Source organism: Myotis yumanensis, unplaced genomic scaffold, assembly GCF_028538775.1.
Source record: "Myotis yumanensis isolate MYYU_CA2020_CCGP unplaced genomic scaffold, mMyoYum1.0.hap1 SCAF_17, whole genome shotgun sequence".
NCBI lineage: Eukaryota > Metazoa > Chordata > Mammalia > Chiroptera > Vespertilionidae > Myotis > Myotis yumanensis.
Genome location: NW_027223768.1, coordinates 5,718,802 through 5,858,454, shown reverse-complemented (window position 1 = coordinate 5,858,454; position 139,653 = coordinate 5,718,802). Strand labels below are relative to the sequence as shown.

General features: G+C 54.4%; 4 protein-coding genes across 7 annotated transcripts; 1 reads left to right on the top strand and 3 right to left on the bottom strand.

Moving 5' to 3' along the window:
• Window positions 1–9,681: 9,681 nt before the first annotated feature.
• ALX3 (ALX homeobox 3) lies at window positions 9,682–17,765 on the top strand. The gene is made up of 4 exons (XM_070396782.1): window positions 9,682–9,958; window positions 14,810–15,126; window positions 16,946–17,074; window positions 17,457–17,765. The coding sequence occupies exons 1-4, from the start codon at window positions 9,682–9,684 to the stop codon at window positions 17,763–17,765; spliced, it is 1,032 nt and encodes a 343-aa protein (XP_070252883.1).
• Window positions 17,766–23,466: 5,701 nt separating this feature from the next.
• STRIP1 (striatin interacting protein 1) lies at window positions 23,467–39,688 on the bottom strand. Its single transcript, XM_070396270.1, has 21 exons — window positions 39,500–39,688; window positions 36,783–36,852; window positions 35,966–36,040; window positions 35,410–35,544; window positions 35,202–35,322; window positions 34,529–34,597; window positions 33,569–33,675; window positions 33,336–33,463; window positions 32,798–32,980; window positions 32,326–32,543; window positions 31,301–31,366; window positions 31,113–31,176; window positions 29,780–29,851; window positions 29,252–29,326; window positions 29,022–29,119; window positions 27,649–27,775; window positions 27,358–27,458; window positions 26,549–26,615; window positions 26,014–26,118; window positions 25,425–25,629; window positions 23,467–24,386 (listed from the first exon to the last, which is right to left on the bottom strand). The coding sequence occupies exons 1-21, from the start codon at window positions 39,680–39,682 to the stop codon at window positions 24,139–24,141; spliced, it is 2,517 nt and encodes an 838-aa protein (XP_070252371.1). The 5' UTR covers window positions 39,683–39,688; the 3' UTR covers window positions 23,467–24,138.
• A 2,933-nt stretch (window positions 39,689–42,621) lies between these two features.
• Window positions 42,622–74,290, bottom strand: AHCYL1 (adenosylhomocysteinase like 1). Of its 2 annotated transcripts, XM_070397165.1 has the most exons (17): window positions 74,002–74,290; window positions 55,301–55,412; window positions 53,573–53,716; window positions 52,517–52,617; window positions 52,031–52,133; window positions 50,992–51,086; window positions 50,330–50,436; window positions 49,447–49,563; window positions 49,155–49,218; window positions 48,057–48,145; window positions 47,665–47,735; window positions 47,232–47,326; window positions 47,049–47,147; window positions 46,571–46,639; window positions 46,360–46,438; window positions 45,128–45,248; window positions 42,622–44,599 (listed from the first exon to the last, which is right to left on the bottom strand). In XM_070397165.1, exons 1-17 carry the CDS (start codon window positions 74,119–74,121, stop codon window positions 44,593–44,595), a joined length of 1,593 nt encoding a protein of 530 aa, XP_070253266.1. In that variant the 5' UTR covers window positions 74,122–74,290; the 3' UTR covers window positions 42,622–44,592. The 2 variants fall into 2 exon arrangements, with proteins under 2 accessions (XP_070253266.1, XP_070253265.1); XM_070397164.1 differs by lacking the exon at window positions 42,622–44,599 and having other exon boundaries at window positions 45,124–45,248; window positions 74,002–74,215.
• Window positions 74,291–105,650: 31,360 nt separating this feature from the next.
• CSF1 (colony stimulating factor 1) lies at window positions 105,651–123,026 on the bottom strand. 3 transcript variants are annotated; one of them, XM_070395919.1, is made up of 9 exons: window positions 122,721–123,025; window positions 119,555–119,677; window positions 118,327–118,389; window positions 116,956–117,126; window positions 113,816–113,963; window positions 111,697–112,709; window positions 111,183–111,235; window positions 110,850–110,908; window positions 105,651–107,588 (listed from the first exon to the last, which is right to left on the bottom strand). In XM_070395919.1, exons 1-8 carry the CDS (start codon window positions 122,973–122,975, stop codon window positions 110,863–110,865), a joined length of 1,872 nt encoding a protein of 623 aa, XP_070252020.1. In that variant the 5' UTR covers window positions 122,976–123,025; the 3' UTR covers window positions 105,651–107,588; window positions 110,850–110,862. The 3 variants fall into 3 exon arrangements, with proteins under 3 accessions (XP_070252020.1, XP_070252022.1, XP_070252021.1); XM_070395921.1 differs by having other exon boundaries at window positions 111,697–111,827; XM_070395920.1 differs by lacking the exon at window positions 105,651–107,588 and adding an exon at window positions 109,034–109,923 and having other exon boundaries at window positions 122,721–123,026.
• Window positions 123,027–139,653: the final 16,627 nt, after the last annotated feature.

Sequence of the window (139,653 nt, the reverse complement as noted above, 5' to 3'; positions counted from 1 at the left end):
AAGAGTGAAACATCAATGATGAGAGAGAATCATTGATCGGCTGCCTCCCACATGCCCCCCACTGGGGATGGGCTCTGACTGGGAATCGAACTGTGACCTCCTGGTTCATAGGTCAACGCTCAACCACTGAGCCACACCGGCCGGGCTCTAACAAGTTTCTTGACGCTCTGATGCTGGCGTGGGGGCCGTACTTTGAGAACCTTTGGACGAGATGAGGTTTAAGCCGCACCCTGAACTAACCCTCTGTCTCCATGTCCCTGTATTTCCCCCACACCAAGTCGGAGAGAGCTGATGTCTTACACTCCAGCCTGTCCCCCTGTCAACAGTACTGAGTCCACCTTTCAGGGGCTGGTCACCCTGCCACTGAGGGACTCCTGACCCCTCGGTGCGATCATCCCACTTGGGGTTAAGCCCAGCCATGACCGCAGGGCCCGAAGCTTCCCCAGCGCTGAGGGTGCTTTTCCTTTGTACCAAGCAGGGCTGGGCCTAATCCGCGCTAAGACCCAGGCAGGCCTGCTGAGCCGTGGGCTGCCTTCCGAGCGGCTGGCAGGGGCCCAGGGTACATCTCCAGGCCCCTCGATGAGGTCGAGTGTCTGCCAAACACTTGTCCCGCTGCACACACATGGGCACGCACACACTTCGCCACACACGGAACCCCTGGCCGTTGGAAAACGCGCTTGACTTTGATGTACCTCTCTCCGCACATTTGTTTCAGCCCCTCTCTGGGAGCGAGGGCCGTATTTATCTTCTTGGCATGGGTTCTTAGAACACTTCCATTCAGGCAGCAGCAGCATCACTCAGCTCCACCGTTTTACGAAGTTTATCAAACAGCAAAATATCCGGTCTCTTTGTCCAACGGATCTGGCGTGAATGTGCCTACAGCGCTGCCTTTCCCCAGGCGGAGCCACACCCCCCTCCCTGTGCGGACCCCGCAAAGCCCAGGGCTTGCCTACGTAGGCTGCCAGGGCCCCCCAAAGCAGATGCAGGCCTGTGAGGCTTCCGAGCAGGGAGACCGAGCCACACGTAGTCCACACATGCACACGCTATGTTCACACGCCACCAACGGGGCTCGGGCTCCCGCGGCAGAGTCACCAGCCTCCGCTCCCCACCCCCCCCCCACCCCCCGCCTTCCGGGACCCTGGCCGCCATGGTGCCCTGCCCTCCAAGCGGGGGCTGCCTCTCAAATCATCACCATCATCTCAACCCCAAAGTTGGGGACCTTTGTGGAGAGAGCCACCTCCTTTGCAGCCGAGGACTTGGGCCCTCCCCATCCACTTATTTTTTAAAATATATTTTTATTGATTTCAGAGAGAGGAAGGGAGAGGGAGAGATAGAAACATCAATAATGAGAATCGATTGGTTGCCTCCCACATGCTCCCCCTCCCCCACTGGGGATGGAGCCCACAACCCAGGCATGTGCTCTGACTGGGAATCGAACCATGACCTCCTGGTTCATAGGTTGAAGCTCAACCACTGAGCCACGCCGGCCGGGCCCTCCCCACCCATTTAACACTTGGAGTGGGGGAAACGAGTTAAGTCGGCTCGCGTGAATTGCGCGTACTCCGCGGGAGCCGTCTTAACTCGGTTCATATAGATTTGCGGTGGAGTGCGGGAAACGTGTAAACTCGGGCCGATTGTAACTGCGTATTACCAAATATTTGTTTGTTTGCCGTTCACAAAGATACCTACCTGCGTATGCGAACCGTTTCATACCCATTGGGGTAATAGGTATCATAAAAATCCCTGATTTTGCGCGGGAAACCTAAATAATTGCCAATAATTGCCCGCGCCATCTTATATTTTGGCGGGAAATTCACCCCACACCGGAGTGTTAAAGGGACCAAGTGTTTCATAATCTCCACAGGTGGACTCAAGACACATAGGGCTGGTCTTCTCCCCTGCTCACCTCCCCACAACCATCCTGCTTGCCTCCCAGGAATCATGCCAACTCCAGGCGGGGCTCTCTACCTCCATCCCCACCTGAGGCCTCTCAGCCAGGCCCCTGGGGGTGGCCCATCCTCTCTGAGGGACCAGAGGGCCAGCAGCCAGGCCACTGTCACTCAGCACCTGGTGTGCCCAGTGCTGTCGCCAGGATGGCATCTATCACCGGGTTCCAGAGCCTGGCAAGTCCCCTGGGAGCCCTCCTTCCTCTGGCTCCATAGCCAGAGAGTAGCCGGGGCTGGGCAGATGCCCTGACTTCGTAGCTGACAATGCCTACCGGGTGAAGCACCCCTTTCTGGATGGAAATCCGTCTCAGAGGCTCAAATGTCGCCTGAAGACATATCCCTGTGTCCTGTTCCTGCAGCCCCCCTTCTCTGGGTTGGTGACCACCCATCACCCCCATCCTGGCCCATATGGCAATAAGTCTGTCATTTCTTCCTACTAAATGCCTCTTCCCTCCAACATCCTTCTTCATTCCCTTGGCCACACCGCAGTTCCGGCCTTCGTCCCCTCATGCCCCCTGGACCGCCCTCTCTCACATACGACTGTCCCCTTCTCCCACGTCCCCTGGCTCCTCAGGTGAGTCACTGACTCTCTCTGTGCCCGGTTTTCTCATCTGTGACATGGAGATAATGGCACCTCCCTCCAAAGGAAGTTAGAATTAAATAAGCGAAGGTACTGAGGGCCTGGCCTATAACACGTGCTCAATGAATGCTGGGTATCATCACTACTGTTATTCTGCTCAAGCTGCCAAAACCATCTTCCCAAAGCACAGCCTTCATCGTGCTGCTGAGCAGCAGCAGGAATAACGCTGACGCCCGTGGAGCAGGCCTGGGGGGCCGGGCCCTCTCCGCTGCTTCCCAACACTCTCGGGGCGCCCACTGCCCGAGGAGAGGGGCTCTGCTGTCCGCGCCTGCGCATCCCGGGTCTGCCCAGCGCCCAGTGGCACATCTGCGGCTCCTTCACAAAACCCTCCGCTGGAGGCAGCCACGCTCCCTGCACGGATGTCCTGTCCACGTGGCCGGGGCTCGGCTACCTCCTCCTCTCCACCTGCCCGCATGTGGCTGGCCTGTCCCATGCTCTCGGCTCCAGCTTGGAGCTCCAAGATGTCTCTGTGACAGGGAGTGGCCCTTTTTCGTGGTCCCCGGGGCTGTGCACTTGGGAGTCCAGGGCCTGGTGCTCACGACCACCCAGGGGTGTTCTTCTCTGCCTGGAAGTGACCTTGGAGAGCACCAGCCCTTCCTGTGCGTGTCTGTCCCTCGGCAGAGGCAGGTGTCTGTCCCTTGGCAGGGGCAGGTGTCTGTCCCTTGGCAGGGGCAGCCTGTCTCACACTCACAAACAGCGTGTTACTGCGTAGCTGTCCATGTGTCCAAATCTTGTGTCCCCAGAAGAAAAGAGTCGAGTAGGAAGGGTCTACCCCAGCTTTGGAGTGAGGGACCCCCGTTCTGTCCAGCACAGTCTCTGCCCCGAGTGCTCAGATCCACTGGGACAGGCAGTGGGACACGCTGGGGACGGTGCCAGCTGGTGGCCCCTGGTGGGAGGCCCTCCTGGCTCCATCGTGTAGGAGTGTTGACAGTGGACGACTTCATTTCTCTGAGCTCTGCCTCCTCGTCTGTAAAGTAGAAATAACACAGCCACCTCCTGAGCAGATCAGATAATGGAGAGTGGCTAGTGTGGCCCTAACGTACAGCGGGCTCTCAGCACCACCTCCTTCCCCGTCGGTCAGCTCAAGGCCTAAGGTCAGGGGTCACTGTGCTAAGCCAACGTGAACAGGGGCTGTAATGCCTTCCTCAGAGAAAAGGCGCGTCGGCTTCCTTCCTTCACCCACAAGAACGATGAGCCCCGTGGAGCCCCAAGATCAGCTCACTGTGCCGAGGAAGCCCCGAGGAGGCCCCGAGGAGCGTGCCTGCTGTGACAGCCAAACACTCGGGTGCAGAAAAGCCAGGATACAGCCAGCTTGCCCCCGTCCGGGACCTTCTAGTCTTCCTCAGGACAGACAGTGTGGTTCTCACGGCCCAGGGGGCTTTGCCACTTGCCTGCCAGACACGCGGCCATGCCCCTCAGGTCCTCTTCTTCACCCATCAACACAGCCACTCCTTGGGACCCACCACCTGTCATCAGGGCCTCACCCCTGGAGTCCGGCCGCCTGGGTCAGACTCCCAATGAGCACAGCCCGGTGGGACCTGGCAGTTTTCTGAATCAGCCTATGGCGGGAGCCTCCTTGATGGCCCCCGAGGAGCCATGCTTGTGGGATCTTCTACGTGAAATCTATGCGTGACCAGTAGAACATGGCAGACGTAATGGCATGAGTTCTGAGGCCTACGTCGTAAAAGGCATTGTAGCCGCCACCTCGGTCTCCTGGACCCTTTGCTGTGGGGGAAGCCAGCAAGCAGCCATGGGGAGGAACTGCCATCAGCAGCCAACGCCAACCTGCCAACCGTGTGAGCGAGCCCCTGGGAAGCAAGCCCTGAGCCCAGGCCAAGCCTTCAGAAAACTAGCCCGGCCAAGACCTGGCGTGGGGTCATGAGACACCCCAAGACAGACCACTAAGCCATTCTGCTCCTGGATTCCTGGGACCACAGTCAGGGACTTAGTTTGAAGCCGCTAAGTTTTGGGGTGCTTTGTTACACAGCATTAGGCGACTAATACACAGACCAATCCCAGTTTCATCTTTTGTGAAATGGGACTTGAAAATGAAGTGAGATGGTGTTGGCCTAAACGCTGTAGGTGTCCTGTTGGGGGTGGGTATCATCATTATTACCCATCCCCCCACCGCTCCACTGGAGACCCCAGAGGAGCTGGGCAGAGCCCTCCCACCTCCTTCACTTGCTTTTCTCCTGGTCCCTTGTCAAGTTCAGGCCTGACTGTCTCTCTTCCTCCACCGTGGGAGGAACACTGGACTGGACAGATGTGTCTGTGCCATGGTGGGCAGCACCTTCCAGAACTCTGGGCTGGGTCCGGGCTGGGTCCCACCCCCGTTCTCAGGGTGTTCAGTGGTGTGTGCTTGCATTTCCTTAGAAGGGCCCCAAATGTGATAATTACATACTTGTTAGTCCTGGAAAATAACAAATCTGGAATCGGCACTGTGGAACCAATGGATTTCCTGCCGAAGTGAGGTCAGCCGGGCCCTGGCCGGCTTTCCCGCAAGAGCCAAAGCTCAGCTCCAGAAAGCCCTGCAGGCACCCACCCAGGTCCCAACCCAGCCCGCATCACAGGCTCCCCACAGGCCCGTCTACTTAACTCTCCACCTCTCAGCTCCAGCAACAGTTGTTATATTCATGGTTTCCTCACACCTGCCTGCTGGGCTTGGCCTGGGCTTCCTCCTCCCTGCCTCCCCCACTAGAGAATCCAGAGCCGGGTGGGCAGACATGGACGAATGCCGGTGTTAGAATTGCCAAGAAATTTCAACCTGGTCCCTTCTGTTTTACACAAAGCTCGAGTTCATCAAAGACTCCCCCACAAAACGGGGTGGGGAGTGTGGTCCATGTGGGCACTTGCCCCAGAACCAGTTATAGACGTCACACAAAGGCCGTGAGTGAGGCAGATACGGGTAAATCGGCCCTCAGGATGCTGCCAATCCCAGGCCGAGCGCCACCTCTCAGCCCCAGGGAGGTGGGCAGAGAGAGAGAGAGGCTTGGGGTGGAGCCAGGCTCAAGAAATGTCTGAATAAACAGGGTCTGGGTCGCTCCAGCGAAGCTGGACTACAGAATCGCTCCTCTCGGTTTCCCAGGGGAGAAGGGGCGGCACAGTCAGCGGAAGGACAGATGAAATCAGCGGAAGCAGAGAAATAGGTCCCTCACTTCCCAGAAATCTTACTCGGAGACACAGACGTCAGCCTGGACGGTGAGAACCACAGGCCAGGATTCTGGGTATCCACAGCCCAGGGCCTCCCCCCCCTCTGCCCCCCAGCCCCCTTCTGTCTTTCTTTTAAATGTCGTGGCTGAGAAGGAAGCACCGGATCTGCACGTTTATTTACCATTCCTGAGCCTGACCTTCCAGGAAGAATGTCACTAATGAGAAACAATCAACTTTGCTCCCAAACCCAGAACTTCCATAGGGATCCATGCGGGGTTTCAGAGTCGAAACAGGGCGAGGGGAATCCTGACTGTCTTCCCTTTGAGGGAAAAGAAGGCAACGGACTGTTCTGTCTGGAAGGAAGTTTTGTGTGTGTTGAACAAATGTCAGAGGTGAGGTTGCTTCTCTCCCGCTGTCCCGACCCCTGGATCTCCCCTGGGAAAAAAGAGGGCATACGCCTTCCTGGGGTGTGGGCGGAGGGAAGTGGAAACTAAAAGTGCTAGTAGGGACGGAAGTGTCCTGGATTCAAGAACTGACCCTACAGTGGAGGCGAGAAGTCCGAACTCTGCTCTCCTCCCTCACGTCCACATTATGACTGTCCATACGGAGGAGACCCCGCCATCCCAGCAGGGTGCACGCTCCGTGAAGACAGGGGTCTGTCCGGCTTGCTCTCTGCTGCCTCCCAGTGCCAGCAAATGCCCGTCACCTAGTAGGTCCTCTTATCAAACGGGTGGATTACCCAATTAGCCAGCATGAAACACTTGCATAGAAACAGCCAGTGGGTGTCATTTCCATTTTCTCAGCGGGCACAGAGATTTCTTTTTTAAGATTTTTTTGTTTGTTTTTTTTTTTCATGACAGGACCTAGAATTTTCTGGATCATCCGGTCAGTTCATCTCGCTGGGTCCATGGACAACCCATCAGTGCCAAGCGCTATTGCAACCCAACTGGTTATTAAACGGTGTGAACGGTGAACTTACAAATTCTCTTTAAACTCTGCCTCACATCTGGCTGTGCCCGTGGGTCGTAAAACCTCTCAGGTGTTAGACACGCTGTTTCATTTCGTCTCGGCTTAGCAGACACCACTCCCCACCTACTGCAGGGCCACCGCAGCTGGGTGCCGCTCGAGACTCCAGAAACTGCCGCTTGGTGAGCAGGAAGGCAGCGTGGGACTCCATCCAGGACCAGCCCTGTCCCCCATCAGGCTGGCCTCACTTCTCCCCTTTCAGAGAGAAGCCCTGACCGTCCTCCCTCTGGGAAGAGGAGGGTGTGCCTCGCATGATATCAGCTGCCTGGCGTTAGCTGAAGAAGGCCTGCGAGACCCTGGATCTGCATGCAGATTCCGGTCCTGCCCCTAAGTGGCTGTGTCCACCCTGGACAGCCGGCTCCCTTCTGTGGCTCCGTCTCTTTGTAAAACGGGGAGAACTGTACCTACTTCCTGAGGTTGTTGTGAGACTTCAATGAGTCAGTGCACACAGGCCCCGTGAGGTAGTGCCTGGCACACGGGAAGGGCTGTGTGTTAGCTAGTGTTCTCGTCTGTTATCTGCACAGTGAGGTCCTGTGGTCCTCCGGGCCTCTCAGCCCTCGTAAGAAGGAAAACTCAGTCACTGAGGTGCCTTTTTGGGGGGTATTTTTGATGCACCTGCCCCATCAAACGCATCCCAGAACATGTATGGCTCAAGAGATGAGTTTGCACCAGTGATTTAAAAGGGGGCTGCACAGGCTCCTCTAGGTGTCCTGACTTGCATGGTCTTGGGACAGAACCCTCCCAGGGGGCAACTCCAGCCACCCATCCAACCTGAGGGAGAATCTGGGGCCGCCTGCTGCCTCCGTTCGGCTGGCAACACCGTCTTGGCATGGAAGTTGGCCTGTTCGAGTGGGAGAATGCCAGGGGGAACTGTTGGGTCTGGGAAGGGGTGGCAGTCCCCAAGTCTGTCTGCTCAGCCCCAGCCTCTGGCCTGTTCAGTCCGGGGGCAGGAGCCTTCCCTCACTTCGGTGATATAACCCAGAAGTCCGCGGCTTCTGCATAGTGTCACGATATTAACTGTCTCTTAAATTAACACAGTTCATCACATCCATTGAAACATAAGTGCTTTACAAATACCCCTCGTCCATGGGCATGGCCCATTTTTATGACGAAAAAACGAAGGCCTACTTTATCCCCGGAGGCAAAATGCATGGCATCTAAGCCAGGCTGCCTCACTTACGCTGTTGGTGGGGACACTTTTCCCGTGACAGACTTGTGTCCTCCACAGTGAGCGGCTAGATGCCTTCGCTGAATAGACGAAGGTGTCCCTTGTCAACACTAACATCTTCCTGAAAGGAAAATGATACCCACACACATGCAACCCAATAACTATTGGAAAACATGACGAGTGGTCAACAGTGACCATACAGGTTGCTTGCCCAGTGCTGGGATCCACTGGGTCCCAAAGAACGGACTGGCGTGGCGAGGCCAGAGAGGAACTTCATTGGGAGCTGAGCCTCTCTCGGCTGGAAGTCCCAGCCCCAGGTGCTCTCCTCGCTGCCGTCTGCAGGCTGTGATTAGGGGCCCTAATGGCCATAATGCCTCCAATGTGGTGTTTAAACCAATAAGGCTTCAGAGAAGTTACGGGATGTTTAATAATGGCTTAATGACTACTTTCGAGATGCAAGGCTTCTGGTTCCTGTTTGGCCTTGATTTATAGCCCAACTCCGGCTGAGGACAGCCAAGAAACCCCCCCTCAGCCCCCAGCGGAAGAGGGAGGTGTTCACACCAGGCTTCTTGGATTCCTTTAAAAACTGAGAATTCAAATGAAATACAAATGATGTTTGACTCCCCACCTTTCTCACTGGTCTCATGAGGCACTGAAAATAAAAATAAAAAACCCGTGTGACCCAGACGTACGGACTCCTCAGTCCACAGAAGTGAGCAGGACCCTGTGGTATATTTACCAGATCTTAGCTCGGGGTCGGTTCTCTTTTCAGAAATTCTGAGCTACTGTGCTCGTCCTCCTTCCCTGAGGCTGGAGAGCCCCAACTCTCCGATGTGATCCTCCCGGCCCCTCCCTGCAAAAGGCAGGCCGGGGCAGCAGAGCCCTGGGTCTGAGCTGCAGGGGGCCTCTCCACGGTGGGTCCCCGGGCACCTCCAGGTCATTTGTCCGCTGAAGGCAGTCACTCCATGCGGAACCGGCCAAGTACCCACCACCTGCTCCAAAGGCAGTCTCTGGTTGCCCCTGCGAGTCTCCCTGTCTGCGCCAGCCCTGCCCCTGTTTCAGACCCACCAGCACTATACAAAGACTGAGGATTGACTCGGTTGACCAGTTAGATGGGGGCAGCAGCTGGCTGGTTCAAGGTCCCACAGCTAGCATAGCGCCTAGCCCCCAGCCTCGGGTCAGGGCTGTTTCAAACAACACTCCAGGTGACTCCTATTCCTGTGAGAAACGAGATCTCTAAGGGAGGTGGTTTTTACTGGAGGCAACATTTTCCCAGGTCCCAGCAAAGAGGTAGTGAAGTCCCAGCCCTTACCTGCCGTGGTCCTCATCCCGGGCTGCTGGACTACAAATTCGTTTTGGGGAAGATGGAGGGAGGACTCTATCCCAAACGGCTTCACCCCCTCTAGACCGGATATCAGGACCAAGGTTACTGCTCTGAACAAGGGCCTCACCCAGATGGGCAGACAAAAGGGCCTTCCTTGGTCCTCCAACCGCCTCGGATACTCGGGTTGGGGTGAATCTGGGGGCTCCCGGCCTCCGAGGGGTTAACCCGCGCGGGGCCGCACGTGACGTGGATGGTTCCAGCCCAGGCGCTGCCCCCTCCAGCCCTCCCCCCACCACCCCCGCGGTGCACGCCGCTCCCGGGGGCTCCGCGCCCCCGCGCCCAGGTCCCTCCCCCTTGGCGGGCGCTCACAAGCCGAGCCGGCTGCGCGAACCCGGGAGCCCCGGCGGCCTGTGCGCCCCGAGCCGGCATGGACCCCGAGCGCTGCGCGCCTTTCGGCTTGGGGCCCGGGCCCGACCCCTACGCGGCCGCTGGGGACGAGCCTCCGGGCGGCCAGGGGACCTCCGCCGCCGCATCTCACCTGCACCCCGCGCCGCCCCGAGGACCACGACTGACCCGCTTTCCGGCCTGCGGGCCTCTGGAGCCCTACCTCCCGGAGCCGGCCAAGCCTCCCGCCAAGTACCTGCAGGACCTCGGGCCCGGCCCGGCGCTCAACGGCGGCCGCTTCTACGAGGGCCCGGCGGAAGGTAACGCGGCTGGAGCGCGCAGCCGACCTGCTCCCCTTCCCTCCCGGCCGCCCGGCCTCCCCGCTTCCCCCTCCCGCTCGCTGATTTCTCAACTTCGTGACCCTCCCGCACGCACACGGCTCCCTCGGCAGCGAAGCGGCCCCGCGCTGGTCCAGGCCGGGCAAAAGCCAGCGGTGCGGGGGGCAGAGCCACGTGTGCCTTCGGCGGCGGGAATGGGAGGCGGAGGTCGAGAAAGGGTGGAGCGGAGAAGGCTCGGGACCCGAAGGCGGCCAGAGCCGGGAAGGAGAGTCATGCTTGGCGGAGCGGGGCTGGCGCTGTCACCCACCCAGAAGCCCCGACCCGCCAGGGCCCCGGTGCCACACTGAGCCCCGGGCCCTGATGCGGGGAGAGGATCGCGGCTTTTTTGCGTGTAGCTCCTGTTGCCGCCCCGAGGCTGGGCCCCGACCCAGGATGGCCAAGCCGGGCCTGCCGAGGGCTGTGGCCTGGCCGCCGCCGGCCTCTCCTCCCAGGCCCAGCTTCCGCGGGGAGGGCGCTCACGGTGACGGCAGCCGGTCCCCCGGGCCGGGGCCAAGCTCTCTACGGAATAACTGCTCTTACTTCTCAGACTAACCTGGCCTCCCGTCGTTATGCCCGGCGATGGCCACCCTCTCGCGGTCTGGGCTTCCCCGCACCGATCGCCGCCGCCGGGCCCTTTGGAGCAGCCCGGGCGGCCGAATCCCAGCGCCTGGGCGCGAAGGCCGGTTGGACCGCGCCGCCTCCCGAGATGGAGCCTGAATGTCCCGGCCGGGCAGGCGGGCCCGCAGTCCCGCCAGCGCCCACTGCACGGGGGGCGGATCTGTAGGAATCTGGGCGCCCGCGCCGCCCCATCTGCGCTGCCACATCCCGCAGCTCAGGCCCAGAGCTGGAGCCCCGAGATCGGCCCAACCCGCCGCCGCCCCGCTGGCGCCTCGCGGGCCTCCGCGGAGTGGACGGGCAGCCCCGGCCTTCGCCCCGCCGGCGGTGGGAATGAGTAGAGGAGGCGGGAGGTGTGTGGGGGTCAGCGGAGGAAATGAGCGAGGCCGCGGAGCTTCGTGTCTGTGCCCTTTGAAAGAGGCTCTCCTGATAAAAACCACAGTTGGGACTTAATGAGAAGCAGTTGGCCCGGCTCCTCTGATCCCAGCCAGAGGCGGCGGTCGCGCTGCGCCCGCAGCACCGCCGGGGACAGGTACCCAGCCGAGCGGGGCGCGCGGCGTCGGGCAGGACCCACCCGCGGGCCCGAGTCCCTGCTGGGCGCGCCGGATCCCGCACGGACCGCGGGGCGCCAGGGCCCGCCCGGCGGCGCTGGAGCAGAAGGAGCGGAGGGAGGAAGCGGCGAGGCGAGGGGGTCGGCAACGAAATGCGCGTAAAGAAAACCGAAGCGTGTAAACAACCAAAAAGAGGGAAAAGGAAATGGAACAAAGCACCGGAGGAGAGGGGTGATAACGAAAAGTAGAGGCGCTGGCGAGCTGGCAGGACGGCAAGGAACAGAGGAAGAGCGAACGAGGAAAGAAACCAGCGGAGATCGAACGAAGCGGGTAAATGGAGGAGGGAAAAAACGAAGAGAGTAGGAGCAGACAAAACGAAAGAAAAGGGGACATCCCGAGAGAGCAAAAAACAGCCAAAAGGACGAGTGGGAGAAGGAAAGGAACAACTCAAGCCGAGCGGAGGGCAGGCCGAACGAAAAGGAGGCGCCGCGGTGCGAGCGGAGCCTGGAAGGAGCCCCGGCGCCCCCGGCTCTGCGGCTGGAACTGGGCGGCGGGCGCGCGGCCTGCGGACTTGCGGCGGAGCCGGGCTGCCGGGAGGGAAGGCCCCGGAGTGCGGGGCGCGCAGTCTTCAGGTGGGACGTGGCGGGCAAACGGGGAAGCCGACTTATTTCCCGGCTTTTAAAGTAGCGGGCACGGATGTTTCCAGTTCAGACCAGTGAGCGCGCAGCTGCTCCCCATCTGCAGCGCGATATTGGCCGCAGCCGGGCCGTTGCGCGCCCCAGAGCCTGGCGCGCCGCGCTCCTCTACGGCTCTTGGGGGAGAGCGCCCAGCCCTGCCCCGGACCCCGCCGCGTCCAGGCGGCGCGGTCTACCTCGTGCCCTCTGTGTATGGCTGCTCAGAGCGCCGGAGAGCTGCCCGGCGGGTCCTTCCTGCTCTGCCCGGGGCCGCGCCGTCTGTCCCTTCGCTTGGCTCCCTGACCTCGGACCTCGCCTGCTGGGGCGGAGGCCCTGAGCTGGGTACCTATAGGAGCCGCACTCTCGAGCGGACCATGCCTCGAGGGGAGTTCCAGGTTATTGGCTGGGAAGCTAGGGAGAGCACCAGGCCCCACGGGGTCCCACATGCGACGTTTATGTCCACATGGGCCTCAGGTTTTCAGCTAGAGTTGCAGGAGCCCTCGCCTCCGCTAGCACTGAGGGTCGCTTGGGAAATGGCGTGAGCGCGGAGCAAGCTGCCGAGAAAGTTCAAAGCCGGGTAGCTGGTTCTGGGACCTCAGTGGACGCCATCGTGGGGGCAGTAGGGCTCCCGCGCTGCGCAGCTCCGAGGCTGTAGCTAGTAGGGCGCTGGCAGCCCCGTGCGGTGTGAGTGCTGGAAGCGTGAGAGTGAGTCAGGGACGGAGCTCCGTGGCCCCTCAGAGGTCCTTGTCCTGGCACCTGCCTTTCCCCTCGACCCCCAACCCCTGGCTGCTGTGGTGCTGCGGTTAGGCAGGCCCTAGACACCCAAGCGTTGAGCCCGGGGCTCCCAGTGTCCAACACGGGCGCTCCCCCTTTAACACCCAGTGTCCCCACCAGGTGCAAGTGACTCCCACACAGCCTATAGGCGCTGGGCCTTAGACGCTAAAATTCAAACTGCTGGCCTGCCCAGCGGCTCTCCGCCCCCCTCCACCTCTTCTCTGGGCTTCCATCCTCAGGAGGCTGCCCTATCCTCCAAAGAGGGGGAGGCGCCCTCCCCGAGTCCTCAGGCAGATGGAGAGGGCTCCCGGCAATGGCAGGAGGGAGAAGTTCTGGTCCCCTGACAGGGCTGGAGACTGGGCAGGCATGGGAGGCCACTCCAGGCGGGCAGGCTGTGCTTTTTGGGGGAGCCATCCTGAGAAGTCCTGCTGCACATTCCTCCCTGATCCTGGGTGGCTGACTCAGGGAGGCAAGTCCTGCAGCCCCAGATCGGGTGGCTTCCTCTGGGAAGATCCCCTTGGAACAGATGTGAGGGCCCAAGAGGCAGAAGAGCAAGGCCCAGGGCTTTGGGGTGAGGTCACTGCCCTCCGCAGTGATGTCCACACTCCCCGGCCCCCATCCCTGAGCCACACTCACCCTGTACGCCCAGTCCAGCAGGACCTCCCTCTGAAGCTGAGACTCCGGCCTGCTATGTGTCAGGCCTTGTCAGTCTCCGGGTCTTCCTGACCGTTTCCAATGATTCGGTTCAACTTCCATAAGCCCTTCTTCCTAAGCTTCTACCGCGTGGACTTGCCCCTAGAACAACGACGACAACACGTGGCCCTGAATGGAAGCCAGAGCAGGAGTACTTCCTCCTCTGCTGTCTGCGAGGCTCCACCTGAGCCGTGAGGGACACCTGTGCACAGGCCCTACCTGACTCCCCCAAGCCTCCAGGACACACAACTCGGAGCTTATTTTGGCTCCTAGGGGTCCTGGGAAGTCCCTGACCACCTTCCAGCTGAGGGACACCTTGCACAACGTGTCCTCTACACACACACAGGGATTCATCAGACCTGGAACCCCAGAAGCCATCTCCCCAGTCCCATCCTCCCCCTACCCCCCCTCAATGACAGCTGTGATCCTGACACAAACCCTGGGGAAGAAACTGCCTCTCGGTGCCAGCTTGCTGGGCCTCCAGGGCCAGGCCCTGCTGGGGACAGGGACCAGGGCCAGGGGAGGGGCCGTGTGAGTCAGTGGGGCATCTTTGTGGCGTTGCTCCTGCCATTCCAGCAGACTGTTGGGTGGAGGTCTCATGGTGGCGCTGCTGGGGGCCTCGCCAGAGGGAGAGAGCGGGCAGTAGGGTGACCTGTTTCTCACTGTGCCCTGGTCCTGGCAGGACTCGCCAAGCTTCCAGGGGGAGGGGGAGCGCCCTGGGGTAGGGCTGCTGGGGACCGTCCCAGTCGCCACTCAGGTCCCCCTGCTTGTCAGGCTCTTGAGGAGGGAGGGGACAGGCTATGATGGGAACATGGGGTTGGGGGCTGTGCCCTGTTTCAACACTGGCGGCCCCACTCCCTTTCTCTGCGTACAGCCTACCTCCTGCCTCTGTTGCTGGGGCTATGTCCTCACCCAAACAGCACAATGTGGGCAGGAATGAGATGACGCCTCTGGAGGCGTCTTTGCCCCCTCTTGCCCTCATACCCCAGGGCTAGGGGATTTGACTTAGCCCTGAGACTTGGGGTCCAGACCAGCAAAGGTTGTCAGCATCCGTTTCCTGGGCATGAGGACATGGGAACCAAGGACATGGGAACAAGGGACCAGGAGGCACTTTCTGGCAGGGGCAGGGAGAAAGATGTCCACCCTCCCATCCTCACCCCCTCCTCCCACCCCTGTGCCAGGCCCTGCCACGGCGCCAATCCTGGCACCTCCTCACCCTGTGGGATGCGCCACCCCAGAGCACTTCCCCGAAATGGACCCCCTCTGGCCCCGGCAGATCCGCCCAGACCACAGACAGCCCGGTTCCCCTGGGCCCCCTCCCCAGCTGGAGGCTCAGCAGGACGCCTCCTCATGCCAGGCTCCCATGGAGGGTGGCTGCCTGAGGAAGGGGGAGGCGGGGACTGAAGCGTCAACAGTCTTCCCCTCCCTTCATTCCACCCACAAAACCCCCTGGTTCGGTTTCCATCCTTTCTGTGTTTCCATTGCAGCCGAGGAGAAGGCCTCCAAGGCGGCCAACTTCCCCCAGCTGCCCTTGGACTGCCGAGGGGGCCCCAGAGACGGGCCCTCCACCCTGCGAGGCTCCCCGGGCCCTTGCCTGGCCAGCCTGCGCGTCCCCCTGTCCCCGGGACTCCCTGACGCCATGGAGTTGGCCAAGAACAAGAGCAAGAAGCGCCGCAACCGCACAACCTTCAGCACGTTCCAGCTGGAGGAGCTGGAGAAGGTCTTCCAGAAAACCCACTACCCCGACGTGTACGCCCGGGAGCAGCTGGCTCTGCGCACCGACCTCACCGAGGCCCGGGTTCAGGTGAGGGCACCCAGACAGCGGGCCAGACCCAGACAGCGGGCCAGGCCCTGGAAGGGCTGGGAGAGGTGGGCACCAGCACTCCCAGGTGCCTGCCCTCCTGGGCTCGCCCTCCATGCCCAACTCTGCTGGGGCCACAGGCTGGCAGCCCAGGTTGAGGCTTAGGCCTGGGTTATGGGGGTGGTGGCCTCTGCGTGGCAGTCCCCTCTGCGCGCACTAGCTGACCGGGTGATTGGGGACATGCCATTGAATGTCAGGGTTCCAGTTTCCCAGTTCAGGGAGCCCCAAAGGGCAGCCTGTGGAAGCAGTGAGATGCTGAGCACGTATGAGCACTGCTCCAGAGGTGGTTGTGGGAAGGGAGGGTCTAGGGGTGGGGGTGGGGTCGTCTCGGGCTCAGTGACACCCAAAGCCATCCTGAGCCAGTGACTTTCAGTCCTACCAACACTCAGACCCTGGCCAGGAGCCCCGCCCCACCCAGCAAACCTCCCAGTAGGGGTCAGGCCCCAGACTTCTGGAGGGGCCGTGGCCGGCTTCACAAGCGTGGAGCCCAGCCTGTGAGGATGCGGGTGGGGTTGGGGGCCTAGGAACAAGAGAGAGGGAGACAGGAAGTCAGTGCCTAAGGCATTTTGGACGTGGGAACGAACTTGAAGGTGGCAAGCCGGGGTGGTGATGGGATGTGAGGCTCCGTGAGAGTCAGGCCCAGGAGGAGGTGGCTGCTGTGGCCTTGCTGGGAACTGGCCTGACACAGCAGGTCACTGCCCTGCTGAGCAGGAGGCCCTGGGAGAGGGCTGGGGTGGGCTTCTGGGGAAAGGTGCAGAGGTGATTTCTAAACGGGAGACTTCGTAGGGGCAGAGCTCACGCTGTCACCCCTGCGGGGCCTCTCTAGAGCCTGTGAAATCACTGGCGCGGGGCAGCTCTGGCAGGATATGGGGGCCGTCAGGCCAGTGCCGCCCAATAGAGAAGGCCTTCCGCTGGATCCCACACAGGACCAGAGGGCTTGGGCTGTCCCCCCTTCTGTGCCGGGTCCTCCTGCCTCCATGTTCCTCCCACAGCAGATTTCTGGAACTGTCCACCGGGCTTCCCAGGGCCTGGGGCCATCAGGGGGAGGTGGCCAATAGCCACGACAGCCCCGATTACATAAGCATGAAGTCAGAGCAGCAGGTCTCCCTCCGAGGCCTCAGCCAGCCTCCGGGCTGGGCTCTGACCAGCTACTCCTACGGAGCTGCTCTGGGACGTGGAGCCTTCCTCTCCTTGGCTTCTCAACCTGGATGGGTGCGGGCGCAGCCACAAGGCCCCACACCTAGTCCAGCAGCTTCCCAATGACTGAGGCCCTGGAGTAGGGATACTTCCTCTGACGGGAGAGAGGAAGGCTGGGAGCTGGCAGGGAGCTGGCAGGCGGGCGGCCCTCCCTGAGCTTGCCCAGGCCTGCTGTGGGGGCTCTGCAACCCCAGGTTGGGGGTGGGATGTGCCCGGCTTCTTAACTCAGGGCCTGGCCTGCCTGCATGGGTAGGATGATGGGGGTGAGCATGAGGGGCTTGGGTGAGGTTACTTTTACACACTCATACACGCATGTGGGCAGGCGCACACACACACACACAGACACACACAGCTGCTTCTGTTTGCAGCCCCAGCTAGATCCCTAGAAAGCAGGGGAATGGCTTTGGTTTGGCTCAGTTTTGACATCGCCAACCTCTAGTCCAGAGGCTGACACATAAATGATAGCCAGCTGCCACGCTGTGGGACACAGCCATCCACTCCCCCAGCCCCTTCCACTCCTCGGGGCCGCTTCACCACCCCCTCGGCCTCTCCCCTCTGCCCCCAGGTCTGGTTCCAGAACCGCAGAGCCAAGTGGCGGAAGCGGGAGCGTTATGGGAAGATCCAGGAGGGGCGGAACCCCTTCTCGTCTGCCTATGACATCTCTGTGCTGCCCCGAACGGACAGTCACCCCCAGGTAAGACACCCCCCGCCCGCCCCACTCCTGCTGTGTCCCGTGGGGTAGCCAGTGAGTGTGAGCTCTAGCCCTGGGGAGACCTGGAGTGGCCTCGGAGCCTGTGTGACTTGGGCAAACCATGTCTTCTGCTGGCCAGCGGGGCCCTCGTCACCCTGACAGCACAGAGCAGCTGGCACAGAGGACTCTGAGGAAAACTCATTTGAGAAGCAGTGCCAGGGTCTGAGATGCCTCTGCAAGTGCAGGGGGAGGAGGGTGGCAGATTCTAGACCTGTGCCAAGTGGAGGCTTCTTGGGAGTGTCCGGAGCCCTAAGGGCAAAGAGAGAGCCCTGGTTAGGGGCCAGTCCCGGGGCTCCGGACTCACGGGCCTCCTTTCTCTTTGCAGCTGCAGAACTCCCTGTGGCCCAGCCCCGCGTCTGGGAGCCCCGCCGGGCCCTGCCTCGTGTCTCCAGAGGGCATCCCCTCCCCGTGCATGTCTCCGTACTCCCACTCGCACGGGAATGTGGCTGGCTTCATGGGGGTGCCGGCCTCCCCCGGAGCGCACCCTGGCCTGTACTCCCTCCACAGCTTCTCCCCGGCCCTGGGGGACCACAGCTTTGAGGCCGCCCCAGATGTCGACTATAAGTCTCCAAGCCTCGTCTCGCTCAGGGTGAAGCCGAAGGAGCCGCCCAGCCTGCTGAACTGGACCACGTGATCAGACGTTTGGACCTGCAGACCAAGCTGCCACCCCTTCCCTGTGCCCGGCTGCTCCCACCCCACCCTGGCCTGGATGCCAGAGAGACACACCTTTGCCTCTGAGCTCCAGATGGTCCCCAGGGAGGGCAGAGCAGCTGGAGTCCTCAGCCTCTCGCCAAGTCTTTTCTCTTAGAATAAGGCGGGCTGCCCAGGAGAGAGGGCATCGAAGCCGGTGGACTTTTCCTATCACGCACTGGGTCCCCTCACCCACACGCTGGGCTGGAGAGACTCCGTCCTGCCTCCTTCAGACTCCGTCCGAGGGTCACTGTTGCCCCTCTGACTGAACTGGCTTCATTGGCTCCTCATCTGGGGAAGGCAGGAAAATGGGAGCAGGACAGGGTTGAAGCAGGGGATCTGGTGACTTAGGCCAGTGGTCGGCAAACTCATTAGTCAACAGAGCCAAATAGCAACAGTACAACGATTGAAATTTCTTTTGGGAGCCAAATTTTTAAACTTAAACTATAGAGGTAGGTACATTGTTAGTAACTTAATTAGGGTACGCCTAAGGCTTAGGAAGAGTCACACGCAAGGGGCCAAAGAGCCGCATGTGGCTCGCATCTAAGACCACCTGGGGCCTCACTCCCCCTCCCGCCACCAGGGGGCGTGCACCCAGCATCTGGCATTGACGAGGGCCTGGAAGCCGAATGGAGCTGGTGCTCAGGTCTCCCCTGCTCCAGCAGCCCCTTCCTCCTCCCCTGCACCCCTCCCCAACATGCTGTGGAGTCCTTCCCTCCAAGGGGCAGACGTCCTACCAGAAACCACCAAATGCTTGGATTCTCCTCCATGGGGTCAGGCCAGAGCTATGCCATGGAGACCCTACCTATCTCCCTTGGTTAACTCGTTGGGCGTTGGTAAGAAAGATGCCCCCACTTTTATAAAGATGCGTTTGTAAAAACAAGTGCTGCCCAGCATAATAATAAAGGGGCAGTGTTTTGGACCTGGTGATTGCGTATTTCAGAGGTGGGCACTAGGTAGCCCTAGGACTGGTCTGCTCAGGGCCCAGGCTGGGCCAGGCCCTCAAGGCTGGTGCCTGCCATGCCAGCCCTGTCGCCTGCCCAGGCTCTGTGTACAAGGTGCCAGGCCTCATTAAAAGGGCACATTGGTGGTGGGAAGGGGAGTGAATGGAAGACCAGCAAGCCCACTGAGGGCTGTGAGCTCCCCTGGGCAGGACCTCAGAGCCGTGGGGGTGGGGCGGCTCCTTCCCCCAGACGCCCCGGGAGTGTGTCTGGGCTGTGGGGCAGAGACGAAAGCCAGGACCCTTTCTTGTGGTTTCAGAGTATTACCCATTCTATCCTTCATCCCCACTCTGCCTTATCTCCACAGCCCGGAAGGCAGGAAAAAGCAGGGCTGGCCCTCCCACCCTCGGTAAATCCTACCACATTGCTCCGAGCTCAGCTCAGCCAGCAGCCCCGCCACCCCGGTGCCTCCTCTTCCATCCAGGCACAGAGAGACCAAGCACAGACTCCCGTGCTGGGCTTATTCCCAAAGGGGAGCAAGTCCCTGGGACTAGACGCGTGTCCCCAAGGAAACCCGTGCCCTCCCCTTCCCTTCGCTCAGGGCCTGGCTTCCAGCGGCTTCTATCCTCATTGCGACGCTGGCTCGGGGCTCCAGGTGAGTCCTGGTCCCTGAGGAAGGGAAGAGTCCTAGTGGAAGGGAGAGGCACCCAGCTGCCTCCACCCGCTGGTCAGTGACGGCCGGCACAGACCCACGTTCCTCAGTCCAGGGCTAAGACCAGAAGTGTCTTCCCACGAGGAGAGGCCAGCACAGTTTTGGACTTCGCGTCCCACCAAGTCAGAGAGCGTCGTTTGTTTTACAAACCACTCTGTGCCAGGCATCGTGCTGGGTGCGAGTAGAGCAGTGGTCAAGCACAGCTTAGAAACAGATGGAGAGAGGGAAGAGACCCGGGGAAGCCGAGGAAGTACAGCTGAGCCCGGATCCTGCAGTGGGAGCGGGAGGCGGGCAAAGGCCAGGAGGGGCCGGCGGGGGAGGGCACAGGGAGGCCGGGACCAGCTCCTGGCTCCCAGCCAGGGGCATCTGCCCACAGCTCATATTTTTCTGTCCAGTGACAGCCAAATGAAGGGAAAGCGAACTTTACAACCGCCCGCTTCACACATAATGAATATGAATGGGCATCTCGAAGCCTGTTCCCTGGGATTATCTGTGCGCTGACGGGTTCTCCCACTGCCTGGGCCATCCCAGAGGCCTGTCCCTGGGCTGGGACACAGACACCCCTTCCACCTGCTTCCCATTAGCCATTCTCCTGTCCCCTCCTCCACACTCGGCGTCTCACCACTAAGGCGCAGCCCCCAGGGCTCCAGATGCCCAGAGCCCAGCCTTACTAACAAGGTGAACGGTCGCCCTCAGCCCAGACCCCATCCTCCCCAAGGCCGGGCTGAGCCGCTAGTCACCCTCTTGGTAAAGGAAAGGGGAAGTGGCCCCTCCTGGAATCCCAGCTTTGAGAGAGCTGCTAGCCTTTGCTAAGCTCCTCTCTGCCCAGTGAGGCCCCCAGAGAAGCCCTAAGTCTTGGTGCTGGCAGGGCACGGGAACCCGGCTGAGGCGGGGGTGGGGGGGGGTGGGGATGGGGGGCCCCAGCCAGCAGGTTGGGCACCAGCATCAGAAACGGTCCTGAGAGGCACTCCATCATCCTTCCCACATCAACCTGAATTACAACCTGAAGCACAGACCCTCTGAAGCCTGACAGGAACAGAGGATGGCACCACCAGGAACTGGGCATTTCCTGGATTGGGCAGAGGGAGTACACACCTCACCACCGCCCCAGCCTCTGCCACAGGCTCATCCTGGCCGTTTGCACCGGGGAGGGGGGAGGGTGTGGGGGGGGAGGTTTGCTCTAGGGCCCACCCTTCCCACTCACCAACTGCAGGCTCCTGCCCAGTCTCTTCTCCAGAAGGCATGGGCTGGGGACAGGGGGGCCTGCGTGGCCCTGCAGATTTGTCTCCACATTATGGCTCTCAATTGCTTTAATGGCTGTCTATCAACTGTGAGCCAGCCCAGAACAGGCCCTCAGGGCATGCTGGTAGGGTTGCTGGACCAGTGGCTGACTCTTGAGAGTCTGTATTCAGAGCAGCGAGGGAAGGGTCAGGGATATAAGAAGGCCTAAGACACGGTCCTTGGAGGGGGTTTCTGTTTTCCAGGGGACACAGGAAATGAATGCAAATTCACAGAAAGTTCGAGTTGGAAGGGCCATTAGCAATATTAAGAATAGCCGCCAGCCCTAGACGGTTTGGTTCAGTGGACAGAGCGTCGGCCTGTGAACCAAAGGGTCCCGGGTTTGATTCTGGTCAAGGGCATGTACCTTGGTTGCAGGTTCCTCCCAGCCTGGGCCCTGGTAGGGGCTCATGCAGGAGGCAACCAATCGATGTGTTTCTCTCACATCAGTATCTCTCTGTCTTTCCCTCTCTCTTCCACCCCACCTAAAAATCAATGGAAAAATAGCCTCGGGTGAGGATTAATAATAAAAAGAGAATAGCTGTCTTTTATCTGTTGCTTCTTGCCAGCTACCCACTACTCAGACCTCACTACCACCTGCCGCTATTAAACCAGCTCATACAGAGGAGACAAGCTGGGCTGAGCCTGATGAGTTCAGGTCCCTCAGCCACTACACGTCGAGGCTGGACTGAACGTCAGGCCTGCCGACTCCCAGAGGGTGCTTGTTCCATAGCTGGCAGCCTGAGGCCAACTGTGCCAAGGGCCAAAGGAACAGCACAGCTACTGCTTCTCTGAGAAGCCAGTTCATCAGAGGGCAGACAGGAAGCCAGCCTCCCGGGAGATAACTAACAGGCATGGCAGAGGCAGCCGCACAGCCCACTGGGATCCGGGAGAGAAGGACGTTCGGGCTTGGACAGAAAAAGAAGACGAGGTAGCAGCAATAACCCCCAAGTTACCTTGAGGGGGCACATTTGGGGCACTCCAGAGGCCAGGCCAAGGTCAAGCTTGGGTGGCCACTCAAAGCCTGAATCAACTGACATTTGCCAAGATTCTCTCCTGGGTTCACACTTGAGCAAATGCTAAGTACTAAGGTGAATAAATGAGCAAACCAATGCTCTGCTGGTAAGTGCCGGGTAACAGTGATGAACAGGGGAAGGGTGGGGGAAGGAGACCCACACATTGCAAAAGAGACCTGGGTTTGCATCCAGGCTCGGGCTCTCACTATTCTGTGACCTTGGGCAAGTTCTTTACCTGTTGTGTGTCAGTTTCTTCATCTGCAAAAGAGGCGCTGCAATAATGCTACCTTTCAGAGGTACTATAAACGGAAACTACAGACAGACTCTCAGAGCAGTGGCTAGCGCACAGTAAGCTCCAGTGCGGACCGCTGGCTGCTGTGTGGAAACCGGGCTTTCGGGAAGCATCAGTATCGGCCCTGCCTGCCTATCTGGCGCCCCTAAGTGGTTAACTTTTTAAAATATATGTATATTTTTATTGATTTCAGAGAGGAAGGGAGAGGGAGAGAGATAAAAACACGAATGACGAGAGAGAAGCATTGATCAGCTGCCTCCTGCACGCTCCCCACAGGGGATCGAGCCTGCAACCCGGGCATGTGCCCTGACTGGGAATCGAACAGTGACTTCCTGGTCTACGCTCAAACACTGAGCCACGCCAGCCGGGCTAACTCTTGATTGACAAGTTCCCATCCTCAAAGTGATATGGCCACGGGGTTATCCGTCCCTGAGTGGACTGAAGGAGCACTGGGCCCTGAGCCTGGTTAGCAATAATTAACCTTTTATGTATCTCAGCCATTTACAAAGGGGCCTTCACAGACCCTGTCCATCTCATGGCCCAGATGAGGTACACGCCACAGAGATCGGTGGTCACTGGCTCCAAAAGATATTTCTGTACCAAGACTTGGGTTCAAATGGCCACCCTGCCACGAGCACACTCCGGCTATGACAAGGCTCCTCTCCCAGGAGGCCCCTGGCTCTGGCCTCCTCACCCAGGCTCTGCGGCCGTCGCAGATCTGACAGTCTGTGTGCTTGTTTGCACAGATACATACAGGTATTTACAGGCCTTAGCAGACCAAGAAGGAAAACGGCACCTCTGGTTAAGGAAACTTCAGAGGAGGGATTGGGAAAATCAACGAGGGAGAACAAAGCCGCAGGCAGGCGGGCTGAGTGACCGGGATGGCTGGGGAGTAAGAAAGGGCAAATCCATCTTACGGAGACTGTAACCTCACAGTACATACTTCCTCTAGGTCCTGGAGGTTCCCCAGAACACGTTTCCTTTGTAAGTCAAGAGCCCGAGATGGAACCTCCCACACTTGGCCTGCGGGGGAGCCAGGCGAGCTTCCAGCAGTTCTGGAGAGGGTGCTCCTTTATCAGCAACAGGAGGGGGAGATCCCAGAAGCAGAGCCACAGATGGAGCGAGGAGGAGGCAGACACGCCCAGGCTCTGAAGCCAGCTCAGGACTGTGATCCTGAGAAGCCTGGAGCTCCTACCGCATGCCATCAAACCCAGGGGCGCAGGACAACGTGTCACCCCGCAACCCAGAGCCCTGGAGTGGGCAACGCCAGATGGAGGCGGGAGAACACTCTGGAGGAGTGCCCCACAGAGGGCAAGGGCAGGCAGCCTGGCAAGAATCCCATTTCTAGACCTGGAGGACATGTTCAGGGGCCACACTTTCTGCAGACGAGGCCATTGGGATTACTTTTACTTCCTTTTAATGTAAACAGAATACACAAACACATTAAAAACCCCAACGTGACACAAGAGAACACACACAGGTTTATATATAGATATTTACAGACCCTCGAAGATCCAGCGGGAGAGGGCACCTCTGGCTATGGGAAGCTTCTCTTCCCACCCCACCTTGTCCCAACCCAGTGCTGAGGGAGCTGCAGGAGCCTCTGCAACTGCTTCTGGAGGAAACTCAGCGGGAGGCTGGGATGACACCAGAAACCCCCAAAGCAAAACCAGGACTCTGACTGTTTGGCTCCGGCCCCAATGCTAAGCGTCCTCCTCGGCAAGCTGGCTGCCAAGGATCTGCCTGTCTCCAGAAGAGTCAGCGTGGGCCCCGACATTCAGACGTGATGGGTTCCCAGCCTATCCCAGCTTTTCCCAGCCTTGGGCTGAATGAGAAACGAGCTGCAACCAACCATGTCCAAAAGAGGAGGGAGGAGGAATGGAGAGAGGGTGGCAAGCAGAGATGACGCTCCCAGGCAAGATGCCGGGACCAACCAGAGGCCAAGCCCAGAGCTGTCTGGGGAGGGCACAGTGAGGTGGTGCTGCCACCTGGAGGGGGCTGGGCGCACTGCAGTGAACCAGGACAGGCCCTGGGCACCTCGACACATCACCTTTCCTGTTGGGTCCCCTCCAGGAGCCTCACTGCAGCAGCTCTTCCCAGGAAATGGGCTTGGAGAAAACCTCCCTTTCTAACCAGAGGTCGTAGTTCATCTGGAAGTCCTCAGGGAGGTCCACCCGCTGGCCCAGGACGCTCTGCAGGCAGTTGTCCACAGGCAGGAAGTCGGGGTTGCTGTGGGCCCGGTCATAGCGCCGGGCGTTAAAGCGTTCAATGTTGGCACGGAGGGCACACTCCTCCGCCTGGAAGTCCCAAGGCCGGGCATCCAGGTCTGGGACAAAGCAGGAAGACATGGTCAGGAGCTAGGCCTTCCCGGCAGCTCCCCTGGCACTCACAAATTAAGGGCCAGGCCCCTACCCCACTTGACTCGATGCCAACTTCCAAGTCCCACCCTCAGCAACACTGACAGAACTTCTTTCCTGGATACAAGGGAAAGTCAGGTGACAGGAGAAAAGCCAGATCTACAGAGGAGGCCGCACTGTGGCCAAGTGGACCCAGCGAGGAGCCACAGGTATGACCCACTGCTCTGAAAGCCACCTGGTCCCTGGCTCTCTGGATCAGAGGAGGAGCATGCAGGTGCCTCATTAGCTCATTCTCTCGATTTCCTGCCCAGGCACGAAGTCACGGGGTGCTGGGCCAGGAACTGAAATGATGCGGCAGCGTGGCCAGGGGACACCTAGAAGAACCCACTCTGCCCAGGAGGCTGAGGCGGCTGCCCAGAGGGGAAGAAACACGCGGACACGGGACAGTTGTGGGGGTGCGGGGTGTGGGGGAGGCACCCTGCCAGAAGGCACAGAAGAGGGTCATAGGCTATATGCACAGACTGAGTGCCCCGTGTGCCCAGAGACCCGGAGTGACGGGCTGGGCTGCAGAGAAGCTGGGTCCAGTTAGAGAGAAGGGGAGGAGAAAGGGAGGGAGGGAGGAGGCAAGAGTGTGGGCCTCATACGCCACATGTGAGAGTTTGGCTCTAATTCCAAGGGCAATCGGAGGCCAGTGAAGGCCTTTCCTCGGAGGTGCCCGCAGACCCGCACTCTAGAAAGATCACTGGAGCAGAGTCTGAGGCTGGTCAAGAGCTGAGAGAACTTGTGGGCAGGGGGGAGAGAAAAGATGGGAGAGAGACTTATGACAATTTCTGGAAAAGGCAGAACTTCGAGGGAGGGACAGAGGAATGGGGATGATCAGACACCGAGTCTGGGCAGCTTCTCAAGGTCCTTCCTCACGCTCCCACCCGATTCCTCAGGGCGGCCTGGAGCAGAGGGGAAGAGGTTGCCGCTGCCCGACCCCCACAGCACCCACTTGCAGGCCTCACCGTTGCCGTAGGCCCAGTCGTCGTTGAGCCGGTGCCGCACCTTCTGGTAGATGGCAGACATGGTCTTCATGTTGCTCTTGCGCCACTGCCGCCCCAGGTACTTGGTCTGCACCTTGAGCAGCTTCAGCACGTACAGCTGCATCATGGCCTGCTTCACCTTCAGGGCCCGCTTCAGGATGGGGGCGGACTTGAACACCACCAGCATCTGGAAGGGCACGGGCGGGCACAAATAATGCCTGCATCACCAGCCGCTGCTCAGCCGGTTTGCGGTCATGGGCAGGATGACCAACTGTCCCAGCTTTCCCCAGACTGAGGGGTTTGCTGGGACGCGGAACTTCACAGCTAAAACCACCAAGTCCCAGGCCAACCAGGACCGCTGGCCACCCTAATTGTGAGTCATTTTGGAATCTGAAGCTATGAATTCCCCGACTTGTCAAGGAACCAGGAATCAGTCCTTAAAATACACGATGTGGCTGCAGGAAAGTGAGGAGGAAGGATACAGCCGCAGCAGCGAGCCCACCCCGGACCCCTGCTCCTGCTCAGGGGAGGACGGGCATGACACTCTGTCACAGGGTCCATGCTGACTCACCATCGTTCTTGAGTGTTTCCACTTGGTCAGCTTGTTCAAGATCCGGAGGAGATTGATACAAGAAAAGAGGTTCCTCCAGCAAAACTGGTTATTGTCGCCTGCTTCCTGCAGGGAAAGCCCAGGAACCACGACCCTCAGGGCAGGGGCTCAGCAGCTTCCAGGGTGGCACATGCATGACCTCAGACCTGCAGGTCTCCCTGCCTGTGCCGGCACCCACTCCTCTCCTCAGCCCCCAGGAAACTCCATCCCTCAGAGCTGGGCCCACAGTCCCAGCGAGGGGGAGAGAAGCAATTCGGCTTGGTGAGCGCTGGGTCATCAGCCCCTGAAGACCATGCTCCCAACAAAGGAATCCCTACCCCCCAATCTTTCTGCCCTATAAGGTCCCTCCCCGCCCTTGTATGCAATTAGTGCTTTAAAAGCCAGGCACTCGACAGGACCTCATCTGTGAAGACACCTCCATCCCAGGTGGGGGAGCCGGGCTCTGCACCACCCACCCCCACACCAAAGGGACAGCCGGTAGAGCCTGGCCACTCACCAGACTCTCCGCAGTCAGCTCTGGCAGCTCGTGCACCACGCAGTGAGGGTAATCCAGGACAGAAATGCTGTAGGGCAAGGGCAGGCAGGCGCCCACCATGAGCAAAGGCTGGGTCTGGCTCTGCTCTCCTCCCTCACTCGTTGGGATGCAAGCAGGATCTACCTTGCCTGCACCGCCCTGGTTTCCAGCTCTAAGATGAGGAAGCACCTGCTCCCAGAGAAACGTAGGGTCCCCCTGGCCAGAGACCAGCCTGACACTGTGTAAGGGGTGGAGACCCTGCTTTCCCCGCAGCCATGCACCTGGGCTGGGGGAGACTTCTTAAGGCAATGAGTGTATGCCAAGCCCCTCGGGAGACAGTGTCGGCTGATGACTTGCCCTGTGATGTACCACACTGATGAGCAGGCACTGCCAAGTACAGATGGCACCAGGCGAGAGGGATGGGGTCTAGGAGTCAGCAGACAGGGCGTGACAGCGCACATGGTTGAGCTCCCTAGGGAGAGCAGGCAGCCTGGCCTCCTCAAAATTAATTAATTAATTAAATTTAAAAGGCACGGGACAGTGAGGGCTGTACCAGAGCCTAGGATGAGACCCCTCCCACCCAGGCACAGACCGAGTCACGGGTCACTAGATAGCTGGACTGGGATTTGACACACCGGTGTTTTCCACAGGCAGGGACCGTGCTTCATTCATCTCTGAGAAGCCTGGCAGAGTGCTGGCCTAGAGGTGCTGAGTGGGTTCAGTGGGAGCGGCTACCTGGGAGCCCTGCCGTCTGGCCCCGGGCCCCCCTCCTGAGCCCTGGTCCCTGTCACCTGTTCTTGGCAGTGATGTAGGACATGATGTTTTGATTGAAGAACTTTAGAATCAAAGGGATGCAGTTGGCAAACACCAGGTGCTGGGCCATGTATTCAAACTGAAACCAACAGAAGACAATCAGCACACCCGCGGGGGCCGCCCGTCTCTCCTGTCTCTCCTCCCGGGATAGAAGGCCTCGGCTGGAAGACTGAGTCAGAACGTTTGAAGGCCAAGGCCTCCGTCTTCAGGCCTGGAGGGCAGCACTGCCAGGCCGTGGCCAGTGGACAGGAAGGAGGCCTGGCAGGTACCTGGTAGACGTGGTTCAACTTAAAGTGCTTGAGCAGCAGCAGCAGGACAGCGGAAATGGCCTTGACAATGACTTCTTTGTGGCGGTTCACATCCACGCCCAGCTTCATGCTCTGCAACACTGTGGTGCTGAAACACAACAGCCGGGTGAGCCCGCAGCTTGTTCCGCGCCCTCCTAGGTGCTCACAGGAGACGGGATTCCTGAGCCTTCTCTGGGCAAAGGCTCCCACTTCACCCCCGACCCATGGACATCTCAGGTCAGGCCCAGGGCTCCTCCCACCCCGCTCCCAAGCTCAGCATAACTCTCTTCCTGTGATGTTTCAACACATCCTTAGCCTATTTCCCTGCCTTTCCTCCACAGTGAACTTCTCAAGAGGCCCCTAAATTTCTGCCACTACAGGGACCGTGTTCCCACGCGTGCTCTGTGGAATACCACCACACGGCACGCTTCATGTTATGGGGAAAACTTAGGAAGCACTGAGTTAAATTAGTTTCTTTCTTTTTACTTTGAATTTATTTTTGTTACACTTGACGCAATATTATACTCATTCCAGGTGTATAACATAGTGATCAGACACTTAAATCAGTTTCTTGACTCAAGACTTCTCACTGTCAGTTTTTTAAGAGGAGGTACAGTATTTGACTCAGGAACCCCCTTACCAAGGACCATCACAATGGCCCAGTGTTCTGACACCCGCTTTGGTATTAGCCAAGCCCTGCCTCCAGCCTCACCTGCCTTTCACCCCAGACTCAAGGAGCCCCGCCACCAGGGAGCTGGGCGGGAGGAGCGGGCAGGCAGGAGGCCAGGTCAAGGCCACGTCCCTCTCAAAGGAGAACACGATCTCGATCTCGGTTTGTCCTCACATCAAACAGAGACGGTCAGTGCCCCAGGGAGGAAGCGCCCTGAGGACTTCACTGTCACCTGAGGCACTCACAAACGGCCCGCAGGCCGGGTATTGTGAACGGGGGAGCCACACCCAGCGGAGGCTCAGCTGCTGGCTGGCACGGTGTCCAGAAGCTGCATCTCCCCGTCCTGATGTCCCAGCCACACAGCTTTGGGGGGGGTTTGGGGAAATGTTGCCCCAGCCCAATTCACTCTGCAGAGGGGTGAGGACTCTCCCGGTCACTCAGGCATCCACTCAGGGCAGAGTCTACACTAGAATCCAGGCCAGCTGGGCTGACCTTCTCCCCAAGCAGCAAATCGAGATATTTAACCCAGTACTTATTTTTCTTCTGAGCCAGGAATACCCTCAACTTAATCTGCAGAGAAGTTGAGTCAAAAAAGGAAGCAACCTCCCAAACCTGAGGACTGAAAGGGAGACACGGCCCGTTCTGTTGCCCCACCTGTTCCACGCACAGGGGCGACGGTACTCACGGCATCTCCTCAGGCAGGACGTCGGCCAGGATGTTGATCGAGTCGGTTTTGGCTTTGGAGGTGGGGGCTGCAGCCAGCAGGATCTTCAGCAGCGCGATCTGGGAGGACAGGAGCACCCAGGTGCAGGCCTCAGCCCGGAGAGGTGGTCCCTCCGCAGGGGCCCAGGGGCAGGGCACTCAGGAGGGACTGGAGGCACTGGCAGGCAGGCTGGAGCCTGAGGAGGGACTCACCATGTACTGGGGCAGGCTGGGGAGTAGGCCTTGGTAGAGTGTTTCTGCAGGGACTTGCTCCACTTCCTCTTCTCCCTTTGACCACAAGGGTAGAGATTCAAGCCCAGTCCTGACAGTATCCTGAGCCAGCTGACTCGCTGGCTGGAGGAGGGGCTGTAAGCACTGATGTAAACAACGATGCGGATAGTGACAGCACACCTGACTGACAACGTGCAGGCACTTTCCTTGTAGGAAGCCCATTAGTCCTCACTACACTCTGTGAAGAGGGCATGATTATTATCCCCATCTCACAGGTGAGGAAACTGAAGCACAGAGATCCAGTCTCCTGCGAAGTTGTCACCCCGAGTGGTGGCGCTGGATTCAGAGGTGGTGACTGGCTCAGAGCCTGTGCTCTTCACCCCGGCACCCGATAAGCCACCCCTGCAGGGGGAGCAAGAGGGCAGGACCAGGCAACTTCGCGGTCTAGGCCCAGCACTGTGCCTGGAAAGAGCGGAGGGATCCTCTTGGCTGAGGAAGGCCCCAACTCACCCCTGAAAGAGGAGAGCGAAGGAACTCCTCCTCCATCTGCGCCTGGACCTCCGCGATCGACGTGTACTTGTGCTGGGGAGAAGGGAAGAGGCGCTGGGAACAGTTCCTACTCTCTGGCTGCAAGCCCCACACCCTGGCAAAGACCCGGGCAACTGCTTCAAACAATCTTCTCCAAGAGGGAATCTCCACAAAGATCCCTACTAACCTCCTGAACCCAAATTCTTGCCTAAGTGAGCAATTGCTTTTTAAAAAAAAAAAAAATTTGTTTTTATTGATTTCAGAAGGAAAGAGAGAGGGGGAGAGAGAAACACCAATGATGTGACAGAATCATTGATCAGTTGCCTCCTCAGCACCCTCTACCAGGACTGAGCTTGAAACTTGGGCATGTGCCCTGACCGGGAATTGAACCATGACCTCCTGGTTCATAGGTCGATGCGTAACCACTGAGCCACATCAGCTAGGCAGCACTTGCCTCTTAAAACCAGTATAAAAAGCACATAAAAGACTAGAAAAAAGCAAATTAAGGGAGAGAAAGGGGCTTTCAGATAGCTATAGTGACAGAAAAATTAGTCCAAGTAGAATAAAGTACTCGAGTATTCAGGATCAAGTACTCAAAAAGCATGGGGCCCACTCAGTACTAAACATTTCAGAAACATGTTCCAAAAACATAGACATTCACACTCCAGATGGGTTGTTAGGGAGACACCTCTTTACCGCTCTTGGTGTTCCTCCCCGTGGACAACATGGATGTGCAATACACCCCTGCCCCTCCCACACACCCCGCCTGGCTGACTGGGCAGAGGAACAGGACATGCTAAGCCCACCCCTTTCGCTTTTCTCTTGAACAAAAGCCTGTGCGCTCCTCTGCTCCTCGAGCAGGCCTGGTGGGCTCCAGCACTGCCTGGCTCTGGGTGGGGGAGTCTGCCTCATTCGGGAAGGCAGGGCTGGGACACCTATGGCTGCAGTGCCCTTCGCCTCAGTCTCTAACGTCTCTGCCAGTCTCAAAGCTGGTGTTTCTATCTCCACCTGCCTACTCCTCTATCTCAATTGCCTTAGAACTTGAGCAAGGAAAGGGGGCTATTTAGTGGGCCCCTAAAACTCCAACAGCTTCAGGTAATATAATCTTGAATGAGCCACCAATTAAGTCCCCAACCAAAGCTCAGCTAGAATCAGTAGAATTTACGAAGAACTGCTGAGAGGAACTGCCACCGTCCACCCATGCCTCCAGCCCAGGCTCCTTCAGGCCGACAACAGTCTAAATGGCTTCTCCCAACGGGCCGATCTCACTTCACTCACTTGGGACCAAACTAGGCCAAAAGCTCACACCACCTACCTGTTTCAGAGTCTTGATGCTTTCGTGGATTGGCCTGGGCAGCCCCACCACTGTGTTCGTGTCGCTGGAGGATAAAGAAGGCCCTGTGTTAAGCCCAGACATCAATCCGCCTGGGTCCCCAAACACCAAAGGCCAAGAGAGTGGATTTCTCGCTACTTTTCTTCAAAAGGAACTCAGATCACACTCACCTGCCCAGAGTGTAACCTATGAATTTGCTGCGGCTGGACTCGAGGAACATCTCAATGTCTTTCTCTCTGCCCAAGAGAGAGAGAGAGCAAGGCTTTTACTAAATGTTATTTCAAGGTGTCATGGTTAATAAAATACAGAACATCCAGAAATTGTGGAGGCAGAAGAAAAAGTCTCCCTCAACTGTTTTTCTTTATGGAAAAAAACCCTGAAACCTTCAAGGCTATTTTAATGTCCTTCATAATGTTGAATCAATGACCTGCAATTATATTATGTGTAACTTGTTTACAGTACTTGTAAAATTAAAGTGATACATTGAATTAAAAGCATACTTTATTCAGATATTAAGACCTTTGTCAACAGAACTCCTCAAACACTTAAAATTTTTACAACGAGAGCTATAAGCTACTGATTTTTTTCATAAGTCCCATTTTCCTGTCAATCAGTGTATCCTGCATTTTCTGAAGACTTGTGTGTTTTCCCATCACGGATCACGGAAAACTGGGGCTTTACCTGGATGGAGAAAATGACTTCTATATCCTCTCACATGTCCATCTAGTTCTTAAGTTGGAGCCATTTCAAACAGACATCATTTCTATATATCAAGGTGCCTTCCCGCCCACTGATTCATGCACATATATCTCAATACCTGAATTATGGCTCTAAAGGAGCTATTCCTTAATCTATCACTTTTCTGTTAACCACATACAACCTCAGGGGGGTGGCAATGGGGTCACTTAAATGTCCTTGTTCTCATTTTTCCCACCCCCTTCACTTGTTATCATGTCTACCCAAGAGCGAGCTCCGATTACCACTCCAGAGCCACACAAGGGCCTCTTTGTGCAAGGCCAGCCAGGCCAGCCCCCAAGACCCGGGCCAGCACAGGGGACTTTAAGAGAGCCTCATCCCAGAGCCAAGCCCAGCCTGTCCCAGCAGAGGACCTCACGTGACCCAGGCCAGGTGCCAGGCCTGTGGGTGTGAGGGCCCTGGTTTTAGGCCAAGAGCTTTCCAAAGGTCTGAGACTCACCTGACCTTGGGCGCCCATGGGAGCCCCTTTGGGCAGGTAAATCTGTCAGTCTGGGGGTGCTGTAGTGGGGGAGGCATCACCTCGTCCCGCTCGAGGGGGAACGTCTCCCCCTCCAGGCTGTTGTCGTCATCGTTCTCTTCTTCCTCCTCTCGAGAGTCGTCGGCCTTGTAGGGGTCCCGCTCGTTGAAGGCGTCCAGGTTGTCCTGCTTTATCAGCGCCTGGAGACGGGGGAGAGCAGACGAGAGCCCACTGAGGAACCAGAAAAGGCCGAGGAAGCTACAGAGGCTGCGACACAGAAAGGGCAGTGAGAAACCAGACAGGAAGTCAAGGTTGGGACCAGATGACAAGTCATTCCTTGCCCTAGTCCCTCCTGAGACCCACTGTAAGCTGGGACCCTGCACTGGGGACAGTGACCCTGCCTGGAGGCCTTCACCTGACCAAGCCGTTCAGAGGCCGTTCCTGTCGCCCTCACCTTGTGCTCCCGCCGGCCCCGTTTCTGCTGCTGCTCAATCAGATCGGAGGCAGATGCGGGCGGCGAGGCGGCCCTCATGTTGCGGATCACTTTGATGCTGTCCTCAGGCAGCGGGGGCAGGCCCAGCATGGTGCGCTTCTCGGCCTTCATGCTCTGCAGCTCCTCAAAGCCACCCAGCGTGCACTGCATCAGACGGAAGCAGGCCGGGGTCAACATGCCCACAGGCTGTGCCAGGCGCGAGAGCACCCATGCCATCTTTACAGAGACCCTCTCGACCTCTGAACAAGGGACTATATCCACCCCAGGAGAGTTCAGTGAGGCTGGGAAGGGAGAGGAGAAACGGGCTGATCGAGCCTAGTGCACACGCACGCTCAGCTCTCTGTCTGCCATGCTCTTCATGTAAAAAGGAGACTGGAGAGCCTCGCCTGCAAGCTCCACAGGGCTGGCCCCTTCTGAGAGGGAGGGTGACCCCCAGGGGGAGTGGTCCAAGCCCCTCTCCGGCCCTGTCCCCTGGCTTCCCCTTCCAGGAGGCGCTCACCAGTACTGTCTTCCAAAGCAGCAAGAGAACCTTCTTCATGGGGAAGTGAGGGGCGTGGCCACTGCAAAATTTGGTCACCATCCCAAACAGCATGATGGCGAATGGCTCGTTGTTGTACAGCGGGGAACCTGGAGGTGACCACGGTGTCAGGAGCACACGCAGGAACAGGGCCCTCCCAAGCCCACCAGCCTCAGCACCAGGAGGGGCCTCCGGACAGGACCCAGGGGTCCTACCCAGCTCGGCCCTGAAGGTCTGGCGCATGGTCCTCCACTCGGCCTTATCGCCCTCACACTCCTGGTGGACGGTCTCCACAATCAGGTACATGATGTTGAGCAGGACCCTGGGGGGGCGATAACAGGGCGGAAGGGGGGGGTGTCAAGGGAGCCCCTTGGCTTCCTCACGCCCACTGACACGAGAAAAGCCTGGGCACCAAGGCTGGCAGATGGGAGGGCTGTTAACCGCCAGGAAACTGAGCGTCCCACAGAGCATGTGGGCTTCTTTCTGTCTCATGTTGCTAAGGTGGGACCCGATCTGTTCTGTATTTCGATGTCTAGCAAAGTGCTCGCTCAAAGCAGGTGCTTGGCAAATGGCTGCTGAATGGATTAATGTGAACAATGACCACAAAATTTACTGCCCTGAGCTTCCTGGAATGAAAAAGACCCAGCGGTGGGAGAGAACAGGGTGGAGGTGAGAACAGGATGTGTTTACCACGGTGGGTGCAAATCAGGAGCACGCAGGGTGATGCCCGGGACCCTAACTACAGCGAGGACACCACCAACACCCAGTCTGGAAACTTCCAAAGGCACAGAGACAGGTTCTACTCTTCACAGATGGGGAGGTGCTCTTGCTCTTGAGCAGCTGCGATTACTTCCTGTGCAGCCATGAGCATCTTGAACTGTCAGGACTAACTCTACGCAGGTGGGGCAGCTGGGTGTGAGAAGGTGGGAATGTGAGGAGTGGCATCCAGCGTTCCATCCAATAGAAAGGCCCAGGGCATTCTCAGCACTGCGGTCCTATCACATGATTTCCTCTGGGAGACTCAACCCAGAGCCCCGCCCGAGAGAGCCCCGAGCAGGGCTGACTGATCCCACCCCAGGTGAGTGTGTGAGAAGGACGCGTACAGGGCCCACACCAAGTAAACCCAAGGACGCCCCAAGCCCTGCTCTGACGCCACTCAGGCTAACCGGCCTCACCTGAGGTCCGTGCTGTCAGCCAGGGAGATGGCCGGCTTCCTCACTGCGCTGCTGCAGGCGGCGCTGTTGCTGCAGGAGAGACTGAATCAGTGCTGCCCCAGAGGGAAGAGAGGGTCCCCTTGACAAGGGCTGCCCCACCAGGGATAAAACACTGTGACACGCTTAGACTCAGGCCCTGCACCAGATCCTCAAGACTGGTTCCAGCCCTAACCGGTTTGGCTCAGTGGATAGAGCAGCCGTGGGCAAACTACGGCCCATTTGAAATGAATAAAACTAAAAAAAAAAAAAGACCGTACCCTTTTATGTAATGATGTTTACTTTGAATTTATATTAGTTCACACAAACACTCCATCCATGCTTTTGTTCCGGCCCTCCGGTCCAGTTTAAGAACCCATTGTGGCCCTCGAGTCAAAAAGTTTGCCCACCCCTGGGATAGAGCATCGGCTTGCGGACTGAAAGGTCCCAGGTTCCATTCCGGTCAAGGGCATGTACCTTGGTTGCGGGCACATCCCCAGTAGGGGGTGTGCAGGGGGCAGCTGATCGATGTTTCTAACTCTCTATTTCTCTCCCTTCTTCTCTGTAAAAAAATCAATGAAATATATTAAAAAAAAAAAAAAAAAGACTGGTTCCATAAGCTCCCCCGTGCCCCTTGCTCGGGCCCCTTGGGACTCACTCTATTTCCATGTTGAGCAGCTCCACCAGCGCATGGAACGTGCCTACCTCCAGGAGCAGGAAGATGTTGTAGCGCATCCAAAACTGCACCTCCGCCTCCGAGCTGCACTCCCCGAAGGTGCCTGCAGACAGGGCACAGCTCAGAGCCCTGCCCGCATCCGACTGGCCAGGTCACTGAAGGGACCCGCGCCCTGGGGTCCACTCAGTACCTTGGGCAACGTAGAGAATTGCCCGGGCCACCTTGAGTCTCTTCTCCCTGGCAGTGACTTCCAGGCCGTCCAGGAGCCTCATGGCGTGGGTCCGGTGCTGGTTGGTGTCCAGCTCGGTCCACTTCTTATCGGTCACTGCAGGGCAAGAGGCCAGTTCCACCTGAGGCCAGACAGCCTCACAACGGCCTGGCACCAGCTAAGCCACCAAATGCAGGCCTGCCTCGGGACAGAGCTCAGAGAGCCAGTCACTCTCCCCAGAGGGCTAAGGTCCCCCCACTGCCCTAGGAACCTGACTTTCCAGACTGAAACAATGCTATTTTTGCTGCAATTTTAAACACATCAAGTTTCTTCTTTTCCTGAGACTCACATTCTGAAAAGCCACCATCAGAGGACTTGCAAGCCCACCCTGAATGGCACATCTGGCCTGGCACAGTCATGGCTCAGCCGGCTTTGCAGGCCGTCGGGGATGACTGAGGTCACTGAGATGACTAGGAGGAACCCTGCAGCTCTCATGACACGGGTGAAAGGAACCTCGATGTGGAGGGAACCATCTCACCATGGAGGCGGAAGTCCTCCTCGAAGCATTTTCGGTTCATCAGGAATTCTGGCCCCTCCGTGTAGCTGTAAAGCTCTGGCAAGAACAAAGTCTCATCAGCTCTGTGTCCACATCCCACACCGGGGCTCACACGCAGCAGAGAAGGCAAAGCGTCTGCTTCCCGGGCCAACTCCGTCCCGAGTTGCAGTCACTCCTGGACTATGTTCTGTAACGACTAGGGTCTTAGTGTTCTGGTGAACAGGACAGAGAGAAAGCTGACTTTCCCTGCAGCTGACCCAGAATGCCAGTGCAGCCTAGATGCGGGGTGGCCCCACCTGGTGCACATGGACCCCAGCAGGCCAGGCCAGTGGCTGACTGCCATCACAAACGTGTCTCTCAGTGGGTGCTGCCTTCTGAAGAGTACTGTACCCCAAAGCCTGTGGAGCAGCTCAGGGTAACCTCACGTTACACAGGAGCAGCAGGGGCAGCGACAGATGTACGCAGCTGCAAACACCCAGTGCTTGCATTCCTCACCACTCACTGCCCTAGGAGAGACCCGTCAGGGGACCGTGTATGGCCAAGGAGCACCTCTGTCCACACGGGGACTGGGCCACAGCCAGCAGAGCCGACCACCCAGAGATGCTTCATTAAAGTAAAGGACAAGCCAAAGCTATGAGACACACAGGCTGGGCCCAGTAATTAACCTGTTTTATACACATCATTACTGACTGAGACTAACTAGGAGGGAAAGTGGACTCCAAAATGGCATTCACTCTTCATTTTATTAAAGACCAATAAGGTAAAAACACCCCCAAAGAACACAAAGGTCTATCTTTACCCGACAGCTCGGCCGCCCACTTGTCCGTGTCAGCATACTCAAACTCCAGGTCCGGAGACTCGGAATAGCCCTGTTGGGAACAGGAGAGATGATACACAAGGTCGCTGCTTCCCAAAGGAAGAAACACGCGTGCTTCCAGAGACACTGCTGTGCTAAGGACACCACCGCCGCCACTCTTCCGATGTTTTATCACATTCGTCTCCCGGGCTCCAGCACCTGCACGATCCTTCAGAGCACCTGTGACTCACAGTGCTACAGGGGCAGGGGTATTGTTAATGCTGCCTCCTTGGGACTGCAAGTTCCCTGAGAGGCGGAACATTGTCCATTTTGCTCATCATGGATTCCACAATGCCCAGCACTACTTGCCATGAATGAGTGCGTGAGTGAGTGAATAGTTTACTCAAATAACTACTTGCTGGATGAATGAACACAAAGCTTCTATGCATTCCATGCAGGGAATGACCATTCACGCCATCTGGTGCCCAGATTCCGGCAGCCTCACTTTTCTCTGGCTAGTGGGCTGTCACCAGCCAGGACAGCACGAATATCGACCCCCTCAGCCTTCTCTCACATTTCAGTGAGAACCAACAGGAAGGCAGCAGCTGAACAGAACGGCTTCCCTCCCCACCGGAGAGAGTGTGACAAAGAGAATCATTTCACTGCTGGGGACAGGTGATCGCTGAGCACACACCGTCTGGGAGGCCTTCTGGGAAGAGGACGTGGAGACACAGGTGAAGTCCTCAGGCCTAGCTACAAGCTCCGTGGGAAGACAAAGGCTGCCCACCCACGAAACCCGGTAACGTGCCCACAGACACTGAGGGTGACATGAACTCCCCTTCCTAGTCAGAGGCAACAGGGGACACGTTCACAAGGTACTGAACTTCAGCTCTTCATTTATCCTCCCATTGCATAAATCTACCTGGAAGGTTTTTGTTGTTAATCCTCTCAAGGTTTTTCCAGTCATTTTTAGAGAGAGTAGAAGGGAGGGGGGAGAGACGCAGAGAGAGAAATACTGATTTGAGAGACATCAATTGGTTGCCAGAATCAAACCTGGGACCCTTCTTTTCATTTAAAAAAATATATATTTTTTAAATTTATTTCAGAGAGGAAAAGAGAGGGAGAGATGGTAACATCAATGATAAGAGAGAATCACTGATAGGCCGCCTCCTGCACACCCCCCACTGGGGACTGAGCCCGCAACCCGGGCATGTGCCTTGACTGGGAATCAAACTCGGGACCCTTCAGTCCACAGGCCGACGGGCTATCCGCTGAGCCAAACCGGCCGGGGCTGCCCGGAGGCTTTAGGGCACTAATGAAAGTTGGGCAGCACAGGGCGGGCTCCCAGCAGTGCCGCCCGGTCCGCCAGGCCCTGCCCCGGCTCCCAGCTCGAGAACCAGAGAACCAGCCGAGGCAGCGTGCGCATCTCTATGAACACAGGTCTCTCGGCTCAAATGTGCTCACCCACTGCCCTGCCTTGAGCTGCGCCCAAATGGAAATGAAAGGGGGGGAAGGGAAATGTAAATGCGTCGCGGGGTACTGATTTGAGCATCACGGCTGCTTAAGGAAAACGTAAAGCTCTCTGCAAACTGCAAGTCCTCTCAGGATGAAGGCGGGTCACCCCACCGCTCCCACGCCCCCCACCAGCCTCTGCGCACGGGCTCCTCAGAGGAGGTTTCTTTGCTTTTCCAGTAACTCCCTGAGCGCAGGGGAGTGTCTGCTTGGACCTGCCAGGCTTGGACCTGCTTTACTAGCACCAGAGGCTGCACGAGCCAGTAGGACCAGGGCCGGCCTTCGCAGGTCCAGGGTGGTGCCCTCGGTCCCCACAGGCGGTGCCCACGCCGGACAGCGAGGCGCCCTCCCGTCCCTCCGCGCCCGCGGGGCGCCCGCGCAGAAGGGCTCTGGGAACGCGCCGGGAAGGAGCCCCGCGCGCGGCGGCGGGAGCGTCTCATTCATGAATCCTCCCGGGCGGCGGTGGGAGGAACTCCACTCGGGCGAGGCGACGAGGCGGCTCCGGGCTACGGTGCCTGCGGAAGGGGAGGCGCGGCCCCCCGGCCGGAGAGCAGGGAACGCCGAGCCCTCGCCCCGGTTTACTAATGGGCATTTCTCATCTTGAACCGTTCAGCTCGGGGCGCACCGGGCCCCCCGACCTCCAGGCGCCGTCGCAGCGGGGCCGACCCTGTCCCTGCCCGGCTCGGCTCGGCTCGGATGGAAGGTCCCCCTCCCGCTCTCGCCACCTCTGGGCGCCGTGATGCTACCGGTGGTCAGGGGCCCCGTCCGGCTCCGCGGCCCCGTCCCCGCCGCACTCGCCGGCCACAGCGCTGAGCGCCCGCGGGACCAGAGCAGAGAAGACCGGGGTCGGGGTCAGCCGCCCGGCCCCCCCGGGCGTACGCGGGCCACCGACTCTTGGCCCCCGAGCCGGGGCGGGGGGCGGCCCCCCAGAGGCTGGGGCTCCGAGGGCGCGGCCACGGCTCCGGCGCGGGAGGAGCGAACGAGCAGCCACAGGCTCCCGGCGGCTCTCCCGGGCGGGGAGCTCGGGGCGCGGACCCGGCTTCACGCCCCCGGCCCGGGGCGCCGCCTCCCGTGCTGCCCCCGTCGCTGTGAAATGACAACTCCGCTGCCAGGTCCCGCCCGGCCCTCCGCGAACCCAGCGTGGACCCGAGAGCGGCGCGGGCCCGCGCCCCCCGCCGCCGGCTAGCCTCGCCCCCCGAGCTCCTGACCTCCGAGTCTTTGCGCTGGTTGCGGTTGAACTCTCGGGCTTTGCCCCCCGGCAGGAGGCCCGCGCCGGCCCGCGGGGCCCCGGGCGGCGGCGGCTGCGCCGCGGCGGGCGGCGGCGGTGGCGGCGGCTGAGGCTGCTTGTTGTTCATGATCAGCGGGCCGGGGCTGCCGGCTGCGGGCTCCATCTTGCCTGTTCCACACCCCCAGCTCAATTCCCGCACAGGAGCCGCGGTGCCACTCTCGCGAGATTTTTCCCAGGAACGCTCCCCGGCCGCCATATTAGGTGTGGCGGCAGGCGCCGCCGCCATCTTGGCTGCCCAACACCTCGCGAGATTCCCTCTGCCTGACGGCTCACCTTTTTCGGTCCTTCTGGTTTCCACTTATTTCAGTCCCAGCTTCGGTGTCCTTTATCCCTCAGTTCCTTCAGTCATTTTAGTTGTCCCCCAACTTCTTTTAACATGGCTTTCGTTGCATTTGTCACTTTTACAGTCCTGTTCAGCGCTTAGGGGGACATAGTGAACAAAAGGAACACGTTCCCAGCCTCCAGGGAGTTTACTTCACAAGGGGTCGATATGTTGAATGAATCAATAAAACAGAGCTGTGACAAGCACTCATTCATCATTTATTTGACAAACACTTTTAATATCTCCTTTATACTCGGTTAATTGCACCACATAGTGCCTGTAGGAGACAACGAGCACAGATAGATGTTAGAAAAATGGGTGCAGGGAAGAAACCAAAGCAGCGGTGACGAGGGAGGGGGCCCGGGGAGGGGAAGCCCAGGGTGTGATCTCGAATGAGAGGGGGGAGAGAGAGAGAGAGAGAGAGAGAGAGAGAGAGAGAGAGAGAGGCCTGAGGTTAGGGACAGGAACGAATGAGCCGGGAAGTCTTGCAGGAGGGAAGGCTAGGGCATGGTGGGGCCTTGCAGGGCATGGAAAGGCGTTTGAAATTCATTCTAAGTGAAATGGGAAGCCGGTGGAGGTGTGTCCCCGGGAGGTGTTGTGGTCTGATGTCTTTTGGAGAAGAGATTGAAGAGCTGCAAGAGTGGACGAGGTTGTTGACAGGTCAGGCAATTACAGATGGAAATGATGGTGGTTTGCAAGGGGTGGAGCACTGGGTTGCTATATTTCTATATTGTGTAGGTAGATGCAACAGGACGCTCAGAGGCTGGAGAGAGGAAGAAAGAATGAGTGCTAGATTTTTGGCTTGAGAAACTGAGTGTGTGGTTGTGTTGCTTATAAAAATAGGGAAATCTGGGAGAAAGAAAAACTGGTTTATGGGGAACATCAAAATTTCTGTTTGGACATGTCCAGTTTGAGATGCTCATTGGACCTCTTAGCAGTGACGTGTAGTAACTGCGTTACTGTGCTGTGAAGTCCTTCAAGGCACTCTGTCCATCTGTCTCTCCTGAACCTCGTCTTGCTTGGCTCTCCACACCCCCAGCTCAATTCCTAGAAAGTCTCTGTGATGCAACTTTTGTATGATTTCTGCCTGGGTCCCTCCTAGTAGGTTCTTTCATGTAAATACATATTTCATCCCAGATGGGCTGGACCAAGTTCATTGGAAAAACTAAGGAATTTGCAGGGAAAGGACCAATGCTGAGGCTTCTCAGATAAAGTCAGCAAATCCCACACAACCCACACACAACTGACATCTAGTTATAATGACTGTTGTTTAGTCAAGTTCTAAGACTGACCTATCACAACCTCTGTTACCTGGCAGGGAGTTCAGACCTTGAAGACCCTATGCTGTTTTGGCTATATTTAGAATAGAGAAGATTTTGGTTCAGTAATTTCACTTCTAGTAATAGATCCTGAACTGTATCCTTAAAAATGCCAGCCAAATCCGGAGCACAAAGGCCCAATTGCTCATCAGTGAATCTTGGGGCCCACAAGTGGGTGAAGTGTAAGTGGGCTCTGGCTTTGGGAAGCAGAGTGTGGTGCACTAGGAGGTAGCAGGCACTCTGGGTTGTCAGGACTACGCAGGAAGCATGAAGAAAGTCATGGCATCGGCAGTTTGGGTCTTCCTGTCCACACCGTTTCTTCTGCTAAAAGAATTTTGCTGAGAAGTGACATCCTGAAAGTACCCTTGGGGAGCCTTAAGGTGACTTAGGAGAAGGGCCCTGAGAGCCAGAAAGACGTTGGGGTAAAATCCTAGCTCTATCAACTGTGGGGTTACTCTGCAGAGATATTTAACTTCCTCATGGCCCTGAGTTTCAGGTCTAGCACAGGATCTGGGAATATATTTTAAACCAACCTCATATGTAACTTCGATACTAGCACCTGGTTTGGGCTGTTTCCTAGAATCGATATTGGCCAGTGTGAAGCATGGATCTTGGAGTCTGACTACCTGGGTTAATTCCAGCTCTACCAAGTGAAGAGTTGCGTACCTTTGGGCAAATTACTTCACCCTACTGTCTCAATTTCCCCATCTATAAAATGGGGATAACAGTAGTACCTACCTCATGGGATTGTGAGGATCAAGCATGCTAATTGTGTAAGACATATAGGATGGAGCCACACACCACCACATGAATGTAACTAATTATTTGAGAGCTACAAGTCTTTATCCACAACTCCAAAATTAAAAAAAATTCTAAAAAATCAAAAAACTTTTCCTACTGTTTAGCAAAAATTAATTTGGCAGCAAAACCTCATCTGAACTGATGGGTGGCTATTAGTTATTTATCCCTTATTCTGTATACTTAATACACTTAATTGAAGAAATATTCACACACTTGATATGGAATGGTCCTCCACATTCCCCTAATAGGTATTATCTAATATATTGTATATTTGTATATTTCCTAACAATCAGAAGTACTCTCAATTTCAAAACACAGGGGTTCAGAAAGGGGGTTGTGGACTTATATTTCATTATCATTTTTTGGCCAGAGACCGTGTGTGACAAACCAGATGTGAGAAAATGTGCCACCTGGTGGTTGAAGTGGAGAGCCATGGTTAAAGCTCAGCGGGGTGAGGGGTAAGCAAGGTCAGAGGATCACAAAATCAGTGCCCTCTGGCCCACGATCCAGAACAATTAGAGGACTGGTCCCAGCTTAGAAAACAGGTTCTAATGAAGCTTTGCTGTTCGACCAAGAATGACACAGACTTCCAAGAAGGTCTTATCGTTTTAATTGACTTTAATGATTATTGCTCATCTGCAAGGATTAATATTGCATTCATTAAAAATCACTCAGTACAAAATAAACTTGTTCCTCCCAAGTTGCTCTCCACACGCTCCCTCTGGGCCAGACATTTCCCCACAGTGTCCTTGTTACATGGCTTGACAAAGACGGAGCCCTTACCTATTGTTCCTATGGACACAGTAATAGATCTGGGAGCAGGGGCGGCCCAGAGGGCAGTAGGACCTGGGCCCCTTCCCTCCAGCAGAGCTGGACACCCCTGTTGGCCAGGTTACTTCCCCTAAAGGATGTGGTGTTCTGATTGGCTGGTTACATGCCCTGGGAAAGGGCTGGAACCGTTAACATCTACAGAGAAGCAAGCATGGTCACACTGGCAAGGAGTGGGAAGAAACAGGAGAGGAAAAGGAAAAAAGTTTGGCAAGACCATTGTCCCCTGGTATGATATTCCTGTTTTAATGTCTGTCTCTCTGATCAATGGCGCGAGAGACGGCAATTCCTAGCACCTCGCACTGATCCTGGCCCAGTTTTGAAGGGTCACAGGCTAGAGCGAGTTGAGGATTCAGGGTCCTGGGGCATATATACTTAAAGCGCGAGACCTAAAGCTCACATGACCATGCAGAGACGCTGGAGCTGATGCACGGCACAGGGATGCAGCTCTGTGGCTTTGAGAGCCTCGTTGGGGAGTTCAGAGCGCGAGCCAGCGCGGCTGATCACTTTCTCTCCGCACAAGCTGCCCATTTAAGATCTTAGTTCAGAAAGTTTTTGTGACACTGGTCAATCAAAAGTGGTACCACTTCTGCAAACTAATGTTCTATGGGGCCTAAAGTCCCAGAAAGTTATCTGGGGCTGGCCTTCCCTCACCGTGGCCCAATGTGGATGTATCCTTCCTCCCCCCACTCTACCTCCCTTTAAATATGTTAGGTTGCAGAAGCATAGCTGACCAGAAATTTGCTCTTGAGGGATAAATCCTAAAGATAGAGCTCAGTGCTTTATACTGAGTAACGGTTCAAGAAATTCGCCTTCAGCACAAGCTGTATAGGGCAGAGCTTCGAGAATTGGCTGTTATGGCCCCAGACCACCGAAGCTATAAATTGTGGGCTAGAAACAGGGATTTAACAGAGTTTGAGACCCACATTGCTCTTGACTCAACTCTGCCCTCTTAGTGCCAAAGCTTTAAAAGAAACACTGATACCAACTAGCCACCCAAGCAGTTTCTCAGCGTTAACACTAAACATGTGTCTTACTTTTTTTTGGTACAACAGAAATAAATGCTGGGGGACAGAATTCAACTTAATAGAGTGCAGTCTGGGTTAAAAATGTGAAAAATGAGAAAGTCTGGTGGGCGTGGAGGAAGGGCTGTACTAATCCACATGGGCCTATTGGATCCCAACAAGCAACACTCACTGTGCACGTATCTGAACCAGACACACCACCTCACACAGGAGACAGGGCTGGGACATCTAGGGGGGAATTGACATGCACCACCTACGACTGGCCTACCTGGCTGGTAGGTCCCATCCCTGCTCCTCTGAAGAAGTCAAAGAGCACTGATTCAGCAGCTAAGAAGTGGGCTCTTAAGGCAATTTAGACATTGCAGATTGTTCCACCTAGAAGGCACCTTACATTTCCTGTGAGTAAGGTACCCAGTTAAGACTAAAGTCCCCAGAAATGGTAAAGAAAGACCCCCTTTCTGGGCTGGGAGAATAAAATCCTCCTTTTCTGACTAGGGTGAGGACCCCTGAACCTCAGTTTCACCTAAAGAGCCATGAAGCAAGTTCCTGTGTCATCTGCAGAACTTGGATGATGAGATGAAAAAACAAGAATGAAATTATAGAAAGAAAAAAAAAAACACCAAGAGGAAAGGAATAAGAAGAAAATAAAAGTTATTTAAAAAAGATTTCTTGTCGAGTTGTATGATTCACGTGGACTGGTCCTTGGTCACATGGTCCATTAGTATCTGTAAAGAGAGATGGGTGACTTAGCACTGTGTCTTCCACATGGGAGTCCCGGAGAATTAGAACCAGACACACTGCCCGGGTCCCTCCCAGCCAGGCTGGGTCCCTCCGGCCAGGCTGGGTCCCTGCAGTCGCTCCCCAGGAATCACGCTTCCCTGTGCTTCTACCCTTTGCTGACAATGCCATCTCTGGTCTCATCTCCTGCTCCCTGACAACAGGAGTCAGTGGTTTTCAACACTGACTGCACATTAGAATAATCTGGGAGCTTTTACAAAACAAGCCCGGCCCCATCCCAGACCAACTGTATCAGAGTCCCTAGGGGTGAAGCCCAAGCTCCAAAATTTTAGGAAACCTTTACTCTTTACATTTGCTAAGAGATATAGCATTTCTCTGCCTACCCTGTTAGTGCAGGCAGAGTTCCTGAACTCATCCAAATCAGGTATGACATTAGCTTTAGTTAAGGAAGCTGGCAGTCAGCTTGGTTTAATATCGGGGGAAAGAGCTTTTTCACTTGCTTTCCCCCAAGTTACCTGTAATAATTGGGTTTGAATGGCCCATTTTTGTTGAGTCCCAGATATTTTGCTTGGTCATCCGTCAGCTCTGTCAGGTGGGCATCAAATGATGGCAGGTGCAAGCTGGCAACGTATTCATCTAGGAAGAACAAGGTGGCGGGAGCAGACTCCGTTTCAGACATGCCTCTTGGGGTTTGCCCTCCCTACTCCCATCTGAAGCTTCTTGATAACGGACAAGGGACAGAATACCTTTGGGAGACTCTACAACTTGAAAATGTGCTTACAACCCTCGACTGCCTTCCTAGGCAGGGAGCGTCTCCCAGTCTAGCCAGAGTGCGTCTGGAAAGCCACCTCCGGGATGGCAACATGGGAAGACCTGGACCTCCCCGTCCTTCTCTGGCAAAGCTGTGGCCTCACCTCAGTGGCATGAACCACTCTCCCCTTCCTGCAGCAACTTCCCTAACCAGACTAGAGTCACGCGATGAATCACAGTGGGCACCGGGACGCTCAAAAGGGCCTTGTGTCACCAACATTTACTTAGGGTCAGGTCCACCAAGGCCTCTAATCTTAGGATCGGGCGTTTCTAAGGCCGCTGGCACAAACATTACTTTTCCATGATAAACTTCCTGGGCTATACCTTTATGAATATGATTTAAAAAACAACAACAATCTCAGGTAAGCTATTGGAGGTGATGAGAACCAGAAGTTTTTTAGGTTTTAGAAGACTGACCAACTGGGCTGATCAGGTATAGTTGGGGGGATGGGCACCACAATTCTGGAAGGTAAAGAATTGGAGAGATGTACTATGTCACACGAACACAGCACAGCTGTCCCCTGGACGACAAGAGGCTGTTTGCATAGCTACACAGAGCAGGACAGTAAAGCCCACCTTTGCTCTCTGCTTCTCACTGTGGTCCAAGCTGCCCTCAGCGGCAGACCGGGAAGTTTGCTGGACTTCCGAGGCTGCGCAGAGGAAGAGCCCCTCCTCACACCCTTTGTGCTGAGCACTCCTACTCAGTAGCTAGAATTCTCACTACATTCTGCAATGTACGCAGTATTATTGTCACTTTACTGATAAAAAAACAAACAAACTGAGGCTCATGGAGATTAGAACTTGTCCTGAGGCCCAAAGCCTCAGTGTGAGAACAGGGACTAGAACCTGCTCTGACTCCCATGCCTTCCACGGTGCTCATTTGACCAAACCACGCCACAGGCCATGACCAACAGGGGTTTCTACGGGTTTCACTCACCCATTTTCTTGGGCAGCAAGTACACGTCTTGCTTGTAGCGTCCCTCGGGTGCATTGTAGAGCTCTATCAGTGCCAAAGCCTAAGTGGGAGGAGAAGGTCAGAAAACACAAACCCTGTGCAGACGGCGACACCGCAGGGCCCTCTCCCGGGACCGCTGCTCTGGGCCCGTCCACTTGTCGCAGTGCAGGACAAGAAGCATGCTGTCACGTACCTGTGTGGTAGCCGTGATGGACAGCACAAAGGTGGGGACTGTGGAGCAGCTCAGGTTGAGCAGGCGGCCCTGGGGAGGGAAAAGGGAGCCCTGGGTGAGGGTGCTGTCCCATCGCACATGCCAGTCAGCCAGTCACACAAATGCAGGAGGGCCCTTTCTGCCCTGGACTCAGCTGGTGGAGGAAGAGTTCCCCTTCCAGGCCAGGTGTGTCTTGCTTTCTGCAAGTCCCGAGTCTGACAAGCCGAAGACTCAGTTGTGGCCAGGAAGCAGTGTGTTACTTAGTCAAAAGCAGATAGTTCTGTGAGTGATTCTACTTTGGGGACCAGACCATTTGAGAAACACATCGGTATGCAAAGACAGAGGCCCGGGAAACAGGCCCACTGTCCCCCCCCGCCCCCCCCCGCGCCCCCCCCCCCCCCCCCCCCTCAGGACCTAGCTCCATACGTGCACGGCTCTGCCGAAGCCCAGCCGGGCGTACCTCTGCCAGCAGGACGACACGCTTGCCGTCGGGCCAGATGACATGGTCCACCTGAGAACGGACCCGCTCCCACGTCAGCTCCGGGGTGCGCAGGCTGGTCTGAAAGGCAGACAGCACAGGTGACTGAATGGCTTGTGGGAAGGAAGAGGGCAAAGGCCCAGGGAAATGCGTGAGAAGCCTCACCACGTCAATTTCCGTATTGGAGTGGCCCATGTTGCACACGATACAACTGTTTTTCATGCGGTCCAGATGCTCCCGCGTCACTACGTTCTTATTTCCTGAAAGTAAAGACAGGCGGCTGAAGAGATGCAGAACAAGGCGCTGGGTGCTGTCAGTGAGAACGCGGAGAGGAGGCTCACTGGCATTAAAGGGCACGTACATAAGAAAAGACATGTACGTTGCATAACGAACAGCTCTTCAGGCGACGTTATTGGTGGTAAGACCGCGCAGTGCACGAGCCACGGGGAGAGCTCTTTGTTCTGAGGACGTGCCAAGGCTCTGAGAGCTCCTCCAGTTCAGAGCCCTGACCCCGAGCGCGGCCTCGGTAAGTGACGTCAGTCTGACCACCGTGGGGACAGCCCGAGTGAGCACTCCTGCAGGACAGCACGGCACTCACCTGTGCAGGTGATCACCACGTCCACCTGCCGGATGACTTCACTGAGCTTTACCACCCGGAACCCGTCCATGCTGGAAGAACAGGAAGGACACTGAGCAAAGCCAGGGGGCAGGGCCGGAAGCTGCCACTAACCGAGACTAGAAGTTCCTTTCTGAAGTCAGATCCAGTCCACCCCACAGGGACGGTGAGTGACAGCTATGCTCAACGACACCCACTGGCCCCCTCAGACTCCCCAAGATTCCACCCTGGAAGCGAAGAGGCCCTGGGATGGCACTGGAGGGACAGGGCGACCCCAGCCTCCTCCTCTGAGGACTCTGCAGGGAATGGGTCATGCGATCACTCACGGACTCTCAGAAACAAAGCACGCAGGGTGAACGGAGCACCGTGCTTACCAGGCCTGCAGAGCGCAGATGGGGTCGATCTCTGTGATGTAGACGATGGCTCCGAGGGCCTTGAGAGCAGCACAGCAGCCCTTCCCCACCTACCGAGCATGAGAGAGCGTCAGGCCTCAGGTCCACCAGGGCCTGGGCACCAGGCAGCAGGCTCTGTGGGAGGCGGGAACTAACTCCCTGAAGTCACCAATCATCTCGCGAGCCCTGGCACAAAGGCTCCCGCCCAGGCAGAGCGGAGATAGGTCCAGACTATGCATGCTGCGACCTTAGTCAGACATTCCCTATTGCATACAAGGGCAGGGCTTGGGGCAGTAAATGAGATCAAGGGAACAAAAGTGTTACCAGTAGGGACACAAGGCCAAGAAGAGCAACTGTAACTCTAGTTTCTTAGTCCAGAGAGACCTGGTCACTCTCATTTGAGATGCATTAAACTCAAGGACAGCCTAGCAGCACAGGAACTCCTGCGGGCCATCGCTGATGACAATGCAACCCCCTTCACCCACCCTAGCTTAGAAACAGGCAGCTCTGTGCCAGGTGGATTCACCCTCACTCCACTGCCAGGTGCTTGCGGGGCTAAAATGCGACTTAGTCCCTTGAATTAAGTCTCAAAACAGGCTGTTGTTATAAATGGGGGAAATGGCCCTAGCTGGTTTGTCTCAGTGGATAGAACATCAGCCTGCAGACTGAAGGGTCATGAGTTCGATTCTGGTCAAGGGCACATGCCCGGATTGTGGGCTCAATTCCCAGCAGGGGGTGTGCAGGAGGCAGCCAATCAATGGTTCTCTCTCATCACTGAGGTTTCTGTCTCTCTCCCTTTCTCTAAAATCAATAAAGTACATTAAAAAAAAAAAAAAAAAAAAAAGAATGGGGGAAATGATACCAACATTCCAACCCATAAGACAAAGTGGTAAAATCTGAACTTGATTCATTTCATGTCTTCATTCATAATCTGAATAAAGGACTTTTGCTATTGTTTTGAGATACGTTATCTAAGAGTATTTTAAACCTTCGTCAGTGACGCCACCCTGAGCACGCAGCCTTCACGCGGCATTTCTGGTAAGTCCGTGAAAAGACAGGCCCTGCGGCCCTGCTAGTTACCTCACCGTAGCCACACACCACCACCTGCTTCCCACCAAACATCACGTCTGTGGTCCTCTTCAGGCTGTAGAGACAGACAGGGCTCAACTCGAACGCTGTTAGCTCAAACACAGTCCCTCGCACAGAATTCAAAGTGGGGGGCAAGCCCACAAGAACTGGAGGCGGAGAGGCGGGGCTCCGTAAGGAATGGACCCAGAGGAAGAGCAGGGGCGACGACTGGAGGACTGACAGGGAGCACTGCGGCCCGCCCACGTGCACGCCCGTAGCCTGATATCCGTGCTCTTCAACCTACCCATCCAGAATGGACTCTCGGCAGCAGTACAAGTTATCGAACTTCTGTTTGGTAACAGAATCATTGACGTTCATGGCTGGAACACAGAGCTTCCCCGCTTTGGAGAGCTGATACAGCCTAAGGGAAGAAGAAGCCACAAAAACAAGACCAGTTAGCTGGTAAACAGGACGCGTGGCAAATCTGCCTAATCCTCTCCAAGCTCCATGCTGCCTCCCCAGCCTGACATGCCCTCGGATATTAGTAAACAAATGATTTCCTCGTCATCCCTCCTCACTTTCCTTGTCATTCCCCTCCCCCACACCCCCCCACCTCCGTCCCCTTTATTTGGAAAGGAAAAAAAATCCTTTCAACTGAAGAAATTTACTTCCCTTCCATAAAAGGGGATATATTTCCTTAGGCAGCATCCTCTCAATCTTTACCATGCCTACTGCTCATAAACAAAGATGATCAAAGATTCTGATTCGGTTCCCTTGTGCGTGAGAGCAACGTGCCACGTGCCCCCAACTGGGAACGCTTTTGCGAGCATCTTTAGGTACTCTGACAAGCCGAGAATATTTTGCCCAGTTTTATTTTTTGTAGCGTATCTGACACCCAGTTTCACAATAGAATTTTTTCCTATTTCAAATATGAAATTATAATACAATATTGAATACAGTTTTTCAAGACATACTCACTCCCTACCTCCCAACACAGATTGAGAATCACAGTGGAATAAGTGGGAGAGAAAAATGTGAACTAGAACCTGGAATAACTTCCTTTTAGGGTCTCCTGGATTTTTCAAAGTAAGAACTCAACACCGACAGGTCTGAAACACGCCCTGCAGCCTGACAGCCCAGAAGAACTCGCTCAGCAAGGACACGGGGCGGCTACTCCAGTCTGTTACCTGTGCACACCAGTCACGCTCTCTTCCACAATGCCTCGGATCTTCTTAAACACGTTTGGATACTTCTTATAAACCCAGTGGGTTAAGTCTCCCCCATCATCCAGGATCTACAGAACAGCCAGAAGACTTCTATGGGCATTCAGGCTGCTAGAGCTGGGGGGACCTGCGAACCACTTTCTGTGCTAGTGAGCGAGCCCTGCACGTGCTGGGAGAGCGCTGCTCCGAGCTCCAGGAGCAGGCCGGGACAGTAAGCAGTACAATTTGTTGGTGTAACATGGTTAAAAGGGTTCCTAAGTTTGTCTGGACTCTAGTGAAGAGTATTAGGCTATTCACACACTCATTTTGAGCTGAGTCTTGAAATATATAGCCCCTTTCAATGCAAAAGGAGTCGGGGCCGGAAGGAAGAAATGAGACTCCTACTCGGCAGGGCACCACATCACTTCCTGCTGTCTCATTCTGCCTGCCGAGTCTTCCCCTGCCCCCACCGGTGCAGTCAGTACTCAGACCAGTTCTCAGACCCATTCTGAATAGGTAGCAGGCTAAACACTTGGCAACAGAGTGAGTGTGTCAGACCAAATTTCCAAAACATACTCAGGGAACCATGCTTTGAGGGAAAAAAGGCAACTGTCTTGTCCAAGTGTAGGATGAACATGCATGATTACCATGTTGGCTTGCCACCCGTCCATGTTCACACAGCGGTCAATGCACCACCAGAAGTCATCTTCCGACTCGCCCTTCCACGCGAACACTGCAACGCCTGCACAGAGGACACAGGTCAGCTACTACTCCTTCGGGGCATGTCCCAGACCAACATCACTCTCTGGAAGGGCTACAGAAACTATGCTAGAAGGGAAACAACTTAGGAAGGACCTAAGTCAAAACAGCGCCTCTGAAGTAGAACCCCTCGTCCACGTGGCTGAGCACGACAAATGGCGCTGTCCAAGTTCTCAGGGACGTGGGAAACCACTTCTGACAATGTTATAGTTGGGTTATAAAACTGCATGCATACTGAGATTTAGTTCATCTCTGGAAAAAGTGAATAGAAAAATTTTTTAAATGGTCAAATTGTGTCTGGGTAGCAGGATCATGGTGTTTTATTTTGTTTTGGAACCTCCTAAATTTTTTGCAATAAACACCAGAAAAGAGTAAATAAGACAAACAACAGTGTTATCAAGTTGCTTTCTGAGCATCCTAGGGAGATGCGAGATCCTTAAAGAAACTTCACGGTGATTTTCTTTTGAACATTTTGACAATAACAATCATTTGATGTTTAACTGAACTCATGAGTGGTCATATAGTTCCACAGTGACGGTGAACACCAACTTATCTAACGTGCTATCAATGCAGAAGGCACTGCTCGTGTTCTCCTAAAGGGATGAGACCCTGGGTGAAAGGAGACCTGCTGAGCTCGTACATTTTAACATTCTTCCTCGTTCATTTAACATTAGAGTTGGGCACGTCCCCATGTAATTAGTCTTTTCAAAAATCACTGTTAATGACTATATAATATTCTATCATGGACATGAACCTTAAGTTTATTATCCATTTTCTTCCTGTTGATATTTTTATTGTCCTCCAAATTTTACAGCCCCTAGACAGACATGGCACTGTAGAGACGATTGTGATACATAAAAGTTATGTTTGGATAATTATTTGGAGGCAAAGTTGGTAATAACAGTAACAACAAAAGCTGAAACTTACCAGCCTCAGCCAGTGCTGCAGCCACTTCGTTCTGCGTGGAGTAGATGTTGCAGGCAGACCAGCGGCACTGGGCCCCCAGCGCACAGAGCGTCTCAATCAACACCTGCGGAGATGCACAGGAGCCGGGTGAGGACGAGGGCGGGCGGGGCATGGAAGAGAACCTACCCAGCAACTCTGCAGCGACAGTGCCACGAGGGTGTCATCCAGCGAGGCAGCACACTGGTGTCTAACGTTACCCAAAAGCTATGTTCCTAAAAGTCTTAATAACACTTTTATGTCAATCCTGTTTTTGCAAAACTTGATCTCCCTAACTCAGGGTTGCTGAAGGTCGGCTGCACCCATACAGAGTAGAAAGCCCCATTACTGAGTAACCGCCTACTAGGATAGCATTTGGAGGCTGGATAGATTGGGAGGAAAAGGAAGTTTATAAAAAGTTGTTATTCCCCCCTCATCAGAAGTCCTTCTGTTTTCTCCCAACAAACTCACCGCAGTCTGGGCTGTGATGTGTGTACAGCCCACTATTTTAGCACCAGCCAAGGGCTTCTCCCCCTGAGCGCGTTTCCTGAGTGAAATCAGAGCAGACATGTCTGTGAAAGAACAGAGGATGTGAGCTAGGTCTGCACGGGCAGGCTCACAACTCCTGCCCAGTGACAGGGGCGGGTCTGGATCTGCTGAGATACGGCGAGACAAGGTAGAGAAACTCAGCCGAGTTCTGATCTGATAACTGGCAGCTTCAACACATCACTGGGTGGTTGTCATCGAATCACTTGGGATTTCTGCCTTCTATGCAGAGGACTGAGCAGAGAATGAAGTAAATTCTCAAAACTGACCAAACGGAGGGTGAGTGTCATCATGCACTTGGGAGAGGGCAGCCGTCATGGCAGTGGCCCTGGGCTCCTGCATATGCCCATCACACCAGGAAGAAGCCTGCCCCCCGCAGAGCCCCAGGCTTCTGTCTTGCCATGCTGTCTAACCCCAGCTCAGTCTCTGGTTCCGTACTCCCTCCCAGTACAGAACAGGCTTTCAGTGAAAAAGCAACACAAGAGTGAGGAGGCCTTACTGGGTGTGGGATGCAGCAACCAAGATTTGACAGTCACTTTCACTCTTGCTCCAGCAGAGGGTGCTCAGGACCGAAGACCAGCCGAGGCCCTAGGTCCCCACATCCTGCTGAAAACCCTCCCACGTTGCTGCTTCTGGGAAATCTGGGCCCCGAGCTCAGAGCTCGGCTGGGGCAGATCCCGCAGAACCAACCACCTCGCAGCAGTGAGCCCAGACTTGCTGACGCTGCAACCAGATCTCTGGACTTGGTGCCATGGAGACAGGGGAGGTGGGGGAACAGAAACTACTGTCGATGACCACATGCTGAGAACAGGAAGCAGGAGGACCAGGACAAGAGTCCTGAGGCTCAAGCTCCGTACAGAGATGCGACTGTACAGAGGCCCAGGATACTGGGTTTTCCCCGAGACTTTCAGGCCTCAAGTTGTGTGGGTCCGATGACCAGCAAGTGGCTGCTTCTGGTCCCTGCCCACTCCCTTCCCTTACCTTGCTCTGCGATCTCAATCTCCCGACGTCCAAATTCTGCCTGCTTGATGTTCTTCACGCAGAAATTGCTGCTGCCCTTGGAGTTGGTTTGCTGTTTATCCCGGGGGGAGACCTCATCATCAGAGCTGTCTGTGTAGGACGCAGCTAGAGCCAGGAAAGAGAGAAACCTCAATGGCCCCAACTCCACAGAGTGCGGCCCCCAAGGACTCCCACTTCAGTTAGGCCAAGACTCTTCATTGCAGCCACTTGGTTCTCGCTCCCAGATCTGCTCCCTGGGCCTGATAAATGGGGGAATGAAACTGCTGCGACCTTTCAGGGCCGAGGCCCTGTCACCACCGCAATGATACTCGGCCGTGAGCGCCTGCGATGATTAGCCACGGACCCCAATCTGGCACAGGCCTAGTGCATCCCAGAGCATCGGCTACTTGGTCCCCACCTGAGTGGGAACTGGACATGGCAAAATGGAAGAATAATTTAGGCCACATAAGGAATGCTATTTCCATAGATTATCATCTCAAACTGAAGCAGCTAAACCATCTATCAGAATCTTGTGGAAGGTTTGTTAAATCACAGTTGGCGAGGCCCCCCTACAAGAAACCCCTTCAGAAGGTCTCAGGTGGAACCCAAAACTGACATTTCTAACAAGTTCCCAGGTGCTGCTGCTGCTGTTCCGAGGGCCACATTTTGAGAATCACAAATATGAATGAAAGTGATAAGACAATATTACAAGGGCTTTTATACTAAGTTGTGCACAAGGGGGGGGGGGCCCTGAGTGAGGGTCTCCTTTCACAGTCCAGTGCTGTGTTCCTCCAGCACACAGACCCTCAGCTTCTACATCCTTTCTAAGTTAACCTTCTAGTACCCACTCTAAAGGTGAGAAGGGCACAAAAGACCACAGCCCGGCTGGTGTTGCTCAGTGGTTGAGCACTAATCCATGAACCAAGAAGTCACTGGTTCAATTCCTGGTCAGGACACATGCCCGGGTTTCGAGCTCAATCTCCAGTAGGAGGCGTGCAGGAGGCAGCCGATAGATGTTACTCGCTTATCAATGTTTGTTTCTATTTATCTCTCTCCCTTCCTCTCTCTAAAATCAATAAAAACATATATATATTTTTAAAAAGGACCACCTCCATGGGGCTAAGTCAGGAGAGAAGAACTAAGAAGAAACAGCTGGAGCCACAGTCGCATAGTCTTTCCCACTCGAGAGGTTAACGGGGAGGACACTTCAGCAGAGAGGATAACGCAGGAAATGAAAGGAGCAGGAATACTCATCTTCACTGGTACAACTCAAGCAGTCTTGGAGACAAGAACGAGAAAGACAGGAGGCAGGGTACATCTTATATAAAGATCAGAAATTATGCTTTCAAAGTACACCTCTTTTCAAGGCCAGTTTTGTCAGCCAAAATACCATTGATTTTCTCCTTTGGTAATGTGGGCGGATGAACAGACGAACGTGGGAGTGGGAACCGGCCCAGAACTACCAGCCAGGCACAGCCACAGACCACACACCGAGACAGGCTGGGGCAGAAAGCCTCAGGATGACAAAAGCGTCCCCAGCGACAAGGCTGGCTGGGAACAGTCCCATCGCCCAACCGCTAATGATCAGCTTTCAGCACACAGATGGGCAGCCCTGACAGGAGGAATTTGCAGATTCTAGATAAGCGCCTGGGAGAGAACTTGCTTCCGGCTCCAGAACAGGAGAGAGCAGCACCTGAGGTCCTCACCTACCTGAGCTGTAGCTGTCGGTGGAGGACTGAGAGATGGACCTCGACAGAGAGCGGCGGCCTGTCTTGGTGGGGAATTTGGTGAACTCCTGCATGTCATCAGCAAACTGGATTTGCTGTAAGAGGAAGACAAAAGGGTTGCAAGCTTACAAGGATTCTATGAAAGGTTCCATTTTTAAGGCCATACACTGTCCTCCCTGAAAGCTGTTACCATGTAGCTCCCACTACTAAGCCAGCAGCTCCCCCGCTCATCCCCGCCAGACAGGAGGACACCCCACCTTCCGACGCTTCCCCAAATGCTAATTAGTCTCTGCCCAATTGTTTCAGCAGAAATTGTTTTTTGGGGGAGGGGTGGCTAAAGACCCAACTTCTTTTGGTTTCTGTCCAATTTCACAAATTTTCCTATCCATATTCCATGAAGTTTTCTTTCCTCTTATAACCTTGACATATTAAACCCTTTACCCTGCCCTCCAACTCAATAAAAACAAAAACAGGCATAATCTCATATTGCTTCTGCTTGTTTTCAGAATATTCTCTTGTGACACATTCTTATCCTGAAGTTAGCAATGGTCTTCCCTTTGGAGAGAATCATGAAGAGATGCTTGATGGTGATGAGCACTGGGGTCAAAGGCCAACCATACACCTAACCTCCACAAAGCCAAGGTATCCCAGACCTCCCAGACTGAGTAAAATACCAGACTATTCTGATGAAAGAGAAATTAAAACACTCATACACACCATAGTCAATTCCAGCTAATTAGGACTAATTTGAAGGTAAGAGAAAATAATGACTTGGTAAACGCTGCATTAAAAACTCCCTTAAATGAAATAAACCAGAACGTGGTCATTGTTTAAAGATACTTGGAAAACTGGCTTTAATAAACAGCAAATAGCTTATAATTAACATTATTTATAGGCAAATTAATGGCTGTTTCTCAAGTGCATGAAACACTTTATTCGATAAGTGGTTTACACCTTCCTCCTGAATTCCTATTCACACCCTGATAAACCCTTTCTTTAAACTTCAGCTCCTGGAAAGCAGAATGGGTTGGATTTCCCTCCCAGTCTGACTAAACCTGAAAAGGTTCCCATGGAGAATCCATTAAGCTAAGTCTTCAGCAAACATGTCTGGAAATGTAAGCTCTACCAGGGTAAGCTCTCCTCTCCATGGTTAAATTTAAATGGACTTTAAATAGCTTAAATGTCAAAAGCACAATTGCCTTTTTAAAAAATATTTTTATTGATTTCAGAGAGGAAGGGAGGAGAGATAGAAACATCATTGATGAGAATCATCAATCAGCTGCCTCCAGCACGCCCCCTACTGGAGATCGAGCCTGCAACCCGGATATGTGCCCTTGACCAGAATCAAACCCGGGACCCTTCAGTCCGCAGGCGGGCGCTCTACCCACTGAGCAACACCGGCTAGAGCACAACTGCCTTTCTTAAAACAAAAACACATACAAAACCTCCCCTCACTGAAGTGGCCACAGCTCAGCGTGTGCCTTCTGGACAGGATTTCCCATTGCATGTCCACGTGACTGCAGTCAGCAAAGCTAGTTTTACTGACGAGACTAATCCAGGACCAAGGTAATGACTTTTACCCCTTATTCTGGTGGCAGGGAGAAAACACAGTCAAGAGACCATCATCATTCCCGAACACTCCCCGGGGGCAGCCCGTCCTCCCTCGGCCTCTGTGCTCCTCTCGTTGCTCCTCCCGCGGCAGCCTATTGGGAAGCTGCTCTCGGCCAGGCTGTTATGTAAGGCTTCCTCCCCTGTGCATCTTTTTTCAAAAGGTTCCGGGTATGTTCCCAGACACCACCTACCAGGGGTGAGGGAGGGAACTGCAGTGACATTAGCAGGGGTTTTGTTTGTTTTTTTAATAAAAAAGAGGGGCAGCTATGGCAAGATAGAAGTGTGTTTCTTCAGCACCCTAAGACCTGAACAGAACAGTCATAATCCACCTTGTATTAATAGAGTTCACCAGTCGCCTAAAGCTTAGCGAATCTTTCCCACCTAAAAATATCAGACTGTGCGGCAAACGGCTTACAAAGCAGTGCAAACCCCACCCCCTAAATGATGAATGCGGGCCATCCTTCAAGTGTGCGGAATGTTAACTCAAGTCACAACATGGATGGATGGCTGTCTAGTCTTGTAGCTTTTTGATATTTTCACTGCTTCTAAAGAGGCGTGACGACATCAGCTCCTCTCCCACCCCAAACCTCCAGATGGCAGAGAACCTGTATCCCCACTGGCTGCACAGCTAGGAGCTCTTTCCCTTGGCGTATCCCTCCTGGAGTGTTGTTCACCCTCACGGTGTAAATAAAACACTGTTGTCAAAAACAATTTTGGGACGTCACAGGTTTTCTCGCTAGTGAAACCAAATCTCTAACAGCTTCTAACTGGGTTGGCCTCATTGCATCGAAGCCAATGATGATTGCAAAGTTGTTCTGTTTACATTACTTCCCACTATCACGATTTCTTCCAATCATGAAGTCTTCACTGGTGTCCTTCAGTGTTTCTTCAAATCCAGATGTGCAGGGAAATGCTAGGACTAAAGGTGATGCAGGGCGGGGAAGTGGGGGTGGGGGAGGAGCTAGATAGTTGAAAATCATAAAGTCCGGCTACAGAACTATTTTGTGTTTGGATACTCACCACCCCATAAAACAGCCTTACCCACCACCCCACACACCAGCATCCATTCTTGAACTACTTCCACATCTGAGACAGGCTAGAAGGTCAGATTGACCCATTCTCCAAATACAGGCGTCCACTGGCTGTGCCTTCAGGCCAATTTAATGTGCTATATACAGTGAGCAGAAAGACTTGCTGGACAGAACTCACCAAGATAAAGGGATCGCAGGCACCCCCAGAGCTGTAAGCCTCCAGAGAAGACAAATGGTTGTGTACCACTCATGCAGTTGATGCTAATTAGAAACTGAGAAGTTTACTTCCACAAACACAGGATCTAGCTACTCAGATGCTCAATAGCTTAGTTATACTAACTTCCCAGGTCCCACCCAATGTTGCCTTCTAGCCCTCAAATGAGAGAGAATGAAAAACTACCAAAATTCCACTCTGACTCATTGGCCAAGGGACGGTGATCAGGATGATACTCATGGAGTATATTATTTCAGTCAGCACGTTTGGTAGGCACCAACTAAGTGCCCAGTGCCATTCCAGGAAGGTTGATGGAAGGAAAGATGGTCCCTTCCAATCTGTAGATGTGCTCTGACTCACAGTGAAATTAATGATAACACAAATGGTTCTGTCACAGAATTTTACTGCTTCTTTAGGAACAAGAAAATTTTTATATTTAAAAATTATAGTCAGCTTATTTCGTAGCTAACACTTAACAACTGAGCAAAAAGGTGACGATCAGAAGCTAGAAAGCTGGACAAGGTCAATTACTAAGCAGTGTGCTATAGCACCTCCCAAGAGTCCCAGCACATCCTCTGTAAACCCTCTCACACATGTTCTGGCCAACTTACCCTTTCTCTAGAGCAGCGGTTCTCAACCTTCTGGCCCTTTAAATACAGTTCCTCATGTTGTGACCCAACCATAAAATTATTTTCGTTGCTATTTCATAACTGCAATGTTGCTACTGTTATGAATCGTAATATAAATATCTGATATGCAGGATGGTCTTAGGTGACCCCTGTGAAAGGGTCATTCGACCACCAAAGGGGTCGCGACCCACAGGTTGAGAACCGCTGCTCTAGAGTCTATAGGTTCTTTTCTCACTGGCTCTTTCCTCAGAGGGAAGGAAGCGCGTATGGCTGTCAGCCTAAACAGGTGGAAGAACTTACCAGTGATCGGTCTGATTCCCATTTCAAGTGGATCCAAAGAAACAGTAATCAACAAACACCAACTCTGGGTACCATAAGTCTAAACATCTTTCAGACTTCCAATTGGATAAAAGAAATGTTCCCCAAAAGAAGGGCACCCCCTTCCCGACAAGTTTCAGGTACACCCCCAGAAAACACTTCCTCTCAAGGGAATCTCGCTCAGGCCGCGGAGCGATTTACAGCCCCCGTCAGTCACTTCTATTCCCAGAGCAGAAACTCGGAGGTCCTCCCGTCCCGTCTCAAGTTTCTTAAGTTCCCAGTCACCCCAGATGGGGCCTGAGTTTCTGGGGAGAAGGGAATGGGCAAGCTAGTCACAGCACACATGTCTCTCCCCCACTCCACCCGTCTCCGTGTCTCAACAGGAACAGGACACAACACACACGGCTAGAATCAGTTCCAGTCAGAACACTCCCTTCATATGGGATTCGACTTGATGCTTCATCGGCGTCAGGGGGAGGAAAGGGAGAGGCAACACCAGGGCCCACACTGCTGAGTCACTTCATGGTGAGGAAAGAACATAAGGCTTGAAAACCTGTGCCAAAGAGCAGTTTTCCCCTAACAGCCACTCCATCCTCTTCACACGAGACAACACACCTCACTGCTTCTATTATCTCCTGACGTGATCTACGAAAATGCGTGATCTGCGCTGCCAACTGCCAACAGTGAGATAAAGAGGTTACTGGCTACAAGTGGGGCAGGGAAGGGCTTCCTAATCTTTTGAAAACCACAACGTACAACACAGCATAACACACATCCGGACTAGGTTTCAATGTCAGTTTAGCTATCCATATTTTCCTCATCCTCAAACCACCACCAATAGTATGTAAACATGTTAGCCATTCTTCTCTGTGCCTGACACTGAATGGTCATCAACTCTACATTAAAAAAAAATTTTTCTGTACAGGTGACTGAAGAAATCTAGGTTCCTGGAACATACCCATGACTGTAGCGATACACTAAAGGCACCCCCAAGCTCACCGCCACCACCACTGTTGTTCTATTTATTTCTCCAAATTTATTGTAATTTTCAATATACAGATTTTTTGAAAAAAGTATGATGAAACCTATATGCCCTCCGCCTCGATTGAATCTTTCCATTTTCCACATTAGGTTTCTTTCTCTGAATTGGTTCCTTCCTGTAATCTGGAAGTTCAGTTTTGAGGTTTGATTAGAAAGAGGTTAACATTTCGGCAGGGATATCTCACAGATGATGTTGTACAATGCACTTTGCGTCGTATCAGGACACACAGCATCGGGCTGTTCACTGAACAATGTGACACTCAGCTGAAGCCGTGGTGACAGGGAGGCCGTCAGGGTTTGAAAGGTGCATCTTCTCCTTTGCAAGTGAAGGTTAATCTGTGGAGTGACACTTGTCAGCCTGTGAAAATCCCGCTCCCTCGTGACTTTGCCATCTGTTCATCATCCTTGCCTGAACGGGTTATACTGGGGGAGGCGGGTGGTTTATAGAATCATGATTTTTTTCCTATTATTCCTTCTAAATATTACCTGGCATTCTTTGGTAAAGAAAAGCTTCTCTTCTCCCTCACGTTTTCTTTTTTACTCGTCATTCATATTTTTATTTTCTCAAGGTTACACTCAATTACACAAGGAGTGTAACTGTCCTAAATTGGGTCAGTGCGGGGGCTCCTTCAAGCTGATCCTTCTGACCTTTTGACATGCCCCCGTTTGAGCACTTTCTTCCTTTCAGACGTAAGACCCACCAGGCTCACCTTGTTCTTTCTCTGCTTCAGACCTGGCACCGGCCATTTTTCAAGGAGCCCTGACCTCCTCCAGTGGGGCGTGGTGTTCTGAAGCTCACGCCTGGGCAGGAGGCTGCTCACTGCCATCAGAAGTGTCGGTGCTTCCAGTTCTTTCAGCGGAGAGAGAAATCCACCTTGTTTTACTCATGAGTTCGTGTGGATATTTCCATTTCCAATTTCACATGACCATTTTTTTTTAACTTGAACTTTTCCTATTTGCATCTCTTTTCTCATGTTGACAATCTTGGTCTCACAGAGAAGTTAAATTGGCCAGATACGCTGGTATATTCTTTAAGATGAAAACTTGTCAACTGCTTACAAACAGGTCAATCTGTACTCTTCAAATACATTTTTATGAGGAAAGAAGTTAATTCCGAAAGCAAACGGTAGTGGACAGCTCCAGAAGGGGGGTGGCGTCTCCCTGGCATATGGGAAGGTGGCCACAGACTGAGTACATGCCATATGCGTAATGCCTTAGCCCACCCGGGAGAAACAAGCAGAGACGTGCAGGAGTAATTCTTTTTTCCTGGACCTGGAGGTCTACCTCACCTGAAACTGAAAGCTGGTTAATCTTACAGATTCAAACCCACTTCCCGTTTGCCTGAGCAAGTGCACCCCCCGTAAGTCTGCGCACATCTGGGAAGGCCGGACCTAACCAGAGGCGAACATGCAAGTCCCTGCCAAACAGCCTACGGCGGAGCTACAGCCGCTCCCAGTGCCTGGCCGAGTCCATGCAGGTCAGCTTTCTGAGCCCTAGACTAACACCCAATAAAGTTAATGAGATGGAAAGCATATCGGTTATTCAGTCAGCATCCACCGAGTCCCATAAAGTGGAGGCTCCAGGGAGGAAAAAGCCAACAAAACTCAACACTAAATAAAATAATCGGACTTTAAAGACTTAATGTGAAATAGTAACTCTGTAGTAACAGGCCCTGAGAGTGGAACGGACCTTTCAAAGTCCGTTCTGCAGCGACACTGGATATTTCAAGTCCAAGGAGCAAGGTGAAATTGCTCTGCGGATCAGCAGGCTGCAGCTGGCTGCAGCTTCCACAGCTCTCAGAAACGAGACACAAAAAGCCTCCAGAAGGAGACTACAGACACCATACATGGACAGGAACCTGTCAAAGAGAACTAGTCATGCCAAACACATAACTGTGGTTTTCACTCTAGAGAGGAATCTTTGCCATCCTTCTTGAGCTCCTAAATGGAGATGTACATGCTCAATTTTAGGGAAAAGTCTCAGTAGAAAATCATCTTAGATAGCCTATCAGAAGCAAGCTGGCCGAAAGGAACTGCCGCCTGCAACTTCTTTGGGGCTACTTAAAAAGAAGAGCTACCTTTTGCTCCAGAATGAATAAGCACCCCCCACCCCCCCAGGCCAGAAAACGTAAGTCTGGGTTTTCTTCATTTAGGGCTTTCTGAACAGCCATCTTCCTAATGAGTAAAGTGGGCAGACACCCAAGGACAAAAATCTCTTGCTTCGGGCTGTATGGCAAACCAAAAGTCAAAATCAAAATTTGTGCAGGAAGTTATTCAGCAAATTTTTATCCATAAAGAACACTGCTAGAACATCACTGATCTATATATCTTCAAACCATTTTTGCTTAAATCTTGATATAAAAATAAACAAGTAAAACCACCAGTAAATTAGGACTTTTACTTAAAGCTGGTCAAAAGTTTGATCAGGTTAAAGAGCTTCTTTAAAAACAAAAACAAAAAATAAAGATAACGGGGTGTGATTGTTTCCCGTAGATTAGGTGGCCTTGGCTTTAATGCACCACTGAACAAGGAATGAGGTGCCCTTATAGAACAGCAGCTTGGGGTTTTCATAGCAGAACAGTTTTCCATACGCTGATGCTGGTGAGCAGTTTCTGGAGCCCCCTGTGGCCTCTGGGAAAGACCTTGAATACTGCACTTACTCAGCAGTCCCTCCGTGGGGTATGGAAAGCTCGCCTTAGACCTGAGGCAGAGGAACAGGAATAGCCCTGTAAAGACCACTCCTTACACGAAAGGTCCGATTCCTGGGAGGCAAAGGAAGAACTGCCACAGGACCCGGCATGCCTGCTGTGCTCCAACCTCTAAACCTGGCCGGGTCTGTTCCACAGAATTCTTTCTCACAGTGCCCCAAACCGCATTTCATTCATGCTTCTGTGGTACATGTCACACACGGTCCTAACCCGGAGGCAGGGTTTGGTCATTCATTCAGGTCAAACACCAACCTTTCCCCAAAGAGAGACATTAAAATTGGTATCTAGAAAGCCCTCCCCTATTTATCCTTTCTATTTGATAATAAAGCAACAGTGACAGGACTAAAAAGAAATATATATATATATTTGGTCTGGGTCTCAAATCCACTCATTTTGGCTTAAGGAACCTGCCTCCTGGCTACCTGTCTCACCCGCTCAGTCAACTGTTTTCTGAGCCCTATCCTCCTTTTTTCCCCATCATCCTTCTCTAGTCTTTACTTTGACTCAATCAACTCCTTCTGTGACCTTCTATTTTGAAGCCAGAATTTCATTAAAATGCCCTCTGCTGATCTGCATAATTTTACTATTCCTATTAGTCCAGGAATTCATGATATAAATGATCATGTTAAGGAGATTCTCATATTCTGACCTGATTTTTAATCCACTGAGTCCAAAAAGCTCAGCCAACCAGAAACTGGAAGTAGGGAATGGGGACAGGGAGTCAAAATCATTCTTAGGATTTCAAAGAGAACACAGACTCCAGAAATGCCATTGGTTCAGTGGAGGCCTAGCCATTCTTCTACTCACTTTTTCTAGAGACACATCAGGATCTCTGCAAATTCCCTGGGCTGTAAGGTGAAGAAACTACAAGCCAGTCTGGCTAGGAGCTTACAGTCCTGAGCACCCAACCCCTGGCCTGGCTTTAAGCCAATCGCCACATTCTCAATCCCAGGCAAGCATTCTAGGTTTCAGCTGGGGTCCCTGGATGGGCTTCAGGCTGCCAACTCCCCTTTATACGCAGATTGTCATATATATGCACGTATTTCTGGAAGGCAAACAGCTCTGATAGAGCTCCAAACCCCAAATGATTAACAACTGCTACACTGACTTACGGGAGCCAAATAATAACCTCAGAGGAATGTGAGCCGCACAGGATATGAATCACTGTCCTGTTCACTGATGTGCTCTAAGTGCCCATCACAGGCTGGGACACAGGGCAGCGTGACTTCTGGTCACAGCTCACTCTGAACACCTTGGAAAAGAAGAAAGACTAAGTATAGGTTATTTTCAGGACCTCTCGCATGGGACAAGATTTTTCCTCAAGGCCAAAGTCATCCAAGATAGGTGGTAGGTGCATCGCCTTGCCAATGTCAGATTTCATAACAATTTTGGCCAGTCTTGCCACATGATCTAGAAGAGTGGTTCTAAACCTGGGCTCGTCAGGTTTGAGCTGTTCTAAAATGCATGTACCATCCTCTACCTGCCCCGTACCCTCAACCCCTCCCCCTCCTGAGAAGTAGGTCTGGGTCAGCGCCCTGGTCACACATATTTTGAAAAAGTTCCCTAGATGACTGAGAGCGTCCATTCCTGCCCACGCCACAAGAAGTACTGATCTGGGACAATCCCAGCAGGATCTGGAAAAGCAAACTCCGGCACCCCAGTTTACCAGGGTCTCAAGAAAGAGACTCAAGGGGTGCAGGGAACAAAGGGGTAACTACATCTCGTTCAGAGATAAAATAAGGCAAAGGAAGGAGAGAACCTGCCTTTAGCAACACCTCCGCCTGCCAGGTACGGACAGTCTATTAGAGGGATCCGCAGGTTCAGGAGAGCAGGACGGAGCTTGTGCGAGGAAGGGACTCTTTTCAGAATGGCCTAGTCCAACTCAGTAAAAACTGGCGAGGTGCTCTCATTCCACACATGCCCAGCACTCAGCTAACCCCCTCCTTGTGGAGTCGGAAAGGAATGTGCAGAATTCTGAACCCTCTACTCCCCAGACAGGAGGGGTTCCTTCCCCTGAATGCAAGGGCTGAAACGAATTTCATCAACTCTCCACTCCCAATTACAAACTAGGCAGAGAACTGAGGTGCCTCCCAACATGGAGGCTTCCCTTCTAACCTTCATGGTCGGAAGCCCATCTCACTAAAAGCCAAGCCTTTGCCAACCTCAATTCATTCTCAACTGGCACATAAGAACGGAAGCACCCCCGGAGTAAGGCGTCCCTCTGGCAAATCCCGGGGAAGGGGAGCAACAGGGTCAGTGCCCCCAGCACGCGTTTTCCTTGGGTTCACAATACAGTTTATTACACTCAGAACATCATGTTCCCAACCAGCTTGGTCTCTTTTCTGTTACAAATGTGAAGTAAACAGATTCTAGAGCAGCTACAAGTCTGTTACCAAGGCCACTGTATTGATCAGTGTAATTGACATTCACAATTCATCTAATCCAGCACGACAAGCCAGCTGGGCTGCTCGCCACAAGAACGGAACATTGGGAACCTTCGTGTCTTGCTTCCTAAGAAGTCTGGGCACGAAAAACTCAAGCACTGAACTGGAAGGTGGAGACCACCTGGCCACCCACAGGAAACTGAATTAGTTACCAGAACAAATGAACACGCCTGCCCTCTCCATGAAGCACCTGTTTCTATTTCCAAAGCTGCAAAATTCCGAAGGTCTCCCTTTCCCCTGAATCCTGCCGAGGTCACATACTCTGGGGAAACGTCACACACAAAATCCTCGGTGCCAACTAGAGTCTGAGTTCCTGGTTAGGACGAGCACTGGCCCAGTTCCCAGACGACTGCAGGTCAGAAGAAGGTGTATTTCAAAGACAAGGGCATATATAGCTTTTGAACATTCAGCTCAGCCTTTGGATCAGAAGGGCTGCAGAATGAGAAGGATCAGAAGTTTGCTCAACACGGCTGGGCAGAGCTGTTGTTTATTACTTCCAGGACTCAACGTGCATTCCAAAATGGAACTGTTCAACACACCACTGGTCCCAAATCCCAAACACCCTAAGGGTAAGCCTCTATTTTTTAATCAAGAGCATCTGAAAATCATACTTCCAGTTTCAACTTTGGGCAGAGTCCCTAATGCTAAGGATTTAAAACTTGATGGAAATTTTCAAGTTACCTTTTCTATTATGTCTAAGGAAACCCCTAAGCTTCTGGCCTCCTGACCTGTGGTCCTCATGCTACTGAGCTAAGAAGCTGGGGCCACGTATCCTCAAGCTCCCTTCCCACCTTACATGTTAAGGTAGTTCTGGCGGGATATAGGGATCCACTCAGATGTTGAAAATTCCCATTCATTTCTCATCTGCAGCTCCTGGTTCTCCATTATCGTCCATTTGGGAGGTCTAAATAAGAAAAACCACCCAGCCAACTGAAGGGGAAAGTAAGCCAAAGCCTCCATGTAAGTCCAACTCACTTTCTCCTGGGGATAATCATGTCACAGTATTCTACTCAATAAACAAGCACCGTCAGTATGTGTGCAGGCACTGCACACTACATGTATGTGCGAGGTATGGTCAAAGAGGGCAGAGCAGAGTCTGTCCTACAGCTTCCCTGAAGGGTCCCTTTTTGAGTTCAGGATCCTAAGATCATTCATGGGAACAGGTCACAGCCCAACAACTTTGACTTGAGCTCAGGCCAGTCCTGTGGGAAAAGGATAAAGTACTTCCCATTAAGTCCATGGAAACGTGTGTCCCAAGGTTCACCTTAATACAATCAATCAAAGACTAGGAGAGTGGGAGACATTTATTAAACATTCTCCAAACCCTGACGTTACTCAGAGCACGGTGATATGAAACATGGTTCCACTCATCCCCTCCAGGCCGCAACCCCTGCATCCTGCTGCTCACCAAATCATGTCCAGCTCAGAGCTGTGCACCACGCAGAGCAGCACGGGAGCCTTTCCCTTGGCCCCGAGCACACAGCTCCATGGGATCCCACTGACGTCACTGCACACACGCAAGTTCAGGAGAAGAGAATGTATCAACAGGGCTGGCTCTGGCTGGGCAGTTCTTCAGATTGTCAAGAACTAAACCTGCGACAGGTCCAAGATGAGTGGCATGGAGGTGAGCAGTCCCAGCCCCTCCTGTTTAAGCCTCTGTCTAGCACACAGCTGATATAGGGTGTCCATTTTAAAAGAAGTGAACTGGTCAAGGAGAACGTGTTAAGGCCATTCAGTCCTACAGGTTGAATATGGGACACATTACCAAGGCACATTACTAAGAAAGACAAATAGCATGTGATATCCCTTATGTATGGAATCAAACACAGAAACACTCATCAATACAGAGAACGAACTGATGGCTGCCAGGGGTGAGGTGGGAGTGGGGGGTGGGATGGACAAGAAAGGTGAAGGGGATTGAGAGGAACAGTTATGAAATAAATAAATCACAAGGATGTCATGTACAGCACAGAGAAAACAGTCAATAATATAACTTTGTACAGTGACAGATGGTTACTAGACTTGTGATCACTTTGTAAGGTATATAAATGTCGGATCACTATGTTGTACACCTGAAACTAATATAACATTGTATGGCACCTATACTTTAATTTAAAAGGAAAGAAAGAAAGAAAGCAGGAACATGCTTGGACAGTCCAAGATGTGTGGTTCTGTCAACGTTCTTTCCACTCTACCACAGGACACCAAATACTACCTTTTACCAGTTCATTAAGCTTTTTTACTTTGTGCCCTGTTTGAGCAGTAAATGATTAAGTCCCATTGTATACTGTTAAACAGTACCAATCATTATATACATTCTGAACTTTAGACACTGGGCTGAATCCTCTAGAAAAAATGAACAGAGATTAAGAACAAAAATGAAACCTGTCTGAGTGTCAACCAAGGCCGGCGCGTTCCACCCTGGTTCTGTAACTGCTGTGGAGCAAAGGCCACGCATTTCTGCAGGAGAAACTCGGTTACACACAATGAGGAGCAGGCTGTCTGGAGCAGAGAAACGGCGCCTGGAGGAGGACCGTGCAGGCAGAGATGAAATCTGAGGTGATTACATAAGAAGATATAGTCATAGCTCAGAGGAGTCTTTGCAATGGTTTCACATAATTCTGGGATTCTAGCTTGGGAAGATTCCCAAACTACTGCAGACTGAAGAAATAGACTCCTGGACTCAGCTAGCCCAATGCCTGACAGACACCCACATTCTACGCGGTGGTTGGGTAGCATGGATCCCACTTCCATCACAAGCTCTAAGTTCTCCCATTGTCTATCCGCCTCCTGGAAATCAACAACTACTCTAGTGCTCAGTAGGTGTCAGCTCTACATAAAATAACATTTTTGTCAGGGAAAATTTTCTTCCTGTTGAAAAGATGTCCCAATAGAAACAGCTTTGTTTTAGCTCTTTAAGAATATTTCAAATAAACTAGTGGAAGAAGGTACTCATTGAAGACCATGCTGGGATAAGAGGTATAAACCAGAACTGTACCAGGCAACCAGGATATGCGGTCACTCTAGTTATAAAAGAGTAAATACACTGAGATTTACTAAATGCTATTCCCCTTGACAATCCTGTAGTGCTATCACTATTCCCCATTTTACAGATAGAAAAATGGAGGCTCAAAGTCCATGCCCTTGACCACAGTCATATGCAGTTGTGAAAAAAAACACCCCAAAAACCTTAAAAGTAGCTTTAAAAAAAGGGAGTAAGGGACAGATCACCTGCAAATAAATAATTAGAAAGACAACTGACTTTTGTTTAGTGATCATTTAGGCCAGGAGGTAATGGAATCATACCTTCAAAGTGTTGAGAAAAATAAATGTCAACCTAAAATTGTGTACCTAACAAAACTATCTCTCAAGAATGAGAATAAAATAAAGTCATTTACAGATAAAGAAAAAAAGAAAAGAAAAAAATGACAGAAAGAAAATGAGGCTCAGAAGCTTAAGTCACTAGTCCAAAGTTCCAAGTCTAGTAGATGGTAGAGACTGAAGGTAAACCTGACTCCAAAAGTCAAGTGCTTGACGTATTCCTCAGTTTTAGAACAAAAAATGGAAAGTTCAACACATTTCATGTAACAGGCAAGCGACAGTGGGAGAGCAAGAGAACTTCCTGAATGAGTCAAAGGGAAATATGGAATCAGAAGAGAAAAAGAGACAATTCTATATGAAACTTTAACTGCTACCATATGCAAGGCACTGATAGTGTTGATAAGAGTCGGAAGGAAGACTTGTGGTAAGAATCTGTCCTTAAATTTGGGTTCTCAGATTTCAGGTTGGGAAAAAACTCTGGTCAGTGCAAATATGTCATTCTTCATACATGAGGGGATGCTTCTGACCCACCTCACTAAGACATGTTCTGAATATTATACCCAGAAAAATAAGGGTGGCCCTTCTTAATAAAATTCTAATATTCAGATTCCCAAATTTGAGAAAGATTGGTATAAATGACTCTCCTTTACTTGCCAGTTCCTTTATATAACAGGTTCAAGAAAGCACTAAACTACTTGTTTACTGATCATAACTACATGAAGTAACAAAGTAAACTTATTCGGTGTCACAGGCACCTAAAGAATTACACTGTATGTATCAAAATACATTAAAAACTTCGTAAACACGTTGAAGAATATTACATTGGCTAAGACACACTGGATCTCAAACTATATCCTCCTGATAAAGAAAATAGTGCACATTTGTAATCTTGCCACAAGCTAAAAGTTTAATGAACGTAGAACAAAGTGATAACGGAAACTAGTGCTGAACTAACTAAACAGAATCAAGTAAGAAAAAGAGAGGTGATCCCTATCTGTGGAGAAATCTAAACAAGATCGGATCTTCTTACTAGTACACATCTGATGCCTGTTGAGAGCCTGCCATGAAAGAGAATCAAGAGGTACTAATGATGTCTGGAGAAGATAGATGTCACCTATTAAACCTCTTCTCAGTGACTCGAAGTGGTGTACATGCTGTAAAGCCGCACTAAGATTCCACCGAATAGGCTAGCATCTAAGCAGTACTCACTGGGGTTCTACCTGGTACGTTTCTCGGTTCAGCTGACTCCTTTGATAGATCTGCTTTATTCAAAAAGAGAATCTCCTACAAGCAAAAGTAACTTCTTTTGTGTTCTTTCTCTTCTTGCCCCTCTTGTACTGTTTGGTAAAGTCTGACTGCAAAACTCCTAGGGCAAGTGCCTGACGTGTCACTCCCGAGTCCCTCCAAATGTTCACAAGTGCAAAGAGCAAGCCTCCTGCTAGGCCTTCCAGAGAAACATGACTATTTCAGTTTCGTCAACAAGCTGGAGATCTGGGCTTCCCCTATTGGGGAGGGGATCGACTTGATACAATGTCAATTTCTAAAGGCCCAAGAAGTGCTATTACCTCTGCAACACAAAGTAGCAGAAACGGAAGGATAAACACCCAGTGATTATGGGCCACCAGCTGACTTGTTTGGTGTGACTGATAACTGCCAATATTAAACAAGGATCCTCTTTAGTTGTGATTATTGTGGAAGAATCTCAATACCTATGCTTTTTGATGGACATCCACTCTTTCCCAAAGTGAGTAAAACTTCACCGGTTACACTGGAATCTGATCTGAGGACCATCAAGGTCACCCTGAAGTGACCTACAGCCTCTGACTGGCACCAGAAATGTCCTCATTTCCTGAGGGGCCTCGGGGCTTGGAATGATCCAAAATTACTTGGTCTAGAGCCACATCGGAATCCTCACGGGTTAAGGGCAGCACCCTTTGAAGAGGCCTTTTCCTCACACTACTCAGCACAACTAAAGGACTCCTTTCTCACCCGAAATTTCCTGATTATACCATCTGAAATCACCAGTGACATCGTGAACAAGCCTTACTACTGAATCACACTATAGCTATTAATAATGTCCTACAAAAATCTCCTTTGGAACTAAGTGTCAGCACAAGTTGTCTTCCTCAGGAATTGGTATGTATTATTTCCTGTGTCTGCCAGGAAGACTGTAGCTGGGATTCCTTTTATCCCCGGGCTCCCAGGAAGCTCTGAGTTACATGTGATCATCAGCCTCACCAACCATCTTAGCCCTCAGGGTTAAGAATATTTTTGCTAATTTCGGTAGTTTTGACTTCCTTTCTATATTGTAGGAGTCCTGTATATGCAGCTCAAATGCTCACTAAAAAGAGGGAGTGTAACATACTAACAGACTTTTTAAAATATTTTATTTATTTTTCACAGAGAGGAAGGGAGAGAGATAGAGTCAGAAACATCGATGAGAGAGAACATTGATCAGCCGCCTCCTGCACACTCCCTACTGGGGATGTGCCCGCAACCAAGGTACATGCCCTTGGCCGGAATCGAACCCAGGACCCTTGAGTCCGAAGGCCGACGCTCTATCCACTGAGCCAAACCGACTAGGGCACAACTTTTTAAAAATCTTTATTGTTGCAAGTATTACAAATGTTCCCCTTTGTTCCCCACTGACCCCCTCCACCCCACTCCTGCCCCCTAATAGACTTCTTTAAAAAAGCAAATAAAAACCCACTTTTGCTTGGTTCTAACCTGTGCCTACTTCCCCCTGCTGCAAACAAAAAGCACTTACTTGGCCGATAAGGAAGCTGAGGCACAGAAGCTCACTTGCTTAAGGTGGTAGACATTTAGTCGGCTTCTTGACACCCAGGTCAAGAATCAAACCAAGTCCTATTATCTACACAGCACTGTGGGAAGCCCAAGGCATATAAAACTGAATGATTATAGTAGAAGAATCTCGATACCTATGCTTTTAATTGATGGACATCCACTCTACCTCAAATAAAGTGAATAAAACTTCACCAGTTACACTGGAATCTGACCTGAGGACCAGCAAGGTCACCCTGAAGTGACCTACAGCCTCTGACTGGCACCAAAAATGTCCTCATTTCCCAAGGGGCCTCGGGGCTTGGAATGATCCAAAATACTTGGTCTAGAGCCACATTGAATCCGCACAGGTGAAGGACAGCACCCTTTGAAGAGGCCTTTTTCTCACACCATTCTACATTTCTCTCTTACTTTCCTCACACTTTCTCACAGTATCCACACATGGCAGAGGCACAGAAGTTCGTTGCATCATACTATCCAATTCAGCTGCTGTTCTGAAAAAACGATCACCTAGGACTTGCTGCTACGTGACCTTGACTAGTCCTCAACCAACTCATGAACTAAATAAATGCCTTTTATAGTCACTAGTGGAAGGGTAATTAGTTATCATAAAACACTTTAATATCGTGCTGTGTAAGTGCTACACAATAAAGCTCAGAGAGAGCAAGATTAATAAGAAACACGGGGATACATTTACCAGGAAATGGAAATTCACACGGGGTCTTCCCACGTTCCTGGCCCAGGCTGCTTCTGTCAGCTAATGGAATGAGTCTTTGAAGTCATTAGCACTTGGCCTGACAATAATACACATTAGCAATATTCCTCCAGGGAAGAAAAGGGGAGAAGGGGCACTTATTCCTGGTAGTCAGCCATGCAGACATCTGGAGTACCCGTTAGCCAGGTGGGCAATTAATACTGAGTACCTACGACTGGTATATGCTAGGGACGGAGCCACGCACAGTGTGTTCGATGGTTCACAAGAGTCCCTGCCTTTATGCAGTTTACGATCTACAATCTACGATACAAACTTTGTCTTATTACTAGTGGCACTTGCGAGAATAAAGGCTTAATAAAATAAGGGCAAGAACGAATAGAGGCGCCTAATTCGGAGACAAAAGACAGGCTGGCCGGGAGAGGAAGCGGTCTGTCGGGGAGTTAGGGTACCAGGGCTTTCCCGTCACTGGTCAGAGGTACTATCCTTAAGCGTTCTGCTCAGCAGGGCTGTGACTGCCTCAAACTGCCGATTACAAAGGGTTACTGCCCCAGCCAAGCAGTCAGCTGAACCCAGAGCACTAAAAAGGCTCATCCGGCTCCTTAGAATCAAGAGATCTTCCCCAACCTTCTAAGAGGCATTCTACTGTAAGATCTGCAGTTCGTGGGGGGAATGGAGCTAAAGCACACAACAGTGAACTGTCTTTTCAACCCTGCGAGTGATTTCTGGAGTGTTAGATTGATTCCTTACCAAAAAGAAAAAAGAAAAGGAATGACGGCGTAACCAGTTCAGGTGGAGGAGCCTCAAGCCTGTAACTCCCCCTGCGAGCCCAGCCTGCAGGGCGGGCGGTCAGCTTACACAAGCGCTGTGCCCGTGGAACCCTGCAGGCCCCGGCGGCCTGGACACCGTGTTGACACCGGTGGGGAATGTTTACCCGGCTGCCCCGGGGGCCTGCAGTCTCCTGTTAACGGGGCGCCGGGTATGTGGAAAGTCAGGATGTGGTTGGCAGCAAGTGCTCGGGAAGCGCGAGGGATCCCGGAGCTCGTTACACCGGGAGCCCCAAAGGCTGCCGTTTACCTTCCCCGGCAAGAGGGTTAGCAGGACAGCCTCTGGGCTCAAGCCGCAGCACACGACACGAAACTTATCAAGCAGGAGCAATCCTGTCCCCCACCCCCCCACCCGTCCGACCCGCCCCAGCTCCCTTCTCCAGGGACGCCTAAGGGATCATCTGTTCGCATGACTCGGGGATCAGCGTGTGCCCGAGACGGTGTCTGCTGTCACCAACCTCCCCGTGAACGTTTCTCACGTGCGTGGAAGAGCTGGACCAGCGAAGGGGGTGAAAAGCACCGTTTGCTTTTCAACCTCACGCTGCCCTCCCGCATCGCTTCCACCTGCACAAGAGCTGGCCGGCCCCGCGCGCGTGGGGCTCTCGCCTCGCAGGGAGCACGCAGCGGTGCTCCCGGCGCGCGCCACCTGGCTCACCCACTCACCTGCGGGGCGGCTTCCCGTGCACTCCCACCCCTGGGGCCGGCCACCAGGGTCGGCCAGTGGCTTCACCTCCCTCGCACTCGCGTCTCCGAGGCCCTTCATCCGGGAAAGGCCGGGGGCGCGTTTCAGAAAGATCCCGGAGGACCAGGGCCCGGGGACAAAGGAAAGGGAGGTCAGGGGCGGCCTGGCCAGCCCGGGACGGGCCTGGGGCGGCTCCCCCGCCACCCCGCCACCCTCTCGGCCGTCGCGATCCCCTCCAACCTCGGCCCCGGAGTCGCGGACCGGCTGGAGCGCGGGGCCCGCTCGCGCCCCTTCCGCGAGGCCCGGGCCCGGGCCCGGGCCCCGCCGCCACCCGAGCCCCCGCACCTTCTTGGGCGCCTTGGTGACGGTGGCCATGAAGGAGTACTTCTCGGCGTCCTCGATCTCCTTGGCTTGCTTCCGCTCCTCCCCGACCCCGGGCAGCGGCATCGCGTCAGGCATCGACATTCCCCGGCCGGCCGGGCCCGCTGCTGCCCCGCCGCCCCCGCCTCGCCCGCTCCCGAGCGCTCGCCCGGCCGCCCGCGCGGCGCCCTCCGACACGCGCTCGCCCACCCTCCCGCCGGGCCCGCGCAGAGCCGCGTCCGGGGCCGAGGAGCTGGGGCGAGCGCCGGGTCCGCTGGGCCGTCCGAGGCAGCGGGACCGCGACGGCAGCGACAGGAGCCCCAGGAGCAGCAGCGCGGAGCTCCGACTGGCCCGCGCCGCCACCTCCGCCGCACGCACACACGCACGCAAAGTAAGGGTAGAGGGCGGTGACGCCACGTCGGGTACTGGCAGCTCCGGGGCGGGGCGAGGGGCGGGGCGAAAAGGCGCTCGGTCGTGACGTCACCACGCTGGGCCGGGCCGCCGCAGCCTCCCTCTCGGCTTCCCAGCTCGCAGGGTGAATCGGACCCTCTGCGCCGCCAGGTGGCGCCATCAGCCCTGCGAGCCGCGCGTGGTTCCCGCAGGGAAGCTGCAGAACTGGGGGGTCTTTGGGATGTGGGGTGCCAGGCCAGGCCTCCGAACAGCATAAGGGGGATGCTGGGGAGCAAAGACCAGAGTCCCACGCGACACATCCTGCAGCTGGTCCTAGGAAACATGTGCGGCCCAAGACAGCTCACTCATTCAGTGCCCCCGCCCCAGGACCTTTGGACCTGAAGCCCCGAACCAAGGGGCAGAGTTTACCCCCCGGGATCTATAAGGGTGGGCAGAGGCAGAGCAGTGTGATTTCTGCACAACCTTTGTGACCTCCTCCACCACCGTCTCCCCTGGGCCTTGCCTGTTTACAGACCTCCAGGCCACAGAGCTGATGTTATCTAGCCATTGGGAAGGGCTGGCTAACGGGTCAGATGATGGAGGCAGGGGGAGAAGTTTCCAGACTGAATGGCTTTCCTGCTTCAGTGTCACTGCCTCCCAACCGCCCCCCTCCCCCCCCCCCCCAATATTAAACTCTGCCAGTTCTCAGTGAGGCACCCAGGGCGTCCATGGACCATTCACATGCTTTTCCTGGCCCTACTATGTGCCGTCCCCACTCTCGCCCTGGATAGCAAAGGCCCTAGCGATACAGTCTATGTTTTGCAAGGCTTAGTCCAGCTGGCGAGGCAAAGCCTATTTGCAACCTAATGTCAGCTGAGGTAGCGTGTCCTTTGAGATTCAGATGACATTGGCTCGAACTCCCATGTCCTGTGGGAAGTCCAATGCCCTCCCAGGATTTCTGTGAGTGTCTGGGGGGAACTTTGAGTTCGTGGTTACCTCTGGCTCTAGTTTTCTGCCTCGTCGAAGCCTTGTTCAGTATTCTGGTCTTGTGGCTGTTTCTTTAGTTCCTGCCATCAATTCGCAGAGGGAACACAGCCCCTGTTCCTTCCAGCCCCCACCCCGATTCCAAAACAACTACAAAAATAGTGCTGTAACATGGAGCAGAACTTTTAATGAAAATTTGTTGGCCACAGGGGAGGGATTACATCACACAGCAAACAATTTAAAGTCACATTTCTGAAATGTTCTGAAAAGTTATTTTGGCTCTCCAGTCACCTGGGATTTCTCACTGGGCACACCACGCCACGAAGCTCCCTGGCCTGCTGCGTCCCACCGAACTCACCCCTGGTACACCCTTCCCACCCTCCACCCCACCTCCCTTCCTTGATCAACTCTGGGAAGCCAGTTTCCTCTCTACTGTGCTGAGAGTTCAAGTCTTTCCATTGTTTTTTCCTAAATCACTACCCGCCCCCTCCGCCAAGACACACACACACACACACACACACACACACACACACACTCTGCCCCCCAAGTCCACCTTTTTATATCCAGAATCTCACTAGGTCTCTCTTTCCAGAAAGAAGTTGTGGTTTGAAGCGACTCTTTCCCCACTGGTTTATGTTCAAGGTTGGGAAGAGTGTGAAATACTTGCCTCTGGGCCCCAGAAGTCTTAGTCAGAGAAGCCGGAGTTCCCACCACCCAGCCCCAGGAGGCCTCTGTTTGAAGCGGCCTGGCCCGTGGAAGTGCCTGGGAGGATGTGCGATTCTGCGCATCATGGTCTCGAACTGCTAGATTCTCTCCTCTGCCCGCTCTTTCAAGCCCCTGGACTTCCCTCTCAGAGCTGTTCCATAGCAGGAGGGACAGAGGAGGGGGGGGGACCAGCATGCCAGATCCGTGCACCTTTCCCCTCACCTCCCGCCTGGGGCCAGGAGCCACACCTGCCCACGCGGGACACTGGCGTGCGGCCCGAAGTAGCTTTCCTTCTGTGCGTTTGCCTGGACTGTCGTCAGAGGCCAGAGAGCAGAGGCAGAGCCAGTTGGAATAGAGGCAAAACTCCACATCCTTTAAAGAGGAAAGCATGCGGCTTAAGTTAGCTTATTTCAGAAAATAAATAAATGCATCCGTGAGCCTGCCCTTTGGACTTGATTTTTTAAATTCCCATTGTCACCCGGGCAGCGTGGCTCAATGGTTGAGCATTGATCCATGAACCAAGAGGTCAGGGTTCGATTCCCTGTCAAGGTACATGCCCGGGTTGCGGGCTCAAATCCCAGTGGGGGGCCTGCACGAGGCAGCCGATCAATGAATGATTCTCTCTCACCATTGATGTTTCTCTCTCTCTCTCTCTCTCCCTCTCCCTTCCTCTCTGAAATCAGTAAAAATATATATATTTTTAAATTCCCATTGTCAGAGAGGTTAGCATTCAGACAGCGAGATCTAGCCTCTCTTTCACCCCTGAACCCAGTCCCGGTTTCCCCACCCCCAGGCCCACAGTGAGGCTGCCACTGAGGACGGGAGACGGGGCCAGCCTCGCGGAAGCAGCGCCTTCACAGTCTGAGCCAAGAAGGTGGCCAACAGGTTTGACTCCACTTTCCTAAGCGCCGGGCCCAGGGGAGGCTGGGAGGCTGACCTCGGGCATGGGGAGTGCTCTCACTGGAAGGCGGGAGGGACGCAGGCCGGGGCCAAAGGCATTCCTGGAAACCAGCCTGCTGCGGAGGACATGGGTGGCTCCCACCCGCTGCCACGTGTGGGCCGGAGATCAAAGGGCTCGCCCAGCCTGAGAGCGGGATGACATAACGCCCGTGAGAAGCATTTCATCCCACCGCCACGACTCCTGGATGACCCTGCGCACCCGGCCAAGGGGCTGCACACGGATCAGAGACCAGGGGCCCGAGAGGGTCGGTGGGCCTGTGGTGTGTGTGTGTGTGTGTGTGTGTGGCGGGGGCGCTCCGCAGGCCTTCGAGACCAGAGGGGACCCTACTCTAGGAAGGAGTAGCCTGAGGGTAGATGTGACTTAGGAAATGTCACCAGAAATGTGGTGGCACGTATGGGCTTGGTTTCCTTAATCAAATTCACTCTTTTGTCTCTCCCAAAAGTGCCCTTGGCATTATTTTTTTATATTATTACCAGAGGCCCAGTGCACAAAATTCATGCATTGGAGCGGGGGGGGGGGGGGGGGGTCCCTCAGCCCGGACTGTGAGAGGGCACAGGCCAGGCCAAGGGACCCCACCGGTGCACAATTGGGGCAGGGGAGGGACACGGGAGGTTGGCCAGCTGGGGAGAGACTGCGGAAGGGACCACGGAGGGCTCCAGGGTGCATCCGGCCCATCTTGCTCAGTCCTGATGAGCGGGACCCCAGCAGCAAGCTAACTTACCGGTCGACTGTCTGCCCCCTGGTGGTCAGTGCACGTCATAGTGAGCAGTTGAGTGGCCTTAGCATATCATTAGCATAGTATACTTTGATTGGTTGAATGGCTGACCTGCCAACGGACACTTAGCATATTGGGCTTTTATTATATAGGATTATTGTTTCAGAGAGGAAGGGAGAGGGAGAGAGAGAAACATCAATGATGAGAATCATTGATCTGCTGCCTGCTGCATGCTCCACACTGGGGATGGAACCCACAACCCAGGCATGCGCCCTGACCAGGAATCGGACCTTGACCTCCTGGTTCATAGGTCGATGCTCAATCACTGAGCCATGCCGGCTGGGCCACATTCATTTTGTTGTTGTTGTTGTTTGTTTGTTTGTTTATTTACTTCATAAAATATGTACCAAATGGTGAGGCTGTGCAGGAGCAGTGCTGGATATGGGGCTGCGGAGACCAGTGAGGTGGTGCTGTCTGTCTGCCTGGGCACAGAGGGCAGGCGGGGCGGGGTGGGGTGGGCGGGGCGGGGAGAAAGGGATGAGCAGAAAGGGTTCACAGAGGGCGACGCTGCTTAAGCTGACTCTTGACAGATAAGCAGCCGGACAAGGTAGAGACGGATCCTGGGCGGAAGAAAGAGCATGGGAAAAGGCAGGGCAGCAACACAGCTTGGCATCTTACGGGAACTGTGAATATCTCAGGGGGGGTGTGGCACAGGGTGCGAAGCAGGGCGGAGTGAGAGCCGGAGGCAAGGCCAGGGCCAGGACCCGCAGCCTGGGAAGCCGTGGGGAGTGGTGGTGCCAGCCACCAGGACGGGAGCATGGGAGGGGAACAGGGCAGGGTGGAGGGCCGCCGAGATGAGGAGTCAGCGGAGACGCCTTGAGTGTGGTCTGTCTGTGAAGTGCACTGTCCCCGGGTCCCAGGGGAGCCTCGGTTGGCGCCTTTCACACCCGCCTGCTCCCTGCAGGCTGGCATCCCCCAGAGCAAGGCGGTGCTCTCTCTGCAGGCCGCCCCCTCCTGTAGGCCGGGTCCCGCGTTGGTCCTCTGAGATGCAAGGTGTCCTAGAACCACCAGGATGCACAGCTCCGGGAGGCACCATCCACATTGCTCATCCGGCCCACAGGCCCCCAGGGGCTCCCCAGGGCGATGCTCCCAGCTGCACCTCTGCGGCTCTGGGCGCTGCTGCCCTGGGTGGGCCTGCCTCCTCCTTCCCACAGCTCCCCGACTCCCCACTTCCAGGCCCTGCAACTCCAGCCCTTTCCAGAAGAGGGGTGGTCCTCTGGGGACCGAGACAGACTCCTCCTCCTCTGCTTATTATGATCACATTTATTTATTTTGCTGCTTGGTTGTTTTGAGCATAATCTTTATAGGAGAAGAAAGCCCCACGTAGATAACAATCTCTTCACGTCTCTCAGCGCACTTCTGGCTCTTACCAGCTTGCAGGCGCGCACTTTGGCACACCTGTGATGAGCATGTCGTTCATGTTCTGCTTTAATCAAATCACAACGTTTCAAAACACAGCGTCCCACACCGAGCGAGGTCCCTTACCTGCCAGCCGTCAGCATGTCCCGCGTGTTCGCTCACGTTGCCGTAGGAGTTTGCTTAACCGTTTTCTTTGGTTGTTTCTGACGTAGTGCGATGTGAACAGAGTGTGTGTGGTGGGAGTCAGAGGGGAATGGCTCTCAGGGAAAGAGCGCACGCAGGTCCTGGCAGAGAGAAGCAGCAACATGTGAACCGGGAGGCCACTCGTCCTGGCTGTACTCAGGGTCCCGGGAGAAGGCACTTGGTGGCTGTGAGGGGACCGGAGGTGCAGGGCCCAGAACTCGAGACAGCTGACTCATGGGGAGGCCAGGGAGGCTGCAAGCTGGGGTGGGGGTGGGCGGGGGGGAAGGGGAGGAGGGGGGAGCCGGGCATCTGAGTCCTGACTCTGCTACCAACTTGGCCGCTGGAAGCCGGGACCTCCCTGGGCCTGCGCTTCCTCCTGCAGAACAGGGTGACGGCTTTCCCTCTGGGGCTGGTGATGATCCATCCAACACGATAATGAACAGAAAGGAGCTTTGCACAAGTCACAGGTGTTGTGCAAACGTCGGTTCCTAAGATGTGAAAGAATCTGGAGGGGAGAGGGGTGACTGTTGCGAATTTGGAGTCCCCTCCGCGCCCTGCTTCCCTGGACAGGAAGCGGAGCCCTGCTGGCGGCGGGCGGGAGGGAGGGGGTTGTCCGTGCCGATGTGGAGCTTGCTCACCTGGGATTGTCCTGCCTTGGAGAGGAGGCTGCAATTGCCCACCTCGCACGAGCTAGCCCCGGCCTAGCCCCGTCTGGCGACTTCGCTTCCAGCAGCCCCTCGAGCATCCTACATGCTTTTTGCTGGTTTGCACCAGAAATCCTGATGTACCCGCTGCAGCCCGAGCAAGTGAAGGCTGAGAAGCATCCAGTAACTGTAAACAACCATTCAAGGCAATCTTCTTCTGATGACTCTCTGTGCTACTTTGTGTGTTTTTCTGTGCCTGTGAGTGTGTGGGTGAGTGAGTGTGGGTGCGCGGGTTGAGGGGTTGGCCAACAGCGGACTGCAGGAATTGTAAAACCGACTTGGACTTTAGCCCGCCCGCTCTCTGCGGTCAGTTACTTATTCAGCGCAGCCTTCTTGCCAGGAGCTGTGCTGGGCGCCAGGGAGCCTGCGGTCAACAAGAGAGACACCGCTCCTGTCCTCGTGCGGCTTAGAGTCAGGGGCAGGACTTTGTCACAAAACCTGGGCCCCCTCACGCCTTCTCAGAGAGGGGCTCTCTCCCTACTCCCTCCTGGGCCCCCACACTGCAAAGTCCTGCTCAGAAACGCATGGCACCCTCTCCCGGCCCCTGAGACTGTGCCAGACCCCGAGGCGGGGACACCACCCATCTCGAGTTCGGATCAGCCTGCCCACCCTTGGGACGGCCCTGAGTCCTTTGCAAGTGTCTGGGACACTGTGATCCTGGCAGGTACTCTGTGCCAAGACAATGAGAGTGGAGGTGCCAGGTGCCGGCCTCAGGTGCTGCAAGGCCTGTCTGCCTGTCACAGGCCCGGCCTCTCCGCCCCTGCCTGCCACCTGCCCGGGGCTGGAACGGGTCCTGGAAGTGGAGAGGTGGGGGTTGGCTGCGCCAATGAGGCACCCTATGGACTGCAAAGCCACCAGGGCCACATGGAGTGGGACAGGCAGAAGCGGCAACTTCCTGAGTCTGGGGTGGCCAGTTTTGCCCACTTTGCCCCAAAGTCCCTGCCCTGCGTCTGGCGTGGGGGCTGGAGGCGAGTGGTCCGCCGCTGGCTGTGCAGCGGCTGCTGGGCGGAGCCGCCTCCTCACCCTCTCTGGTGCGCAGGGCGGGTCCCATTGCATCACCCCTGGAGCCTCTGTTCCTGGCTTTGCAGCCAGCTGGGCCCCTGGAGGAGGGACTCTCCTTGTTTTTCAACAAGCCATTAACCATTTCACCCTCCCAGGCCTCCCCGTGCCACCCTGGGTTCCCGAGGCTGTCCCCCTGCCTGTCTGTCCGACCCTGGAACCGCCCTTCTGCTCCACGACGCATAGGGCTTCTGCCCGGGCAGCTGGGCGAGGGCTGAAGGCTCCCAGCACCTGACCCTGTCCCAGCCTGGCCTCTTCCCCCGGAAAAGAGTTAAGCTCCCTCATCCCCACCCTCAGCAGCAGTGAGGGAGGCTCAGCCTGCAGCATGAGCTCACGCCCATCCACACTCCAAACCGCCCAGACCAAGGGGCAGTGCCATGGTGTAGACCCAGAGCAAGCACCGGGGACTGGGGCGGGGGCGAGGGGGCAAGCCAGAGACCAGGAGCTGGGGTGCTGGCCCCTCCCACGGCCCCTCTGACCCTTCCCTGCAGACCACTTGGGCCTCTGCCCTCTTTGGAGGGACCCAGGGACGGAGTGGGTGGGGCTAGGGTCCTCAGGGGCCCAAGTCTGATGGAAGAGAGTCCCGAGTACACAGTGTTTCTGCTCCTGGAGGGGCTGGGGGAGGGGGGGGCCGGGCGAGGAGGAGGGTAGAGAGTCCAGTCACTGAAGTCGCCCGGCCCGGCGCTCCCAGCACCCGCCTCAGGCTGCAGGGCCTGCGGAGACTCCATCCCAGCTGAGGCCCAGGGCCCACTTTCGGTTCCACTAACGTTGGGCTGCACGTGAACTTGCAGAATCCGGGGCTGGGTCCTGTGGGGGACGCAGAGATGAATGAGGCCCAGCCTGCGCCTCCAGGGAGCTTGCAACGTGTCCCTGATCGCTGCCTCCATCAAAGGCATGTGACAGCCTGCTCGCCCAGGGAAGAAGAAAGAGCCGGCTTCCCAGGGGAGGGATGGCAGCCTGAGGAGTGAGGTGATTGTTGAAGCTTAAAGGACCATTAGGATGTCAAGAGGCAGAATGAGGAGCACTCATTGTAGGGGAACAGCGAGAGCAAAACTATGGAGGTGCGAGCATGTTCTGGAACGTTCCTGCCGTCTGGTTTGACTGGTGCACACGGGGAAATAGTGACCTACTCACTCTTTCTGTGGATAAGTCATCGAATGTGCCAGTGACTTCGTCTAGACTTCCGACAGGCTGAGGGCTCCCAGGGCAAAGACCCACAGGTCCACAGACCTACAGGTCCACAGACCCACAGGTCCACAGACCTACAGGTCCACAGACCCACAGGTCCACAGACCTACAGGTCCACAGACCCACAGGTCCACAGACCTACAGGTTCTCAGACCAGAGCAGGGAGGCACAGAGGCCGAAGAGACTTGCTGGGAGGCACAGAGGACATTAGTGATTCAGGTGAGTGATGAGTGGTTAGTAACTCAGGACCAGAACCAGGATCTGTCTTTTTTTTTTTTTTAAATATATTTTATTGCTTTTTTACAGAGAGGAAGGAGAGGGATAGAGAGTTAGAAACATCGATGAGAGAGAAACATCGATCAGCTGCCCCCTGCACACTCCCCACTGGGGATGTGCCCTTAACGAAGGTACATGCCCTTGACCGGAATCGAACCTGGGACCCTTGAGTCCTCAGGCCGACGCTCTATCCACTGAGTCAAACCGGTTAGGGCACCAGGATCTGTCTTGGCCCAGGTCAGGCCCCTTATCCACAGAGCTGGCTGATCCAGCGGAACCTATCACCCCAGAAGGGCCTAGAAGACGCTGGGAACCGACAGCCAGCGATCCAGGAGGAAGACTCTGAGCCGCACGAATGTCCCTCGAGGTGCTGCATCTGAGGAAGGAACAGCCCCATGTCACTCAGAGGGGAAGAAATGCCAATATTCTCTGTTTTTCCAAGCTGGCGAGAAGTTTCATATCATCATTAGGGCTTCCTCCTTTGGCTCATTGAATTTCACAAACAAACAAAACCCCCAGAGCCAGACCCACGTGGCTCAGTGGTTGAGTGTCAACCTAGGAACCAGGAAGTCACGGCTCGATTCCCGGTCAGGGCACATGCCCTGGTTGCAGGCTCAATCCCCAGTAGGGGCTGTGCAGAAGGCAGCCAATCAATGATTCTCTCTCATCATTGATGTTTCTCTCTCTCGCCCTCTCCCTTCCTCTCTGACATCAATAAAAATATATATTTAAAAGCAAAACAAAACCCAGAAATCTCCAGATAACCAAACAAAGGGCTGGATCTTGTGGAAGTGGGGCAGCTGGCCCGCCATTGGTGGAGGTGGCCACGGTTACAGCTGCACGGTTATGGCCATGTGTTGAATGCTGGTCCTTCCTGTGTGTGGGCATTGCTTCTCCAGGCAAGCTGCTGAGCTGCCCACGCACATGGGCCCCTCCCAGCAGCTGGCCACCCAGGGGTGTCTTTTCCAGTCTCCTCACAGCCATCTCCTCACCAGGTTTTGGCGTCCTGTGAAGGGGGCGCATGCTTGCATTCCCGGGGGACCTCAACTTCTGCAGGGCGTGCACCCTCTTCTGCGGTCCCGGGAGCCACGCCCCACAGGTGAGGCTGCTGCTCCTTGGAGAACCAGCTCCCTCCTCTTAGACCTCCAGGGCCGGAGCTCTGGCCGCCCCGCTGGGAGGATGTGGGGAAAATACTTCACATTCTTTCCTGAAGGATTCACGGCCAAGAAAACCAGATATGGCTGATTTATCCATCAGGCTCCTCTGCCACATTCAGCAGAGCTGAGTGAATCCCCCCTGTCCTACTTCCCACAGTGAAAGGAGGCCCCCGAAAATACGGCCACAGCCACGCTGTGCACCAGGCGAAGGCCGCACCGTGACACGGGAAGATGGCCGTGACGGAATCCAATCGTCAGCTGAAAAAGCGGCTTTTAAAGCAGCATTACAGCGTGAGCCAGTTTTTTCATAAACATCAAATGACATATTTAGACAAGTAAAGACCTGAGACGGCACACACCAACATCCTTATGTCCTCTGTGTGGTGGGGTGACGGGCCATTTTCCTTTACTCCTCTGAGCTTGTTCCCACATCCTAACAAGTCTACAGTGAGTGCAATGACCTCTTCTTGGAGAGTATTTGAAGAAAAAGTACTTTTCAATGATAAAAGTAATGCAGACTCATGACAAAAATCTAAGCAAGCAGATGTATGTCCCACAAAAGCGAAAGCCTCTTTCTGGACTCTACACCCCTCCTGTGAGCGTTTCCCAGGAACACCCGGACGACGGCGGCGATGCCTGCCTTGTTGGGGGTTTTGTCACAATCAAGTGAGCTAATACACCGAAACCGGTTTGGCTCAGTGGATAGAGTGTCGGCCTGCGGACTGGAGGGTCCCAGGTTCGATTCCTGTCAAAGGCATGTACCTGGGTTGCGGGCACATCCCCAGTAGGGGGTGTGCAGGAGGCAGCTGATCGATGTTTCTCTCTCATCGATGTTTCTAACTCTCTCTCTCTCTTCCTTCCTCTCTGTAAAAAATCAATAAAATATATTAAAAAGAAAAGTGAGCTAATACATGTACAGCGGTTAGAGCCGTGCCTGGCATATAAAAAGCATATGCGAACTTTAACTCTTTGAATGCATTTTTTATTTCATTTCCCATTCTGCTGCATAGACACCCCTTTATACCGCAACTGAATACTTAGAAACATTTTAAAATCATTTTTTAAAAATGAAACAAAAGAAATGACTCGCCGACTTCTCATCGGTTCCCCCCATCAGACGGAGAGGGGCTGCCTGGTGGGAACCCCGCCTTTGTCTGCTTGCACCCTAGTGACCTGGGCTGCCTTCCCCATGGATCTCAGATGGGCTGCCTACTCAGCTACCGTCTGAACCACAGTCACGCCCCCCTTATCCGCAGGGAGTGCATTCCAAGACCCCCAGTGGGTGCCTGAAACCATGGATAGTAGCAAACTCTATATATACTTTGCTTCTTCCTATACATTCTTACCTTTTCACGTAAAGGAAGCACTTTACAGTCTGTCTTTGGCATATTCCAATTCTACCTTCATTTTATTTTTTGTGAATCCTCACCCGAGGATATTTTTCCATTAATTTTTAGGGAGAAAGACTGAGAGAAACATCGATGTGAGAGAAACACATCGATTGGTTGCCTCTTACACGTGCCCCAACTCGGGGCCGGGCTGGGCTGAGGAGAAGCCTGCAACCAAGGTACGTGCCCTTGACCAGAATTGAACCCAGGACCCTTTGGTCTGCCTGCCGCCGCTCTATCCACTGAGCCAAACCGGCTAGGGCCCAGTTCTACTTTTAATCTGGCACATTCCGAGCCAGCATCACTACTCCTACCCTTTGGGACCATTTTTAAGGAAAATAAGGGTGACTTGGGAACAAGCTCAGTGATACTGTGACAGTCGATCTGATAGTGGAGACAGCTACTGAGTGACTAACGGCCGGTAGCACAGACGGCGCAGACACGCCGGACAAAGGGATGAATCACGCGCTCAGCAGGACGGAGCCGGAGGGCGGGAGATTTCATCACATTACTCGGAACAGCACGCAATGTAAAACTTTATTTCTGGAATTGTCCTTAATGTTTTTGGACCACAGTTGACGGCAGCCAACTGAAACCAGGGAAAGCGAAACCACGGATTAGGGGGGACAGCTGCCTTTTAGCTTTCTGGAGGAAAAGGAAGCAGAAATGCCCCCACCCCCTAGAGATTGACATCGTTCTGAAGTGCACAGAAGCCGTAGCTCACCTGGTTGGTAGATCTTGTCTTGTTCTAGGGTGTGGCTGCAAAATAGAAGAAGAAAGAGATCAGGTTGACGGTGCAGCTGTAGGGAAACGTAAATATTGATGGCAGCAATCACGGAAAGTGTGTCAACAGGGAAGACTAGTTTTAATAATTGGTGATAAGATAGTGATATTATAAAAGTGGGTTATCCCTGCAGTCAACAGAACTACCCTCTGTATTTTAGATTCAGGAGCAAAACGTAAATGAATCAAAAGGCATCTTCTCGGTGCATGAGACAACACTCAACCCACTGAGCCACACTGGCCAGGGCTATTGATGATTTTAAAAATACAACAACAAAACAAAACAGCATATGAATTAAAAAGGAGGAAATAAAACTGTCCCTATTCCCAGAGAAGCCCAAACAATTCATTTACACACACACACACACACACACACACACACACAAATCACCTATAGCCAATAAGTGAGTTTAGCAAGGTGGCAGAATGTAAGGCCAACACATAAAAATATATCATATTTCTATATACTAGCAATAAAAATTGGAAACCAGAATTTTAAAAAAGATATCATTTACAATAGCTTACAAATGAAGATTTAGGTATAAGTCTCCTAAAACATATATAGAAACTCTATGTTGAAAAGCACAAAACATTGATGAAAGAAATCAAAACCACAGAACACTGATGAGAGAACGCTCCTAAATAAAAGGAGACATACCATGTTCATGGATTACATGACTCAACAGAGGATAGACTTGACTCTCTCCAAATTGATAAACTGAACTCAATTCAAATAAAAACTTTAACAGATTTTTAGTAGATAATACACAGACTGATTCTAAAATTTATACGGAAAGGCAAAGGAATTAGAATAGCTAAAACAGTTTTTGAAAAAGAGGCACACACAAAAAGAAAAAGAAGCACGAAGTTGGAGGAATCAGGCTACCTGATTATAAGACTTACTAAAAAGCTACAGTAATCAAAATGGTGTGGTATTGGCAACAGGAGGGACACACAGATCCGTGAAACAAAAATAGACACACACAAATATGGCCAATTGATATTTATCAAAGGCAATTCATTGCCAAAAGGGATAGTATTTTCCCCCACAACAAATTGTGTTGGAACAGTTGCACATCCATATGCAAAAAAACAAACCTCACACCTTATACAAAAGTTAACTCAGAATAGACCATGGATTAAAAACTACAGCCTAACCCGCATGGTTCAGTGGTTGAGCATCGACCTATGAACCAGGAGGTCACAGGTCACAGTTTGATTCCCGGTCAGGGCACATGACCAGGTTGTGGGCTCAACCCCTAGTAGGAGTCACGCAGGAGGCAGCCGATCAATGATTCTCTCTCATCATTGATGTTTCTACCTCTCTCTCCCTCTCTGAAATCAATAAAAATATATATTTTAAAAAACCATAAAACTACAAAACTTTTAGAGAAAAATAGAGAAGAAAATCTTAATGATCTGGGTTAGGCAAAGAGCTCTAAGATTTGACCAAAAAAGCATGATCCATAAAAGAAAAATATGGATACATTGTACTTCATCAAAGTCAAAAACTTTTGCTGTAAAGGAAACAAGAAGAATGAAGAGATAAGCTGTAGACTGGGAGAAACATTGGCAAATCATATGTTCAACAAAGGATTTGTGTCAGGAATATATAAAGAACTCGGCCCTGGCCAGTGTGGCTCAGTTAGTTGGGCCTCATCTCTAGTGCATGGAATGGTTGATGGCTCAATTCCCGGTCAGGACATATGCACTAGTTTTGGGTTTGATCCCCTGTAGGGAGTGCAGGAGGCAGCTGATGACCTGGGACCTTTCGGTGTATGGGACAACGCTCCTACTGACTGAGTCGCACTGGCCAGGGCTGGCTGTCGTGATTTTAATTGAGTGTTTTATATGATTCCATTTTTTTTCTCCTTTCTTAGCATATCAATGATACTTTTTTAAACTTTATAGTGGTTGCCCTGGAATTTGCAATACACATTTACAACTAATCCAAGTCCACTTTCAAATAACACTGAACACTGCAGAAGTAGTGGAAGTATCCGATCATAACAAAATATTCCCAATTTCTCCCTCTTGGTCGTCGTATTTCTACCGTCATTCATTTCACTTATACATAAACATATGTGTGTATGTATATTATAGGTGGATGTATTACTTATTTATACATAATCAAATTCATTGTTGCTATTATTTTTGAACAAACTGTTATCTGCTAGATCAATTAGAAGACAAGTTTTCATTTTACCTTTACTTATTCCTTCTCCAATGCGCTCCCTTTTTTAAAATGTAGATTTGACTTCTCTCTGAAGAACTTCTTTTAACATTTCTTGCAAGTCAGATCTACTTACAACAAATATCCTCAATTTTTGTTTGTCTGAGAAAGTCTTTTTTTCTTCTTCACTTTTGAAGGATCATTTCACAAGGTACAGAACTCAAGGTGGGCTTTTCTCTACACACTTCAAATATTTCACTCCACTGTCTTCTTGCTTGCATGGTTTCTGAGAAGTCAAATTAATTCCTACCTTTAATCCTCTACAGACAGGGTGTTTTTTCCTCTGGCTTCTTGCAAGATTTTTTGCATCTTTGATTTTTATGCAGTTTGGATATGATATGCTTAGGTGTGGGTTTTTGGGCATTTACCTTCCTTGGTGTTCTCTAAGCTTCCTAGATCAGTGGTTTGATTTGGCATCTGACATTGATTTGGGGGAAGTTCTCAGTCATGACTGCTTCAAATATTTCTTCTGTTCTTCTCTCTTTTTCTTCATTTGGTATTCCATACATTATGCAAATATAGCCCTTTTAAAGTTGTCCCACAGTTCTTGGGTATTCTGTTCTTCTCCCCACCCCCAGTCTTTTTTTCTCTTTGATTTTTAATGTTGGAAGTTTCTATTGACACAGTCTCAATCTCAGAGATTTTTTCCCCAGCCATGTCCAGTCTACTAATAAAGCCATCAAGAGCATGCCTGTTACTGTGCATTTGACCGGTAGCATTTAAAACATTCCTTCTTAGACTTTCCATATCTTTGTTTATGTTACCCATCTGTTCTTGCATGTTGTCTACTTTATTCATTAGCACCCTTAGCATATTAATCACAGTTGTTTTAAATTCCTGGTCTGAGAATTCCAACATTCCCTGCCATACATGAGTCTGGTTCTGCCTCTTCAGACCATAATTTTTGCCTTTGGTATGCCTTGTAAGCTTTTTTTATTGTTGGTGAAAGCCAGACATGGTATATGGGGGGAAAGGAACCCTGGTAAGCCGGCCGTTACTGGGGTGGTGGTGGGGTGTGGGGGGAGGGCGAGTGAGTGCTCCACAGGCCTATGATCAGGTCTCTGTCTTCCAGCGAGTCTGTGTCCCTGGGCTGTGACCTCCACGAGTGCTTCTCCGTTGTCTCTCCCGTAGGTGGGGCGAGATGGCTGGAGTGGGCTGGGGTTGGCTGTTCCCCTTCCCCAGGTGGACGAAGCTCTGCTAGAACCCCAACAGCGTAGGCTCTGGGAAGACAGCTTCTCCTGAATGCAGGCCTGGTGAAGAGCAGACCCTCTGGCCTATTTCACACCGTCACTTCCGCCTCCCCCTGCTGGCAGCATGAGGGCATTTTCCTTGTGAGAATCTAGGTGAGAGCTGCTGGAGCCAAAACTCAGCAAAAGCACTGGGATCCCCTGGCACTCAGACTCGCCCGCGCTGAGCCCCAGCAACATGTCCACTAGAGTCCAGGTTTCCCTCCGCTGCTGCTGGTTCCCACGGAGGTCTCTGTGCTCCGGTGAGTTGTGACTCTGTGTCTGTGCGTCTGTTTCTCCGATGTCCAGGGCAGCACTTTGCCCTGTGACCTCCACTTTCCTGCTGAATCTGGGGAGGGTTGTTGAATTTTCAGTTTGTTTAGTTTCTTACTTGCTGTTAGAATCTGGTGATGATTTACACGCTCCTTACATACGCTGGAAGGGAAACCAGAAGTCAATGCTCATTGAAAAACCGCAAGACTCTTAAAAATGGTTAAAAGGTACATTTTATATTATGCATATTTTACCCCAATAAAAAACGTTAAAGTAATTTTTTAAAATGAGAAATTATAAATGGGGAAAGGGGTGCAAGGAATAAGATGATTTTCCAATATGCTTGCAAGATAGCTCTACTTGATAATGCCATCCACACATCAAATTAAACATATTTGAATCCCTCTAACTTACTATGCCTCCTATGTTTTGTTTGTTTGTTTTTTTTTAGAAATATATTTCTATTGATCTCAGAGAGGAAGGGAAAGAGAGAGAGAAACATCAATGATGAAAGAGGATGATTGATCGGCTGCCTCCTGCACGCCCCACACTGGGGATCAAGCCTGCAACCCACGCATGTGCCCTGACGGGGAATCAAACCGGGACCTCCTGGTTCATAGGTCCTGGCTCAACCCCTGAGCCACACCAGCCGGGCTTGTTTTTATGCCCCAATCCTATGTTCTTGCCTTTCATTGCGATGCCCCCTTTCTGTTGGCCGCCCATGCCCTTGGACCAGGCTCTCTCCCAGCCCGCCTGTCTGTTGCCTTGTCATGTCCATTAGGTGTCCATTAGTCGGTGGTACATCCATTTTCTCTGTCCCTCCTCTCCTGTTCCTCCCCCTCTCGTTACCAATTGTCAGGTAACGTTTGCAATTGCTTCCTAGCGTCTCCCTCCCTCAGGAATCAGACCAACGTGAATTTAAATCCTGGCATTTCCTATTTCATCCCTGTGAACCTCAGGCCTCATTTGCGAAATTGAGGCAATAATAAGACTCGGCTCACAGGGCGACTGTGAGGACTGGAAAACGCCACGTGCCGGGCACTTAGTCTTAGACGTACCATCTCTTACCCTCATTGAATGAGACGCTGTGTCTAAAGGGCTTGGCGTGGTGCTGCGTGCGTGCTAAGCGCTCCATCACTGCCGGCGGCTTTACATCATGATTCCTCGTCTCCGTCCATTCTGGGCACCACTGCCTGTCAAATTAGTTTTCCTAACGAGCAGTTTTGATGATGTCTATCTCGTGCTCAGAATCTTTCTTTGACTCCCTCTTGTCTGCAGAAATAAGCCCAAACTCCTTTGCCAAGAATCCAAGGACTTCTTGATGGGTTTCCCCTGTTATCTTCCAGATTTTATCTCCTGAATTCCACTACTCACGACCCCCGCACACATCTCTGGGTTTCCTTCCTCTTTAGCTTTGTTTAAACTGCTCTCTCTCTCCCTGGAATGCCCTTCCCCCTCCCTTTGCGAGGTAAATATTTGCTGAGTAAAGAGATGTCCTCTGGAAAAGCTCCCCGCTCCCCCACCCCAGAAGCCAGCTCTTATGCCTGCCGCATACCTGTCCTGCGGGGGAGACACACGGGCAGGTTAGGCGTGTTTGCAGCAGGCTCTCGATGGGGGAGACATATGGACACATGGAGAGGTTTTAAAGAAGTCACCCGGCTCCACAGGCCCCCCCGCCTCCCAAAGACCGATGCCAGGAGGTGACATTGCTCAACTCCTGGTCAGTGAGCCCCTCCGTTCAGGAGACAGTATTTCCTGAGCACCTGCCAAGTGCTCTGCAACTTGCTGGGGACTGTGGGGTCCGAGTACAGGTCAGGCCATCTGGAGACGGCCCCTGTGACAATGGCAAACCGTGCACAGGAATTCGGAATCCGGTTCCAAGGCCTGTGATGCCCAAGAGAAGTCTTTGACCAGATGAGCCTGTGCACTTGGCAAGGGGTCAGAGGGACTGCAGGCAGCTGCGCCTGGGGAGAGAGCCCCCCCCCACCCCCCCACCGCCCGGGGTGCATGCCTTGGGAATGTATGGTATGCTAAGGCAAACATCTGGTGTGCGCCCGCCCGGGAGATGCAAACCAGTGAAATTCTCTATTCCTGTCAGGAGCCAGGCGGCTTTCGGAAAACCACTGGTAACAGCTCCCCACACCGGACGCAGTCCATTCAGTCCAGCACAAGTTTAGTTGTTTAAAATGCTGAGACATTTTAAAAATATATATTTTTTTTTATTGATTTCAGAGAGGAAGGAAAAGGGAGAGAGAGAGAGAGAATCATTGATCGGCTGCCTCCTACACGCTCCCCACTGGGGATCGAGCCTGCAACCCAGACACGTGCCCTGACTGGGAATTGAACCATGACCTCCTGGTTCATAGGTTGATGCTCAACCACTGAGCCACGGCGGCCAGGCGAGACTTTTATTTTTTGATGAGAAGAGTCAGGTACTCATTCTGGAAAGCCGGTATCACATTTACTGGAGATGTAAGAGTTCCTCGCCTTGAAAGATAAGACCAGAAGGCTCTCCCAGCACCATTCTTTTCAACATGGCATTGGAAATGCTGGTGATCGCTATAAATATAGGAATTAAAAAATTACTACTTCTTGGTAGTTGACATGATTATATACCTGAACGTTCCAAGAAAAGCAGCCCCGAAATTACTAGAAATAATAAATGAATTCAGCAAAGATGTAGCCAAAAGAAACCCACATCGCATAATGGCATTTCTGTCAGTGAAATAGGGTTATGTTAGTAAAAACATAAAATAAAAATAGAGAAAGATTCCATTTATAACCACAAACCAACAATAAATTTACTTGAGGATTTTCTTTGAGCCATGAGATTTATTCCAAGAATATTATTAAACCGAAGCAGGAAGACTAAAGGAGGATGTGAACAAACGGAGAGAGATACCAGATCACCGCTGAGAAAACAAAGCTTCATAAATGTGACAGGGCTTTCAAAGTTAACAGCTGGAATGCAACTCTAGGTTAAAGCCTTGCGGAATAATTATAGAAGCTGAATAGTTGATACCAATTTTATAGAATGATAGAAAAAATAAAGACTCTCTCACAGGATTTCAAATACCTCACAAAAAAGCATTTATCAAACTATCGGCCCACAAGCAGGAAACAGCGTAAACCACCTTCCTTTGGTATGTAACGCATCGTAAGCTTAAAACAGGACCAATTCCAAATTGCAAACTGTTCCTCCTACAGTCTGATGCATCTCAGTCAATGGCAAGTCCACCCGCCTCCAGTGGTCTGCCCCAAATATGTGGAGTCATCCTAAGGTCAAAAATAGATCCAGAATCGACCACTGCTCAGCCCCTCACCTCCACTGCCCTGACCGAGGCCACCACGGCCTCCTGCCTGGACCACTGCCGGGGGCCTCCTCACCAGTCTGTGGGTTCCGCTGCGTTCCTCCAGGCTTCCTCAGCACCACAGCCCGAAAACCCCCAGCACCTTCGTCCTCAGGAAACTTGGTATTCCTTGACAATTACTGTTCTCTCCACTGGAACCTTCCCTCCCCGTGGCCGTCCTCCCCCCCCCACCCCCCCCCCCCCGCCCAGGTATTTGCATGCTTGTCCCCTCCCTTCCTTCAAGTCTTTGCTCAAATGTCACTTCCTTACATTCCCCATTGAAAATGTCAACTTTTCACCTTCCTGCCAGGCTTCCTGTCATTCCTTCTTACCTTACTTGTTATTTATTTATCCATCTATCTCTATTCCTAAAATTTACCTCTCTCCCCTGACTCCTCCAATAGGATGTTCGTTTTGTTCACAGTTGTATCCCGAGCACCTAGAACAGTGCCTGGCACATAGTAGGTGCTCAATAAATATTTGCTGTGTGAATGAAACAGAAAAGAAATTCCTACTTTATACACTTAATTTACAACAGAGAAGAAACAATACAATGCAGAGAGATTTCATTGCTAACTAACTGTTCAGGCAATGGAATAATAGAAAGAAAGTTAATTACTCTGGATTAATACATCACATCATCTATATATATAAAAGCCTAATATGCAAAGTGTCCCCTCAGGAGTTTGACCGACCAGGAGTTCGATCAGCTCGCTATGACATGTGCTGACCACCAGGAGGCAGCGCGGAACAAAGGAAGGCCCTGGCCGGCAGCTGGCAGCCGCTAGGGACCCTACCTGTGCGCGAATTTCATGCACTGGGCCTCTAGTATGGAATAAATTGTAGATGGATTGGAGTAAAATATACACTAGTACTCTTAAGAATGGGAAAAATGACATGGCTACCTCATGTTTGAAGGGGTGATAAATATTGAAGAAATGAAAAATATTGTTAAAGACAAGATAGGAATATATAAAGATTATTCTAAAATTTATGGTAGATACATATAAAACAAGGCTACAAAAATAAAAGCTATGTGAAAAATAGAACTACTCAAAGTTTATTTTGAACTAGGAAAGAATTGATACAAATATGTAGTTCATGTCTCAATTCCAAAGGAGATGAACAGTTTATTCCCAAATAAAAAGAACAAAAGTACATCACATAGAAAAAGATACAGCCTTGAAAACAAAAAAGAAAAAGAAAAGCATATCTAAACAATGTTAAGGTGTCATTCTAGATAGAGAACAGCCTGACAGCTGTCAGAGGGCAGGAGGTCATGGGGCTGGGTGGAAAAGGCGAAGGGAGGCCTGGCCGGTGTGGCTCAGTGGGTTGGGTGTTGTCCTGTGCACGGAGAGGTTGCAGGTTCCATTCCCCGCCAGGGCACATGCCCCAGTTGCAGGCTCACTCCCTAGTAAGGGGCATGCAGGAGGCAGCTGATCAATGTTTCCCTCTCATATAGATGTTTCTCTCTCTCTCTCTCTCTTTCTCTCTCTCCCTTCCTCTCCCTCCTTCCCTTCCTCTCCCTCTAAAAATTAATTTAAAAATCTTAAAAAAGAAAAAGATGAAGGGATTAAGAAAAAAAAATCCCCAGACACACAACTCAGACAACAGTATGGTGATTATCAGGAGGAAAGGCAGGGGGAGATAGAAGAGGGGATAAATGGTGATGGAAGGAGACTTGATTAGGGGAGGTGAACACAATACAATATACAGATGGTGTATTATAGAACTGTACACCTTAACCCTTTTATTAACCAATGTCACCCCAATAAATTCAATAAGAAAGGGGAAAAAAAGATATCTTTCTAGAAACTGTTAAACTAGTAAAAATAAAAATAAAAATGAGAAACTTCCTGTTAACAGTATTGTGGGGAAATAGATTGCTGGTGATAATATGAGTTGGTGTAATTCCTTAAACAAACAATCCGGTTATGTGAATTATAAGCTATAAAAATGTTCATAGCTTCTGGACTATTAATTCCACTTTAGGAAACTTACCTACAAGGAAGTAAATAAAAAATTAAGCAAATGGGAAGTGATCTATTTTATTCTGTGGAGTAACGTGAAAAATTGGAAACGACCCAAGTGCCAAACAATAGAGACAGTTCTAAGCAAACATCCTTATAATAGCACAGCAGATGATCAACACGGACAGTGTGGGGAGTTTTTTAACATGTGACTATTCAATGTGAATGTCAGCACAGCAGAGGACCATGCGAGATGCTGAACTCGAAGTGTGATCGTCCTGTAATCTCGCCCAGGTCACCTTTGGGTCAGAAATCGAATCTCTGGGCAATGCCCCCAAGACTAGACTGATTGGGCAGGCGAAGAACCACCTGACCCAGGGTCATGCCAACTCTTCAGACTGAAAAAGCTAAGAAACTTCCTGGCGAAGCCTGTAGCTAGAAGTTAGGACTTAACTTAGCTCTTAGGGGCCGTGACCTTGGCCTCCTGGACACAGTTGTCTTGCAGCAAATGGAAGGGAGGAGCGCGGCTGGACAGGGAGGTCTGGAAGGCTCGGAGCCTCATCTGCGGACCCAGAGCCCTCTCTCTGCCTGCGAGGCAGGATGCCTGACAGCTCGATAGAACACACGTCAGGGTGGAGTCCAGCTCACAACCCAGGTGATTAGGAAGACGGGTGTGTTGCGTTGCCTCGCCGTGCGTCAGACGGTGAATTCTGACTCCGCTACTTATTAGCTGAGGGACCTTGGGCAAGCCACGTGCACTCGCCCTGGGTAGGTGTCTCCTGGGGAAACTGTGGGAGGACAGGAATACCTACCTCACAGGGTTGGTGTGGGGATCAGGTGCGACAAAGCGGGAAACACGCCTACATTGCAACTCTTGTCATTCTTATACACGCGGGGTGGCTTGCACACACAGCTGAGAGCCTTCAAGCACAGCTTAGCGAATCAGAAAGGGCTGGATCACGTCAGAGCATCAGGACCGGATGGCCGAGAGTTACTGAACCAAGTGAGATCTCACCCAGGCTCATGCTTTTGGTTGATGATGTTCATTTGGGAGGAGGAAGAAGGAAGGCCTTTGAGGAGATGCTGGCTGGCTCGGGGGGCTGGGATGGCCCTGAGAACTCTAGGCCAGGTGGGCTTCCAGGCAGGACTCGCCCCTCACCAGAGGCCTCTGCAGTCAGCCTCGACCTCGAGCGGTTCCCCGTCCACTGCTTCTTGCGACAGAGGGCTGGTCCTACAAATGCTCCAGATGGGACCGCGGGGGTTGGACACCGATGCCTCCCGGGCCGTGCTGTGGCAGACAGATCCAGGAACACACCCAAGAATTTAGGAAGTGGATAGAGCTTCCCTCCCTCCCCCCATCAGCGACAGCCTGCTGATTTGTTGAGAGCGGGTAGCGTCGAAATTAAATCCTGATGCTCGCGCGTTTCCCTGGGAACAATTACGGATTTGGCCGCCGGGGCAGCGTCGGGCAGGCCAGGGTTGGGCAGGCCAGCGGAGAGGCTGAGCGCAGGGCCTGCAGAGAGGGAGCGGTGTCTCCAGGGTCCTTTATTAGCTTTGCTGGTTAACGTGCTGCGTGACTTTCTCCTCCAGGCCCCCAGGAGAATGTCGCTGAGGACTGACTCATCTTCGAAGGCTTTTTCTGAGGTTAGATTCAGAGTTCTTTGGAATGCCGGCCTGTGACGGTCCTGCAGGCAGGCGCCATCCACAGACACCTCCTGACACCTCAGCGTCGGCCCCGTGAAACGGGTCTCCGACTCTTCACCTCCAGGGTGACCAGAGAATAACTTCGTGTGGCTTTTAGTCACGGTGTTTGTGCTGCTTTGGCACAGCAGCAATGGAAACGAATGCCATCTGTTCAGGGAAATCAGGGGGCGGGAGGGGATGGATGCCCTATGTTCCTGTTGGCACAGCGCGTCCAGGCGTCAGAAGGGAATTCACCGAGGGGGTGCCACTTGGACGGTTAAAGCCTCTTACCTCGCGCCCACGTGCGGAGAGTGCAGGCATCGTCCGAGCCAACACGATGGAGCGCCTGCGCCGAGCTGGGTCCTGTGAGGTGGGGATCGGAGGAAGGGTTCGGCAGAGCTCCTTTCCTCCGGCCCTCGGTCCCGCAGGGGAGAACTGGCATAAAAGCCCCGGTTACCATGCCATCGGACCACCGTTTAACCTCCTTGGGGTTGGTTCTCTTTGTGTCAATCATAAAAAGAGCTACTTTCCAGACCAAGTGATAAAATACAAGCAAAATCGAAAGACTAGCTGAGTCCCAGTCTTTCTTCTTTTTTTAAAAAAAAAAATTAATTTTTAAACTATATTTTTTTATTGGTTTCAGAGAGGAAGGGAGAGGGAGAGATAGAAACATCAATGGCAAGAGAGAATCACTGATCGGCTGCCTCCCGCACGCCCCCTACTGGGGACCGAGCCCACAACCTGGGCCTGGGCCCTGACCGGGTCCTCCTGGTTCATAGGTGGACGCTCAACCACTGCGCCACATGGGCCGGCCCCAGTCTTTCTTCTCAACCTGCAGCTTTCCCTGGGCTGCCCGTGTCCACCACCAGCACCTTCGAGAGGCCCCTGGCTCCTCACTAAAGTGCCCAGAGTCGAGGCCAGGCTGTGTGACTCCAGTCAGTCTCGTCTCACCATCAGGGCTGTCAACAGCTGGCAAGTCCTTATTAGTCTTTTCTTTTTTTTCTTTAAAAAAAATGCTGCTCAAGTAAAAAAGAATTTTTTTTAATGGGAAAGTCACTCCTTGTCAAATCATTCGAAAAATGAAGAGAATAAATTCCTGGGCCAGATGACCTGTCATGTTGAGCCAAGGAGTGCGGCGCTGTGCGAGCATGTTCTATTTGGACCTCAGCTGATAGCCCCGGGTCGGGTTACATGATGCTGAGAAAACAGTGAAGAATGTTTGCCCTGGAACCCAAGTCCCCGTGCAGGCCTTGGCTCCCGGATAAAATGAGGAGGGAAATCGGCCGAGAAGTTCCTCTGGTCTTCTCTCCGGTTTGTTCCCTTCGCCCCAGCGAGGTGAGCCAAGTGCCTTCTCCGACTCAGGAGGTGGGCCGGCTCTGCAGACGGAGTTCAAGTCCGGGGAGGGGTCGGCCAGGCGTTGTCCCTCTCCCTCCGAGTGTCACCGTGTGAATCAGAGGGCTGTGGTTTTTAAGGAAGATCTTAAAGCCCGTTTCCGATCTTTCCTCCTCGGCGTAGTCTTTCCTGATTGTTGGCCAGAACGACTCTCGGTGTCTCCTTTTCTTTCTGTCTCTTTTTATGTCCCTTTCTCTCTCTTTCTCCCTTCCCCACTCCCTTCCCCCAAGGACCGCCCGCACTCTGTGTCTCCCAGGACAGTTCAGATTTCAAATATTTTGCACCACGATCCCTACATTAGAATGTGCTAGAAATGCAAATATTTTGACAACCAAGCAACAGCTTCTGAAATATTTTTGTATCCTCCCCCCGACCCACCCCAGTAATGAAACAGCAAACACTCGCGTAGTGCTATTTTCTAGGACGGTTTAGAGACAAGTCCTACTCTCATTGCTGATTTACAAAAGAGGAAACCGAGGCACAGAGAAATTCAATGACCTGCCCAAGGCCACCTTGGTCAGATCCTGTGGACCAATTTTCAGCTCAGAAAATACGGTTCCCATGGTCACCCGTCCTGTCTGTCTCTCCCCTCCTCCCTGGTCTGGTCTGAAAGCTTGGCATGTCCCTGTTTTTCTTCTTCTCACCAACAGAAACGTGGTTATAGCCACGCGCCCTAGAATGTTTCACCTTATCTGCCATATACATAGCGGAAGCTCAGCGAGTACTAGTGGATTGCTTAATCAGCTCAGAGAAACATAGCAGATAATAACACAAGGCTATCGACACGGAACTGCAATGATATGGGAAAGGGTTCCCGATTATGGTATCAAGTACAACACTGATATGAGACTGTATGTACAATGTGATAGCAACTATGTGAACATGTAAATATACGATTCAAAGGCTGGAAGGAGATACAGCAGAATGTTGGCCGTGGTTACCGCGGAACGGTGTGGCCAAGGTAGTGATTTTTATTTATACTTTTTTTTTTTGCCTTTTCCCACTTCCCTGTAATCAGCTTGTGCCAACTTAATAGAAAAAGAAACGTTTTAAAATCTATCGTCCACTTAACGGGAACCAGGAATAACACGGAAGAGACTGGTTGGCTAGAGGGTGACCCTAGTGATTTGTGGTTTCCCTGGAGTTGAAATGCATGAGTGGAATTTGGGTTGTGGTGTGGCTCTCACAAGCACTGTGTGTGTGTGTGTGTGTGTGTGTGTGTGTGTGACATCTATGCCGCAATCTAATGTATGATGGTATACATGTGAGAACAAAATTTAAATGATCATTTATGAGTGAAGAAACAACCAATCTCTCTGCCCCCCCCCCCCCCTTTCTCTCTCCCTCTCCCTCTCCCTCTCCCAGGAACTTTGACCCCGGTCCCAGAAAGGATTAGAGTGTCAGAGCTAGAAACAGGCCTCCTGGACTTTACATCTAATCTTCTTTTCACGTAGATCAGTGTCTGATGCCTGCTTTAGGGACACTGATCTGGGCTAACCTGGACTGGGAAGCAGAAGGTTGAAATCATGAACGGAATTCTCACTTCTTTCTTTGTCTGGTTCTTCTGTCCTGGCCGAGGGACCCCCAGCATGCCCTAAGAGGGGCTGTGCCCCGGCCTCGACCTGCTCCACGTGCTTGGAGCTGCCCCCAGCTGTCCTCGCTGCTGGGGGATGGTGTCTCTGCAGTGTGAGGTCCTGTGATGAGTGATGTGGAGGAGGCACAGGCGGTGGCCTGGGCTTTCTGGAGACCCACGCCCACTGACCAGGCCAGCTAAGCCAAGGGCTTCTCCGGGGGCCTTTCTTTTTTTAAATATATATATATAATTGATTTTTTTACAGAGAGGAAGGGAGAGGGACAGAGAGTTAGAAACATCTTATCAGCTGCCTCCTGCACACTCCCTACTGGGGATATGCCCGCAACCAAGGTACATGCCCTTGACCGGAACTGAACCTGGGACCCTTGAGTCCGCAGGCTGACGCTCTATCCACTGAGCCAAACTGGTTAGGTCATCCGGGGGCCTTTCTGATAAACTGTTCTCCACCCACGTGACCTGCAGACTGGTCTTTGTAACCAACATCAGCATTCAGAGACACCAAAAGCCAGCCGCCAACCAGCAACTGACCGGTCACTTGCTCATGTGGTCACACCGCCTTGTGCGTTTGAAGGTGACACTTTGCGGTCCTCTGGATGACTTCAGGAAAATCACAATGTGACACGTGGGAGTTTCACAAATTATGTTAAATCATTTTTTTCTGATGATAAAAGTCATATGAACATATTATTAAAACTTGAATTCTACAGAAAGAATAAAGAAAATACATCCCCCATAATTCTAAAGCTTCTATTAGCATAATTTTTTTTCTTGCAATTAGTGGTTTCTTTTCATGCTTTTCCTCTGTATAAAATATATGGCATACCATATGAGTTTTTTGATTCCTGCCTCTTTTCTTAACATTATATAATAAACATTCCCCATATCGCTCAATATGTTTTAAAAACGAGGATTATTAATGACTGCATAAAAGTCCACTGTAACAGTGAACTACTGTGATATAACTTTCCCCCCTGGCAGCAGACTTTTGAGCTGCTTCCAAGTTTCACAGATAAAAATGTCGTGAGGACAAAGGAGATGATCCGTCTTCGGAACTTTCTGATACTGAACCTGAATCTGGCCGAGTCTTCAGATTTAACTGCCCATTTACAAAAACAGAGGACACACCAGTGACACTATGGCCCTGCAATCAGAAAAGTCCAGATTCTGAGAAGCTATACAGCACAATTGAACCATTTCTTTCAGCAGATAAACTGCTTGTAGGGGGTGGGAGGTAAGAGGGAGGGGAAATCTATAAATGAAAAATACCAATTGCACTGTGTGCACCATATTTGGGTCCATATTCAAACAAACTTTAAAAAGAGACAGAGAAATTAAAACACTAACTTAGATACTGGATGATATTAAGGAATTAATTATTTTTTGGAAGTGATCATAATATTTGTGGTTACATGTAAAAAACAAACACCTTTTCAAGGCACGTATTGAAAATTTCACGTTTGAAAGGCTCTATCTGGGATTTGCTTCAAAAGAATGGGAGTGGGCAGGGGATAGTGTGCGGCGATGTCTATGAGTCGAGATTGCCCCAAAGGGTTGAAGCTGAGTGATGGGTACATGTGGGTTCCTTTTACTATCTCTTTGCTTCGGCTCATGTTTGATATTTTAAAATTGAGGAGAAGGAGCAAAGGACAAGGAAGCCAGCATCTTGGTGGCCACGTGCTGAGCTGGACTTGGAGGAAGGAGCCCTGTCCGTGAATCAGACAGACCTCAGTGTAGTCCCACCTTTCACACTGGCTGTGTGTCCTCGGGCTACTTCCCTAATCTCTCTGAGCCCCAGAGCCCTCACTTAGAAAACTGATATTATAAAGCTTGCCTCACAGGGTTTTTGTGAAGAGGAAACGTGGTCTTATTTGGGAAGACGCTTGGAAAACGAAGGGACCCAGGGGGAAGGAGTGTGAGCACCCCTCCTCTCCTCACGGAGTTAAGGCTCCCGGCATTTCACTGACAACTAGAGAGCCAGGAGGCTTTCAAAGGAAAATACGCAGGGATGGCATTTGAATTCCCTCCTCATTTCTCTTAGTAGATATTTCCTACTGTTTTCTTAATGGTCGCCCTGGGAGGTACCATTAGCATCTTAAGTTATAACAATCAGTTAAATTAACATCAATGTAATTCTGATGGTATACAGACTCCTTCCTGGACTCCTCGTGGAGACACCAGGCTCAGCCCAGGTGCCTGCCTCAGCCCAGGTGCCTGCCGCCAGCGACCTTTCCATGTGGGCTTTCCTGTGGTCCTGGACCAGGGACGGCCACGGCAGCCATGGCCCTGCAGGGCACTGGGAGCGAGCTCTCTGCCGTCGTCACTGTGCCCTGGGGCTTTCCAGGCTGGCGTGGCCCCCCTGCTCCCTCAGCAGTCCCAGCATCCAGGGCAGCAGGGCCTGATCCACCCCCTCCCAGAAACTGGGGCCGAAAACCTGGGGACAAAAGCGCTGATGGGGGGGCCCTTTCCCCATGCCGCCAGTGCTGCCCGGGCCGCGGGGCTGCCTGGCCACTGCCCACACTCCAGTGACTTTCGCGTCTTGTTCGAGGGGTTGTCAGACACCCATCCAGACCCCAGACACCCAGCAAGCCCTCCCCTGCCGTGGGCCGCTGTCTGCGCGAGGTTAACCTCAGGCTTCTTCCTGGTCGCCTGATTCACTTTCCTTTCTGTGGCCGGATAATGGTCTGGGGTTTGGCCGGGCCCTTCTGCTTGCACACTGAAAACCGGAGTTCCTGACCCTGCCTGCTAACGGGCATCCAACCCACCCTACTTTCTCCTCCGGGCTCCTACCTGCCCCTCCCTCCAGCCAGAAACCCCGGAATCCTTACCCCAGCAGGAAGCACCCAGCTCTGCCACCTGCCACTGAGAACAGCCGGGCCCTGGCAGCATCCTGGGTCCCCAGGGCCTGCCCGGAGGGGGCTGTGTTCGGTCTGGGCTCCGTGAGACCCACTGACGGGGCAACACCGGGACACACTTAATTTGGGGGCAGACCTTTGGCGTGCACACGTGCCTCTCATTTGAGCGTCAGCCCAGGTGTACCTGGCTTGTGTTCTTAAAGCGGTAGGGCATGGGAAATGTGGGGTCAGGGAGGTGAAACACTGGCCCAAGTTCACAGGCTAAGCAGTCAGAGACCCAGGCCAGCTCCCCAAGTCCTCTTGCTCTGCATCCACAGGGACTGCTGTTCTGTCGATGACATTTCCCAAGCAGGTCTGGCCTCTGAAGCCCAGGACAGGCTTGCTGAGGTCTTGGGCCTCTGTTTCTGGATGTCTCCTGGGGCTTCTGGGGAGGCACGTGGGCGGCAGGGTTCATTTGGTTTGGGGGGTTGTTTGGTTTGTTTGTCGCCAGTCCTTGCGTAAAGGCCTGGGAAGGTACATTCGATCCACAGCCCAGGGATCAGTCAGGGCTCTAACCCAGCCCCATCGCCATCAGAAGCCGGGCAACCCTCCTGCTGGAAATGCCTTCTCTGCTTGGCTAATGAATTGTAGTTATCTCTCTATATCAGTGGTTCTCAACCTTCTGGCCCTTTAAATACAGTTCCTCATGTTGTGACCCAACCATAAAATTATTTTCGTTGCTACTTCATAACTGTAATGTTGCTGCTGTTATGAATTGTAATGTAAATATCTGATATGCAGGATGGTCTTAGGCGACCCCCGTGAAAGGGTCGTTCGACCGCCAAAGGGGTCATGACCCACAGGTTGAGAACCACTGCTCTATGTAATCTCTCTATATACAAGGCTACTATGCTAAGTGTCCTTCCTACTGTCTGACCTGTCGCTATGACATGCACTGACCACCAGGGGGCAGATGCTCAACACAGGGGCTGCCAAGCTGCAGTGACTTGGCAGTGATGGTTCTCGGGTGACGCACCCCGAAACCAGAGAGGAGGAAGCCCGATTCCTCGCGGGGCTGTGAGACTCCACCTTTGGCCGTGGGTTATGTTGTTGCTGGGGCGCTGTCGACCCTAATCCGGTTTACTGCACACTTGCGTTTGCATCCCACACCCTGTATGACAGCAACTTTGCAGAGTGCCCTCTCACACTCCAGGCCCCTTCGGGAGATGTTTGAGAGCCGGTTTTGGCCTGATCCCTGCAGGCCAGGCCGAGGGACCCCCCCTGCCAGAGGGACCTTGCAGATGCCCTTCAAGCCACGGTGCCACCCCAGGTGCGGCTGGCTGTGGAGGGACCTTAGGAGGTTGGCTCCAGGGCATGTCCGGCTCATCTCGCCCAGTCCTGCCTTGCCAGCCACCTTCTAATTAATTTCTTTTCAATGTGCACAAATCTGTGCACCGGGTCCCTAGTTCAAAATACATGCCATGGGCTAATACCAGTAAAGGCTCTAGAAAAGGCCACCAGTTAAGTCAGAATTTGCATGACTACACTCCTGTTCATGCATTCAGAACTATATCAATCTCTTATTTTATTTTCTAGAGAGAGTGTGGAAGGTGGGGGGGGGGGGGGCGGAGAGAAACATAGATGAGACAGAGACACACCTAGTAGTTGCCTCCCCACACTCACCTCCAATGTGGGGATTGGCCCTGCAACCCAGGTCCGTGCCCTTGACTGGAAATTGAACCCACAATTCTCTGGTGCACAGGCTGATGTTCTAACCACTGAGCCACCGACCAGGGCAGGACCGGGTCAATCTTTTCACACATTTATTGAACACTTACTGTGTGCCAGGTAGTTCTAAGCACTGGGAGGCAAAGAAGAGTTCCTGCCACAGCTCAGCCTGGGGGGACAGACAGACAAAAAGGCTCTGTGGGAACACAGGGGAGGAAGGGCCTATGCCTGGGAGGGCCTCAGGGGCCTGGGTCAGGCTAGTAAGGCTTCTTAGAGGAGGAGACTTTTAAGTTGGGCCTTGAAGGAAAATATGTAAGTTTCTTTTCTGGGGGGCTTTTTGATAAACAGGGAAGAGCTAGCTCAGGGAAATGAGGCCAGGGTGGGGGTCATGAGCACAGGAGAGATGACGGAGGCTCCTGGGAACTTAGATCCTGGCCAAGCCGGCTGGTGCCAGTCCTTGTCCTATAACCTTGGTCGCCTAAGTGCAGGGACAGGGTGTCTTGGGCAGCACTGTCCAATAGGAGTCCCTTGATGAGGCCAACGCCCTATTGGGTGCTATTGCGCCTGTGATATGTGGCTAGTGCGACTGAGGAACCGCGTGGCCACTCATTCATTTTAACGAAGCTTCAATAGCCACCACTTAACTCGGTGTAGCCCTACGTGCTTCTCACTCCTGTCACGTTGGAATCACTCGGGATGTCTTTCAAAATTTCTGATGCCTGAGGCCTGAGCCTCCCCCTGAGATTCTGATTTAGTTCATCTGGGGCGGGGCGTGGGTACCAGTGTCTTCTCAGGTGAGCCAGGGTTGAGAACCAGTGACCCAAGACTTTGTCCATCACACTCTCAGGAGTGGGGAGGCCCTTCTTGTCACAGCTTCGCCTGCCCCTCCAGCATCCCTCACCCCCCCACACACTCCCATTCTCACCCCCCCTCCCCACCCCCTCCCCCTGCCTCCAAGGCATCCTTGGTCTCCTCTCCATTCACGTAGGATCAGGCCCCGAGGCCCCTCCCACAATCTGCAGACTCCCCCTCAGCTTCACCCACTTCCCAGCCCAGAGACCTTCCCCATTCACCACAGAGCTCTGCCAGGACCTGGACAGCAGGGGTCAGAGGTCAGGAGCCTGGTCCTTGCAGGCCCCTCACCCTTGGACAGAGCCCAACCAGCCACTTTCCCAGGCTGGGCGAGGCCGGGCAGGGGCGGGGCGGTGGCCAGGCCTCAGCCTGGCTGCTGGGTGGCGTCCCTATTAAACAGATGCGCAGAGGCGGGTGTCTGGGAAGCGACGCAGGAAGTTTGGGTAACAAGGCTGGAGCCTGGAGAGAACCTTTCTTCCCCGTGTGTCTTGGGAAAAGCTTTCTGAGCGGGGTCTCACGCAACAGCTGATGCCCAACCCCCCATGTTTGCCACCCACACCCCAAAAACAACTTTCCCCAGGACGCACACGTGGCAGCTTGTGCACTTTTATTATTAAATATATAAGCAGCTTCCTATTTTTTAAATAGATATTTAAATGACTTTATATAAAATAATTCATCACTTCCAAGTGTAAAAACAAAATCTCACAGTGTGTGAGCCAATGTTCCCTCTCGGCTTTCTCAGAGAAAAGAAGGGGTCCTGTGCGGCCAGCCGGGGAGCCACCCGAGGCGGCCCTGGGCCCTCCCGCGCCCGCCCGAGGCAGGAAAGCAAATCCAACCCATTTCGGAAGGAAGCTCTTTGCTTTCTTGACTCTGAAAATACTATACGTTTAAGGGGTGGGGGTGGAGCAGGAATGCCTTTTCCTGTGTTGTTTCTTCCTTCCACTTTTAAATACATACTTCCTGGCAACAAATAGAGTCTATGACTAGGAGGCCGAGTCCCACCGGGAGTCCTCTGCTCCTCCCTCAGCCATCGGGGACCAGTGACCTTCACTTTCAAGAGCAGGAAGGGAAGGTGGGGGGCCCTGCCCAGCAGCCAGCAGGGTGGCCTCTCCATGGAGGGCCCAGGACAGCAGGAGAGAAGGGACGCAGCTGCACAGAGGGACCAAGGGCACCTGACAGCCCTGCCACCTGCGGCCCAGCTCTGGAGCTGCAGCCGGGGGCTGGCCCAGGAAGCGGAGGTCCTCAAGGCAGACTTGGCAATAGACGCTCGGTCCCTCTCCCACCCTGGCTTGCCTGGTCACAGAGACTGTGGTCCTGGGTGGGTGCGTGGGGTGAGACTGGAGGTATCACTGCCTACCAGGCTCCTCACAGGGACAGCCCGCTCAGCCCCGGGTGCCTGCGGGCAGCGGCCTTGCAGCTGTGGCTGCGGCAGGGGTCAGGGCGTGGACGCCTCCCCCAACATCGGGGGCATACCCATCATTTCAAAGACCCTCCCGTGTCAGTCTCTGCCCTCCCCACCCTTCTCCCTTCCACTAGTCACTTCCCTCTTGGGAACGTCAAAGTGCAAAATGCAGAAACCTGGGCCAACAGCAGCCTAGAGACCTGCTCTGGTGCAGCCCAGGCGTTCTCCCGCCCCATCCACCCCAGGGAGTCAGAGGCCAGATCAGCGGAAGGTCAGGGCTCAGGGGCTCCCTCCAGGTGAGGCTGGCTCGGGCGGTCAGTGCAGAAGCTGGGGAGGCTGGAGGGCGGAGGGCGGACAGATGTGCATCGGAGCTGTACAGCAGGCAGGTCCAGTCTTCACAGTGCAATGGCTTCCTTCGAGAGGGGCGCCCCTGGACGGCCTCCCGGGGCAGCTCCGGCAGGTTCTGGAGGGCCAGTGGGGCCGCGGCCGGCCTTGGGCTTCACCTTGGCATCGAGAGCCCAGCAGGTCCCGAGGGCAGGGCTGGCCTCCCCTCTCTGCCTGGCACCAGCATTGCCAGTGGAGGGCTGTCGGCGCGGCAGGCAAGCCTTCTCATCCCGGCTTCTGGGCCGCCCACATTTCCAGGAAACCAGCTGACGCTGTCCCGCCCCGCCAATCTCAGGCATCTCTCTGTGACATGTGCTTACTCGTTGGGGCAGGGACCCATCCCTGGGCGCAAGGGTTCTTCCATTCCTCAGCGCCCACTCTGCTGTCCACAGCCACGGGCCTCTGGGTCCCTGCCCAGGTGCTGGCTGGAGGGGGCGGGAGGAGGGCACAGCCCCAGGGGCAGAGAGTACTCCTCGGGGCTCGCCAGCCCCCCTCAAGCAGATGGGAGCCTCCAGGGCTCACGATAAATATCAGCAGCATGAGGCACCCGCCGGCCCTCTCTGAGTCAGTCCAGAGTCTGGGGGTCGAGGGTGGAGGGGCCAGCCCAGCTGCTCTGGCCTAGTCCTGGTTGGCAGGAGCTCTCAGGGTGGGCAGGCCACATTCCCAGGAGGATGGCGGAGGAGGCGGGTGGACGCCCCGTAACATCTCCTGCCGTGGAGAGACTGTCCTGTGTGCCCAGCTGTGGGAGAGAGAAAGAGAGGCCCGTCAGCGAGTGGGAGCGAGGTAGGGGTCGCCGAGGACATGCGTGGGGGCGTCTGGCGTTCCTGTGGGCTGGTGCTGTAGGGAGGACTTCCTCCCGTCCCCGGTCCCTGCCCTCGCCTTCCCGGCCACCCAGACACCGCAAGGGCCAGGCCGCTTTCTCTGGCAGGGGTCCAAGCCGCGGGCCAGACTGCCCTCACCTCCTGCCTCCTCCTGGGGGAGCAAGGACCACAGCGGGGGGGGGCGGGCCTGGTGGGGGTCTAAGCAGGGGTGCAGGGCATTGCTCGAGCAGAGGGGTCTGAGGGAGGGAAGGGGGGCATTCGAGTGCCCTTAGACCCCTCCTCGGGCAACACCATGTCACTGGCCTCGGCCCAGTGAGCCGAGGATGAGCTCTGCTCACTCTAGCAAAGAGAGGTCCCGTGTCCACCTGCAGGCATTCACCACAGAGGGGCACACACCGTATCGGGGACAGCAGAGCAGAAGTAACTGAAGAGGAAGCACCAGAGGTGGTCCCAGGATAAGGAAATCCCTCCCTATCACATGCTCACCCTAAGCAGCCTCCTTCCGGATGGGCCTCCCTGCATCTTCCATGGGAGTGAGGGCCTGCCTCCCTCCCCACCCTGCCCCCAGCCTGTCCCCAGGCCCGGCATCCTCAGAACGCTTTGTTCTCAGACCAGAAATCCCCTGGACTCCGGCCAGCAGCTTGACTTTGGGCCCTGTGTGGAGCTCCCCTCCCAGGCCATCATAGGCCCCACTGGCCAAGGCTGTGATGGGCAAGGCGAGAGATGGGACCAGCCCTCTGGCTCCCAGCCCATTCCCAGGCTCCGGAGGGACAGGAGGGAGGAGCCCTGGACTGGACACGAGCCGCACTGGGCACTGCTGGGCCACAGGGAAGAAGGACCGAGCGGGCGAGCTCCGACAGGGAGGGCTGGGGGTGGTTTTCTCTGAGGGCCCTCACCCCCTCTCCTGTCATAGTGGCAATCAGGCCAGCGCTGGCCCTGACTCTCCCTGGGACTCCGAGTGCCTGACCTGGAGACCACCCTGCCAGGGTCCCTCTGGCCCACTCTCCACACCCACCAGGTGGACCTCAGGGTCCCAGATGTGTTATCTTTGCTCTTTTCTGAACAGGCTCCCTGGTGTAGAACACTCGTCAGATCCCCCATCTCCTAGGAGTGGCCCGGGCCCGGGGCCCTACACCTGGGAAGGCCCTAAGCGCTGGCTCACGTTGGGCACGGGGTGAAACTCCATAGGTCTCCCCAACTCATCGGCCAGCCAGTCAGTCAGCCAATCAGCTCCCCAGTCAACAAGTAACCAACTAGGCGGTTACCAGCTGGTCAGTCAGTCAGTGAGCTGGTTAACGGGTTCGCCAGAAGGCTGGTTAACTAGAGGCAGCTGGCCAGAGTCCATGGGTCTGTCAGCCCTGAAGCCAGTTGGTCGATGTTTATTGAGTTCTTGGCCACGTGCGGAGAAGCCCTCTTTGTATGAGAACCCGGGGCAGAAAAAGAAATGCCAAATCAGTGGAAGGCACGGTCCCTGCCCGCAAGGGGCTTACAGCCTGATTCCGGGTGCGGGATGTCCACATACACATAAAACAAGAACTGAAATGTATAAAAACAACATCCAAGTAAGTGCAAATCGATACAGTATTAACCAAATACAAGAGGGCAGAGGGGTATGAACGACTGGAGGGACCAGAGGAGATATCAGGAAGGAAGACTTCCTGTGGCTGATTGTGGGCGGAGGGGAGGGGAGGAAAGGGAGGGACGGGGCCGCCTGGCCCGAGAGCCAGGGGCAAGGAGTCACGAGGGTCACATCTTTATCCACGTGGGTGAGGACCCCAAAAGGCACCCGTCCTTGTGCGGGAGACACACTTGGGGGGGCCAGGGAGACAGGACTGGGATGGGGGCCACTTCAGTGGGCTCGGGCGATGGGCAGACACCAGCAGGGCAGTTTTCACAAGGATGAATACAAACTAATCTTTGGTTAAAACAGTGAATCTGCCCAAAGTACAGGACAGAGGTCTGGCTTGACAGAGGTTTATGGGAAAGGGAACTAGGGCTTTTAACAGACCACAAGCTAAATATGAGACAACAATATGATGCAGTTGTAAAAAAAAAAAAAGTTCAAAAAACTAATGCAAACTTAATCTGTGCGCATAGCAGAACAGTGTCCAGATCAATGCAGGCAACAGTCCCATGCACTCTGAGCTGGTCAGACCACGTCTGGGGCACTGTGTCCAGGGCTGGGCGCCACACTGGCAGGGGACATTGACAAACGAGTGTGTCCAAAGGAGGGCGACCAGGATGGTGAGGGGTCTGAAAACCACATCATATAAGGAATGTTTGAGGGCCTTGGCCACATTGAGCTTCGAGAAGTCTTAAAGGGGACGTGACTAGCTGGCTTTAGGTACGAGAGGGCTCTCAGGACAGTAGAGGGAGGATCATCCCGGGGGGATGGGAGGTGGCGGAAAAGCCGCTGGACCTGCCTGAGGAAGGGCTTCCTCATGGTGCTGTGGGTGCTGTGGGTGCTACCGGAGATGGCAGGGAGCTTGCCTGGCTCCCCAAGTGTGTGATCGGACGCTGGGAGGCAGAGAGGGGAGGCCCCTTTGGGGTGGGAGGCTCGGCCTAGTGACCGCTGAGAGCCCTTCCAACACTAAGGCTCTATGGCTCCATGAATTAAAAGGGAGGGGGGTCATCTGGGCTGGGGGAGGGTCAGACCAGGGTGCAAGCAGAACGGAAACCGGCAAGAGGGACTCAGAGCAGCAGCTGCCGGGGAGTTTGGGGGCCAGGCAGGGAGAGTGGCTGGAAGTGGCTGGCGATGCACGGCCACTGGAACCCTCCAGGAGGGTAAAGGCCTGACAGGAGGATCTGGGGGCTCTGGTGTGGGCAGTGGCAGCAAGAGCAGAAGCTCAGGGCAGGAATAAGAAGCCAATGCATAATGGGGGCGGGGATGGGGCATATGTAATACTTTCAACAATAAAGAATTATTATTATTAAGAAGAAGAAGCCGCTGCCAATGCAGAGGGAAGGGGCCTGGCCTCAGACAGGGTGGAGGGGACGGAGGGGCCCTGAGGACCCAGAAAGGAGAGGTTGGCAGCCCTGGTGATGGTGGGAAGAGGAGAGAGGGGTGCGAGCCAAGTGTGTGGGCCTCCGGGGAGGTGGTGGTATCTCCGTGTTAGGGTGAGGGAAAAGGACGGAGCTAATTTTAAGGGGTGGAGAGGGATCCAAAACCAGAGGCTTACCTTAGCCTTCCCGCTACACCGGCATTTCCACCTGTCTGTCCTCATGTTGGGTCAGGGGGCTGCGGGCAGAGCACAGGGTGACGTCAGACTCCTAAGTGGGCCCCCCACCCCCCGCACACGTGCTCTAACCCTCTCAGATCCAGGAGACCAGACCTGCCTCACCCTGTGAAGAAATCAGGAGAAACCCCAGACCCTTCCTCCTCTCCTCCCCCATCCTGTCCCGAGCTCCACTGCCTCAGAGCAAGTGGGAGCAAGTCTCCCCAAATGTAGAGGGGAAACAGGTGCCAAGACAGGCCCCCGATGCCTATAGAGCCACCCAGCCCCGAAGCTCACCTGCCCTCTGGTTGCTCCAGGGGAGAATCCACCGTCTGTAGCTCTCGATGGCTCTGGGGACAGAAAAGGGCAGCTCACTGAGCAGCTGGAGGGCCTGGGGGGACACGGTCCCCTCCCCAGGCAGGGCTCCCCCAGCTCCCCCTCCAGGGGAGCTTCCTGAGGCCTCCGTGCTGGTGGCCCCCGTCTCCGCCCCGCGAGGCTGTCTCCTATGTCCTGGCCCCAGGCCCTGCCCTGGTGCACACAGCATCTCGCTCCTCCATGTGCTTCTGGCCCAGGAATATTCTCTCCCGCTCGCTGCTGCCCTGCCCTTCTGCTGACCTTATACCATGAGCCCCCCCATCTTGAAGAAACCCTCCCTGTCCACCTCCCCTCCTCTGTGCTCAGCCAGCTTCCTGGTGTGAGCGTCTGAAGGACCCAGGCTGCCCCCCAGCCAGCCTGCCTGGACCTGCTCCTCCACCCGCTGCGCCACTGTCCCCAGGAGGTGCCCGCCTCTCGGCCACCGGGCTCTTCTTACCCGCCGCCGCCGCCACCTGCAGAGCAGCAGGCCGCCCACGGCCAGCAGGACTAGGATGGCGCTGGGCACCAGCAGGGGGCGCACAATCTTGCCGGCCTGGGGGGTGGAGGGCGGCAGCACCCAGCCTATGTCTGTCAAAGGAACAGGGTTAAAATGGGCATGGGGTGCGGCCGCCCCCTCATTTGGTCCTCCTTCCAGCCCTGCGGTGCTCCTCCGCTCCCGGGTGCTCCTCCTGCCCTGCAGCCCCCCGAGGGGCAGGACACTGTCCCAGGCGTGGCTGCCCGGAAGCCTGGTCTGAGCAGAGAGAGTGGAGGGCCGGCTGAGGCCTCTCGGGCGCAGGAACAGGGGCCTGGCAGAGCCTGGCGCCTGGGCGTCTCTGGGCGGCACAGATGGACGGTCTGTCTTCTCAGGTGTGTGACTCCAGGCCTGGCCGGTGGTTCTCCCAGAGCCCCCCTTGGGCCGGAGGGTGCCAGTTCCATCCGCTGGCGGTTGGCCCTTGGCTGATGCGCGGAGTGGAGATGCTGAGATGAGGTTGCTGTGTCTGGTGGCTGTCGCCTGCACGCTGCCTCCTCCCAGCCTGGAGGGGGAGGGCTCTGGACCTCGGGGTGCAGGCCCCTCGCTAGATTCTCCAGAGGCCTCTTCTAGGACCCAGTTAGCGCTCAACACAGAGTCGAGAACGTCCTCCATCTCAGAGACGGGGGCTCCCGCCGAGGGCTGGGACTCAGGCGAACCTCCGACGGGGCCTCCCTCGGCGCCTGGGGTCTCTGGTGACTCAAGGGTCTGGCATGTGCTCCTGGGTGGTCGCTGCTTGGCAATGCCCGGGTCCTCTGTGCGAAGGGGCTGCTCACTGCGCAAGAGGGAGCTGTCCTCTGTCCCCTCAGAGTCAGCCCAGGGAAAGCCAGCCTGAGGGGCCACGGAGGGGGTAAGGGGCTGCTGAGGGGAGGCAGAGGCCAGGTCACTGCTAGGGGTGGCTTTGGGGTACAGGCAGTTGCAATCAGGCGTGGTCACCACATCTGAAAGAACCACAGAGGGAGAGAGAAAGACGGAGGAGCTAGAGTCACCAGCCTCCAGCACAGCGTTCCCGAGGGACTCGAGAGGGTCCCCGCATCCGCTAACTCAGCCCTGGGGCTAAGGGTACGACAGGACTGGCACAGGCAGGGAAGGTGCGAACTGCAGGGTCTTATGGGTGAGAACAGAAAGCAGGATTGAGAGGCGCAGCCTGGGGTTGGGGTCAGGGAAGACCGGAGCGCAGCTCTTCCCGGGGTTCCAGGTGGGCAGACGCCAAGCGAGGGGTAAGCAGAGGCCTCCAGGGCTAACACCAGACACCCTCAGCCCCACTGCGTTGGCTGGAAGGAGCAAGGTGGTGCCATGCACAGCAGGGGCCACAGCCGCAGGCGGCAACGGCTGGGGCTGGACTGTGGCCAAGGCTTGAGGCCTTGGGATTGAAACAAGGAGACTGGACTTGGCCACTGGCAGGTGCTGGGTGGCAGGGCTTCAGTCCCTGCCTCGGGGAGCAAGGTTGCACGGATGAGGGCACACATGACACGAGACGCAGAGACGAGGACATGTAGGGTGCACGGGTGCAGCCGGTGCCAGCACTGGGAGAGTTTGAATGATGCTCAGACTTCAAATCCAGCCTGTCCCTTGAGGGGACACTCAAGGCATCCTGAGGACTTCGAGAGCCTGGGTATCCTGGTGATTGGCAGCGGGGTTCTCAGAGCCAGGGCCCTGACTCCCAGGAGGAACTTCTGCTCTCTCCAAGGAACCCCCCGCCCCCTGCGGAGCCAAAGAGCCTCCATGCCTGCAGGGCTCTCCCCGAGGGGTCCCCTTGCCTGCTCCCTAATCTCACAGCCACCAGCATGGTCCTTCTTGATGCCTTGACATGCAGACATATGTAGGTGTACATGCACACACATGTCAGAAGAGACATGTGCTGAGGACCACTCAGAGATGCATGAAGCCACATGTTTACACAAAACAAGCACATCTACACACACAGGAGACGAGTAGCAGCCAGGCTGCCTCCGGGGGTCCCTCCAGCCCCACGTCCCACCGCCCAGTCCCCGTTCTTCCACACGCTCTCCCCTGCCTCACCCTTGCTGGTCCCTTTGCCGTTTACCTGGGACGGAGCACTTAGCAAAGCTGTCGCTGCAATTCTTGCTGAAAATGCTCTGGTTCATTTTAAGGAGGTTCTTTGTTTCATTAAAGACGTTCTTGATCTTCTCCAGCGCCCAGAGGGGTGACTCAGAGAAATTTTGGACACAGGCCTGGAAGGAGAGCAGGTCCCCCGGGTGAGGCTCAGCATTGGCTCAGCGGCTCCAGCTTGTCTAACTTCCGTGGCCTTTCTCACATCTGCCTCCTTTTCTTCTTTCATGTTCTCCCTCCCCTCTCCCCTCATCTGCAGCAGAATCAGTCCGGAGGCCAGGAGCTATCTCATTTATTCACCAATATGCGCCAGGCACATGGTCATTACCTGGGAATCAGGCAATGAATGAGAGAGGCGGTCCCTGACCAAGTTGGACATTGAGTCCAGCAAGGCACAGGCACCAAAGCCATTGCTACAGTGTGGCGAGTCCTGAATGTGAGGGGGTTCTGAATGACTGAGTGTGTATGACAACGTGCCTAAGAACTGACTAACCGATGAGCAAAGTTAACCATGAAAAGAGGCGGAGTTGGAGAGAACTGTCTAGGCCAGTGATGGTGAACCTATGACACGTGTGTCAGAGGTGACATGTGAACTCATTTTTTTGGTTGATTTTTCTTTGTTAAATGGCATTTAAATATATAAAATAAATATCAAAAATACAAATCTTTGTTTTACTATGGTTGCAAATATCAAAAAATTTCTATATGTGACATGGCACCAGAGTTAAGTTAGGGTTTTTCAAAATGCTGACGCGCCGAGCTCAAAAAGTTCATCATCACTGGTCTAGGTAGAGGAAGCAGACTGTGCAAAGGTCCTGAGGCAGGAAAGAGCCTGAACTGTTGAAAGAAAAAAAGAAGGCTAGAATGGCTACAGTACCAGCCAGGAGGAAAGCAGTGAGAGGTGCAGCTGAGAGGGGTCAGCCAGGACCGGTCCTGCAGGTCCTGGTTGGCCATGTCAAGAACTGTTGACCTTATCCATAAAGCAAAGAGGACCCGTCTGAGGGGCTATCAGGGAGGTGGATGGCTGGTGCCGTGGTGGGGAGCATGGCCTGGAGCAGGCCATGGCTGTGGGTCCTTCTCTGGCATTGGTGGGTCTTGGAAGGAGGTCCAAGGCTGCCCAGCCCCATCTCTCGAGCTACTCTTTTCTCTTCTGCTCGGGGGACGCAGGCTCCCACACGCACTGGAGCGCTGGGACCCCTCACACTCCTGCCTTTCCTCCCAACATTGGCAGCTCCTTCTCCAACTCCTGACCAGCCTCCGCCACCTGACTTCAAACTCGGGCATTCCTCAGGGCTCCGTGTAGGGCCCGCCTCCTGTCGCACACACCAGGCAGTGCCGTGCACGCCTATGGCATCATCGGTGGCCGACTCGCTGAGGACTTCCAGATACCACGCTTCCCCTAACAGAGCTGCACAGGGCAGAACTTTTCTAGGCTGTGAGGTTGTAGGCATGGCTGCGCGCCCAAGGCCGGGCATAGCAGGCCCCTCATCAATGTGGACCAGGTAAAGGACGAAAGGCTGCAGGAATGAGAAGACCTGGACCTGAGCTGGGTGACTCTGGCCAAATGGACGATCCAGTTTGGTCTAGGTAGAGGAAGCATTTCCTGCCGCCTCCCCCCGGCCACTGTAAAGGGCCACCCTGGCTCTCTGGCCTCTTCCTGGAGAAAACAGGGCCCATTAGACAGAAGGTCCCCGATGCCCACTGTGTCCACAAGCTTGTGTCTCCTCTCCTCAGGAGCCCGAATCCCTCCCCAGCGTCCCTGCAGGAGACTAGCTCCTCTAGCTCCCAGGGCTGCATCCCTCCTGGAGCCTGTCCCGTGGGCATTCACGGGGAGGGGTGGGGGGGGCTTGTTCAAATGCAAATTCCTGGGCCCACCTGCAGACCCACGAATCAGACTCTCTACAAGCATGTCAAACCCGCGGCCTGAGGCCCGCAAGCAGTGAGTTTGACATGCTTGCTCTAGGGGTGCACACTGGGAATCTGGGTTTTAAATAAGCTCCCCAAGTGAGTCTTAAGAACCTTAATATTGGGAAACCGCAGCTTTCATACCTCTCTTATTTAAAAAGGCTCCTCCCTCAACCCACGCTCCCTCTGGCGACCTCTCTCTCTGCATCTTTTGGAGCTGAGGTCCCCTCTGTTCACCCTGATCTGGCACCAGCCAGTGACACTGACCTCCACGTGGCCAAATCCCATCTCGGGCTGGGACTTGGGCCTCCTGCTGGTCTCCCAGCCTCCAAACCTGCTCCCACAGCCCCTTCTCTGCACAGCAACCAGAAAGGTCTCACAACACCAATTAGGTCCGGTCACTGGCCGGCTCACCACGCTGCCTCGCTCTTTAGGCCAAATCCCATCCGGTCAGGACCCCAGCGATCCTCCCCGCCCTTCACTTCCACGCCGAGCCATGCTGCATGGGTCCCGAATGTGCAGGCTGCTGCTCCTCACCTCAGGGCTCCTGCATACCATTTTCGGTTCTGGAATGCTCTGACCAGCCTCGCCGCTTCCTAACTTACCCACCATTGGGCCTCAAAAAATAACTTTCTTCCTCAAAGTCTTCCCTGGCTCTTCCTCCCCACCCTCTTAAATGAGCCCTGTTTCTCCCTCCTTCACGGCCCCCCTCACTCCTGCAGGTCTTCCCTCCCCTGCTTTTCTCTCCAGCCACGCAGCTCCCGCCGTCGACGTGCCGCATGTTCGACCTGTATTTTGTGAACTGTCTCACCGCCCCCAAATGGAAGCTCCGTGAACGTGGGATTTCTGCCCATCTTTGGTTTCCTGGTGTCTAGAACAGTGCGTGGCACACAGTAGGCACTCGTTAACTACTTGTGGGATGGAGGAAGGGTTTTGCTTGTTACTGCTTAATGGCTGCCAATCTCACTTGACTGCACGCTCCACGAGGTTTAGAACCAGGTAGTTCTTGTTCTTGGAGACACGGTCGGGGCCTAGCACTGCGCCTCCCGCAGTCAGTCCTTAGCAAAGGTGTGTGGATGGAGCAATGAACGAGAAAGCGCGAGCGGTGGGATGCGTGAGGGAAGTGATTGCTCTGCACATGTCAGACGGCGGGGACCACCACAGCCGGCCCCTGCCCTGACCCAGGGCTCGGGCTCCAGGGCCTCCTACCGTTTCCTGCTCTTCGTGGACCAGGGGGAAGCAGTCCTCCAGCCCCACGGAGAGCTCCTGGAGCTTCACCAGGGCGATGGCGTTGGAGGTGTTGTCCTTGAAGCTGATGGTGTTCTCCAGGATGTCTTGTGCCAAGAAAAAGGCTTTCTTAATGTAACACACGTGGTCTTGCTGAGAAAGGAGAACCTGGAGTTGATGGTCTGGCAGATGCGCCCACCCCAGTAGATGGAGGGCTGCAGCCTGCCCCACCCCCATCCCGATCCCGACCCAACCCACCCAACCCGGGGTGGAGAGGCCACACCACTCGTGCTAAGGAGCATGCTGCTGCCCTCAGCTGGCCTTTCACTCTCTCTCTTTGGGATCTGGCACTCTGGGGGCTGGGGTGCAGGGAGGGAATGTGGGTTCTGATTAGAGAGAGTGTTGACTTTCTGGAAGGAGCATTCCTGGCACCCCATGAATGGAATACAGAGGGTGTTCTTTGCACTGGGAGGTGGCCTCCCGATCTAGCAGAAGTATACATGGGTCAGGTGTGGAGAAACTCAGAGATGGAGACAACTTCTGGGCATCGCGGCGACTAGGTATGGGGCACAGAGATGAACAAACTCGGGAATGGGGCTGAGGTGGGGGCGTTGGCCAGGCATCACAGGCTTGTGGGAAGGAAGGAGCAAGGGATGGGGGTAGTGGGTGGGGCCTGGTGCTAATAAACCCCAGGCTAAGCAACCGAGGCTTCTTCTGGATCAGGGGGGGCCCTGACAAGTTTGGGGGAGGAAAGAGGAAGTAGCAGGTTAGGGTTCCGAGAGCTCCCCTTAGTGGCGGGATGAGGGGTGCACTGACAGCCGTGAGGACATTTGCGAAGTACTTGAAATTGTCCAAGCAACTGATGGGGAGGCCAACCCAGCATCACTTGGTGTCTGGTTGGGGGGTGGGGTAGGAGGAAGAGGGAAAGGGCTGGACCGATCCCCTGGCTGCTGGTCTGTCTGCTAGACGGAGGTGCCTTCCATAAGCAAAGCCTGTGCCGGCCTGCCTGGGTGCAGATCAGACCTCCACCGCTCACTAGCTGTGCTCCCTTCATCTCTCTGGAGACCATAAACAAGACTGGTGTGCCACACCACGGTTCCATCAAGATTAAATTAGAGAAGTGCCTGGGCCACAGGAAGACGTTGGCATGTGCCGGGTCAGGAAAGGGAGCAGCAGGGGACTTGAGCCCCTCACCCTGCCCAGCCCTGGACCCTGGCACCCCAGACTTGGGCCCCCAGGGATCCTCACACCTCACCCTGCCCAGCTCTTGGATTTCTCCAGCCCTCACGCTCCCACTCTACCCACCCCGAGGAGGGCATACCCGCTGGGTCCTGTAAGTAGCCGTTAACTCACCAACTGGGCCTCATTCACAAACTGAAAGGGGATTTTGCACGAGGTCTCCATCTGACTGTCAATCTGTAAGAGAGAGCAGCCAGTGGTGGCAGGGTATCCGCAGCTCGGCTGAGCTCGCCTAACAATGAGAGTTTCTGGGTGGATCGGGGTTTGAGCCTCATCCACCTTCCCCCAACCACACCTGGAAAGAAGATAGGGGCAGACCTGTGCCTCCCACGTGCCCAAGGGAGGGCTGGCAAAGGATAAGAAGTCTCTTCCTTCTACTTCCCCCTCCATGACATAAGCTCCCGGGGGCAGTAGTGAGCTCCCTGTCATGGCAGGAATTCAAGCAGAGGCTAGGCAAGTTCTGGGGATTCAGGATCTGTAGGAGCTGGGGTTAAATGCCCTGGAAACCCCTGCTGCGCCCCCACCCCCTCTACCTCTCCACCCCCCAGCAATGGTTCTGTGATTCTAAGCCTCAGACAGTAGCTCCCGGTCTCCCCGGGGTTTCTGTGGCAGCGACAAGCAGGAGGAAAAGAGGCAGGAGGCCCAGCCTGCAGGCCCCAAGCTCAGAGCCCGGGAGCTGGCCTTCACCAGTGGTGCCCCACCCTGCCTGGCTGGCCAGAGGGATGGTAAATTCTCTTCTGAGCAGAACAGCGGCCATGACAGCAAATGATTCTGCTTGGCTGAACCACGCTGGGAATTGTTGATGATGCTGCTGGCCCGGCCAGGAGGCACAGGCTCCTTCATGGCCAGGGCGAGCCGACCATCCTAGCCCGTTTCACAAGAAACTCCTTGAATGCAGGGCTCGAGCAGGAGCCAGGGCTACGAGGGCGGAGGGCTGGGAGTTAGGCCGGAGCCTCCGCTCCAAATCTGGGGAGGCCCTGGTGCCAGGCTGGTGTCCCAATTGGGAGCTAGCGGCAACATCTGGACACAGCAGGCAGACTGGGCTGGCTCCTCAGAGAAGCCTCCCATTGAGGGACAGACAGCAGGCTCCACATGGAGAATCCCTGGTTGACATTCCAGGCAATCCTTTTCCCAGGCAACCAGCTGGGAGCCCACCGTGCCTGTGCCTGCAGGGCGGTCAGAGGCCCTGACCTTCAGAAGGTCAATGAGGGGAGCATCAGGGGAGCCATGTCCTGCACAGCCCTATTTCTCCGCCCACCACCCGTCTCTTTGACCTTCTCCCTGACTCTTGCCTCAGTTTACCCCTGGGGAGAAGGTAGGATAGGCTTGGCTACACACTCACCATCTGCTGCAGGAGCTGCAGGTGTCCATCCCCGATCATGTGGCTACAGTGCTTCGACTCCTCCTCGGTAATACTCCTGCTCACCAGGAGACAGACCAGCAGTAGCCGGGGGCCCAGCCATGTCTGTGAGAGAGAGAGCACCATTTCTCCTCAGCTCTTACTCTCCCCAAGGGCCCCCATACCCTCACACCTACAAGGCTACAGCTATCCCTCACCCCAGGATGCAGTGTTCCCCAAATTCAGCTTTCTGGGGATTGCCTAACAGCTCCAGCACAACCTTCCTCTCCCTTGATGACAACCTGAGTGTCGTCCCCTCCAAGAAGCCTTCCCAGATTTACCCAGGCCAAGCCTGACTACACATTGAACTGTAATGAGGAACTGGAAAGGCACCTACCAGCCTAAATTCCAGTTTCACAAGAAACTCCTTAAATGCAGGACTTGCTTCTACCCATTTTCCTGTTCTTGCAACATCAAACATGGGGCCAGGCATCTTAGGAGCTGCCCACTCCTCTCAAGGTCATGTACCTGCACTGGCTTCCAGACTGTGAGCCAGAGACAGATCCCTTGGGCCCAGCCCTTCCTCCCACCTGGTCCCACACAAGTCTGGCTCTGCTACTGGAAACAAACTCAGTTTCGCTGGGAACCTGTCCCGTGCTAGAGACCTTTGGAGCCCTCCGTGTCTGGTTGTCAAAATCAACCGGTGGCAGCGGCAATGCCAGCACTAGTCAGTCCGTCCTGGCTGACACCTGCCTAGCGGAGCCCCATCAGGCTGTACGGCCAGCCAGCCAGCCAGCCAGCTCTTACCACGGCAAGGATGTTTTCTGAGCTCTCTCCTCTCTTTGAACCCAGTAACTGCTCACCCCCAGAGTGAAGTCAGAGAACTGGCACCTGACACCCTGTCATTCCCCTTCTTTCCTCTCTCCCTCACCCTCACCCCTTAAGCCCCCCCCCCCCACCCTAAGTCTCCCTCAGATTCAGAGAAATGCTGCTAGGGTGGGGTGAGGGCTGGCACCTTCCTAGGCTCTGGGCTCTGCCTCAGTAACCCAGAGGATAAGACAAATGCTGCCAATAAACAGCACATTGGAAAAACACAAGGAGGCTATGAAACAGCCCACAGGGACACGCTGATTTACATATAACTAAAAGCTCAATGTTCGCCAGCTCTCACCCGGGAGAAGAGGCCCTGGCTGGGCTACCAGGGAGGCTGCAGGGAGGAGGGGCCTCAGGGGGCCTGGAAAGATGGGGAGAACTTGGTGGCAGAGAGGGAAGGGAGGACCTGAAGGGAAGGCACAGCATGGCTCCATCCCGGAGGAGGGGGGAGGGGGGGTGCTCAGGAAGACATCCTTGTCGCAGGCACTTCAAGACAATGATGATTAAGGGCAGGAGGGCTGCGGGGGGGGGGGGGGGGGGGGGCAATGCTTAGCCTCCGGGACTGCCTGGCTTTTGGAGCTGTTTCAGGCATCTGTGTGAGGACAGTGCAGCCAACTTTGAAGATGCCCTGCCCGTGGGGCCTCAGAGGAGGATCTGAATGGGCACCCGAGGGTTAACAGTCTAGCTTGTATCTGGCTGGGCTGCCTCTTCTCTCTCCTCCTTTTCTTCCTCCCACCCACCAGCCTTGGCCTCTGGGGGAACCCGGGAAGGAATCTCTGCTGAGGGCTCGGGGGCTCGGAGATGCTGTCCCTCCTCACCTGCCTCCCATCCTGGTCCACCTTCCCCATCAACAAAGTCCCACAGAGACCTTGGCGTCAGCGGACCCTCGGGCTGCCGTGTCTAAAACTAGCCCCCCCAGCCGGGTGGCTCAGTTGTTGGAGCATCATCCCCCAACACCAAAACGTTGCAGGTTCAGTCCCCGGTCAGGTCACATACCTAGGTTGCGGGCTCGACCCCAGGTCAAGGTACATGTACAGGAGGCAACTGATCAATGTTTCTCAATCTTTCTCCCTCTCCCTTCCTCTCCCTCTAAAATCAATAAAAACATACCCTCAGGTGAGGATTAAAATACATAAATAAATATAATTTAAAAATAAAACCTGCTCACTTTACTTCTCTTTCCTCAGCCCCTCGTCTTGGCCTTGCTGCTCCTCACCTCGCCCTCCCAGCTGCCTTCTCAGCCCCGTCTCCTCTCTCCGTTGGGCCCTTCCTCCCCTCCGGATCTGCTCTGCCCTCCCTCACCCCACCTGCAGCCCCTTCCCCAATCCTGCAGACCTTTTTCCGCTTCTCTTCTCCCAGGCTTCCCCTCCCATTCTCCTCCGCTGCCGGCAGGCCACTTGCTGCTCCTTCACATGCCACCTTCACTTCCTAGGAGCTGTGGCAGCTCCTGCCCTCGTCCCATGCAGCCCTAGCAGCTCAGCCCCTGTCCACAGCTCCCTCCCCAACACCAAACCTCCCCCACCTTCCTCTACCACCACCAAGCCAAGATCTCCCCAGTGAACTGCACCGGAGTTTGCAAGAAAAAGATTCAGAGCCATCCTCAGGCAACTCTGGGGTCTGGTCCCCCACAAACAGACCTGATCCAGCCACCCAGGTCCCCAACAGCTCCGTCTGTGAGCTGGAACAAGCAGCGGCTTGCCCGGCTCCGTCTGGTGCCAGCAGTTCCTGGGCACCAGCCCTGGCATCCTATAAGCCGGTGACCCCTGAACTTTCTCCATCCAGAAGCGCCCACTCCCCAGCAGGGCCTCGAAGCATGTGCGAGGCGATGAGAAAGGTTCCCCGAGGGGAAGGCGCCACACGCGGCCACAGCCACGGTGCCCGTCCCTCGGCGGTAGATCCTTCAGAAGGGAGAGGGGCGGGGGGCCTCCGGCTGACGAGGAACCCTGCCGTGGCTTCGAACCCCTCTCTCCTGCCCGCGGGGGGCTCAGTGTGCCCCTTCGTGCAGCGGGGCAAGTAGCCTTCCCTTTCCCAGGGAAGCGCCGCAGCCCCAGGAGCAGCGCAGGGCCGCAGCGGTCTCAGCACCAGCGCCTGGGGCCGAGGGCAGCTCGCGTGCAAAGATGGGAAGGCGACCGGAGCCCGCCGGGAGCCTCAGCAGCGGGGGCCCCCGAGGAGCCTCTGTACCCGGGGCCGCCGGGAGCCGCTGCAGCCGGAGCGCCTCTGCAGCCGGCGCACGCGGGCAGGACAGCCGAGCTCCAGCCCCAACCCGGCCCCGCGCCGCGCCGCGCCCGCCGCTTACCGTGGGAGGGCAGCGCCCGGCGGCGCCCCGCGCGGTCATACGGGCAGCTGGGTCCCGGCCCGGCGCGTTGGCCGCCCTCGATCGCTCGCTGGCTCGCTGGCCGCCGCGGAGTCCGCGCCCCGCCGAGGGCCGCGCCGCTGTCCCGGGAGTGCGGAGAGCCGGCGGCGGCGCCGAGAGCACCAGGCAAACTTTCACTTTCCCCAGCCGGCTCCGCCGGCCAGCTCCTCGGCACAGCCTTTTAAGCGACTTAGGCATGTGGTTTATGGGAAATTACGTTGGACAGGCGCCAGACACACACACACACACACACACACACACACAGGCGCAACACACACTCCAGAGGCCCACTGAGCCGCCTCCCCGCCCCCACCCTCGGGCTGGGCTTCCCCGCCCGTCTTGCAGTCGCCTCTTCTGCAGCTCAATTCCGCGCGCCCTCCAGCCCGCCACCGCCGCGCCGCTGGGGAGAGAGCTTTTCCTTCCTTCCGTGCTCTCCAGGCGGATCCGGTGAGCTCGCTCTCTTTCTAACATTCCTCTCAAGGGACTTTCCCCTTAGGCCTGAAAATTCCCAAATCGGAGCCGGAATGGGCTGAGAGCAGGGCAAACACTAAGGCGGGCCTCCCGGGCTGTGCAGGACGCAGCACCTGGTGGAGCCGGAGTCAGCAGGTTTGCAGGCAGCCCCCTCCTGCCTAGGAGCCCCCAAGCGGCCCACCCCTCTTCTTGCCTTCAATTCTGGGGGCAGGGGGTAGAGGCCAGAGGCTGGCTACCTAGCCAGGAGGGGAGGGACTGCGACCTGGGAGTTCTGCGGTGTGCCAGGAGGCACTCCTGCACTTGACCTGCGGGCTGTGTAAATGCTGGCTGGTACCCTGTTCCCTCCTGGCTGCCAAAACCCGGAGCGATTGGCACCCGGGTCCTAGATTTCCCGATTGGCACCCGGGTCCTAGATTTCCCTTGGTGTTTTTGGAAATGCATTTACTGAGAAAATGAAATCATATTTTGTCTCAACACAGAATGACTCTGAGCAGAATCTAACAAGATGCGTCTATGAATTACAATGCCAACTCCAGCTCTTCCTTTCTTCAATTCACTATGATTCAATGTTTCAATCCCACCGTGAGGCCACCCACCCACCCACCCACCTCCTGGGAAATATGATAGGTGGCTGGTCCCAAAGAGGCATCTCTTGTCACTTGCTCCGGCCTCAGGCAGGGGTTTTACACCTGCATGCCCTTGCTGGGACTGGCCTCTCTGCTTGGACCGACCCCACCTGTCTTCAAGGCAAAGTCCCCCTCCTCAAGGCTGAAACCACACCACATCCTCCACCAGCCACGCCTCCATCCACTCTCCTGGCAGATCAACGGTTCCTTTTCCTGTGTTCCCACTGGACTTGGCTCCTTCCTCCCTCGGGGCTCTGACAAGCTGTTTGCCATTTCGTGGATTGACTCATTCTCTGCATTATTCTAAAAAGTATTAAAGTGGTACTGACAGTCATGTTCTGCCCCCACTCTGGACTGAGTCTTCCTTCAGGCTGGTCCCATGTTCGGGTATCTCCGCATCAACAGTGTCTAGCACACAGTGGGTACCCAATGAATAGCAACCGAGTGGGATGAGGCCATTAGGGAATCATTCATTCACTCGGCAAACGTGCACCCTGTGATGACTGTACGTGGCAGGCACTGTGCTCGTCCTGGGGATATGGTGATGGACAGGCCAACGTGGTCCCTGCTTTCATGGGCTTGGGAGCAGTCAGAGCTAAGAGCCCTGAGGAAGGAGGTTGAGGGCTTACTCCCCCTTCTCACCACCACCCTCCCCCCCCCCGCCCCAGCCCCGCCGTCTTTGTCAAGTGCTCCCTGTCCAATAATAATGTAAGATAACGGGTCGACACCACAGTTCTTAGGAATGATAAGCGGCTACAGGAAGTACAGAAATGTGTCAAGATAAACCTCTTGGAAAGGAGTCAAATGTTACCTGCTTCCTCCTTCACCAACTCAACCCTGCCCCAGACTCAGCAAGGGACAGACAGCTCTGCGTCTGCAAGGCAGCCTTCCTGTCACCTAAGGCGTGGGTCCCATTCCCCCAGCTGAAATTCTTCACCTACCCAGGCCTGGACCTGGACCCCTCTGTCATTTGCTGTGTGACTTTGGACAAACATCTCTCAGCCTCAGTGTCTCCTTCATCTGTGAAATGGAGACGTTAATTTCTCTTTCTCACCAAAGTGTTCAGGGATGAATAGGGCGATGCCTGAGGTGTTCAGCACAGAACCTGAAGTGCTATTCTTCTTCTTTTTTAAAAAAATATATTTTTATTGATTTCAGAGAGGAAGGGAGAGAGATGAGAGAGAATCACTGATGGGTTGCCTCCTGCATGGCCCACGCTTGGGGATAGAGCCCTGACCGGGAATCGAACCGTGACCTCCTGGTTCATAGGTTGACACTCAATCCCTGAGCCACACCAGCCAGGCTATTCTTATTCTTATTATCTTATTATTATTACCTGTCCACTCGCATGAGTCTGGGGCCGTGGATTTGGGAGTCCCAAAGTCACACGTAGTCCCAGCTCTGCTGCTCGTTTGCTGTACAACTTTGGACAAAGCCCTTCATCCTCCTGAGCCCTCTTTTCTTCATTTGTCCAATGGCCATGATAAGCTCTTTTTCCAAGATGGTGGTGAGGTCACACAGCTGACATCTGGGGTCTCCAGGGCAACGAGCAGCACAGAAGTGCTTGGTCAGGAAAGAAGCTGTGGACGCCGGAGCTGCAGAGAGGAGACAGGGCCCTGGATAACTTGACCCCACGGTGGGACTCATCTCTGGGGAAAGTCCGGCCCTGCCAAGGCAACCGCAGGAGGGACTCAGAATTCAACAAATCTAGGTGCTTTTTTCACAGCAACATAATTTTGAAGTTGATCATTTTGAATGGCCCGAGGATGATGTTATAAATATGCAAGTGGCTCTTGGCAGCAAAAAGGTTCCCCGCCCCTGCTGTACAAAGGGAATTAGTGGATCTGCCTGACCTCAGACCAGCAAACAAGGGCACACTGAGCCTGGAAATGCTGGTGGCCAGCTCCTGGGCGCCCCTGCGCAGCATCTCCTGTGCTGGGCACGGAGCGGGACTCCTGCCTCCTGCCCCCGGCTGGCGGGCTGGGAGGCCTGGGGTGGGCAGGTTCCAGCTGGATCTCAGGGCCAAGCCAGCGGGATGGTGGCCCTGCACGGGGCTCCGTAGCTGTTCTTAGCCGCACAAGCTTGCATGTGCCCATCCGTGGGCAGGGAGTGTGGGAACCCCGGAACTAGAGCTTTTGCACCCCACTGTGCTGGGATGAGTGAATGGAGGCCCAGACAGGTGAAGCCCCCTCTGCTGGAGTCACGCTTGACTTGGCACAGGACTGGGTGGGCCCCTCCCTGCGCTCTCCCTGGTCGGCTGAGCGGCTGTGCTCTGCTGACTCCCGCTGGAGTCATGTCCGGAGCTGGGTCCTGGGGGAGGCACGGAGGAATCTGGAACAATTGGAGATTTGGAGATTCAGTGATTTCCTAATGCAGCCTCATCAGGAAGGGAGCGCTCAGCTGCCACGGAGGAGGGCAGAAGGGAGGACCGGAGGGCCCGCTTGTCAGAGGAATGAACCGAGGGCGGAGGAGAGAGGTCCGAGAGAGAAATGGAGATGGATGGCAGGAAGTGGGAGGAAGCCTCATTTGCTGGTTGTCGAAATGTCATCTCCTTGAAATTATTTGACAGGCCATTTCCCCTGAGATCTTCTACAAGGAGTTCTGTCACAAAGAGATTGTTCCTTTTCTTTTTTCTTTCTTTTCTTTTCCCTTTATCCCCCTCCTTCTCTCTCTCTCTATTTCTTCGCACTTCTGCTCCCTTTCTCCCTTCCCTCCCTCCTTTCCTCTCTATTCCATGAAAGTGGCCCATGGCTCTTTGGGAAGTGGCCTGGGGTGGACCCCAGCAGCCTTAGGGTCTCGCAGCTGTCCTTGTCCCGTGTTCGTGGCCGGGCGCTGCAGAGAGAGTCAGGGTGTGCCGAGCCCCCACCTCGCCATCCCATGCTGCCTGGATGGTGGCAAAGCAGCTTCTTTTTTTGTTGTTAAGTCTCACCTAAGGATATTTTCCATTCATTTTTAGAGAGAGTAGAAAGGTGAGAGACACAGAGAGAGAAACATCGATGTGAGAGAGACACATCGATTGGTTGCCTCCTGCATGCACTCCAACCGGGGGCCGGGGATTGAGCCTGCAACCGAGGTACTAGTATGTGCCCTTGACCAGAATTGAACCCAGGACCCTTCAGTCCGTGGGCTGACACTCTACCCATGGAGCCAAACTGGCTAGGGCTAGACTGGCTTTCTAAATTAAATGGAAAGGTAGCTCCCAGCCAGCTGGCTTCCCAGGGCTACTGTGAAGGCCTCGTGTTTGGAGAAGCACCAGGTAGATGTGGAGACCACCTTTCCCTGGCGGGAGGAGCCAGCTGCCCCTCTCTCTGCCGCTGCAGAAACACCTGTGCTGGTTTGCGGGCCTGTCCTCCGCCCCGAGCTCTCTGCCGCCATCAGGCAGATGTCTCCTGTCCGGGGTGGCTCTCAGGAACCTCTCAGAGCTGAGCACTGACCCAAACTATCGCGACGTCACTTATCCACATGAATTTTGGCTTCCCCAGTGGCCCCCCTGTCCCCTGGATTCACGACCCCTGAGCTGAGGACCCTTCTGAAATGAAAGTCTGTTCCAACCGCATCAGAAAAAGAGAACCGCCAAGAGGATGCTGTGCCTGCTGGTGTCTACGCGGGCCCACTTCCTGTCTGTGGCCTTGCGTGACTTCGGAGCAAATGAGGCAGAGAATTACCTGGAAACCGGAAGGAAAAGCCTGTGCCACAGTCATCGTCATGGATGCAGCAAATCGAGTCCCTGCTGCGCGCTGGCCCGGTGCTCCCAGCCCTCTGAGCTCTAGGCCGCCGGAGACTGGCATGGCAGGGACAGTCCAACACGAGGCCTGGGTGTGAGGATGGGGACATATCTGGGTGCCCGGGGCAGAGTGCCCTGGCTGCTGGAAATCACTGAGGAAGCCATAAACCCGGAGCAGTGAGCCTGGGAGGTGGAAGGGTTCAGGCCCCAGGCACAGTTGGGGGACCTGTCTTTCTTCCGCCTCATGCGATTTAAGGCTATTCCTGGCCTTTGTTTGCTCGGTTGCCAATGGGAAGACCAAAAAAAGGCTTCCTCGCTGAGCACCAGGCTGGGCAGGGTGGGGAGAGGAGGCTTTGCAGGGGGACCTGTGGGGGAGGGGAGGGGAGGCCCCAGGGACTCCCCCTCCAGCTTACAGCATTCATCTCTGCCGCTGCCTGAGCCCCTGGCCAGGTCCCGGCCCAGCCCCAGGCCCCCAGCCAGGTGGCAAAGCCCCTTTCCCTCCGCTGGTGCTGGGCACTCTCCCCAGGGGGTAGGAAGTGTCATCTCCAAGGCCACGCTGCTTGGGTGACATCCCTTCTCTGCCTCCTACTAGCTCTGTGACCCTGGGTAAGTTACTTCACCTTCCCGTGCCTCGGTTTCCCCATCCTGTAAAATGGGGATAACAATGGCACTGTTCTCATAGGGCTTCTGTAAAGCTGAGTTGTAAAATGCTTAGAACCTAGAGTTAGGCGAGCTCTGTAGGAGGTGGCGCCATCATTGTTAAGGAGCTGGTGAGGCCGGAGGGCACTGCACCTGCTGTCTGCTCGGTGCCCCAGGCTCAGTTCAAAGAAGACTCCAGCTGCTGTGCTAATGAATGCCTCCAGGGCAGTGCCCAGCCAGGGAGCAGTGGGGGGAGGCGGGGGCACAGGGCCAATGCTGCTTCCTCTCCTGCTGTGAATGTTCCTCAGGATCCTGGGGTGGGGGGAGGCTTGATCCTAGGCCAGAGAGATGGACGGGGCCTGTGCTCACGCTCCCTCAGAGCACTGGCGATGCTGACAGGAGCAGAAAGGCACTGTTCCTAGGAAGCTTCCTCCCTCCCCCTAACCACAGGACCCACAGAGCTGCCACTGATCAGAAAGCCTCCCACTGGGAGCCCCGCACAGCTCCTGCCCCTCACATCCAGCTCCTGGAGCTGCGGGCAGAGCAGGCTGGCCATTAGGCCTGGAGTGTCCTCCCCTCTCCTTCCACGGGCAGGAGTCAGGAGTGGGGGGCGGAGACCTGGCAGGGACACGGTGTGGCAGGAGGGCTCTTAGATGAGAACTCAGATGAGGAATTCCCAGAATTCAATTCCTTCTACGAGGCTTCAATGCCCACCTCTGTGTTAGAAGCTGGGAGAGGCCCAAACAAGATGATCTGGACTCCACAGGGTGCAGCAGGAGGAACACGGATTGGCTTCAGCTCAAATCTTGAATTAATCCTCACCTGAGGACATGCTTTTTTTAGTGATTATAGAGACAGAGGAAGGGAGAGAGGGAGAGAAGAAACACTATGTGACAGAGAAACTCCCATCAGTTGCCTCCCATACTCGCCCTCAACCGGAGATCAAATCTGCAACACAGGTATGTGCTCTGATCCAGAATCGAACCTGCAACCTTTTGGTTCACGAGACGATGCTCTAAACAACCGAGGCCGTGGCCAGGACCAGCTCAGATCCTGGTCATGCCATTTGCTGACTAACAGGGACTTTTGGCAACTTGCTGGGATGCTCTGAGCCTCAGTTTCCTCGTCTGTAACATGGGGATTATGATCGTTGTGACCTCACGTCATGAATGGCAGGATCAAATCAGAAATTTCCTGGAAAACACTCCACCTGGGACGCTCCTGCCGCTGTTGGCCATTGGGCTTGAGATCAGAACTCTGCATTCAGATAGCAGATCTGCTCGTTTCTAGCTGTGAAACCGGGGCCAGGTAGGAACCTCCTTTTAGCTCCAGGATCCTCGTCTGTTAAGTGGGAATAATACTCTCTGACTTAGAGCGTCTGTGAGGAGTCAATGCAGGGTCTACCCCGTGCTGCAGGGTGGACGCCCAGTGAGTGTCAGTTACAGTTGTTCACAGGAGTTACAGCGATGACATGGTCAGAAGGAACCAGAGTCAACCAGGTTTGCGCACATCTTCTGTTCCACTCAGCTGTAGCTCCCCGGCGGCAATCACTCAATAAATATTTGCAGATTGATCGAGGATGATTGATCCTGGATGCTTGTGACAACATCCCTTGAAAAAGCTGGACACCCCAAGCCTCCCCAGGCCCGGCCCTGGGCTTGTGCTGCTGGAGGTGGCCTGTCTCCCCTGCAGCCCTTCGCACCTCTTTGCACCCTGACCCCTTAGGTCAGATATTTGCTTCCCTGAGAGCTCGTAAAACACTGCTGCGCTGAAGTGTGCTTTCACTTACGCCAGCAGACCGTCATGCCAAAGTTATTTTATTATGAAGAGAGCAGAAACCCGTAGAAAAATATTTTTAGAACACAACAATAGAAATCATATTTCAGTTCTTTCTTGAATTTAAAAAATAAGATCATGGACTACACGCCTGATTTTTTAAGTCGACTTCAAATAGGGGCCCTCCTGGAGCTGAGTTTTGGGGGGATCCTGGAATGTGGGCTCACGCCATCTCGGACACGCTGGGGGAGTGAGGACTGGGGAGGAATATTGGAGCCGGGCCTCTGACATCACTTAGCATTTCTCCAGACATTCATTACTCATTAGTTAATGAACAATGAACACCTACTAATGGCCAGGCCCTAGGCATTAGGGCTAAAATCATTGACCAAGAGCCACCTCTCCCCTCAGGCTGGCAAACACACTGCTCCCACACAGAGCAATAGTGCTGGTTGGGTGTTAGGAGGAGGTGCGTGGGGTGGGCAGAGTCCGGAAGGCTGCCTGGAGGAGGAGACCCTGGAGCTGGTTAGGAGCAGAAGGGCACCAGGTGCAGAAAGGGGGAAGGGAAAATCCAGGAGCGGGAACAGCACGCACCAAGGCCAGGAGGGTGAGTGACAGCACAGCAGGCTCTGGATAACTATTCTGGAATGACTGCAATAGGAAGGGCGAAGAGAAGTGGGAGAGAGGCCAGGCCAGCCCCTTCCTCAGGCGCCTGCAGGGCTTACACTTGACATTGGCTTCCCCCCGAGGAAGCTGGGGGTTGACGGATGCTATCCATCCACTCATGAGTGTTTTCTGAGCGGAGAGCGCTGTCATGAAGTTATGAGGGGCTGTGGAGGCAGGTGTGGTACTCGCATGGACTTCTGTCCTCAGGAAAGGCGGCATCTAATCAGAGACTTAACCGCTGAGGGAAAGAGGCTAAACAGATGGAGAGACAGAGGCCCCTGAAGGAGCAGGGTCCTGCAGACGGGCAGGGCTAGGATCGGGATGCAGGAAAGGTCTGTGGGTCCCGGGGTGGGCAGGGCTAGGATCGGGATGCAGGAAAGGTCTGTGGGTCGGGAGGGGGGATGTTTCCCCTTTGAGGTCAGAGACGTGGGTTTGGTAGAAGGAAAGAGGAGCAGGAAGCTAAGTGCTACTGAAAGAAGCTTGGTGCTGCGTGGTGGGTCCAGGCGGGGAGGGAAGAAGTCACTGCCTCATTCAACACACTAGACACTGATGCTGAGCACTGCAGGGACCAGGAAGGAGCCAGACCATCGTCCCCACCCCGGGAGCTCTCGGCCTCTTTCTTCCTGGCCTGCTGCCCCGACCCACCCCTCCCCTCCCAAGTCCTCATGATGAAACCATGTCTTTAAAGGCCATCGGAAAAGTCCCCTCCTCAGGAAGTCTGTCGGCTACTCTCTCCCTCCTCGGGACCCAGGGTGCTCTGGTCTCTCATGTGTGTCTCCCTTTTCCGGTGTACACTTTTTAAAAATATATATATTTTATTGATTTCAGAGAGGAAGGGAGAGGGAGAGAGAGATAGAAACATCAATGATGAGAGAGAATCACTGATTGGCTGCCTCCTGCACGCCCCTGACCGGGATCAAGCCTGCAATCCCGGGCATGTGCCTTGACCAGGAATTGAACCGTGATGACCTCCGGTTCTTAAGTCGATGCTCAACCACTGAGCCAGGCCGGCCGGGCCTGTGTACACTCCTTACCTGTCCTCCAACCAAACTGTGAGATTCTTGAGGACAGAGGCAGCTTTCTCTCTCCCCCAGGACCCAAGTCTGCTAGTGCTCCATAAAAGCGTGTTGAATGGATGAAGGAAGGAAAGGAATGAATGAATGCATTTCAAGAACCCAGGTCATTTTTGACCTTCTGTGGCCTGTTCCTAAGCTGAGCGCCTCCCTTCCATCCCACTGTGGCCTGTCCCAGGGCTGGCTGCTGGGTCACATGCTTGTCACAGGCCCTCTGCACGGTGGTGAGGTCATGGGCCCCGGCAGGCTGCCCGGGCTGCTGGGTGTGAACTGGCTGTCAGTGAGCCCGGGTTTGGGCAGCACCTGGGGCCCGAGCAGGCTCACAAAGGCTCCGGAGACCCGCGTGCTCACCAGGTGCGGAGCCCAGACCTGCCTCCCGCGCGGTCTCTCCTTGCTCTGCTCCGGCCCTCGGGTCCCTGCAGGGCCATCCTGTCCGGGGCACCGACAGCCGCGTGGCTCGCGCTCAGGGGCTCTCCGTGGGCCCTTGTCCGACGACAGGCCTTGCTCAGGTGGGTCCCAGCCCCTGCTTCGGCCTGTCTCTGTCATCCTCTGCACACCCCACAGAAATCGGACACCCATCGGCTCGAAAAATCTTGATCCCGTGTTCACTATGGCCTGGCTCAAGGTTAATCGATGGAATTTCCAAAATAGAGCACAGTCGGCTCTTAAGGAGCCCACATGGGCCAGCAGGGTGGAGGGGCGAGGCACACGCGGCTGACTCCAGCGCACTCCTGCCCCGGAAGAAGAAGCCGGGGTGGATGTGGGAGCCCCAGGAGAGGGGGAGGGTCAGGAAGGGCTCACAAGGGGAGGGCGGTCGAGGCAGAGGGAGCAGCAAAGGCAGAGGGCAGAGGTCCCAGGTGGCCGAGCGAGTGCGGGGACAGGAGGTTTGATGGGAAGGGGACTGGCAAGGCAGGCAGGGGCAGGGCCGCAGAACTGTCACTGCCCCATCCCCACCTGTGGAACTAACCCCTCCTTAAGGCCCACTCAGCTGCCACCTTCCAAAATTCCTATCTCACCGCCCATGCGGTTTCCTCCTTCTCGGCATTGTACTCCTCTGACGGCCTCTGTCGTGCCCCAGCTGATTTCAGCCTGTGTGTGTGCCTTCCCTGCCACTGCGGCACCAGCCAGGACCACCTCTAGAGCAGGACAGGGTACGCTCCACAAACAGCCGAGAGGACCCGCGTGGTCCAGGTTTGGGGTCCTGGGAATGCAGCAAAGACCGAGAGAGGCAAGCTGAATGGAATGACTAAGTCCCCACCCAGACCACCTCTGTCCCTTTATCAGGCTCGCCAGTGAGTCAGGAGGTGGCTTGATAAGCAAGGACTCCGTCCAAAAGGAGGGCAGTCGGCTGGTGCCACTTGCTGTGTGACCTTTGGCAGATCTGTAACCTCTCTGACAGTTGTCACAGTAACGCCCCCCCAGGGCCGTGTCCTGAGCAAAGGTGATAACAAATGTGGGAGTTCTCTCTCCTCTCTCTCTCTCTCTCTCATATTTATTAACGTATAATTTATATGCCCCCAAACCATACATATTTAACGTATACAATTTGATGAAGTTGGACATATGCACATGTCCGTAGCCACAGGCAAGGCAGTGGGCATACCCACCACCTCCGAGGTGTCCTTGTGGCCCTGGGTGTTCTGTGTGGCTTGGCTTGTTCTGTGCTAAGAGCATTCACCATGAGCTCTGCCCTCTGAACAGAACTGTAAGCGCACACGCAGTGAGCTGCGGCACGCAGCCTTCTCACCAAACATCCCGGCTCACGGGACCAGACCAGCGACCAGACCATCGTGTGAGGTCACGTTTGTTTAGGAAAAATTCTCAACTACAACAACTTTCGTAGCCGGAGCCTGCCTGCCGGTGCCGGTGCCGCGGGTAAGCTCTTGCCAACGTCTGTCAGAGGGACAGGTTCTCTGACCTGGTCCCGGCTGCAGCCCGCACCCTCCTGGGTCCTGTGCCCTTTGTCCCCTCCTTCAGTTCTCACTTATTTTATTTAAAATGTTTTTTAACTTGATGTTCAGAGAGAAGAGAAGGGAGAATGGGAGAGAGAGAGAAACATTCATCAGCTGCCTCCTGCATGTCCTCACTGGGGATTGAGACTGCAACCCAGGCCTGTGCCCTGACCGGTAATGGAATCAGCAACCTTTCGGTGCAGGAGACGATGCCCAACCCACTGAGCCACACCGGCCAGGGCAGCTCTCACTTTAAGAAGCCTTGCCAGATGTTGTCACCAACTCGGCTGTCCTCACTGGCTCCAGCACCCCTCAGAGCAGCCTGTGGCCTGGCCCTCACACCCCCAGCTGGTGCAATAGTGTTTCCAGAGCTGCCTGACTCACCAACAACTGATACTGACAGGCTGCCTGTCATGTGGCACAGTGGGTCGGCGGGAGCATGGGCTGGACAGGGGTGCCCCGGCCCATTCGGGGGCCTCCCTCCCACTCTCGGCATTGCTGTCTCGGGGCCCAGGAAGCGGGCTGGGAAGGGAAAGTCAGACCTCTTCCTGTCAACAAGGATTTTCTGCTGCGAGCTGACCCCGGGGGTGAGTCACCCCGAAGGGCAACAACCCCTCCAGCCTCCGGAAGAGGAAGCGCTGCTTTGAGAGCCCAACGCCGCCAGATGCCTCCATTGGAGGGGGTTCTCCCAGTGAAAGAGGGGCTCAGAACAGGCTCCTGACCCCCCAGAGTGGGGTGGTCTCTAAACCCTCCTCTCCCCGCCCCCCCCCGGGCCCCGCGGTTTGACCTGCAGGCCACACAGGACTGATGTTCTTAAGCGTGATCTTAAACATGGCTTCGACCGCGTCAGTTTCCTTCGGATCTTTGGAGGCTCCTCACTGCCTCTGGAGTCAAGTCCAAATGCCTTAGCGTGGCCCCAGCCTCCCTTTGACCTCCAAGCCCCTCACGCCCTGTGCCCCAAGCAGGGTGGCCCCTTTGCTCCTGAATGTGACAGTGCCCAGGGCCACCTCCACGTCCCTGCCTCCCCTTCTCCGTCACCCCCTAAGCTGGAATGCCTTTTCCTTCCCGGTGCTCCCATCCTGTGAACCCCATTTCCATTCCCACACCATCCACCCATCCACTCCAGAAGTATCTGCTGAGCACCTCCACATGCTGAGCCCGGTGCCAAGAGCCGAGGTTTCTGCTGCCAATAAGCTGGACAAGGCAAGGGCCCACGGACAGGCCAGGCCTGTGGACAGTGCAGAGACATACACAGGCCCTTGCAGAGGAGCGAGGCGAGCTCAGGGTTGAAAAAATCCCAGAGGGCTTATTGGAGGAGGTGACCGCTGATTTCTGGAGGATGAGTAGGAGTTAGGTGGGCCAGGGGAGCAGGGAGAAGGGGCGGCAGGATGCTGGGACCCGTGGAGGCGGAACGTAAAGGCCTGAACAGGAGACTGTGCCTTCTAGGAACTGAAGGTTGGTCGTAAAGTCTAGGCAGAGGGTGTGCAGGGGAGTGGTGAAGAGAGGCAGCGACACACACAGTCTGTGCCTCATCCTCAGAGCCGTGGGAAACCCATGCAAGGCTCACAGGGAGCAGGTCTGCACCTTGATGGTGCAGAATGACTGGGGCGTGGCCCACAGATCGCAGGAGGGCGAGTGGCAGGCCCCGGGCCCGGGAAGCGGCGATTTACTAGTATGTGGTCTGGGCAGGAGGCAGTGTTGGCTTGAACCCAGGGATGGCCGGGGAGCTGAGGCAAAGAGGGAGGGTCTGGGGCTCTTTTCAGCCAACAGGACTTGGCGATTGCTCAGGCGCAGGGGTGGAGGGCAGAGGAGTCCAGGTGGCCCCCAGGTTTCTAAGGGGGTGGTCAGTGGGGCCATTTTGCTGAGAGGGGCAGGTGTGTGCATGGCGGGGGGATGAGCGAAAACTTGGATGTGTTCAATGTGAGCTCCCGGAGGGGCAGTCAGGACACGCAAGTCCCCAGGGGGGTGGACCAGGCAGGATCTCCGCTGAGAGGTCTGTGTTGGACGGACGGACTTGGGGCCCTGCTATACATGGTCGTTGACCTGGGAGAGGATCAGTGCGCCCTCTTCCAGGGAGCCTGCCCTGCTCCCCCCGCCTCCCCGCACCCAGCCCTCACCCCCCTGACATAGTCCATGCTGCCTGTGCTTTTTAGCTTTTCTCGAAGTATAAACTCTGTGAATTTCCAACACAGATTAATCTTAACAGCCTGAATCAGATCCTGTCACTCCCCTGCTCAAACCCATTAGTGAGAGTGGTCAGAATTACCAGAGGCCAGCAATGTCCTCGGGATGGGGATGAGAATCTGACCCAGACAGAGAGGAGGCAGGCAGGAGAGACATTGGAAAAGGGGGTTTAGTGGGACTTGAGTGGCTGGGTGTGTGGGGTGAGGGAGAAAGAGGAGTCGAAACTGTTCCCAGCTCACCAGCCTGACAGTTTAGACTCGAGGACAAGAGGAGGGACAGGTTGGGGAGGAAGAAAATGGGGCAAGTTTTGGACCCACTGAGCATGTGGTGGTGCCTGCAGAGCCCCTCGCTGGAAGCTTCCAGGACATCACAGGCTGAGTCAAGTTATTCGTGAGGCAGCCTCACCCACCACCCACTCCAACTCCTGCTCAGGTCTCACCCCAGGGCCTTTGCACGCGCACTTTCCTCTGCCCAAAACTCTCTCCCCTCAGACCTTCACGTGGCTCGCGCCCTTGAGTAATTCGGGAGTTTATCTGGCGTCATTCCGGACCCCATCATACTAACTGCCCACTTCACCTTAATTTGCATCCTAGCATTTACCACTCGCCAGGGTTCTACCATCAAGTTGTTTATTTGTTTTTCTGCTTCCACCACTGGAATGTGCCTTCCTTCGGGGCAGTGGTTCAGTCTATCTGCTTCACCTTCACCGAGAAGGCCCCGGAGGAGTGCCCAGAGAGGGCACGTGGTGAGCGCTGGGGACGGATGACTCACGGGGAATGTGTGGCATCGCTGGGCCAGCAACAGTGGCAGGAGGCGGCGTCTCGGTGGAATCAGAACCACAGGCAGGGAGGAAGGAGAAGGGCCTGGGGCAGAAGTTGGGGGCTGCAGAATTGGGGGGTCGCAGGCAGGGGCAGAGAGTGGACCTTGTTCAGGTATTTGTGTTTGTACCTCATACGGGAGGCCCAGATAGTGCGGGCAGTCCCAGGATGCCAGGGAGCTGAGTGGCGGGACGGAGAACACAGAATGCTCTGGAAAAGCCCCTTGGAGCCACTGGCGGCAGCTTCTGTGCAGGTGGGGACAGACCCCAGGCCTGGAGGGAGTGACCCTGTGACTGGAAGAGGAGCGGAGGGAAGAGCGGAGAGGAGCTGAGACTGTGCCGGGCTCTGGGGTCATCACTGGGGTGGGCAGAGGGCAGGCGGGTCCGTGGCGATGGATGAGGACCGCAGCCTCTGTCTGAACTGCTCTCCTGGCCCGGCCTTGGCAGTGAACAGAGTAATCTCAACAGCCTAACTCAGATCATGTCACTCCCCTGCTCAAACCCATTCGTTAGACTAAAAGCCACGTCCTCAGTATGATAAACAAGGCCCTCCAGGCCCGACCCTGCCTTCTGATCTGACCTCGCTCCCCACACCCTGTCCTGCTTGCTCCTTCCAGCCAAACAGGCTCCGCTGGTCATGGAGCCAAACACCTCCCTGCCTCCTGGCACTGGCACTGCATTCCCTCTGCCTGGCAGCTGTCCCCCTGCCCGTCACCTGGCCCTCCCCTCTCCCATATCCAGGTCTCTGCCACATGTCACCTCCCTTTAGGGGCTTTTCCTGAGCCTCCTCCGAGGGACACATCCCACCCCTGATGCCTTAACCCTGCGCTGTTTCCCTGAAAGGCATTAATGATATTTACAATATATTGCATGTCGATTTATGGGTTTGTTATTCTGGTTCCTCTCGCCGCCTGCAGGCGGACCGGGCGCGGAGTAGGCGTCTGTAAACACTGCTGATGGGGGTTTGGTAATTGAACGATCGAGCCTGTAAAGCTAATCTGCAGAGAGCCCTTATGCACATACAATGGTTCTTCACAGTGGCCTTGCCAAGGGGCACCCTCGGGTGACAGCGGGGCCAGCCGAGGCTGGGAGCACTAGCCCAGGCAGATCCAGTGCCCGTGACCCTGCCCTCCCAAGGCAGGTGCGCACAGACCAGACCCCACGCCCTTCTCACTGTGACCCTGCGGACCCTCTGCAGAGAGAGCAAACCCAGACCCTCCCTCCTCCTAGTCCAAGTGGGGAGATGAGAAGAATGGAGAGAGTCAGGTGTGCCAGGGAGGAAGGTTGGGAGGGAGGAGGAGGAAGAGGAAGCTTGAGGAGCCAGGAGGGAGAGGGCGGGGCTGAGGGTGGGGCACCCACCTTGGATGGCACCCGGGCACCCTTTCTAGGACTGGAGCCTGGAAGGGGCACCTTGGATCTCAACAGCCCACTTCTTCCTCCAGGGGATAAGCAGGGACTTGCCTCGGGAGGAGATGCCCTTGATCATAAAGCCTGACCTTCTGGTACGTTCTCTCTTCTGTTCCGCCACCCCCCCCCCCTCCTCCCCCCCAAAGCTGCTGGGAATTCCCCACTTCCTGGTAGGAAAGCTAAGCCCTGGCGGGATTTTCCTCACCCCAGGAATTCAGAACACTCTCCAGCGTCTTCCATAACCTCACCCCCTGCACTCTGCCCCAGGGGTGGACGCCCTCTCCACACATCTTCCCAGACATGGAAACAGGTTCCCTCTGTCCTCTCCTGAGGTGGCTGACCCAGGGGCTGACGCCACACTGCTGAGCACACAGCTTCCCAGAGCAGCCAGGGAGGAGTTCCTACTGTGTATCCCAGCCCTCCTCCCGCCCCCCCCTCTGCTGGGGAACTGTCCCTTCCCTGCGCCTGGCCGCCTGGCTGTGTGCAGGGGAGAGTGGCTCCGGGCTGGGCTGGAAGGTCTTGGTCAGTCGGCCAGCCCGGCCGGGGGCCCCGCAGGGACAGCAGTGACACTGGATCTGGGTCTCACCAGCAGTCACATGAACGGTGAGCGCTTGTCTGGGCTGAGCAGTGTCCGGGCCAGCTGTTCACTCACAGGTCCCCAGAGTACCTGCTAATTCCCCGCATCTCGCTCTTCATTCATTCCAGCAGCTGTTGCCTCGCCAGCCCAGCCCAAGGCACAGGATGCGATAGAGTGAAGAACGGAGCAGACACAGCTCCCTCACAAACACAGGGGGTGCTTTTGTGACGTGCCACGTTCTGGGTGGGGTGTGGGGGGGGGGAACTCAGAGATAAATTAAACATCTTTCTGAGCTCAACGAACTTGGAACCTAGCTGGGGAGACAGACATGGTCTGGAAACTGCATGGTGGCGTTACCTGGTCCTTCCCTGTCGCGGCAGGTGCCACGAATCGGTCACGCTTTGTCATCACCTGCCAACCCCTTCCCGCCCCAGGCCCCCGAACATGAGCAGCTTGAAGGCAGGGACTGGTCGGCTCTCTTTGTATCCTCAGTGTCTCACACAGCTAAACATATCTGCAGAAGATGTTACATGAACGACTTCTAAACAGTTACCCATTCTTACGAGACTGAAGATACACATAAACAGATAACAGAGATGCTGGCGATCTCACGCCTGGTTATAAAGGGCTGGTTCATTCTGAGTGGGGAGGAGGGGAAGGCACCAGGGAAAGGATAGGAGGGCAGCTACGCCCTCCAGGCTGCCTGTGCAGAACAGAAAGGCATCGCAGCTGAGGGGACAGCAGATGTGAAGTCTCAGAGTCGGGAAAGAACATGGCCTGTCACAGCCCACGCGGCCCATGGAGGGAGGGAGGGGAGATGTGGGTGGCAAGCACCCCGGGGTGGGGCCAAGAGCAGTGGTGAATACCACGCTAAGGAGTTTGATCTTTGTTCTGTGGACAGAGATCCCCTGCCTGGGAAAGTTGGAGGATGGGCGTCACATGAGCCCAGCAGTGTTTTCGGGAG

Bases quoted from the DNA above. Each gene is read 5' to 3' on its own strand.
- ALX3 (XM_070396782.1), top strand. From the start codon at position 9,682: ATGGACCCCGAGCGCTGCGCGCCTTTCGGCTTGGGGCCCGGGCCCGAC. The intron at 9,959-14,809 runs GTAACGCGGCTG...TTTCCATTGCAG, and splicing joins CTACGAGGGCCCGGCGGAAG to CCGAGGAGAAGGCCTCCAAG. The intron at 15,127-16,945 runs GTGAGGGCACCC...CTCTGCCCCCAG, and splicing joins TCACCGAGGCCCGGGTTCAG to GTCTGGTTCCAGAACCGCAG.
- STRIP1 (XM_070396270.1), bottom strand. From the start codon at position 39,682: ATGGAGCCCGCAGCCGGCAGCCCCGGCCCGCTGATCATGAACAACAAG. The intron at 36,853-39,499 runs GTCAGGAGCTCG...TGTTCCCAACAG, and splicing joins ACCAGCGCAAAGACTCGGAG to GGCTATTCCGAGTCTCCGGA. The intron at 26,616-27,357 runs GTGACAGGGACC...CTTGCCCTACAG, and splicing joins TACATCACTGCCAAGAACAG to CATTTCTGTCCTGGATTACC.
- AHCYL1 (XM_070397165.1), bottom strand. From the start codon at position 74,121: ATGTCGATGCCTGACGCGATGCCGCTGCCCGGGGTCGGGGAGGAGCGG. The intron at 53,717-55,300 runs GTAGGTGAGGAC...TCCTGGCTCTAG, and splicing joins CACCGACAGCTACAGCTCAG to CTGCGTCCTACACAGACAGC. The intron at 45,249-46,359 runs GTGAGTGAAACC...TGTTCTTCCTAG, and splicing joins CTTGCTGCCCAAGAAAATGG to ATGAATACGTTGCCAGCTTG.
- CSF1 (XM_070395920.1), bottom strand. From the start codon at position 122,975: ATGCCTAAGTCGCTTAAAAGGCTGTGCCGAGGAGCTGGCCGGCGGAGC. The intron at 117,127-118,326 runs GTGAGTTAACGG...CTCCTTTCTCAG, and splicing joins TTGTGAATGAGGCCCAGTTG to CAAGACCACGTGTGTTACAT. The intron at 113,964-116,955 runs GTAGGAGGCCCT...CTCTCCTTCCAG, and splicing joins TCCACGAAGAGCAGGAAACG to GCCTGTGTCCAAAATTTCTC.